This window comes from Syzygium oleosum, unplaced genomic scaffold, assembly GCF_021117445.2.
Source record: "Syzygium oleosum isolate NSW1041296 unplaced genomic scaffold, Sole_v2.1 Sole_v2.14, whole genome shotgun sequence".
Lineage (NCBI taxonomy): Eukaryota > Viridiplantae > Streptophyta > Magnoliopsida > Myrtales > Myrtaceae > Syzygium > Syzygium oleosum.
This window is the reverse complement of record NW_026607498.1, coordinates 8,731,160-8,848,188: the sequence shown is the minus strand read 5'-3', so window position 1 is coordinate 8,848,188 and position 117,029 is coordinate 8,731,160. Positions and strand designations below refer to the sequence as shown.

At 40.8% G+C, this 117,029-nt stretch overlaps 13 protein-coding genes, 1 non-coding gene and 3 pseudogenes across 16 annotated transcripts; 8 read left to right on the top strand and 9 right to left on the bottom strand.

Moving 5' to 3' along the window:
- The first annotated feature begins 14,286 nt into the window (after nucleotides 1-14,286).
- LOC130139840 (uncharacterized) lies at nucleotides 14,287-15,158 on the top strand. The gene has a single exon (XM_056317600.1). It carries the CDS (start codon nucleotides 14,394-14,396, stop codon nucleotides 14,982-14,984), a length of 591 nt encoding a protein of 196 aa, XP_056173575.1. The 5' UTR covers nucleotides 14,287-14,393; the 3' UTR covers nucleotides 14,985-15,158.
- A 5,235-nt stretch (nucleotides 15,159-20,393) lies between these two features.
- On the top strand, nucleotides 20,394-21,265 carry LOC115668183 (uncharacterized). Its single transcript, XM_030589677.2, has one exon. It carries the CDS (start codon nucleotides 20,501-20,503, stop codon nucleotides 21,089-21,091), a length of 591 nt encoding a protein of 196 aa, XP_030445537.2. The 5' UTR covers nucleotides 20,394-20,500; the 3' UTR covers nucleotides 21,092-21,265.
- Nucleotides 21,266-26,710: 5,445 nt separating this feature from the next.
- Nucleotides 26,711-27,572, top strand: LOC130139954 (late embryogenesis abundant protein At1g64065-like). The gene has a single exon (XM_056317977.1). It carries the CDS (start codon nucleotides 26,810-26,812, stop codon nucleotides 27,398-27,400), a length of 591 nt encoding a protein of 196 aa, XP_056173952.1. The 5' UTR covers nucleotides 26,711-26,809; the 3' UTR covers nucleotides 27,401-27,572.
- A 511-nt stretch (nucleotides 27,573-28,083) lies between these two features.
- On the bottom strand, nucleotides 28,084-33,415 carry LOC115692280 (tetrapyrrole-binding protein, chloroplastic-like; annotated as a pseudogene).
- A 4,129-nt stretch (nucleotides 33,416-37,544) lies between these two features.
- Nucleotides 37,545-38,465, top strand: LOC115688503 (uncharacterized). The gene has a single exon (XM_030614329.2). It carries the CDS (start codon nucleotides 37,653-37,655, stop codon nucleotides 38,241-38,243), a length of 591 nt encoding a protein of 196 aa, XP_030470189.2. The 5' UTR covers nucleotides 37,545-37,652; the 3' UTR covers nucleotides 38,244-38,465.
- Nucleotides 38,466-43,154: 4,689 nt separating this feature from the next.
- Nucleotides 43,155-43,763, top strand: LOC115688502 (uncharacterized). Its single transcript, XM_030614328.2, has one exon. The coding sequence runs from the start codon at nucleotides 43,155-43,157 to the stop codon at nucleotides 43,761-43,763; it is 609 nt and encodes a 202-aa protein (XP_030470188.1).
- A 3,079-nt stretch (nucleotides 43,764-46,842) lies between these two features.
- On the bottom strand, nucleotides 46,843-46,946 carry LOC115688530 (U6 spliceosomal RNA). Its single transcript, XR_004006579.2, has one exon. It is a non-coding gene; the product is annotated as a U6 spliceosomal RNA (small nuclear RNA).
- Nucleotides 46,947-50,830: 3,884 nt separating this feature from the next.
- Nucleotides 50,831-51,804, top strand: LOC115688508 (late embryogenesis abundant protein At1g64065-like). Its single transcript, XM_030614334.2, has one exon. The coding sequence runs from the start codon at nucleotides 51,025-51,027 to the stop codon at nucleotides 51,658-51,660; it is 636 nt and encodes a 211-aa protein (XP_030470194.1). The 5' UTR covers nucleotides 50,831-51,024; the 3' UTR covers nucleotides 51,661-51,804.
- Nucleotides 51,805-57,353: 5,549 nt separating this feature from the next.
- On the top strand, nucleotides 57,354-59,616 carry LOC115688507 (reticulon-like protein B1). Its single transcript, XM_030614332.2, has 5 exons — nucleotides 57,354-57,626; nucleotides 58,427-58,607; nucleotides 58,719-58,860; nucleotides 59,019-59,088; nucleotides 59,174-59,616. Exons 1-5 carry the CDS (start codon nucleotides 57,407-57,409, stop codon nucleotides 59,341-59,343), a joined length of 783 nt encoding a protein of 260 aa, XP_030470192.2. The 5' UTR covers nucleotides 57,354-57,406; the 3' UTR covers nucleotides 59,344-59,616.
- Nucleotides 59,617-61,416: 1,800 nt separating this feature from the next.
- Nucleotides 61,417-67,802, bottom strand: LOC115688500 (calcium-dependent protein kinase 1). The gene is made up of 9 exons (XM_030614326.2): nucleotides 67,262-67,802; nucleotides 66,758-67,044; nucleotides 65,811-65,954; nucleotides 65,296-65,448; nucleotides 64,666-64,781; nucleotides 63,443-63,610; nucleotides 63,201-63,328; nucleotides 62,965-63,064; nucleotides 61,417-61,897 (listed from the first exon to the last, which is right to left on the bottom strand). The coding sequence occupies exons 1-9, from the start codon at nucleotides 67,675-67,677 to the stop codon at nucleotides 61,814-61,816; spliced, it is 1,596 nt and encodes a 531-aa protein (XP_030470186.2). The 5' UTR covers nucleotides 67,678-67,802; the 3' UTR covers nucleotides 61,417-61,813.
- Nucleotides 67,803-69,008: 1,206 nt separating this feature from the next.
- On the top strand, nucleotides 69,009-69,736 carry LOC130139853 (WD repeat-containing protein LWD1-like; annotated as a pseudogene).
- A 146-nt stretch (nucleotides 69,737-69,882) lies between these two features.
- Nucleotides 69,883-74,810, bottom strand: LOC115666384 (uncharacterized). Of its 3 annotated transcripts, XM_056317706.1 has the most exons (3): nucleotides 74,673-74,763; nucleotides 74,077-74,145; nucleotides 69,883-72,542 (listed from the first exon to the last, which is right to left on the bottom strand). In XM_056317706.1, exon 3 carries the CDS (start codon nucleotides 72,261-72,263, stop codon nucleotides 70,230-70,232), a length of 2,034 nt encoding a protein of 677 aa, XP_056173681.1. In that variant the 5' UTR covers nucleotides 72,264-72,542; nucleotides 74,077-74,145; nucleotides 74,673-74,763; the 3' UTR covers nucleotides 69,883-70,229. The 3 variants fall into 3 exon arrangements, with proteins under 3 accessions (XP_056173681.1, XP_030443981.2, XP_030443980.2); XM_030588121.2 differs by lacking the exon at nucleotides 74,077-74,145 and having other exon boundaries at nucleotides 74,673-74,810; XM_030588120.2 differs by lacking the exons at nucleotides 74,077-74,145; nucleotides 74,673-74,763 and adding an exon at nucleotides 73,263-73,283.
- A 14,135-nt stretch (nucleotides 74,811-88,945) lies between these two features.
- LOC115663705 (dirigent protein-like) lies at nucleotides 88,946-89,747 on the bottom strand. The gene has a single exon (XM_030585692.2). It carries the CDS (start codon nucleotides 89,674-89,676, stop codon nucleotides 89,116-89,118), a length of 561 nt encoding a protein of 186 aa, XP_030441552.1. The 5' UTR covers nucleotides 89,677-89,747; the 3' UTR covers nucleotides 88,946-89,115.
- Nucleotides 89,748-100,199: 10,452 nt separating this feature from the next.
- Nucleotides 100,200-100,970, bottom strand: LOC115688501 (dirigent protein 5-like). Its single transcript, XM_030614327.2, has one exon. It carries the CDS (start codon nucleotides 100,943-100,945, stop codon nucleotides 100,394-100,396), a length of 552 nt encoding a protein of 183 aa, XP_030470187.1. The 5' UTR covers nucleotides 100,946-100,970; the 3' UTR covers nucleotides 100,200-100,393.
- A 7,202-nt stretch (nucleotides 100,971-108,172) lies between these two features.
- On the bottom strand, nucleotides 108,173-108,941 carry LOC115688445 (dirigent protein 5-like). Its single transcript, XM_030614262.2, has one exon. The coding sequence runs from the start codon at nucleotides 108,905-108,907 to the stop codon at nucleotides 108,344-108,346; it is 564 nt and encodes a 187-aa protein (XP_030470122.2). The 5' UTR covers nucleotides 108,908-108,941; the 3' UTR covers nucleotides 108,173-108,343.
- A 4,255-nt stretch (nucleotides 108,942-113,196) lies between these two features.
- LOC115688509 (dirigent protein 5-like) lies at nucleotides 113,197-113,884 on the bottom strand. Its single transcript, XM_056318070.1, has one exon. The coding sequence runs from the start codon at nucleotides 113,857-113,859 to the stop codon at nucleotides 113,302-113,304; it is 558 nt and encodes a 185-aa protein (XP_056174045.1). The 5' UTR covers nucleotides 113,860-113,884; the 3' UTR covers nucleotides 113,197-113,301.
- A 697-nt stretch (nucleotides 113,885-114,581) lies between these two features.
- On the bottom strand, nucleotides 114,582-115,053 carry LOC115688498 (dirigent protein 5-like; annotated as a pseudogene).
- Between the last annotated feature and the right edge of the window lie 1,976 nt (nucleotides 115,054-117,029).

Sequence of the window (117,029 nt, the reverse complement as noted above, 5' to 3'; positions counted from 1 at the left end):
ATTCGCCACTTCGGCCCGCTCTTTGGCCTCCTCGAGTTTGGGGAGCATCTCCTCCAGGCTCGATAACCGTTTGTTGAGCTTTCGAATAACGTCAAGGTGGGACTCCACCAGTTCATCCGATTTTTCGGCCATTCGACCCAAGGATGTGGAAGCAGAGGTGACAAAGGTTTCGCAACGAGAATCCATCGAGACGTCCATCTCGAGTTCATCCTTTTCATGGCTGGGAACTCCTCGCCTCAGTTTTTTCTCCGCTCCTCGGATCCGCTTAACAATCGGCTCCCGGTATTTGTTAAGATGTTCATGGGAAGAGTGAAGTTGACCCTGCACGTCACAAAGTGTGTTGTATACCACATTGGCATGCTGGGCTTCCTCCTTGATGCTCTTGGACAAACGGTCCATAACAAAGTACGTATGGATAGCCTTCCCATTGTCCTGGAACTGGGACACACCGTGCTCGAAAACAGTCACGAACTCCTCATAGTCAGCCAGGAAAGGATGATCAGAGGGTAGGTTATTGGGTCTCCCTTTGCAAAGCAGCTTCTCGACCTTGGCTACCGCCTGGGGTTTGACCACCAGAGCGGCGTAAGTCAGGCTCAGGTAGGAGATGATCTCCTTCCATAAGGCCTTGAAATTCCGAGCACCCAGGCTTGGTGACGAGGCGCTGGACTCCATCGATGATCGGCACGATGAAAGAAGGGATTTTTCTTAAGGCTAAGGGGTTTGAAATTCAAAGTCGAATGATGAAGTTTTGATCACAATAGACGCACTATTTATAGCCCGCAACTGGAATCCCGAATCATCACGAATCGGTACGAGAAGATTGACTGACGTGACGAATATCTCGGACGGCACGATCGCATCCGGTTGATCAGTCCAAGATACAGGGATTGGAACATTGTGAGTAATGGATATTTACTCTTTGAAAGTTACGAAGCGAGATTCGAGGAAAAACGTGCCGATAATTACTCGCAGCCGTCCGATGATTTACACGTGTACCGATGGGATTCAAATACTACTCAGACGAATATCCATGCGACGGCAGAAGTAAATCACACCGATATAAAGTGATTACGCATCGTACTGATTCATTAAATGCAAGTTCAGAAGATGGTGCACAGACGTCGTTTCGAAGATATAAAGTAAGGGTAGTTCTGTCAGTAATGCCATACAGGTCATCAAAGCAAGTGCAGACTATAATTATTCGGATCAGAGAAAAAGCTGAGCAATAAAGATATTTACATCAGGGTCATTCTCGGCATTAATAACATGGGAAAAGAAAGCAACAGATGGCATTAGTCGTAAACTAAGTGAAATGTTGTTCAAGACCCAGGACAAAGCCGTGAAGTTGGACTTCTCGATCACAGTTTAATTCTAGGATTTCATTCTTTCTGGCTTGGCTGTCCTCCACCTCAATGCTCAGCTGCTTTATGGTCGCTTCGAGGTTCAATATGGCCTTGCTTTGATCGAAGAGCGTCGACAGAGAAATATTTTCATCGACACGGAATGCCTCAAAGACCTTACGGGCTTCGACTAGTTCTTCTTCTCGAAGACTCAAGGTTTTCTCTTTGCCCTCGATGAGGTTAACATATTCAAGCCCTGCCTTAAAAGCCTTTACAGTCACATCAAGTGAATCAGAGAATTCATAGAGTGCAAAGTCTAAAGCTCGACAAGGTAAAGGGTATGGTAAAGTAGTCATATAGTCAAGCAAGGACTTGACTTTGCTTTCGATCTCCGGGACGTCGCAAATGACGTCATACCCTTCCTTTAGGAGCTCACAAAGTTGAGCTCCCTTCTAGCGGACTTCATCATGATTAGCACGGGGAAAAGAGTTGCTTACCAAACGTTTACCCCCGATGACTCTAATATTGTTGACTTGAGGAGTTTTAAAGGAAGAATGATCCATAGTAGAACTCACTTCATCCATCGATTCGCCTAGAAATTCATCCACGTCGGATAAAGATAATGATGGCGTGCTCGGAGATAAGGGTATGTCTGACGTAAGAAACCTCCTGAATTGATGAAGCAATCCCACTGGGAGCAGGGTTATCCTCGACAGGGCAGAATCTAGGTCTTCAGGAAAAATCAAGACCTTGTATTCATCCCACCATTGATTAAATGATGTTGAACCATACGGAGTGCCGAAATTGTCGACAAGCTTGAACTGTCCCAGGATTTATTTGGCAACCTCATTGTAGCATGACAGAGTATCATTCTGAGGAGACGGAAAATAAGGGAAGTTCATCGAGTAGACGATTGGTATAGGAATACCTTGCACCAATCCAAATTGACGGGCACAGTAACGAGGGTTGTATGCCTCAAAGCCAATAGAAAATCTTCCCCCAAAAGTGAATTCCAATGGAAGATCGGTAGGAACAAGGATGCTTGCCCAAAATATTGAGGTATCATGTTGAACGGTCGATGGATCACACACAAAGTTTACGCCAAACCTATGAAAAGTAAAGTCCTTCAAGGTAAGCAGAATACTCAGAAAGTATTCTAAGACCGGAAGTCCTCCAATTAGGCTGGGAGGAAAATGCTGCAGAACTTCCAAGGTCCAAAAACAGTTTCAATGGGTTGCTTATGCGCATCATACCAGTCGACGGGTGTAGAACCATAAGATGTGAACAAATGAGGAAAATATGATCGAACCCAACCATGTACTATCCACGGCGGACCAATGAAAGGGTCAGGATGTGCACTAAATAATGAAGATTGTGCATCAGTTAGGCCTTTGTACAAGGCGGACAAGGCCATTCGACCTAACCCCACATCAACACCCTTAGTAAGGGCATACGCGATGTCCATAAGTTCGCATGATACGAAGGCAGTACAAAAGACGTATCGACAGAGCCAACAAAGCAGGAATGCAACATGTTCTTAAGGCATTACGGGTCCGTCTGGCTTGCTAAATTTCTTGATGAAATCAGGAAATGAGAGATCAACGAAAGAGGAGCTATAGAAATCTGGACATGACCATGACTTTTGATTATAAAATTCCACAAAAGGTGATAGTCCAGTCAATGACCACATATCAAGTAGAGTAATGGTTACCGAACCAGGGGGCAGGAAAAAGCAATTGGTCGATGGTGACCAAAGACAGCAAAGAGTGCCGATAAGCCCATATTCCACAGGATATATGGAAAGATAGCTTAATGACAAGGCTTCCTCTATCTTTGCCGCTTTCCAAATGCTGGCCATTTCTGATTTCATTCTCTAGTACCACCGAGAGAATTGTTCGTCATAGCACGGATACAAGTTGAAGCGAGAATTTGGTGTTGCCCATGCAGAGATGCTAAGTCGAGATTGACTAATGAGAAGTATCTCTTTGTAATGACGTGGAAAATTCTCGGGGAAGATGGATGTTGGGGGTGTCGTTTTGAGGTATGAACCCAGGATCACGTGGCGAGCATTTGCGTCGTAATCCATAAAGAATAAGGAAAGGCGTCCTTGTCGTTCGAAACTCCGAAGTCTTTCAAAACAATTTAAGCGAAGGAGAACTTGAGCATTGGTTGGAGAAGAAGAAAAGTTAGCCATTATGATGGGCCAAGTGATGAAACTTGATAACGGCTATCATGTATTTATACTAATCCATTTGGCCGACAAGTTAGGCCCACTAATTGGCGACGTGCACATAAATGAAGGCGCAAGGCTTGGGATCCATTATCAAAATTGGTTATAAATGATTGTGGCACACGTAAGACACTCAAGGAAGATAAAGATATTTTATTAAAGAGAAGATTTATCCGACAAAAAGTCATGAATCCCTCGTTGAAGCAAAAATAGTTGGGATTCTAATCTACTCATCTCTGAAGTACATGCGCCTTTATTTTGATGGCGTTCTATTACGGAGTTCACTATTCGTACGTGCTCTTGTTGCTTCAAATTCTTCAAGACACTGACATGGTGACGCAGTTCTTGCTCAATTTCTGCCTATTGACGAAGCTTCGCCTCCCGCCGTCGACGAGTCCCTTCGAGGATTTCTGTAAGATGCCTTTCCTCCTCGACAAGGACACTTACTTCGTCCACAATAGTCCGAAGAGACTCACGACGAGTGCTTACTGTTTCACTAGCCTTCTTCACAATATCAGCTGGCTCTTCATGTATTTCTGTGGGAATGGACGCCTCTTGTACATGGCCCAAGAGTTGTTGATACTTATCGAACATAGTCCGAAACTCTTGGGAGAAAACCCTGAGTCGTTCTCTGAGTGCTGAAGGAAGAATAGACACAACTTCGGCATTATCATTCCCAAGACGCTCAATGAGGAGTCTGAATTGCTCAAAGGCTGCGGCATCATACGACATCCTCGCAAATCCTCCTATAGAGAAATCTAAAAAGCGCGTCAACTCCATCTTCTTCTTGACAATGGCCAGTTGAGATTGACCAGAATGAGGCGATAAGTCATATGGATTAAATGCCAAAATAAATTCAGCTTCGTTTATAGCGTGTATTACCTTGCCCGTATAAGCGGTAGTCGACTAATGATCAGGAGTTGGAGATACAGACGTCGATGATAAAGCCTCAGCAGAGTTAGTCGTGAAAGCCGAAGTCACGAACACTGGAGTAGACATCGACGGAGAGGCCATGGAAGGATTGACCACAGTGGCTGGAATAGTAGTCTGTTGAACCATAGTACTTGTCGACGGACCACATGCTGTAAGATCAGATCGATATCTCAGTATCAGGATTAGAATTGGAGATAAAGTAATATTTGAAAGTCGTATACCAGTCTCAGGCATGGTTGTCCCACGTCCAACCATATTAAGAGCGACGGTGGTCCCTACAGTGGAGTCAAGGATCGGAGCAGAAGTGGAAACAATAGCTGGAAAGAAAAGAAAAATAAATAAATCGAGTAAACAATATGAGCAGAATATACCAGACAACAACAAAAGCTTACCAGGAGTCATAAGAGTGGATGAACCAGGCTGAGAAAAGAGCTGTACTCGGGATGCCATTGAACTGGTAACAATGTCGCTGGGAGATATCAAGGTAGTTGTGGTGTTAGAAATACCAGTCGATGGAATTGAGAGATTGATAACCCGCTCGACGGGAGGAAGGCCAATAGATGCCGAGATGGTAATAGGATTCTGAACAAGAATAGAGATGTTATCCCTTGGACCTTTATCCGAAGAAGCAATAGCTTCCGAAGAAACCACATTGCGTGCGACTGGCTCAGCAGACGGTTTGACAAATAAAGTGCTGGGTTTCTTCCTCGAAGAAGGAGGAGAAGATCTTTTCCTTTTTGTTTTCAATAATGACACCATCTCTTCCAATGTTTCCTCTTCATTTATCCCAAAGACAATACAAAAGGGAGAAAGACCTTGTAAGTAATCAACTAACATAAAGAAGGACAAAGTGGGCTGGCATAGAGGAAGAAAGACAGAGATTTACCATCAGTAGGATTTTCTGCAATGTCGACATCCTCTGCATCAGAGTCTTCTTCTGTTTCTGAATTAAGAGATGGAAGGTTAGAAGATGCGCCAGAGTGAAATTGAATAGGAACATAAAGTGATGATGTCTATACCTTGAGCAATCGGTTTCTTAGAACTACGCTTCACACGACCAATCGCAGAACGGAGAGCCTCTTCGTATGTACTCTCAAACGCAAAGGAATACCACCAAGTCTGCCATTCAACAAAGTGTCCTGGACGGGCTTTGAAAACATTAGAGAGGTCTGCACTATAATGGGTACGCATTGTGTTGGCAATTTTAATACAACAGAGAAGTGGGTTTCGATTCTTGAGAGACTATTCTTTCTTCTTGGTTCTTCCGAGAAACCCATTGAGTAAGGAATTGGCATGGGAATTGCCTGCCATAGTCCAAATTGCCTGGCACAATATTGCGGAGAATATACCTCAAACCTAGGATAGAATCGACCTTTCAATGAAGTCCATATGGGAAGATCTACTGCAGACAAAGCACAAGTCCAAAAAAGCCTATAGAGGTTGAATCGAGCCTGATCGAACAAATAATCAAATTCTCCATGGCCATACTTAAAGAAAATGACTTGGTCATGATTCAGTTCAAGAAGAATCCGAAGATAAAAGATAAAAGGAGGCGCTAAAGAAGAAATATGTCGAAGAGAACGACTCAGCAATCGACAGCCCAGAGGTAAAGGTATAGGTTGTCTATACCCTTGCAGAGATAGATGGGGAAGATGACGAGTGTTTTTACCAAAAAGAGAAGGGAAATACAAAGCCATCCATGCTTGAAGTATCCAAAAAGCGCCTGAAATGGTTCCAGAATTCCCGAACTTCATTGCTCGAGAGGCGTGGGCAAAGCCTCTATACAAAACTGCAAGAACAAGAGGGGCCAAAGCAAGACGTTGTCCCGTGGCTAGGGCCGCGGCAATTTGCAAGTAGTCCTTGCAAACTTTAAGGGCAGGACTGTAGAACACATATTTTGATAGCCAAAAGAGCAAGAAAAAGAAACGCTCATATTGAGTAACAGGACCCGAAGCTCGATAAAATCGGGACAAGAAATTGCTATGTGCCAAAGCGTCCTCAGAGATGAAAGGAGTGGACAGTACGGGCAAATCCTCGACGGCATGACCAACCAATTCAAAGCCCGCTATGGCAAAGACATCGAGCATAGTGATGGACATGTGGCCCCAAGGGAAAAAGAAACAGTTGCTGGAAGAGGACCAGAAAGTGATGGCAGAGCCCAATAATCCACGTTCTAGGTCATAAGATGACATACTAAAATCAAGAGCGATGTCGATTCCAGCAACTGTCCATAAAAGTCGAGTTTCTTGGTCAGCCTTCAGCCGAATAAACCATTTGTGAAAATCCTCTTCGTAAGAAGGGAAACTTCGAAATCGAGAAGACCCGGTGGACCACACATCCGTAATAGAAGAATGTTGCAGTGCTAAGGTCTCACTGTGTTTATACGGGAAGTGGAATTGAAGATTCACAGGTATATTGAGATGGTCCATGAAATTGGGACCTAGAGAGAAACAGTTGCTTTCACTCTCGACAGCTTTCAGTAAATGAAAGAAGCAGTTACTAGCACACGAATCATCTTTAAACTTATCAAAAGCTGCGATGTAATTGCTGGGTGAATATTCGGACTTTTTGGACGCCATGAGAAGCGATCAAAAAGGTTCAAGAAAGGATTTTTAGGGTTGAAAGAAGAAGACGCGATGATGAAACAAGGTTTTTACAAGAATAAAGGATGAAGAAGACGATTTGAAAAGCCAAAACTTTTCGGGGAGGATACGAGGTGATGTGTCTAACGGGTATTGGACGAGGAATTCGTAGAGACTGCTCGAAAGGACGTCAAGGGATAGAAAGGCACGATCATCGCCTAGGGATTCGTACACAGACAAGGTATACATTTAAAAGAAATAAATTCAAATTTATTCCTTTTAAAAAGGGGGCATATATTGACACCCAAAATTACCCCTGGTGGGAATGGGCCATTCACAAGTTACAGAAGATATAAAGTACGGCCCACATGGTAAAAATATGAGAAAGGTCGTAAGTCAGGCCCAGAGGCAGTTGTCGACAGGACACGTCATAAAGGTGTCGACAAGTTTAAAATCACGAGCTTTGCACGTGATGTCGACAAATTTAAACCTTGCACGTGACGTCGACGAATCCCAGATCACGAGCTTTACACGTGGCGTCGACAAAGTTCAAAATCGCGTGTTTTGCGCGAAATCATGGTAATATGAGATGAAAAATTTATTTACACGTGTCAAAAGGTAAAGACACGACCGTGGGCATCAAGAATGACAAGAAATAAAGTGACACGTGGAAGAAAATTAGCTACTACATGATGCTCAAGGAGCGTAAGCAATATCGATAAGTCAGGAAACAGTTAAAGCATGAAACGTAAGGAAGTGGAAAACGACTTTCAAGGAACGGTTGTCAAGCTGGTCTATAAATACTCAAGGACTTCCAACGTAGAAAAGACCCTTCTTCAACAACACAATACATCCTTTATTTAGCCTTTATCTTTAAGCACATTAGGAGTAGTATTAGATATAATCTTCAGATTCTGTGTCGTAGATTCAATTCCGACGAGGGTCTTTATCAGGTTCAGCATTGTTGATTAAATTCCAGTGTTGAGCCACTAGCTCAGTGTCGTCGATTAAATTCCGGCCCTGTGTTTGGAGTATAGCTGTTGATTAGATTCCAGCCGTATTTATTCAAGTTATGTCATTGATTAAATTCTGACGTACTTTGAAATTGTGTCGTCGATTAAATTCCGGCATAGCTTAATTTCAACATTTGCAAGTTGTCGTTTCATGGTTAGTATTGTCGAGTTCTACATCATATCGAGTCAGGGTGTAAGATCTACATCAGATTAATAAACGCATTTGACTTTCTATGTCCAAGCTTGATTCAAGACCCTAGTCTCCTCTAATAAAATCCGAAACACAGCGTTCGGTGAAAGATTTTTCGACGGAGTAACAAACCGGCGAAACAGTACGCATCAATTATTAGTAATTTAGTTGTCTAGAATAGTAATTTTCATACAAAATAACATTTAGCCTGTCACTCATAATCAACTCACAGACGTGATTAGTATGAAAAAGTAAGCATATGCCCATCAACGCAAATAGCAATTGTGTTATTTGATTTCTAAGTTGTCGTAATAGAAGATAAGTTTGAACTCTATCGGTAATTAGTAGCTTGTCCACATGGTTAGTGACTTTTGTCATGATAACTCAAAATTAAGTATTGATTTATCTATTTTGCGGAAAAGTTACTGATGAAAACCTTTCCAAGTATATGGATCGATAAGTAAATCGACAAATTTCAAGGTCCCAAACATTTGGGACAAGCCAAGCCACCTTCTATTTCTGCTTGAGATACTAGTCCTCTAACTGATAAGTAAATTTACTTTCCACTATACTGACGATTACTTGGCTATTTCATTGACTCCTCTACACTGACGGTTATATCAACTCGACCACTTTGACAATTACATCTTTGACGATTGCATCCAAGATTATCGACTTCACTAGTTGTCATTTATGTTCCCTCCACTTCTTTATCGGTTGCATCTAAGATTGTCAACCGAATACTTGGACATTTTCTAGTGTCAACATATGCCCCTTTTAAAAGAATTAAATGATTTATTGATCAGTCGACTAATATAAATTAGATAATCAAGGATTGTCATATGCCCCCTTATTGTCTACAAATTTAATTTTTTCCTTACAGAATTTTATTTTGGTTAGATTCATCATATAACTCATAGCTTTGTCCATCAAAGTCACGCTTTGTGTGAAGTCTTCATATGGTCATTTATTTATGTATTTAAGCATTTGCACATACCTTGATACTCTTGTTGCCAATTAAAAATAATCAGCAAAAATTTTGGCCTTTAATTCTTTCTCTTAAATTAAATTCCAATCCATTAAAGGCCAAATTTGTAAATTTGTTTTAAAAGAGTGAAATTAGGCGAATAGCGTCCAAAAGGTGATGGAGAATGGAAGTCCATGAAGAAGCCTTTGGAAATTTTGGAAAAGATTGAGTAGATGTGTGCAATTGACTAAATGAGAAATCGGAAAAAGAGAAAAGGACTTAGCTCTACTTCTATTGCAACGATCAGATAAGGAGCAGAGAATGAAGATCTGTAGCTTTTGAACTTCGATTACGACAGATCTGAAGAAGCTTCAATTGGATATAATGAGTTCAAGAACCATTGAAGGTGGAACCACCGCAAAGATTTGTCACTCTGTGGCGGTAGGAATTGATCCAGTGCTACTCCATAATGATGATGAAGTTGCAACGGCTAATATGGTGACGCAATGATAGTGCAAATTAGGTGACGACAAGCCTCAACGGAGAAGACAAAGTGGTCTCCAATTTCCACAGTGGAGGAAGCATAGTCGAGCCGAAGGGATCCAACTTTTCTTGAGATATCTCGTAATTGCCACCATAAACCGCCCACGAATATGTAATACTTGTTCTTCACCATCTCCAAGTCCTTGTTCAATTCCAACAGCAATGGTAGCAACAAAGTTCCAATTTGGGAATCCATAAGGCAATTATCCTTAAGATTGTTAAAAAAATATTAGATAATATGAAAATTAAGAATTGTTGGAAATCTATTGAAAAAGATGAGAAAATAAGATCAAATCATCTTAAGCGTGCAAGCACAGTCCTTAAGAATAATTTCACCCCTCAGAGTACAAAACTCGGCATAATAAGCTTTAACAGCTATCTTCTCAAGATACAATAGACCTTTTTCTTTATTCCGCACGTAAAAAGAAGGAACAGGAACAACATTTATACATAACTTAGCAAAGACAAGGAAAGATATGAGAAGAAAAGGAAAATTCTCTATTTATATTCGATGTATCTGAAAGGATTGTGGCTTGAATTTTAATTTTATATTCAAACAAAAGAGAGAGCCGTTAGGAAACCGTTATAAAACCAGTGGTAATTGTTAAAATGATGAACGTTATAAAGCTGTTATAAAATGGAGGGTTATGAAGTAATAAATAAACATTACAAAGTCGTTATAAAGCCATTATAAGATGATGGCTTCATGGCAGTCATAGCCATTACTTTAAATATTATTTCTAAACTGTTGAAATATCCAACACTCCAACAAACAGTATCAGAGCCAATGGTAGATTTGTAGGCCCCCAATGCTGTTTCGGTGTTTGGTGGATATTTCGATAAAGGAATCCAGTGACCAAAGCGGTTTCTAGGCTTTCTAGCGTAACAATGCAGGACCGATGGTAGACTTCATAGTTCAGTCTCAAGAAAGAGACAATGCATGAAGTTGGGCGTTGATAAAGATTCAAATTGAAAAATCTTGATGCAAAAGAATACTTGAATTAAAGAGGGAGCATATCTAACATTGAGTTCAGACGTGAGGGGAAGATTGTTGAGAAACACATATGAGTTGTGTTGGGAAAAGTCTCATATCGAATAATTGATATGGTGTGGAGCAATTAATATATCCAAGTTAACTCAAAACCCATTGGCTTACTCTTTTAAGTGAATATTTATCTAATTAGATACGTTGACGAGTTCAAACATGAACTCCCTCTTGGCAATCTCCTCAAGTAAAGATATTGGACTTATACTATGCGTTTCCAACAAATAATGGGCCCCATTTGTCAACCAGTGAATGCAGTGGCCTACCTCTGGCGTTGAAAGCTAAGCTTACCCAACTTTTTCGTCTCTCTATCTGTCTCAATTTAGAATTTTGAAATGAAGCAGTTATTGTTTACTGATTTTGAGACTATTTAACTACTTTCCTGTCCTACCATACGAGTTGACTATAAATCAAAATTAACTTCTTTTCATATGTGAGCCATATTCAAAATGATTTATCAAATTACCAGATTTTAGGTCAAGGCTAGTCAACTATTTGACAATATTGAAGTTGCTAAACAAACCCTAAGTCATCTTCTACCATGTCATGAGTTGCTTGATTACATTGCAGCGTGATTAAGAGATCAGGATCTACACTGCCATATGGAGGTTAATCATTGTGCCCTTTTACCAGCTAAAAGCCTAGTCTTGCAATAGAGCAGACTTTTTGTTTTGCGTATTAATCTGTTGGTGCGCAAATTAAATTTGGTACAGTGAAATGGATGATGTCGAAGAGTTCGCAGGTGACGAGCAAATAGTGCATGCTAATTCTGGTGAATTTCTGATGGTGAGAAAAATCTTTCTAGTTCCTCGTGATGAGACCGGAGATGGGTGGCTGCGCACCAACATTTTTCATTCCGCTTGCACGATTAAGGGGAAGGTATGTCAATTGATTATTGACTCTGGATGCTGTGAGAATATAATTTCTGAAAGGGCAGCGAACAAACTAAAGTTGGAGTTAAAGGCGCACCCCACACCTTACAAGATGTCGTGGATATCGAAAGGCACCGAGATAACCGTTTCCAAACGCTACCTTGTTAATCTATCCATTGGTTCTGTTTATTTCAACAAGATATGGTGCGATGTTCTACCGATGGATGCTAGTCATGTTATTCTTGGGCGACCATGGCAATTCGATAGGCGGACTACTCATGATGGTTATCGAAATACGTATTCTTTTGAATTTGGAGGGAAGAAGATTATATTAGCACCTAGTAAGGAGCCTTTAAAAACTCCCGTTGTCGAAAAGTCTTCATCTCCTACATTGCTTTCGATGAAGGATATAAAAGGTGCTTTAAAAGGGGTTCATGTTGTATATGTTTTACTTCACAAAGCAGGTGAAGTTGCTTCTTCTGATCGGGACACAAAGTTTCTCAGTCATTTTTTGCGACAATTGTGGAAGAATGTCGGTACTAAACTACAATATAGTACTGTGTTTCATCCCCAAACTGATGGGCAAACTGAAGTCGTCAATCGAACCTTGGGAAATCTATTGAGGACAATGGTTGATGAAAATCCTCGCTCTTGGGAGACACGATTGTCACATAGCGAATTTGCATATAATTGTGCTGTAAACCGTACGACTGGGTATAGTCCTTTCATGATCGTGTATGGACAACAGCCGAACACTGCTCTTGATCTTGCACCCATTCCTTTTGCTGAAAAGTCGAGTGGCAATGTTGAAGATATTGTTTCTCAAATGAGAGCTATTCATGAAGATGTGCGCCAAAGGTTAGAAAGCAAGACAGAGTTCTATAAAAAGGACGTAGATAAACAGCAGCGTGAAGTTGTCTCCGAACCAGGAGATTTTGTTTGGGCTTACTTGCCACCAGAGCGTCATCCTGTTGGAAGCTATAACAAACTTAGTGATCGAAAGCTTGGTCCTCTTGAAGTTCTTGAGCACATCAATCCCAATGCATATCGCTTAAGGCTTCCTTGTCATATGAAACACATGATGTTTTCAACGTTCGCCATTTAACACCTTATGCTGATGATTCCTCTGATGATGACATGAATTCGGGGACGAATTCTTTTAAAGAAGGGGAGGATGATGCAGGCCAGATTGATAATGCCGCCCGCATCGAAGACGAGCTCACTCGACCAAGGAGATCAGCCCGCATCCGAGCTCGACAAGTCGCTCGACCAGTCTTGAAGATATTGAAGGGACGCAATTCAAAGACCAAGAGTCTCATCCGCGAGTCCATGCCACAATAAAGTCCTTGTCTTTCCCTATACATTGGAAGCCTAAAAGATACTTTGGGATGATCAAGAAGACGTTGGGCATTTATCTAGTTTCTAGTTTCTAAGTTCTTTAATGTTTTATGCCTTCTAGGGTCTTTAATGCTATTTAGTCTCTTCATTTGCTTGAGTCTTTTCATTTGTTTTTCTTTGGCTATAAAAGACCATCTACTTTATGTATTCGACAGACGAATTTGATCAATGAAAATTTTGCATCAAGCAATTATCTTGAATCTTGAAGAGTTCATACCCCTGAAAACCTAGAAGAGTTTTCACTCCGTCCTTGAAGAGTCGTAGGTTTTCAAATCTGCATCCTTGAAGAGTTGCAGTCATCGATCTAGAAGAATCGGTGCCCTATACACTTCCTTGGAGGCCTGGAAGAGCAACCAACGAAGTTCTATCTTTTCTTTGTTCTGTCCATTTACATCCGTCCACTTCCACCCCAATTTCGTCCTTCCTATAGTGCTTATTTGAGAAAACTCAAAACAGAGAAATTGTTAATCCAGAAGTCTTTGTTCATTTGGATTTGGAATCAGGTCATTCCGATATGTATCGACGAAGTTACATCCATTTTCCCGAGTTTGCGCAGGACTGTAATTATTGTTCGTCCTGTTCCACGTGTGCAAGTCACTCTCTCGATCCTAACGTTCGAGTAGCCTACACCAGGCTGCATCAATGGAAGAATCCGAACATTCATGTTTGGGGTTAAGACAAAGGTCAACAACTAAACTAACTAATTAAACAATTCAAATTATAGTAACAATCGTCACGCGGGTACGGCCGGCATTGGCGGACCTCAACTAAGTATTATTTAACTTGAGATCAACGAAGATTATCTTATCATAATCAACGAAAACACGGAGTTAACTGTTCCCTTTGCCACGGTGACGAAAACTTAGAGTGCTCAAACATCCTGAACGTTTGAAAAGTCAATAAACTCAAGCTTTCTCCACCTGCGTTTGTCCGTTTGTACCTCCGGAGGTTTGCTTCAGCGTTGTGGTTGAGACCGCACAATAAATGAAGCTTCTAATTTTCGACAATATATAATTCCATTTCATATTAGAGAAAAAGGAATCCACGTATAAAATCACGTTCGTCTAGAACGTTAGAATTTTCAACATTGGGTGCTTTTGGCGTGTGGAGAGAGCATTTGGTCATAATAACTCGTCTTGGGTACGCGCCATAATCTATATAAAACCCACCTCCTCGATACAATCGATCCTCACAGCTTCTCCAAATTCGTTGAGAAAACACCCAGCTGAGATCACACAACAAGGAAGAAACAGAAAACTTCCATCAGTTCAGAAGAGACAATGTCGAAGGACAATGAATCGCTGCACTACATGGACGAGGAGGCGAAGCGCAAGAACAGGATGAAGTGGACGATCGGCATCATCGCCTTCATCATCTTACAGGTAGTCCAAGCCCTCTTCTTCGTCCTGGTCATCATGAAGTTCAAGTCCCCCAAGTTCAGGGTCGGCGAGTTCGACGTCCAAACCTTGAATGTCGGGACGCAGGCCTCGCCCTCGTTCGACATGAGCTTCATCGCTCCGATCCGGGTCAAGAACACCAACTGGGGTCCCTTCAAGTATGATGCTTCTACTGTTAGCTTCACCTATGGAGGCGTCCAAGTGGGACAAGCGATCATTCCCAAGAGCAAGGCCAACTTCAAGTCCACCAAGAAGATTGATGTGAGTGTGACATTGAGCTCTGCGAATTTGCCGAGCACATCGAATCTTGGGAACGAGTTGAGTTCGGGGATCATAACATTGAACAGCCAAGGCGAGCTCAAAGGGAAGGTGACGGTCATGTTCATGTTCAAGAAGACGAAGACCTCCCAAATGAATTGCACCATGGCCATTGATACATCAACCAAGGCAGTCCAGTCCTTGACATGTAAATGAGGATGCAAGAGCGTGTGATTCTTCGTTAGACGGCTTGTGCTTTGTCACAAACATTTTGTGGATTAGATAAGATTTGCAATTCTACCTATTCTTTTGTCATTTGTTATCACCTTCCTTATGTTGAAATTTCACGTACTTATTGTTGAATTGAGGATATGAGCCTCTTATTTTCTATTTCTTCTTAGCTTCCTGAACTCTTGGCTCGTTTTTTTCTATATAATGAGGAACGGGACCGGCCAAGCCACCTTCTATTAATACGATGACACGGAGCTCCTAACATTATAAGTAGGTGTGACTCCAGTCAAAAGATGTAAACATTCAACTAATAAACTTCGCCAGTTCTTTCCACTTAATTACCTCTTTCATATAAAAAGTTACGGACTATCTATTAAAAAGGTGAAAAAACTTTTCTCCATGGAAAATTACTAACCGATTCACTCGTGTTCAGTAACTCCTCAGTGTATTCGAGAACCCTTTTGTATAAAGAAAAGCAAGTAGCAATATATCAGGCAATTTTTGTTAGTCTTTTTCGGATGGTTAGTAAGCATTTGACCCTTAGGAAAGGTATGTACGCATCAATTATTAGTAATTTAGTTGTCTAGAATAGTAATTTTCGTACAAAATAACATTTAGCCTGTCACTCATAATCAACTCACAGACGTGATTAGTATTAAAAAGTAAGCATATGCCCATCAACGCAAATAGCAATTGTGTTATTTGATTTCTAAGTTATCGTAAGAGAAGATAAGTTTGAACTCTATCGGTAATTAGTAGCTTGTCCACATGGTTAGTGACTTTTGTCATGATAACTCAAAATTAAGTATTGATTTATCTGTTTTGTGGAAAAGTTGCTGATGAAAACCTTTCCAAGTATCTGGATCGATAAGTAAATCAACAAATTTAATGGTCCCAAACGTTTGGGACCAGCCAAGCCACCTTCTATTTCTGCTTGTGATACTAGTCCTCTAACTGAAGTAAATTTACTTTCCGATTACTTGACTGTTTCATCGGCTCCTCTACACTGGCGGTTATATCAACTCGACCACTTTGACAATTACATCTTTGACGATTGCATCCAAGATTATCGACTTCACTATTTGTCATTTATGTTCCCTCCACTTCTTTATCAGTTGCATCTAAGATTGTCAACCGAATACTTGGACATTTTCTAGGGTCAACATATGCCCCTTTTAAAAGAATTAAATGATTTATTGATTAGTCGACTAATATAAATTAGATAATCAAGGGTTGTCATATGCCCCCTTATCGTCTACAAATTTAATTTTTTCCTTACGGAATTTTATTTTGGTCAGATTCATCATATAACTCATAGCTTTTTCCATTGAAGTCACGCTTTGTGTGAAGTCTTCATATGGTCATTTATTTATGTATTTAAGCATTTGCACATACCTTGATACTCTTGTTGCCAATAAAAAATAATCAGCAAAAATTTTGGCCTTTAATTCTTTCACTTAAATTAAATTTCAATCCATTAAAGGCCAAATTTGTAAATTTGTTTTAAAAGAGTGAAATTAGGCGAATAGCGTCCAAAAGGTGATGGAAAATGGAAGTCGATGAAGAAGCCTTTGGAAATTCTGGAAAAGACTGAGTAGATCAGTGCAATTGACTAAATGAGAAATCGGAAATAGAGAAGAGAGAAAGAGAAAGGACTTAGCTCTAATTCTATAGCAATGATCAGATAAGGAGCAGAGAATGAAGATCTGTAGTTTGATTGAACTTCGATTACGACAGATCTAAAGAAGCTTCAACCGGATATAATGAGTTCAAGAACCATTGAAGATGGAACCGCCGCAGAGATTTGTCACTCTATGGCGGTAGGAGTTGATCCAGTGCTACTCCATAATGATGATGAAGTTGCAACGGCTAATATGGTGACGCAATGATAGTGCAAATTAGGTGACGACAAGCCTAAACGAAGAAGACAAAGTGGTCTCCAATTTCCACAGAGGAGGAAGCATAGTCGAGCCGAAGGGATCCAACTTTTCTTGAGATATCTCGTAATTGCCACCATAAACCGCCCACGAATATGTAATACTTGTTCTTCACCATCTCCAAGTCTTTGTTCAATTCCAACAGCAGTGGTAGCAACAGAGTTCCAATTTGAGAATCCATAAGGCAATTATCCTTAAGATTGTTAAAAAAATATTAACTAATATGAAAATTAAGAATTGTTGGAAATCTATTGAAAAAGATGAGAAAATAAGATCAAATCATCTTAAGCGTGCAAGCACGGTCCTTAACAATAATTTCGCCCCTCAGAATACAAAACTCGGCACAATAAGTTTTAACAGCTATCCTCTCAGGATACAATAGACCTTTTTCTTTATTCCACACAGAATAAAAGAAGGAACGAGAACAACATTTATATATAACTTAGCAAAGACAAGAAAGATATGAGAAGAAAAGGAAAATTTTCTTTTATATTCGGTATATCTGAAAGGATTGTGGTTTGAATTTTAATTTTATATTCAAACAAAAGAGAGAGCCGTTAAAAAACCGTTATAAAACAAGTGGTAATTGTTAAAATGATGAACGTTATAAAGCTGTTATAAAATGGAGGGTTATGAAGAAATAAATGAACATTACAAAGCCGTTATAGAGCCATTATATGATGATGGCTTCATGGCGGTCATAGCCATTACTTTAAATATTATTTCTAAACTGTTGAAATATCCAACACTCCAACAAACAGTATCAGAGCCAATGGTAGATTTGTAGGCCCCCAATCTGTTTCGGTGTTTGGTGGATATTTCGATAAAGGAATCCAGTGACCAAAGCGGTTTCTAGGCTTTCTAGCGTAACAATGCAGGGCCGATGGCAGACTTCATAGTTCAGTCTCAAGAAAGAGACGAGGAATGAAGTTGGGCATTGATAAAGATTCAAATTGAAAAATCTTGATGCAGAAGAATACTTGAATTAAAGAGGGAGCATATCTAACACTGAGTTCAGACGTGAGGGGAAGATTATTGAGAAACACATATGAGTTGTGTTGGAAAAAGTCTCATATCGAATAATTGATGTGGTGCGGAGCAATTAATATATCAAAATTAACTCATAACCCATTGGCTTAAGCTTTTGAGTGAATATTTATCCAATTAGATACGTTGACGAGTTCAAACATGAACTCCCTCTTGGCGATCTCCTTAAGTGAAGATATTGGACTTATACCATGCGCTTCCAACAAATAATGGGCCCCATTTGTCAACCAGTGAATGCAGTGGCCTACCTCTGGCGTTGAAAGCTAAGCTTACCAAATATTTTCGTCTCTCTATCTATCTCAATTTAGAATTTTGAAATGAAGTTGTTATTGTTTACTGATTTTGAGACTATTTAACTACTTTCCCGTCCTGCCATACGAGTTGATTATAAATCAAAATTAACTTATTTTCATATGTGAGCCATATTCAAAATGATTTATCAAATTACCAGATTTTAGGTCAAGGCTAGTCAACTATTTGACAATATTGAAGTTGCTAAACAAACCCTCAGTCATCTTCTACCATGTCATGAGTTGCTTGATTACATTGCAGCGTGATTAAGAGATCAGGATCTACACTGCCATATGGAGGTTAATCATCGTGCCCTTTTACCAGCTAAAAACCTAGTCTTGCAATAGAGCAGACTTTTTGTTTTGCGTATTAATCTGTTGGTGCGCAAATTAAATTTGGAACAGTGAAATGGAAGAATCCGAACATTCATGTTTGGGGCTAAGACAAAGGTCAACAACTAAACTAACTAATTAAACAATTCAAATTATAGTAACAATCGTCACGCGGGTACGGCCGGCATTGGCGGACCTCAACTAAGTATTATTTAACTTGAGATCAACGAAGATTATCTTATCATAATCAACGCAAACACGGAGTTAACTGTTCCCTTTGCTACGGTGACGAAAACTTAGGGTGCGTATGGTAACGTTTCTATTTCTGGAAACAATTTCTTTTCAGAAATAGTTTTTTCTATTTCTATTTCCTGGAAGAGTTTCTGGGTAAAATAATGCGTTTGGTAAGCGAACAAAATTTCTATTTCTAGAACGAAATGTGTTTGTGTATCGCGCACAAAATTTCTATTCTGGAATAGAAAAAGAACATAAATGCGTTTGGTAAGCTTGCACAAAATTTCTATTCCCAATTTTTGAATTCAAATCTATATCTTTTATTTAACTATAAGTTCAAGTTATAAGTGAAAAAAATCAATAAGCATGATTTATTGGTTTGTCTAATCCTTTTTAGGGGTTTAAAACCCCTTTTAATCCCTAAACTAAGGAATATTCAAAAATATCACTTGGGCACCTCAAAAATTTAAATTTCACTCAAAGTGGGTGGCCACAGGTATTCTAAGTCATTATGTGAATTTTTTTATATTTTTTTGGGGTAAAATTTATTAAATTTTTTTACTTTCCCTAAATCTGTTTCTTTTTATTTTTCCAAAAAAAATTTATGAAATTTTTTTAATTTTTTCAATTTCAGAATTTTGCAAATATTTAAGGGTTTTCTGAGTTTTTCTGATTTTTATGGATTTTCTGAGAATTTTTCTGATTTATATGAATTTTGGGAATTTTTAATTTTCTAATTTTTTATGGGATTTTTCTGAAATTTTTCTAATTTTTATGAATTTTCGGAATTTTTAATTTATTCTAAGCCATTATGTGAATTTTTATTTTTGATTTTTTTGGGGAAAAGTTTATTAAAACTTTTTACTTTCCCGAAATTTGTCTCTTTTTATTTTTCGAAAGCTTTTTATGAATTTTTTTAATTTTTTCAATTTCGGAATTTTGCAAATTTTTATGGGTTTTCTAATTTTTTTTATTTTTATGGATTTTCTGAGAATTTTTCTGATTTTTATGAATTTTTGGAATTTTTAAATTTTTTATAATTTAATTAATTTTTTAATTTTTTTATTATTTCCCGCGAGAATGGACCGGACCGGTGCTTTGAGACGGTTTGCGAACGACGGAGGATGGAGGAGGAGCTGAGGTCGCGGCTTGGGGGCGGACCTTTCTATTTCTATTTTCTATTTCTAGGAACAAAGAAGTAGATTTTTTCTACTTCTTATTTCTGCTCCAAATCTCGCGCCCTTAGAGTGCTCAAACATCCTGAACGTTTGAAAAGTCAATAAACTCAAGCTTTCTCCACCTGCTTTTGTCCGTTTGTACCTCCGGGGGTTTGCTTCAGCGTTGTGGTTGAGACCGCACAATAAATGAAGCTTCTAATTTTCGACAATATATAATTCCATTTCATATTAGAGAAAAAGGAATCCACGTATAAAATCACGTTCGTCTAGAACGTTAGAATTTTCAACATTGGGTGCTTTTGGCGTGTGGAGAGAGCATTTGGTCATAATAACTCGTCTTGGGTACGCGCCATAATCTATATAAAACCCACCTCCTCGATACAATCAATCCTCACAGCTTCTCCAAATTCGTTGAGAAAACACCCAGCTGAGATCACACAACAAGGAAGAAACAGAAAACTTCCATCAGTTCAGAAGAGACAATGTCGAAGGACAATGAATCGCTGCACTACATGGACGAGGAGGCAAAGCGCAAGAAGAGGATGAAGTGGACGATCGGCATCATCGCCTTCATCATCTTACAGGTAGTCCAAGCCCTCTTCTTCGTCCTGGTCATCATGAAGTTCAAGTCCCCCAAGTTCAGGGTCGGCGAGTTCGACGTCCAAACCTTGAATGTCGGGACGCAGGCCTCGCCCTCGTTCGACATGAGCTTCATCGCTCCGATCCGGGTCAAGAACACCAACTGGGGTCCCTTCAAGTACGATGCTTCTACTGTTAGCTTCACCTATGGAGGCGTCCAAGTGGGACAAGCGATCATTCCCAAAAGCAAGGCCAACTTCAAGTCCACCAAGAAGATTGATGTGAGTGTGACATTGAGCTCTGCGAATTTGCCGAGCACATCGAATCTTGGGAACGAGTTGAGTTCGGGGATCATAACATTGAACAGCCAAGGCGAGCTCAAAGGGAAGGTGACGGTCATGTTCATGTTCAAGAAGACGAAGACCTCCCAAATGAATTGCACCATGGCCATTGATACATCAACCAAGGCAGTCCAGTCCTTGACATGTAAATGAGGATGCAAGAGCGTGTGATTCTTCGTTAGACGGCTTGTGCTTTGTCACAAACATTTTGTGGATTAGATAAGATTTGCAATTCTACCTATTCTTTTGTCATTTGTTATCACCTTCCTTATGTTGAAATTTCACGTACTTATTGTTGAATTGAGGATATGAGCCTCTTATTTTCTATTTCTTCTTAGCTTCCTGAACTCTTGGCTCGTTTTTTTCTATATAATGAGGAACGGGACCGGCCAAGCCACCTTCTATTAATACGATGACACGGAGCTCCTAACATTATAAGTAGGTGTGACTCCAGTCAAAAGATGTAAACATTCAACTAATAAACTTCGCCAGTTCTTTCCACTTAATTACCTCTTTCATATAAAAAGTTACGGACTATCTATTAAAAAGGTGAAAAAAACTTTTCTCCATGGAAAATTACTAACCAATTCACTCGTGTTTAGTAACTCCTTAGTGTATTCGAGAACCCTTTTGTATAAAGAAAAGTAAGTAGCAATATATCAGGCAATTTTTGTTAGTCTTTTTCGGATGGTTTGTAAGCATTTGACCCTTAGGAAAGGTATGTACGCATCAATTATTAGTAATTTAGTAGTCTAGATTAGTAATTTTCATACAAAATAACATTTAGCCTGTCACTCATAATCAAATCACAGACATGATTAGTATGAAAAAGTAAGCATATGCCCATCAACGCAAATAGCAATTGTGTTATTTGATTTCTAAGTTATCGTAAGAGAAGATAAGTTTGAACTCTATCGGTAATTAGTAGCTTGTCCACATGGTTAGTGACTTTTGTCATGATAACTCAAAATTAAGTATTGATTTATCTGTTTTGTGGAAAAGTTAGTAATGAAAAACCTTTCCAAGTATATGGATCGATAAGTAAATCGACAAATTTAAAGGTCCCAAACATTTGGGACCGGCCAAGCCACCTTCTATTTCTGCTTGTGATACTAGTCCTCTAACTTATAAGTAAATTTACTTTCCACTATAATATTGACGTTTACTTGACTGTTACATCGACTCCTCTACACTGACGGTTATATCAACTACTTTGACAGTTACATCTTTGACGATTACATCCAAGATTATCGACTCCACTATTTGTCATTTATGTCCCCTCCACCTCCTTATCGGTTGCATCTAAGATTGTCAACCGAATACTTGGACATTTTCTAGGGTCAACATTTGCCCCTTTTAAAAAAATTAAATGATTTATTGATTAGTTGACTAATGTAAATTAGATAATCAACGGTTGTCATATGACCCCTTATTGTCTGCAAATTTAATTTTTTCCTTACGGAACTTTATTTTGGTCAGATTCATCATATAACTCATATCTTTTTCCATTAAATTCACGCTTTGTGTGAAGTCTTCATATGGTCATTTATTTATGTATTTAAGCATTTGCACATACCTTGATACTCTTGTTGCCAATTAAAAATAATCAGTAAAATTTTGGCCTTTAATTCTTTCTCTTAAATTAAATTTCAATCCATTAAAGGCCAAATTTGTAAATTTGTTTTAAAAGAGTGAAATAAGGCGAACAGCATCCGAAAGATGATGGAAAATGGAAGTCGATGAAGAAGCCTTTGGAAATTCTGGAAAAGACTGAGTAGATCAGTGCAATTGACTAAATGAGAAATCAGAAATAGAGAAGAGAGAAAGAGAAAGGACTTAGCTCTAATTCTATAGCAACGATCAGATAAGGAGCAGAGAATGAAGATCTATAGCTTAATTGAACTTCGATTACAACATATCTGAAGAAGCTTCAATTGGATATAATGAGTTCAAGAACAATTGAAGCTGGAACCACCGCGGAGATTTGTCACTCTGTGGCGGTAGAAGTTGATCCGGTGCTGCGCCATAATGATGTTGAAGTTGCAGCGGCTGAGATGGTGACGCAACGATAGTGCAAATTAGGTGACGAATAGCCTCAACGCAGAAGACAAAGTGGTCGCCAATTTCCACAGAGGAGGAAGCATAGTCGAGCCGAAGGATCCGGCTTTTCTTGAGATATCTCGTAATGGCCACCATAAACTGCCCACGAATATGTGATACTTGTCCTTCGCCATCTCCAAGTCCTTGTTCAATTCCAACAGCGGTGGTCGTAGTAGTGATAGTTCCAGTTTGGGAATCCATAAGGCAATTATCCTGAAGATTGTTGAAAAAATATTAGATAATATGAAAATAAGAATTGTTGGAAATCTGTTGAACAAGATAAGAAAATAAGATGAAATTTTCTTAGGCGTGCAAGCAGGATCCTTAAAGATAATTCCGTCCACCGGAGTACAAAACTCGTCGCAATAGGCTCTAGCAACTATCCTTCCAAGATACAATAGACCTTTGTCTTTATTCCGCACAAAAAAGAAGGAACAGGAACAACATTTGTGTATAACCTAGCAAAGAAAGGAAAGATATGAGAAGGAAAGGAAAATTCTCTTTTTTTAATTCAGTGTCTTTTAAAGGATTGTGGTTTGAATTTTAATTTTATATTCAAACAAAAGAGAGAGCCATTAAGAAACCGTTATAAAATAATTGATAAGTGTTAAAATGATGACAGTTATAAAGCCGTTATAAAATGGAAGGTTTATGAAAACAATAAATCAACATAACAAAATCGTTATAAAACCGTTACAAGATGATGGCTTTCATGGTGGTCATAACTTCTATCAAAGCCATTACTATATAAAGTATTTCAAAACTGTTGAAATATCCAACAACCCCAACAAATTGTATCAGATCCGATGATAGATTCGTGGACCCTCAATCTGTTCCGGTGTTTGGTGAATATTTCGAAGAAGGAATCCAGTGACCAACGTGGTTTTTAGGCTTTATAGCGTAACAATGCAGGGCTGATGGCATACTTCATGGTTCGGTCCGGAGAAAAAGACTAGGAATGAAGTTGGGCATTGATAGGGATTCAAGTTAAAAAATCTTGATGCAGAAGAATACTTGAATTAAAGGGGGGCGCAGAACTAACACTAAGTTCACACATGAGGAGATGATTATTGAGATACACGTATAAATTGTGTTATGAAAAGTCTCATATCAAATAATTCATGCGGTGTGGAGTAATTAATATATACAAGTTGATTCTTAACCAATTAGCTTAAGCTTTAAGTGAATGATTATCCAATTAGATATGTTGATGGGTTCAAACATCTACTCCCTCTTGGCGATCCCTCCAAGTGAAGATTTCAGGCTTATGATATGCACTCTCAACAAATAGTGGGCCCATTTGGACATGTGACGACCAGTGAATGCAATGGACTACCACTAACGTGGAAACCCAAGCCTACCCAATATTTTCGTCGCTCCATCTGTCTCAATTTAGAATTTTGAAATGAAGTAGTTATTATTTAGCTGATTTTGAGACAATTTAACTACTTTCCCGTCTTATCGTACGAGTTGATTATAAATCAAAATTAATATTTTTTCATATGTGAGCCATATTCAAAATGATTTATCAAATTACCTGATTTTAGGTCAAGGCTATTCGACTATTTGACAATATTGAAGTTGCTATGTAAGAGTTTTTTCTGATGTGGGCTAAATTAATTGAGATTGTAATTAACCGTTTTACGAGCTTGGTCTAATAAGGTAAGATATAAAAATTCTTAAATAGTTTAATATAGGACTGGCTAGTGTGACTGAGTAAGACTTGGCCCGTGATAAGAGGGCCAGACTTAAAACTTTATAAATAAAGGTCAAGTCAATCCTCTAACCCTGATGCACATTATCTCATACAAGGAGCAAACGCTAACTGTGAAAGGCAATCTCATTGAGATACAGAGAGTAATAGAGGAGAATAACTTGCGCTGATGATTGTCGATATTCCGCATCAAAAGCAATGGATTCTAAATCAGGTGCGCAAGTCCACAAATCCATTTTACTCGATTATATGTGTTCTAGATTCTAACTATGGAGATCTTGGGTTTCATTTTTAACGACCCACGTGCTAAACGAACCCTAAGTCATCCTCTACCACGTCATGAGTAGCTTGATACGTTAAAGCGTAATTAAGAGATCAGGGTCTACACTGCCATAGGGAGGTTAATCATTGGTAGAGGTGAGCATGATTTTAAGGTAGAACTTAGAACCTGAGAGCCTGACCTGTCAGAACCTGTAGGTTCCAGGTTCCAAAGTATGCAGAGTAGGTTCCAAGTTCCAAAAATTAAGGAACCTGTTTCAACGGGTAGGTTCCAGTTTCTAAGTAGGTGAAACCTAGAACCTGGAACTAGTAACCTGAAACCTAAACAAGTTTTTTGTGTTTTTTTTTTGTCTAAGTCTTCGCGTGATCCTATGATGTTTCATGGCGTTAGATGATGAGTCTAGAGCCACTAGTCTAAATTTTCATTTTATGACTTATTAATGTTTCATATAAGTTATGGTCAGTGGATCATAGCAGCAAATAGTGGTCATTAAAGGTGATGATTCACTGCAATTATTCAATTAATAATACATCTGGAACCTAAGTAAATCCTAGAATCAAGCTAGAACCTATGATAGGGTAGATTACAGGTTCCAAAAAATGAGGAACATATTCTCATGAGTAGGTTTCAAGTGGAATCTATACGGAACATGGAACCACTCACTCCTAATATCGATTCACACAATGGCTTCTCATTTTAATTGTATTTATTTGAATCGTAATGCAAGGAAAATTAGTCTTTTATATTCTTTTTGGTGAATGATAAGCTTATTCAGTATTGTTGTGTTCATTTTCGTTTTGTTTAATTAAAAATTAAATAAAAAAAGAACATGTTAGACCCTAAAACCTAATCTGAAACCTGTGACAGAACAGGTTCCAAGTTTCATGTTCTGACGGGTAGGTTCCAGGTTCCAAAAAATGAAGAACATATACCCGAGGATAGGTTCCAGGTTCAAGGTGGAACCTCTAAAGAACCTGAAACCGCTCACCCCTAATCATCGTGCCCTTTTACCAGCTAAAAATCTAGTCTTGCAATAGAGCAAACTTTTTTTGTTTTGCGTACTAATCTGTTGGTTTGTATAGTGAAATGGAAGAATCCAAACCTTCACACTTGGGATTAAGACGAAGGTTTTGTTTTTGGTCGAAAAGACAAAGGTTAATGGCTATGTTAGCTCTGACCAAAAAAAAAATGGCTATGTTAGCCAATTAAATAATTCAAATTTTAGTAACAATGGTCACGCGGCATGGCCAGTATCGGCGGACCTCAACTAATTATTTTTTAACCTGAGATCTACGAAGATTACCTTTTAATAATCAACGATAAGACGTACTCAACTGTTCCATTTGCTCCGGTGACGAAACCTTAGGAGCCTTCAAACATCCTGAGCGTTTGAAAAGTCAATAAACTCAAGCTCCCTCCACCCGCTTTTGTCCGTTTGTACCTCCAGAGGTTTGTCTTAGCGTTGTGGTTGAGACCGCACAAACATCGAAGCTTCTAATTTTCAACAATATATAATTCCATTTCATATTAGAGAAAAGAAAATCCACGTATAAACTCGCGTTCGTCTAGAACGTTATAATTTTCAACATTGGGTGCTTTTGGCTCGTGGAAGGAGCCTTTGGTCATAATAACTCGTCTTGGGTACGCGCCATAATCTATATAAAACCCACTTCCTCGATACAATCCTGACAGCTTCTCCAAATTCTTTGAGAAAACACCCAACTGAGATCACACAACAAGGAAGAAACAAAAAACTTCCATCTGTTCAGAAGAGACAATGTCGAAGGACAATGAATCGCTGCACTACATGGACGAGGAGGCAAAGCGCAAGAAGAGGATGAAGTGGACGATCGGCATCATTGCCTTCGTCATCTTACAGGTAGTCCAAGCCCTCTTCTTCGTCCTGGTCATCATGAAGTTCAAGTCCCCCAAGTTCAGGGTCGGCGAGTTTGACATCCAAACCTTGAACGTCGGGTCACAGGCCTCGCCCTCCTTCAACATGAGCTTCGTCGCTCCGATCCGGGTCAAGAACACCAACTGGGGTCCCTTCAAGTACGATGCTTCTACTGTTAGCTTCACCTATGGAGGCGTCCAAGTGGGACAAGCGATCATTCCCAAGAGCAAGGCCAACTTCAAGTCCACCAAGAAGATTGATGTGAGTGTGACATTGAGCTCTGCGAATTTGCCAAGCACATTGAATCTTGGGAACGAGTTGAGTTCGGGGATCATAACGTTGAACAGCCAAGGCGAGCTCAAAGGGAAGGTGACGGTCATGTTCATGTTCAAGAAGACGAAGACCTCCCAAATGAATTGCACCATGGCCATTGATACAGCAACCAAGGCAGTCCAGTCTTTGACATGTAAATGAGGATGCAAGAGTGTATGATTCTCCATAAGACGGCTTGTGCTTTGTCACAAACATTTTGTGGATTAGATAAGATTTGTAATTTTACCTGTTCTTTCATTTATCACCTTGCTTCTGTTGGAATTTCACGTATTTATTGTTCAATTGACGATATGAGACTATTATTTTCTATTTCTTTTGAGGGCACGAATGATAATTATTCTATTCTTGGAAATAATTTCTAGTCAGAAATAGATTTCAATTCCCTGGATGAGTTTTTTAGCGAAGAAATGTGTTTGATAATGACATAAAATTTCTGCTCCCGAAATTTAAATTCGTTTGATAACATCATAAAATTTATATTTCCTAGAATAGAAATTCGAGGAATTTCCGGCGTATTATGATCCTTTGCCATTTTATTGGCAATACTTTTCCTAAGCATGTTCATTTCGATTCCCTCCTTGGTTGATATATCGTCTGTGACCTCATCTTGTATAGGTCCAAACGGGGTACTCTGTATCTCTGTATAGGGAAAAGTTATTATCCCCCTCCTGTCTTGATCACAGATGTAATTATAAATAGCACAACATGCAATTACAATATGTGCTTGCTTTCGAATTATAAATGAATGCATATGTCTCAAAATGTAGAAGCGATTCTTTAATGCTGCAAATGATCTCTCAATGTCATTCCTTAGTAAAAAATGCCTATGGTTGAACAATTCTATTGCATTCTGGTTTGAACACCCTTTTGGGTTGTGGCTTTAAGGAGGCATTCTTGTCCTTCAATCCCTTCAACAACCCGTCGTTCTTGATTGCTGAATTAGCTTGTTCTCGTGCCTCCTCCTCCTCCTCTTCTTCTTCTTCTTCTTCTTCTTCTTCTTCTTCTTCTTCCATGTCAGCGAAAGCAAGGTGAGTGAGAATGTTGTTGAGCAACTAAGTCCCTCTCAAGGCATTGGTGAGTGGCAAGTGACCCTCAAGAGTGTCCTCCTTTAGCTCCCACAAGAACTCAATTGGGAATGACCTGTAATTGTACTGCTCAACCTCCGTGTCTAGTTTCTTCATCCGCCCGACCTTGATGAAGAATCTCGTGAAGTCCCTCTTGGCCTTATCCCACAGCCTTTTCTGGATGTTATATCCAAAGTGGTCGTTGCTATGGCGATGCCATAGGTTGTCAATTGCCTTGAGGTTGGCTACAGCGATGAAATGGACCTCGGAGAAGAAGATGTAGTCACACTTGATGGCAGCGTTTGTGACATCCAAAAATTTCGTAATGATATGTATGTGATATTGGAAATTTTCCATGTTCGATAATAATACTTAGATTATAAAGCTGAGTATTATTTAGCTTAGTATTCGTATGGATGCATAGAAATTGTCGTTAGACCACAAATTGTGAGGCGCGAATTCGGGAACATAATCGTTCCGAGTTCAACGTGTTTAGTATTTCTAAACGTTGATGTGTACGTTAATAGTAGTATGATATTAATTAAATTTACCTTCATCTTAATAGTTAATGGATAATATTATTAGTTAAACTTTAGTTAATTATTGGGGGAAGAACAGCAGAAGTGCCAAAAGTTATGTACGGAGCTCACTTTGATGCCAAAAGTTTCAAACGGATCACTTAGGTGCCAAAAGTTTACGCCGGCGATCACTTAAGTGTCAAATCGGAGAAAAAACGATCACTTAAGTGCCAACGGCGAGAAATTCCGATCAAATTTAATACGTGGCTTTTATATTTAAATTTTAATAACACGTGGCATTTCCACATGTATAATTCAATTTTTTAAATATTTTTTCTGATTTTTTTCTTTCTTTTCTTTTTTCTTTTTTCTTTTTTCTTTTCTTTCTTTTCTTTTTTCTTTTCTTTCTTTTCTTTGTTCTTTTCTTTTCTTTCTTCTTCTTCTTCTACCATGGCCGGTGGCCGGAGGCCAGCCACCGGCCAGGGCCGGCCTCGCCAGGCGTCGCCTTCCACCGGGCGAGGCCTAGCGAGGCAGTCGTGGCCTCGGCGAGGCCGGCCTCGCCCTCACCAAGGCCACGGCGGCCTCGCCGAGGCATCGCCTTCCTCCGGGCGAGGCCCAACTAGGCCGGCCCTCGCCCGGAGGAAGGCGACGCCCGGCGAGGCCGGCCATGGCCGGTGGCTGGACGCCGGCCATCGGAAATAAGAAGAAAGAAAAGAAAAAAAAGAAAAGAAAGGAAAAAAGAAAGAAAAGGAAAAAAAAAAGAAAAGAAATGCCACATCAACCTCCAGCGAGCCACATCAGCTTGAGAAATTAATAAAAAAAATGCCACATCGGATTTCCGGCGATATGGCACTTAAGTGAACGTTTTTCACAACTTTTAGCACTTAAGTGATCCGTTTGAAACTTTTGGCACCAAAGTGAGCTCCGTACACAACTTTTGGCACTTCTGCTGTTCTTCCCCCGTTAATTATTGATAACCATTAATTAATTTCTAATTGGTGTTAAGGGGGGGAAGATATTCTGTTTTTCTTCTTAATTCTCACAAAATTCCCTCAAGAGACATTACTCTCACGTGGCCTATGGAGGATTCATGCATGACCATACTTAGAGGAATCAAGCATGCCACATGCCCTTCTTAAACCAAGTTTCTTGCATTAACTTGACACCTAGCCATAAGCCATCATTACTTGGCTATTACTCACCCTTAATGTGTCTTGACTTCTTACACCTTGACGTGGATGGAAAGAAGAAAATGCCACCTAGGAGTACATGCAATTATCCACCTCAAAGTCTACTCCTCTGTTTCATTTTCATCTGGGTAACATCGAAGGGAATTTTCACCCTAAATTGTAACACTCTTTTTCACTGTCAACCTTCAGAAAGAATCTACTTTCATTAACACCCGATCCAAAATCTACAAACTGATTTTGGGCATTCAGATTTTAGGCAATGTAAGTGAAGACTCTAGATTTAAGTTAAATGAATCTACTTCTCGCTTTTAACTTCGATGGTTGGGATATGCTATCTTATGTGCTATAATATGGTAGATTTGATGGTTGTTGGTTTGTTTTGCTGGCCTTGTACGTGTTCATAATGTGTGTGAATTGTTTTCTTAAAGTGTGGAATTATTAGCAAATTAAATTGTTAAATTTGAACCGAAAATATCATATTTGAGGTGATGGTTGGATATGTTTTTGCTAATTTCATGCATGTTCAAAAGGTACTTAATCATTTGACTTAAGTGGGGGTACATGTGGTGAATCGAAATGATGAATTTGAACTTGGATAAAGTCATATTTTAGGTTCAGACTCAACTGTCGTTCGTAAAAATCTATTGATTTCTGAACTGAGCAAAGTTTAGCCTTAAATTCTGATTCTGTTTACTTTTGAACTAAGAAGATTTTAGTCTCAAATTCTGATTCTGATTACTTTTAAAACTGAACAGACTTTACTGTCAGAATCTAAACAAGTCTATTTTTGAGAACGAACAGATTTTCTGTCTGAATCTGGACATGTCTATCTTTGAAACCAAACAGAATTTACTGTTAGAATCTGGACATGTCTATTTTTAAAACCCAACAGATTTTACTGTCAGAATCTGGACATGTCTAACTTTGAAACCCAGCAGATTTTACTGTTAGAATCTGGACATGTCTATCTTTAAACTAGGTAGATTTTATTATCAGAATCTAGACATGTCTGCTTTTAAAACTGACCAGAACTTACTCTCAAAATCTAAACATATATATTTTGAACTCAAGTAGACTTTATTTTCAAAATCTGGACATGTGTATTTTGATCTCGAATAGACTTTATTTTCAAAATCTGGACATATGTATTTTAAACTCGAGTGTCCTTTATTTTCAAAATCTGGATATATGTATTTTCTAAACCGATTTTATCTCAAAATCTGGATATGTGTACTTTCTGAACTTGAGTAGACTTTAGCCTTTTGAATCTGAACCCGTATTGCTTTATATTTATTTGCTTGAATGATGCATGTCATTGCTTTAAGGGATATGTGATGTAAAAACAAGGTGAGTATATGCATGCAAATACTTGTTTGTCATGGCTTGCATGAGAATAGTATAAATTCCGCCACCCACAAATCAACGGTGACGATGCCTCATGTGTCGGGATGCCCCGTTGGTTGGAATGCCTCGGAGGGTGTTTCGAGATGCCCTATTGGTCGGGATGCATCGAAATGTCCCGGGAGTATTCGAGAGGAAGAAGTAACGAACTTAACGCATGAGCATGAATGTTTTACATCATATAACTACATCTAAATGAAATTATTATGGAATATTGAATTGATCAGATCATTATGGCATATCTAGATGGAAAAGGTACAACATTTATTCAAATTTTATGCATTATGCATACTGTTTGTTATGCATGTATGTAGTTTGTGCTAGGTGAAGTGGTAAGCTAATTTTCCTAACTTAAAACTAGAGATTTCATTTACTGGCCTCGGCTCATTTCTTTTTCAAATGTGTAGGATGAATGTTCCACAGCCTCTGCATTTTGGAGTTCCCGTGTATTACGAAGGTGTCTATGAAAATGTGTTTGTACCTGATCCGAAGCACTATATACTAAATGTAGCTCTACTGTTTGGATCGACGTGGGATTTGTAGAATGGGTCCCTTGTCGTTTTGTTACATCGTACTGTAATCTCAACGGCGAGTTAGTTGGCTCATTAAGGGGCTTCGACATAGATGATGATGGTCTCGCAACGGAGGGTGAAGTTATCAATCCATGACGTCATCAGACTTTTGTTCGGTCAGACTTTTGGAGTATAATCTAGTATGGAGATAGGCAACCTCGACTTACCCAGACTTTTGTTTTTTGTGCTTATATAACGTTTGACTGGACTTGTAAATATGATAAGTTATGTTAATAAGAAGCATAAGTACTTTGACTAAACTTGTGTGATTTTCATGTTTAAAACATGTTCAGATTTTAACTTCTGCTGGCCTAATTATTAATAAAGATTAGTAATAATAAAATACACGTGTCACGCGTGACGTTTTACGGCATCTCAGCATTGCTGGCTAGGTCAATGAGAAGGCTATAGGTCTCCTCGTCGACCTGCCAAAAGTTCTTGGCGGCGAGGTGGCACTCAAGGAGGTCAATGGAGGTGGAGGAGGTGGTGGCAACGACGGTGGTGGAGGAGGGGGAGGGGTTGGTCGAGGTGGCAGAGACGGTGGTGAAGGAGGAGGAGGAGGAGGAGGAGGAGGAGGTGGGGGTGAGAGAAAAGGTGATGGTGGTGGTGGTGGTGGAAAGTGAGTGGGAGGAGAGAGTTTTTATTTTTATTTCTGTTCCTAAAATAAAAGTAAAAACTTGTCATTACTGTTCCAAACCTATTTCTGGGCTAAAAAATTGTCTTAGAAATAGAAAAATGAAATTGTGTTGACAAACGGATTTTTCTTCCAAACTTGTTCCCGGAAACTGGAAAAATAGAAAAATAGAAAAATAGATAAACATAATGATTATCATGCGCGCCCTAAACTTCCTGAAAACTTAGCTCGTTTTTTCTATATAAGGAGGAAGAGGACCAGCCAAGCCATCTTCTATTAATATGAGGACACGGAGCTCTTAACATTATAAGTAGGTGTGACTAGAGTCAAAAGATGTAAACATTCAACTAATAAACTTAGCCGGTTCTTTTCTGCTTGTGATACTAGTCCTCTAACTTTTTCTAGTTAATTACCAGATGTGTCAATGCTTAATTACCTCTTTCATATGAAGAGTTATTGACTATATATTAATAAGTTGAAAAGCACTTTTCTCCAAGAAAATTGCTAACCAATTCACTCATGTTTAGTAACTCCTCAGGCTGCTCGAGAACCTTTTTATATAAAGAAAAGTAAGTATCAATATATCAAGCAATTTTTGTTAGTCTTTTTTCACGATGGTTAGTAAGCCTTTCACCCTTTGGAAAAGTATGCACGCATCAATCATTAGCAATGTAGTTGTCTAGATTAGTAATTTTCATACAATATAACATTTAGCCTATCACTCATAAGTAACTCACTGACGTGATTAGTAGTGTGAAAAAGTAAGCATATGCCCATCAACGCCAATAGTAATTGTGTTATTTGATTTCTAAGTTATCATAATAGAAGATAAGTTTGAACTCTACCGGTAATTAATAGCTTCTCCACATGGTTAGTGACTTTATCATGATAACTCACAATTAAGTATTGATGTATCTATTCGCTTACCGATGAAAAAATTTTTCAAGTATATGGGTTGATAAGTAAATCAATAAAGATTGTGAATGATTTTTTTGTTGATTTTGAACAAGAAAGTAAATGACAATAAATTTAAAGGTCCAAAAAATGGAGGCAATTACGGCCCACCATTAAATTGCAAGAAAGTGACGTAAAAGATAAATTTGAAATAAAAAACGTTGAGTTCTTGGATTAATTGGGGGAGTTCACAAAAAGCACAATTATGGTATTCATAGCCCACATACAACGGTTACATCCACCCCACTACACTGACAACTTCACTGCACTGACGATTACTTGACTTCTCTACACTGACGGTTACATCGACTCAATTACTTTGACGGTTACGTCTTTAACAATTGCATCCGAAATTATGGACTCAACTATATGACATTTATGTCCCCTCCACTTCCTAATCAGTTGCATCTAAAATTGTCAACCGAATACTTGGACATTTTATGGTGTCAACATATGCCCATTTTCAAAGAATTAAATGATTTATTGATTGGTCAATTATTTTAAATTAGATAATCAAGGGTTGCCATATGCCCCCTTATCATCTACGAATTTAATTTTTTCCTAACGAAATTTTATTTTGGTCAGATTCATCATATGACTCATATCTTTCCATTAAAGCCACACTTTGTATGAAGTCTTCACATGGTCCGTTATCTATGTCTTTAAGTAATTGCACATACTTAGATACTCTTGTTGCCAATTAAAAATAATGGGCAAAATTTTGGCCTTCAATTCTTTCTGTTAAATTAAATTTCAATCCATTAAAGGCCAAATTTGTAAATTTGTTTTAAAAGAGTGAAATTAGGCGAATAGCGTCCAAAAGGTGATGGAGAATGGAAGTCGATGAAGAAGCATTTGGAAATTCAGGAAAAGACTCAGTAGATCAGTGCGATTGACTAAATAAGAAATCGGAAATGGAGAATAGAGAAAGAGAAAGGACTTAGCTCTAATTCCATAGCAACAATCAGATAAGGAGCAGAGAATGAAGATCTATAGCTTGATTAAACTTCGATTACGACATATCTGGAGAAGCTTCAATTGGATATAATGAGTTCAAGAACAATTGAAATTGGAACCACCGCGGAGATTTGTCACTTTGTGGCGGTAGGAGTTGATCCGATGCTGATCCATCATGATGATGAAGTTGGACCAGCTGAAATGGTGACGCAACGATAGTGCAAATTCGGTGTCGACAAGCCTCAACGCATAAGAAAAAGTGGTCGCCAATTTCCACAGAGGAGGAAGCGTAGTCGAGCCAAAGGATCCGGCTTTTCTTGAGATATCTCGTAATGGCCATCGTAAACCGCCCACGAATATGTGATACTGTCCTTCACCATCTCCAAGTCCTTGTTCAATTCCAACAGCGGTGGTAGTAGTGGTAGTTTCAGTTTGGGAATCCATAAGGCAATTATCCTTAAGATTGTTGGAAAAATATTAAATAATATGAAAAATAAGAATTCTTGGAAATCTGTTGAAAAAGATGAGAAAATAAGATGAAATTGTCTTAGGGGTGCAAGCAGGGTCCTTAAAGATAATTCCGTCCACCGGAATACGAAACCCGTCGCAATAGGCTCTAGTGACTATCCTCCCAAGATATAATAGACCTTTGTCTTTATTCCGCATATAAAAGAAGGAAAATGAACAACATTTGTGTATAACCTAGCAAAGAAAGGAAAGGAAAATTCTCTTTTTCTAATTCGGTGTATCTTAAAGTATTGTGGTTTGAATTTTAATTTTATATTCAAACAAAAGAGAGTGCCGTTAAGAAATCGTTATAAAACAATTGATGATTGTTAAAATTATGACGGTTGTAAAGCCGTTATTAAATGGAGGGTTTATGAAAAAAAATAAATCAACGTAACAAAATCATTATAAAACCATTACAAGATGATAGCTTTCATGGCGGTCAAAACTTCTATCAAAGTCATTACCATAAAAAGTATTTCAAAACTGTTAAAATATCCAACAACCTCAACAAATTGTATCAGATCCGATGGTAGATTTGTGGGTCCCTAATCCGTTCCGGTATTTGGTGAATATTTCGAGGAAGGAATCCAGTGACCAACGTGATTTTTAGGCTTTATAGTGTAATAATGCAGGGCCGATGGCAGACTTCATGGTTCGGTCTCGAGAAAGAGATTAGGAATGAAGTTGGGCATTGATAGAGATTCAAGTTGAAAAATCTTGATGCAGAAGAATACTTAAATTAAAGGAGGGAGCATAACTAACACTAAGTTCACACGTGAGAGGAATATTTTTGAGATACACATACGAGTTGTGTTAAGAAAAGTCTCATATCGGATAATTGATATGGTGTGGAGCAATTAATATATTCAAGTTGACTCATAACCAATTAGCTTAAGTTTTAAGTGAATGTTTATCCAATTAGATATGTTAATGGGTTCAAACATGTACTCTCTCTTGGCGATCCCTCCAAGTGAAGATATCAGGCTTATGATATGCGCTCCCAACAAATAGTGGGCCCCATTTGGACATGTGACGACTAGCGAATGCAATGGCCTACCATTGACATGGAAACCCAAACCTACCCAATATTTTCGTCACTCTGTCTATCTCAATTTAGAATTTTGAAATGGAGCAATTATTATTTAGCTTATTTGGAGACAATTAAACTACTTTCCCGTCCTGCCATACAAGTTGATTATCAATCAAAATTAATATTTTTTTCATATGTGAGCCATATTCAAAATGATTTAGTAAATTACTTGATTTTAGGTCAAGGCTATTCGACTATTTGACAATATTGAAGTTGCTATGTAAGAGTTTTTTTTTTTTATGTGGGCTAAATTAATTGAGATGGCAATTAACCGTTTTACAGACTTGGTCTAATAAGGTAAGATATAAAGATTCTTAAATAGTCTAATATAGGACTGGCTAGTGTGGGTTGAGTTAGGCCTGACCCATGATGTGAAGGTCTGGCTTAAAACTCTATAAATAGAGGTCAAGTCCATCCTCGAACCCTGACACACACATTATCTCACATAAAAAGCAAACGCTAATTGTGAAATGCAGTCTTATTGAGATACAGAGGGTAATAGAAGAGAATAACTTGCGCTAATGATTGTCGCTATTTCGCATCAAAAGCGATGAATTCTAAATCAGGTGCGCAAATCCACAAATCCATTTTACTCGATTATGTGATCTAGATTCTAGTTATGAAGATCTTGAGTGTTGTTTTTAACGACCAACGTGCTAAATGAACCCTAAGTCATCCTCTACCACGTGATGAGTAGCTTGATCACATTGAAGCGTAATTAAGAGATTGGGATCTACACTGCCATAGGGAGGTTAATCATCGTGCCCTTTTACCAGCTAAAAACCTAGTCTTGCAATAGAGCATACTTTTTTGTTTTGCGTACTAATCTGTTGGTTTGTATAGTGAAATGGAAGAATCCAAACCTTCACATTTGGGATTAAGACGAAGGTTTTGTTTTTGGTAGGAAAGACAAAGGTTAATGGCTATGTTAGCCAATTAAATAATTCAAATTTTAGTAACAATGGTCACGTGGCATGGCCAGTATCGGCGGACCTCAACTAAGTATTTTTTAACCTGAGATCAGCGAAGATTACCTTTTAATAATCAACGATAAGACGTAGTTAACTGTTCCATTTGCTCCGGTGACGAAACCTTAGGAGCCTTCAAACATCCTGAGCGTTTGAAAAGTCAATAAACTCAAGCTCTCTCCGCCTACTTTTGTCCGTGTGTACCTCCGGAGGCTTAGCGTTGTGGTTGTGACCGCACAATCATCGAAGCTTCTAATTTTCGACAATAAATATTCCATTTCATATTAGAGAAAAGAAAATCCACGTATGAACTCGCGTTCGTCTAGAACGTTAGAATTTTCAATATTGGGTGCTTTTGGCATGTGGAAGGAGCCTTTGGTCATAATTAGTCGTCTTGGGTACGCGCCAGAATCTGTATAAAAGCCTACCTCCTCAATACAATCCTCACAGCTTCTCCAAATTCGTTGAGAAAACACCAAATTGAGATCACACAACAAGGAAGAAACAGAAAACTTCCTTCTGTTCAGAAGAGACAATGTCGAAGGACAATGAATCGCTGCACTACATGGACGAGGAGGCGAAGCGTAAGAAGAGGATGAAATGGACGATCGGCATCATCGCCTTCGTCATCTTTCAGGTAGTCCAAGCCCTCTTCTTCGTCCTGGTCATCATGAAGTTCAAGTCCCCCAAGTTCAGGGTTGGCGAGTTCGATGTCCAAACCTTGAACGTCGGGACTCAGGCCTCACCCTCGTTCGACATGACCTTTGTCGCTCCGATCCGGGTCAAGAACACCAACTGGGGTCCCTTCAAGTATGATGCTTCTACTGTTGACTTCACCTATGGAGGTGTCCAAGTGGGACAAGCGGTCATTCCCAAGAGCAAGGCCAACTTCAAGTCCACCAAGAAGATCGATGTGAACGTGGCTCTGAGCTCTGCTAATTTGTCCACAACATCGAATCTTGGGAGCGATTTGAGTTCGGGGATTATAACGTTGAACAGTCAAGGTGCGCTCAAAGGGAAGGTAACGATCATGTTCATGTTCAAGAAGACGAAGACATCCCAGATGAATTGCACCATGGCTATCGTTACAGCGACAAAGGCGGTCCAGTCCTTGTCATGTGAATGAGAGGTGCAAGTGTGTGATTTCTAAATTAGGTGGCTTGTGTGCTTAGCGCTTGCTTCTAGTCGTTAGGTTTTCCTTTTCATTTTCTTTTTTTGGTTATCCATGTATTATGTGAAATTTTGTATACATTTATTGTTGATTTTCTGCCTTAATTCAATTTTACGTGACCTGTTTGTACTTTGATAAATATTATGAATGGAGGGATTTGTGACAAATATTTGTGTAGAGTATGTTGTCTTCATTTTTTTTATAACCATAAAAATGCAAACTGAAGTTTATAAGTTTGGTGGCCCCACGGTGGAATTCGACTGGCCGCGAAAGGCATAACAATTCGAACATAATTGCATAATTGAGATGTTGTCAAGAACAAAAAAAGTACGAGATCCAAAAACTCAATAAAAAAAATTTGTCTTTAGTCTTGTGAATTTGTCTAATCTTGACACAAATAATCTGTCTTTCAACTATAATATGTATGTTAGCTCGACAAGAAGAGCCGAGAGCTTTAAAAGAAGAAACCGAAATTTCAAGAATCTAGACATCCCTAACTTCCTAAGTGTGTTGGCCGTGTTAAATTATATCTCGAGTTTGAACTCGTGCAAAATTCGATCTGAACCCATATATAAGAACCAGTAACCCGAGAAATCGTTGTTGGTCAAATGCGAGGAAAAGAATCTCACATTATCCTATTTAAATTAAAGGTGTGTTTGTCTCATGAAAAATAAATGACGAGGGAAATATTTTCCTAACTATTATCGTTTGTATCACTTATATAAATGAATGAACGCAAAATATTTTCATCGTCCATAAAAATATTTAAACATAAATTGTTGTCCATAATGATAATGTTTTTTATTAACTAATTATTTAAAGCGATACATTTTAATATTTTTAGTAAAATATTTTCCAAATCATTCATTTTCCGCAAAACCTACGAAGCCTAAATTTCTTTTCTCGAAGGCCTTACAATTGCACATGAAGATTCCGATTTTGCCTGCTTGGACTCCTTTTGTATTGCGTACCGTGTGCAGACAAAAGGTGGGGCTCATATTGTTAGGATTGCACAGCAGAAATCCGATACCTTTACTTGGAGAGATCGATAAGCGAGAGCCAAAATAGGAGCCCATCAACATATCTAGTTGGACTAACATTCACTCAAAAGTTTAAGCCAATGAGTTATGGGCCAACTAAGATATATTAACTACTCTGTATCACCAATTCTCCGATGTGGGACTTCTCTAACATAACTCTCACGTGCATCTCAATAATCTCCTACTGCTCCCCCTTCATTTAGGTATCTTTCTACATCAACTGCTCTCCCCGCAAAGTAGGTTCCGATCTCGAATCGAACCATGTAAATATCTAGTGTTCATTATTTTTCATCAATTTATTTTTTGATGATTTCACTTTGATTTGATTACAAGATATGATTAGCTTCCGATTTATATTATGACGGGCCGTATGGTGTTTTAAGAAAATTATCAAATAGATGAGTCTATCTAGACCAAAATCATCATGATCAACGAATGTTTAAAACCCTTAGTGGGACATGACCAATGAGTAAAATGGTGTAGGTCTACATAGACTAAATCTATATAATAACTTCACGATATTTTAGGATTAATACCATGAAACGTACATTCCAGCGAGTAAGAACCACTAAAACGGGTTTCGACCTTCGACAGCTAAACTCGGGGTGAGGGCTAGACTTTGGGAGCTGAGCAGGAGGCCGTGGTGGAACAGAGGCAGCCTGGTGTGGTTGCAAGTGGGAGAGAGAAATATTGGGAAAAAGTTGGGTTTTGGGGTTCTTTTTGTAAAGGGAAAAAGTCACCAAAATTCCTAAACATGCTCATTGTGACACATTTATCCTAAACTTTTTATATAACATCAAAAACCTCATATTATGTCCATTGTGATACATTTATCCTAAAATTTTTATTGTAACATAAAAACCTCAAACTTATACCTAAGTGACATATTTACCCTCTATCAAGGTTCTGTCAGATGATTTTTCAGCCAACACAACGTTTTTTTTTTATTTCATTTAAGTCACGTAGGTACCCTGTCAACACCGTTGCCTTCCGACATCCATGAAGATAGAATTTTAATGATACCCATTGACGAAATCTTAACGAAAGGTAAATGTATCACATAGGTACATGTATAAAAAAATTTGTATCACAGAAAAAGATTTTGGGTAAATATATTATAATGGGCATAGCTTGAAATTTTTTATCCGTTTTTCCCTTTTGTAAATGATTATGTGTGGTAAAGTGTGCAAGTGAATGGTTGGCCACACCAAACAAATGGGATACACCTAGCGAGCGGTAGCTAATCCTTGCCCAATTTTAGATAGTTTTGCGATTAGAATATTTCTCAGCCGACAAGCAATTCCATCAATAATAAACCGACACACTTCGTATGAGTACGATCATCGGCATTAGTTGAGATGTCAATTATACTGTCATTTTCTCCTCTAATTTCTATATAGCTCTCGTTAAGCAGATCGCTGCAAAGTCGAGACCTAGTCGTTTTTATCGAGTCAAAAGTCCATAACTCTGTTCACGGAGAAGAAAGTTCTATGATTCCCATCACGCAAACACCTCCTTTTAAGCTAAACTGGTGCTGACTTTCGTAATCTTTCCCTCGAAGAACCCCATTCTCCTCTCTCCCGATTCCCGAACGTGACTCAAAAGCGACTGCTCTCTCAAGTCCACAATGGCGGGCGGTAGATACTCTCGTAAAATATCATTAAAGAAAAGCTTAGCAGCCTTCCAGTTCAGGTTTACTCTGACCAGACCCCATCAACATCATTTCCACCTAATTTCTCTTGGTCAACATTCTTGCCTGCATATGGTTTGGTTCGAGGGCCTGCTCACGAGGAAAAGTATGCGTCCAATGGAGGACAAAGCCACGGTCTCGATCGGCGGGCATCGCTGTAGTAGACATCCCTCCCTCAAGAACCAAAGTTACCTGTTGCGGACAGCATCCTCCCTTCCAAAACTATACTTGTATTCCCACCATAGATTGATTAGCTTCCAAGTTATCACTCACGTTTTCATGCATGTACGGCTTTCGTTTTGTTTCTTGGGAAATGAATGATCTGGTCCAAAAAACGAGCGCTTGTGTCGCTTACCAAAATGAATGAACGAAAGATATTTTTCACAGTCCACGAAAATGTTTAGACATAAATTGTTAGCGATAATGAAAATATTTCTCGCTAACTGATTATTCCGAGCGATATAAGCGATTACTATTAAGAAAATATCTTACAAATTATTTATTTTTCGTGAAACGAACGTGCCACGATTCGAAAGCTTTTCGAGGTGGGCCCCGTTTCAAATCCTGTAACTTCGAAGACGACCCAAATTGAAGACCTTTCTTCTGTTTGGTGGAGTGGCTAAGTCAGAGCGGAGGGGTTGGGACAAGACCTTGTATAACAATCACCAATCAGATCGATTAGAATTCAGAATTATATTCGGGAATGTATTCTCTTTGCTTTGTTCCAATTATATGTGTGTATACATGTATATATTGGTCAGAGCTTTTTTCCATGTTGATATCCTGTGAAAACGAAACTAGTCAAGCGTGTTTGGAGGCTAAGAGTTTGCTAATATATATTTTTAGCTAACGGATGCCGAAAGTCCTTAAATTTGTTACGAAAATGCGATCGAGTAATCAATTTTCGAAAATGTATTCGTATTCTAAAACTTATCAAATCAACACCATCAAATCCTTCGTTTATCTCTGTCTAATTTGATTATAGTGGAACTGTCACTTTTTTTTATCTCTTTCTTGATACACACGACACCCACCAGACGCCACATCAAGAAAAGAATTGAAGATTTAGAAAAGAAAAAAAAAACAAAAAGGATAGAAAAATTTTTAAAAAAGGAAAAAGAAAATTGGATAAAATATTAAAAATTTAAAAAATTGTTTTTTAACCAAAAAAAAGGCAAGACTGGGTTGTTCTGCTTGGTATGATCGGATCTCCATGTTCATGCATTTGGATTATAAAAAAAAAAAATGTGCCACACGCCTCATTGGCGTCTATTTGTTTCATTTTAGTTTGTACGATACTCGATCATCTTGAAATATCTAATTAAACCGCTCTATTCCTCTAATTACGCATCACATAAAAGGGTGCTTAATTACTCAAATTTAGTGTGGCGGCAAACAAATTAAATTCAATTGCATCACGGACAATCCGTAACACGAGTGTAGCGTACACACTAAACAAAATCCGACCTACCGAAAAAGATAAGGTTTCGTGGGAGGTCCACGTCCCGCGTAGACCCTGCCCAATCCGAAGGTTCAGATCCACTTCGCTTCGGCACGGATATCAGATTCATCGAATAATATCTCGCGCCGCGATCGCGATACGTCCACGGGTCGGGAAGTAAGTGTACAAGCTCTTTCGATCAGTTCGTCTTTTGACAATGCCTCTCCACCACACGTTCAAACACCGGTTGGATAACGTAGGGCAAAGCTGACCAGTGGGATCAATTCACGTCATCGAAGCCTCTACCAATGAGTATTGCATTTCCCATGGCTGAACGGGAAAGGAGAGAAAAAGAGAGAAAGGACCTCGCTCTTTCTCTCGTTTTCTTGCAGAAGAATGCCCCCACCAGAAGGTCGCTTTTCATCTAGAAGCGATGGCTCCAATAGGACTCCGAGCGTGGGCTACGCGCTTGGCTCTTGAGATTCAACGCCGGTCTCGAACGACAGCGATTTCGATTGCTCTCAGTCGTCTGATCAGCTGTTGCTCTTTGACCAATTCTGCAGATATATAGGAGACAAAACCTTAGCAGCCTCTCGTCTCATCCTCTCATTCTCATCGTCACTCGCTCGAGCAGACACTCCCTCCGCATAGATATCCATCCAAGCTTTAGGGACAGAGCGCACAGAGACGCCCAGATGGCGGATGATAAAGACCACGAGGCGCTCCACGCGATGGACGACGAGGAGGCGAGGCGCAAGAAGCGGAGGAAGTGGACCATCGGCATCATCGCCTTCGTCATCTTCCAGGTCGTCCAGGGCCTCTTCTTCGTCCTGGTGATCATGAAGTTCAGGTCCCCCAAGTTCAGAATCGCCCCGCCCGACATGATCCAGACCCTCACCGTCGGCACCCCGGCCTCGCCCTCGTTCGACATGAGCTTCATGGCCCCGATCCAGATCAAGAACACCAACTGGGGACCCTTCAAGTACGACGCCACCACCATCTACTTCACCTCCCACGGCGTCCCGGTGGGGCAAGTCTACATCCCCAAGAGCAAGGCCAACTTCAAGTCCACCAAGAAGATCGACGTGGGCGTATACTTGAAGCTGGACTCCTCGAACTCGACCAGCAACCCGGGCCTCGGGATCGACCTGAGCTCGGGGGTCATCTCGCTGAACAGCGGAGGCGAGATCACCGGGAAGGTGACGGTCATGTTCATGTTCAAGAAGAAGAAGACGTCGGTGATGGATTGCAGCATGACGATCCTCGTGCCGGCGAGGCAGGTCCTGGCCTGGGCATGCAACTGAGGAAGTGAGGGAGACGGAAACAAAAAAAAAATACGTATACTCGCGTATTTTCTTTAATTTTGTCGTGTATTTTTTCTTCTTTTTTTTTATGTCCAAGTGTTTGTTCCACCCCCCTATACTGTTATAGCCAATAGGTGCTGCGCAATGCTATTTTGTCTTTTGCAATCATTAAGAGATATTTTGCACAATAGTCTGAGTCACTACTGCTTCTTACGTAATCATGGGCTAGAAACGACAGGGTTTTCGATAAAAAAAAACAAACAAGGAAAGAAACTCTTCATTTTCCTCGAGGGAAACTTTTTATAATGGAGGATTAGACATATAAATAAAAAAAAATGAATGAAGCGAGTCGGTCTTGATTTAGATTATAATATTTGAAGGGCATTCCCATCCTATCGATCCGGACTTAGCTTGTAACCAGTTTTGGTTCTCAATTTTTGAAATCTAGAATCGGCTCACTTAATCTGGGAATTGAATCGACTGATCCGGTCCGATTCCGAGTGCGCCAATGGAACCGATGGTTTGGTTTCACAGATAGAGTTCTGTGATCAAAATGTTTTAATTTTGGTTGAAAACTGAAGGCGTTTTGTTCTTTTCCATTTGTCTACTGCGAGTTTACCTATACTGAAATCGAGACCTTGCTTGATAAAGTATGTTGGCTAATCTGATTGTGATATATAATGGCGGAAAGCATTGGACCCCACCAAAAAGAACTCCAAAATGCAAGAGGCTGCAAGAACAAAAAATCAGTCCGGTCCGAGTGGCGGTTCCATGGAATCGGATCGAAAATCACTAGTATTGAAATCGGAAACTGGATCAGTGCCCCGGGAACCGCTTAAAATAGGCCAGTTTGGTCCTGTTGACACCAAAATAAGAATCGGCATAGACGCTGAGTCGGCTTCAATGCCGAATCTGATGTATAATGGAAATCAACCATCTTCCGAAATACGTTTGGATAAGATTCGGAAAAAGGCTGCGAAGCAAGCGTGAATGGCATCATATCCCGAATTCGGTAGTTGATGAATATCGGTATGTTTACCGAAACATGAAAAGTCATAGTTCGGGAATATAAAGAGCGTTGGAACGTTTATGCCTCGGGACGTTGACTCTTTCCGAAATTCGGGAAGTTTACACTTCGGGAATATACCGAAATTATAGAGAATCGGTAAAGATGAATCACGGCCACCACGAAAATCACGATAGCGAGGAAGTTATGAGCAAAAAGCGGAAATAGTGAGCACGAGCATATTGTGGGGAGTTACTTGTCCAAATTTGAAGTTGTCCCAGCTGTTGAGATCAAGTTTTGGCGGACAATAAAACTGAAAAAACGTGGTTAGAAAAGACAGTTATTGGAAGCGCCAAAATTCAAAGTTTGAAAACATATAAGTAACCGATAAGTAGTTGCAGGATATGAGGAGATACAAATATTCAGAAGAAAGAAGGAAGGGGGACACCAAGAACAATGCAAAAACACTCAAGCTTATCTGCACTTTAGTCTCCTTTGTACTTTTACTTCCTGCATTTTCAACTTCCTGCAGCTTTGTTTAACTTTCAAGTCCTTTACAGCTTTCATAGGAGTATTGTAACGTAGCTCGGAACTTTGTTGATCTCAGATCCATTTTCAATCCACTCGATTTCTATCCATTTCCATATACTCCTGTACTACACTCTGTTTTTCGCCATAACTCTTCTAGAAATCAAGCCACATAACCTATCTTAATAAAAACCGAAAATCAAGGTTCGGTGAAAGGTATTCCTCGTCGTGAAACGAGCGAACAAGTCCGGTCCGGTTTGCCCGCCCCTAGTCCACGAGTCATAGTTACATAGAGCATCAGTGAAAATTATGTTTCTTGGTTTGGGTCTTGTCCTGGGGAATGAATCCTACTTTGAAAACAGAGGGAGTCCACTTTGGGGGGCTAAGTCGAGCTTTCGGACTCCGTGTCCTCTTTGCCACAAACTCGTTCAAGCACGAGGCGATGAGCAAAGCTCACCAATCATTCTGCTTCAAGAGGAATCAGATCAAGAAGAGACAGGGTCCCACTTCCTGCAATGGCTCGTGATAGGAACCGCCAACTGCATGGGCTTGAGACACTACACCGTGCCCAAAGGCAAAGCTGCCATCGTGATTGTCTCCGCCGCTCCCTCCGGCATCACGGCCACGCTAGCCCTCGCCAAGAGACTGAGCAATGACTTGGAGTTCACAATGGGGCGATGCTGAGGACTCGTGTCTCGGGGATTTAGTCCAACATGTGAAAGCAGGATCATCGATTCGGAATTTCAGAACCGGCATGTCCTGAAAGTATTCCATGTCATTCAGGGCTTGACTCCGATTATTTTCATGAGCTTCAACGAGACTCAAACGCGCGCAATAAGTTTCCTGCGGGCCCGTCATCAACAATGTCAAACTCCACTCAAGTTGGGACTGGGGGAATCACTGCACAATGGGATTGTTTCCTCTTCTTTAGTTGTTTTTGTTGTCCTCACTAACATAACACGGTGAAATCATAGGGGGCCACAGAGAGTCCGCACCACTTAAATGTAAAGACAGTTCCAGGCCTCGCTAATTTTCCCAAATGATGCTGTCGCGAAACTTTTCCTCTCATCCTTTCGACGCATAGACCAATGAAAACAGAGGCTCTAGTTAGTCAAGCTTGAGTGTGGCAACCTAATTTGATCAAGAAGTTCATATACGGTCCACTTGACCTATCCTCTTTTATCTTTTGTTTGACTTGCATATCTTTGTCGACTTGGATTTGCAATCAGCTATCAACTCTATAAACTGTCAAAAGTTCATGACTGTCACAATACAAATGCACGAAGTCAGCAGATCTCGAGGTTATACCCTTTTTCGGCCTCAGCTGTAAGAGACTTGACCTGAGAAACAAACTGTGATAAGTCCAGTAATTTGGTTGAGCTGTCTATAGTAACAATCCGAAACCAGAAAGAAGACTAAAGACCAACGCTGCAACATGAGCCTTGTTCGTAGCTGTCAATAAGAACAATAGACAGACACAGGGGATAAAGACCAACACAAACACCGCAACGTGAGAAAGGGCAAAAAAAAACATAGAGAGATAAAAAAAATTTGGACCATTTCTCGATTTGTGCGTGACATCCTTGCGCAGGGGCCATGCTAATCTATGCTAATATCGTTCCAATTTTATCGGATGTCTCCGAAGAGAAAACCAGTAGCTGGATGATAGCTACATATGAAGTGTTCAGTTTTACGGGCCGCAGGCGATGTGGGACTTCACAGTTAGTCTAAGCCCTTTTATCACGGGCCGAAAGTATCTCTGGTGGGCTTGCAGATTACCCTAGAAAAATCTGAAGACCAAAACCCAACACGGGTTCACATTTTTCACTCTAATTGTTGGCAACGGCATATTGTTCTCCCTTGTGCCAAAATTCTGTAATTTTCAGTTTGAAGATGTCCAATTGTCACTGTCATAGCAAGTGAAGAACATTGCACTTTTGCAGATCGTGAATGAAAAGTTCTGTCATGTTGGCCTAATGGGCCCTAGTGTCAAGTAAAATCTTTCCTTTTCACGGAAAAGGAAATTTCCTCTGCTCACACCCCCCGTTTTAAATTGTAATAATGTCGGTTTAGGACTTGTTACATTCGTTCGTAATTTAGTAAGCCAAATTCAGCTTTTTTCATACACGCGAATACATAGACGCGGAAGTGCCTAAGAGATGTCGAGCCCGAGATATTGACATCGACATCTCTGAATTGATGGCCCCTTTTGTTTCGCGAATCACTTCCATTCTTTCCAACTAAACAAACGCACACAAACTCAAAAGTCAAGCTTTACGTGTGGGGCTAATCTTTCCCACGAAGAAAAGCTATCGTCAGAAGTTCTGCATGATCCAGATCAATGGCTGGACCCATGCTCGTTCCCGTTACTTCGCATGCAAGTTCCAGCGCAACATGCTCGAGCGCGGTGCTAAGGAGGTGGAGAAACCCTACTGGGCTTCGAGCCCAGAAGCTCTCGATCACAGTGAACACAGATAGTCTCGAAGAAGCTTGAATCGACAGATGTAATTATTGTGCGGGAGTCCTGATCGTTTCACATTGATTGATGTCGATATGTTGGACCCCACGAGGAGTTGAATTTCGCGTAATCCAGAAGAGAAAGAAAAGAACAAGAAGAAACCTGCTCGAGAGGAGCTTTCGACATGCTCATTTCAGTACGCGTAGCCGACCTTCGCAGGAACGGAGTCTCGACAGTGACTGAAGGAAATTTACGCAAACAGAGGACAAAAAAGTGAATTAAGGGAAAGAAAGAGGAAGGAAAGGAGAAATTATTATACGCGTACGCGCTAAAAGGAATCCGAACCATTATAGATGGCGGGTCTAATGTGAGCTTCAGGTGGATCTCACCAGATCTGACAATTTACGGTACTTTCGAATCATGAATCCCGTCCTCCAAACAACAAGTCTGGTCTGCCACTTGTGAAAAGAATCTTACCACCTTGTGCTGCTAAAAAAAAAGAAAAGGAGTATTGTCTATTTCTTTCTATTTTTCGGTAAAAGGTATACTCATTTTTATGCCAATTATCAATAATCAAGAAGAAAGTTTCCATGAGCGAGAGCTATTCGAGTTTAACTCGACAAGATATTTGAGTAGCTCGAGCTCACGAGTTCTCTCAAATTCAAACATTTCGATCTTCAATTATCATCTAGCGAAGCTTGAACTACTTCTGAGTAACTTATACTTTGGTCCACTCATGTTCAATATTATACACCGTGATTAATTACGCTAAGTCAAAAAGATTATTTAACCAAAGTGAGCAGCTAGGAGTTAATCTATTTATCATTGATTTGTACTGAAATATCTAATGTCTCGTCTCGACCTAGCTCCACGGACCCAAAATGATCATGAGCATTAATCGTGTGGGTTCCCTATATCAGCCTACAAAATCAACAGCGATGATTATGAGTATACACATTCAACGGTTATAATGGACCTAATTCATACATACTTAGGTCCACACAAGTATTTGGCCTTCTAAAAAAAAAAATCAAGTGTTTACGCTACCAACACGGACCATTATTTTTAGGCTAGAAGTAGTAACAAGGGGGAAATTACCAAAAAAAGTTCTAAACATATTACACTTGTGCCAATTCTGTTCTAAACCTTTTAATTTAGTCAATTTAGTCCTAAACCATTTGACGATTTATCAATGTAGTCATTTTAGCCAATTTTGACCAAAAATTGTTAACGTGGACATCGGTCATCCGACTTAACATGGCTAGCGCTGACAATTTTTGCAATTCTTGAATTTTTAAAATTATTTATTTTTCATTTTTCATTTTCTTTCATTTCATCTTTTTGTTCCTTTATTCCTCAGCCGAACACCGGGCCTCGACAACGGCTGTTGAGGGTTGGCCTCACCAGCCAAGTGGAGCTTTGGGCGAGGCTCAACCTCGCCGGATCTAGCCTTGGTCAAGCCTCGCTTGAGGCCGGCAAGGGTGACCCTTGCTTGTGGCTGGTTGCTGGCCATCACGAAGCCCGGCAACTGGAGAAGGAAGAAGGAAAAAAAAAATTAAAATTTTCAAAAACATTAAAATTTTCAAAATTTATCTGTGTCAGCGCTGACCAAGACCCCTCTCAACCGAGTTCCTCCACAATCAGCCGTGAATTCCCTATGGCTGTGCCACCTTGCATGCAGCCGTCCCTTGCCGAGCGCCTACCTTGCCGCCGTTGCTACTCCTTCCCGATCCAGCCAGCCGTGAGTTCCAATGAGTTGCTACCCTGACCCAAGCCATGAACCTGCCGATCTACACCGACACCTGGTTTGCGATGACAGCAACCAAGGGATTCTCTCTGTCGACGAAGTTGTGTGCACCATGGAGAGGCCCCAACGACAAGTCGCTACCCTTTGCAGTCCTCACCGAGTTGCATAGCTACAGTTGCTTCTATTTTGCATCTTGTTTGGTGTTCCGGTGAGTTTCCAGTCATGACCACACATAGCAGCGATCCCTTTCAACGACGAAAGCCACTGCCTAAGCTAATCTACATAGACATCGTCATTGAACATCACCACTGAGCCGAGTCCCTCACACCCGCAAACCGAAACTCCCCCCGTCGGCCAGCCATAAAAAGCCAAGGCCGAGAACCCTTTTGCCATCGATCACTGCCGGTCATTATCCGAAGTCCTGTAACCGCCGAATCCAATTTTGAATCAAATCTTCAATCTAGGTAAAAATCTTATCCATATTTAAATCTTACCTATTTGAGTATATTGTGATCTAACATGAATATCTTGATATTCTAGGCATAGCCAATTAGGAAATTTTCCTAATTCGGCAATGCGCGTATAATCGTAGCTCAATCTATAGCAATGAGATATGGTTATCAATTGCACGGAAAATCGGCAACTTAATCCTTAAGTCTTAGGATAAGGGTGTCGGTTTTATTTCTTTCCAAATTTGAGCTTGAGTGGATATTCTTTGAATATTGAGTGCTAATCTTTTGCTATAAATGTTCATCTGTTTGATTTATCTTTTTCTATGTATGTTTATCTCTGTTTCGTATAAGACTCCATAAAAAACTGATTAGTGACGACTCACAAAATGAAATTAATTTACATGTTAAAGATTGAATCTAAGTTGCGAATTGATATGGGTTTAGAAGAGCCCGAGCTAGAAGTAAGCTTAATAATCCATTAGCCAAACCCTAGGTGTAGGTGATTCATCCGAAAGGTAGGTCACGACATCACGTAGGAATGCCGGCATCCATATCAGCGATATCCTGCCAAAATTGATCGAATTGACTATATTGACAAATCATCAAAAGGTTTAGGACTAAATTTTTTCAAATTGAAAAGTTTACGACTAAATTAGTACAAGAGAAATGGATTTATGACTTTTCGGATCATTTTTCCAATAAAACGGTTGAAACTTAGGGTAGTCAATCTAAACAGGATGACATATCCATTCTCTTCTCCCGTGTCATTCAGATTTCCTTCCTTTTCTGGGCGTACAAAATGGTGATGCATCCGAACAGGACTTCGGAAAGATTCTAAGGACGGCGTTCGGATTCTCCAAGGAATGGCCGGCTAAGTAATCTCCCCACCGCTTCGTCAAAAGGCTCATCAACTCGATCCACACGTCGCTTCTTTATTTCCTCTCCACACTCGTATATACATACGCTCTCCAACGCAAAACACACACAAGAAATCCAAAAAGTCGCCAAGAGACCCATCAATCATTAGTGGCTTCACACACCAAAAACCCAAACGCCTTCCGTTAGCGAGCATGTTTCATCAACTTCGTCCATCGCCGCCTTCGAAGTTCCACCGCAGGAGCGACGAGGAGTTCTCGCAGGTGTTCAAGCCGGGGCCGTCCTCCCGCGGACGCAGCAGCAAGTGCCCCGTGTACCTCCTCACGGCGTTCGTCGTCCTCTGCGTGGTCGCCCTGATCTTTTCCCTGATCGTGCTGCGCCCCGCCCACCCCGAGCTCGCTCTGCTCGACGTGTCGGTCGAGTCCCTCAACTACACGAGCGATTACCCCGCGACACGGCTGGACGCGACGCTCGCCGTGCAAGCGACGCTCAAGAACACCAACTTCGGCCGGTTCGAGTTCGAGAACAGCAATTTGACCATGAGCTACAACGGGACGGTCATCGGGGAGAAGGCGCTCGGCAACGGGACGGTCTGGTCGAGGGAGACAAAGCACGTGGACGTCGTGGTCGCGGTCAGGTCGAGCAGGATAAGCGATCTGAAGAATTTGAGCAGTGACATGAGCGACAACGTGTTGGAGCTGACGAGCTACGCAGAGCTGAGGGGTACGGTTCATCTGATCAAGATTGTGAAGAGGAGGTTGACGTCGGTGATGAATTGCACCATGAGCCTTGATTTGTCAAACCGCAGAGTCCAGCATTTGATATGCTAATAGAGGCATGATTGTTCTTCTTAGATTTTTGGTTTGCCCTTCTTTTGATGAACATACCTCTCCGAATCAATTCCTGATCATATATGTGCCCAGGAAAAGGGCAAGAAATATCTGCACAAATTTTACTGTTTTTGATTCCTGTAATTTGCATATATTTCACTAGGATTATGTGCACAGAACCGGACTGAATCGGCGGTTATGAGCGGTTTTGCGGGAAGCGGTCCTGTTCACGGTTCCTAATTTTTTAAACTAGGAATAAAGAGTATGTTCCCTTTTCTAGGTGCAAAACCGAACCACCTGAACTGACCGGACCAAATCGATATGTTTTTTTTCCTTTTCTTTTAAAGAATAAAGAAAAAGAAATTGCCAAAACCCTAAATTGGACTTGTCCACCTCGGGATTGGGATCGGTCTCGGGAATTGGACCGGGACCGGGACCGATCCCGATCTCGGTACCGGATTTTGGGGTGGAACCGGTCCAATCCGGAAACCGATCACCCATATATTTTACAACTCTTGTATTAAATATCAACATATACACATGTTTTTGGCACATTCTATGTGTATGTGCGCTCATTAATACAACTGTATAAGTATTGCAAATATATATATTCTCAATTCCCGATTTTAGGGTGGAACCGGTTCAATCCGGGAACCAATCACCCTTATATTTCACCCCTTTCGCTCTTGTATTAAATATCAATCGATGCACATGTTTTTGGCACATTCTATGTGTATGTGCACTCATCGGTACAACACTATAAGCAGTGCAAAAATATATATATTCCCGATCCTCGATTAACGGGTGGAACCGGTCCAATTCGGGAACTGATCACCCCTATATTTCATCCCTTTCGCTCTTGTATTAATAATGCACATGTTTTTGGCAAATTCTATGTGTATGTGCGCTCATCAATACAACTATATAAGTACTGCAAATGTATATATATTTTTATTTATATTCATATATAGTCTGGTTGGTCTTTGGAGATTAATTTCTTGCGATGCCTTTGTTTCTTCTGGTTTCGATGGCTTGAGCTTTTGGCAATACTAGGATGTCTTTTGGGTAAGCGTACCAAAATGTCACAAAAGCAAACTGCCAGTTTCCAGGTAGAAACAATAATAATAACAAGGGAAAACACCACCAAAAATCCCAAACTATGTCACTTGTGACAAATTTACCCCGAATTTTTTTTTGTGACACAAAAAACTCCAAACTATGCCACTTGTGATACATTTACCCCACAATACATTTATCCATGGGCATTTTCGTCTTTTCTTTTTTCTCTTTTTTTTTTCCTTTTTTTTTCTTATCTCTTCCCCTCCGCCGTGGTCGGCGGATTAATGATTGGGGTATAGTTTGGGGTTTTTCGTGTCACAAAAAAAAATTCATGGTAAATTTATCACAAGTAATATGGTTTGAGATTTTTAGTGGTGTTTTCCCTAACAACAACAACAACAACAACATAGCGATTTTACTCAAAGAAAGAGCCCAAAAAAAAAAAATGGGCATTCAAAAGTTCCAGCTCATGATCCGACATGTTGAATGCGTAGAGGCGGCAAGAAGCGGGAGAGGAGAAGCTACGAGGATCCAATCGGCCAAAACAGGAATTTCTATGAATAAACTATCTCATGTTGTGTGGGCTGTGCTTTGTTTAAATTTTCACACGTCAAGTGCTGGATTTCAGGGAGAAGTCGAATGATTGAGCGCAATAGAGGTGTGCGGTCTAATGAAATCTTGGTAGGTGAAGTTGTCAACATGGCTAAGGAAAAGGGAGGATGTGCGGGAGCATCGACAAGCATAGCCCAAAAGGTGATTTGCTCATATCGGTGTCCGCGTGAACATCGTGTGTTTGGTCTGTCGAAGAAGGGAAGACATAGAAACAACATTCGTTGCCGTTAAGTAAACCCGGCTTAGACTTGCCGGGCAGACCGTGGTCCCGATCGATGGGCCGGACGGGCCGGGCGGCGGGCGTCTTCGTGAATGATCGGGCCCAGAAGGGCCCCATGGGCCTAAGTTTGTGGGCCCATGGGGCCCAAACTGCGTTTCGAGCCGGGGCGGACTCGGCAAGGGATCAGGCATCTGTGATCATGTTTACTCAATGTCACTCAGGTGACTTTTGGTAATCTACATGATAACAACCCCATAAGATTCTATATTTTGTTTGGTAGGATTAGCATCCTTTAAAGTTAAGAGTTAATTTTACCTGGAAGAGTTGTCTCTTTGACCAAAATATAACTGTGTTCTAATGAAACTTACCCCAACACACATTTCTTTCTCCTCTCCCAACCCCTTTGCCTCCACCTCCGCCTCCGCTACCGCCACCGTCACGCAAGCTGCGACTAGCAATGGCGGGTTGTGTGGCTCGACTGTGCAGCAGGCAATAAGACAATGATCAGAGTAGAGAGGTTGGGTCTCCTGCATAACACAGTATACCGTATAAACAACTAATCACTTGTTTGCTCCGGTACAGCCTTTCCCATCAATCATCATAGCTATATCATACACATAATTGATACTATACCAATATATCGAACAACAGACGTATTGCATGTAGTTACATCTATGACGAAAGACAATTTATAGAATCATTAATCAACCATAATGAAAATGTGTTGGAACATTGTGACTCTCCTCTGAACTTTGATTAACTTAATGAGCAGTCTAATGTACTAAAGCCCCCACCGGCCCAAAAGCAGGCTCATGAAAAGTTTTATGACCCGGGAGCCCAACCTTAATCCGACTATGATTGCACTAACCAATTTTTCAGACCAATAACATATAGTTGCTGAAATAGTTAATATTTAGTGATCTAAGGACCCATTAATCAAACTTGAAAGCATCAAATGAACACAACTACTTACCTAGAATTTAATGTTATGGACAATAGAATGTGGGCCAAGACAATGATCATCCAAGGCCCATCTTCAAATTATGTGAAATCGTCCCCATATGAAATGGCTTACCAGTATTATAATGTAATATAACAAGGATCTCGATCTTTTTTTCTTCCCCGAATATCCTCAATTACTTAATTGTTTTTACATACGTTGTATCCATGGACAAATGTATAAAGTCTGTAATTGTGCCTTGTTTTTCGTACGTTTCAATATTGAAATTTGAATCTTTTCTATTGCAACAATCTTCTTTAAAACATTAAATTTATTAGATCTGTCTAATTTTACACATATATTTTTGGAATTTCTTCTTTTGTGTAACCCAACAACAATTTCTTTCAGTGAAATGGTTTTAATGAGGTGGTTTTGCTGAATCTACGCTACATATAAAGTCAACTTTTGAATTAGTGGTATCGACTTTTTTAGGAGGCTACAGCACTCTTACCCCATATTAGTATAGAAAAAGCGAAGGAAACATTATATATCATCAATTATTAAAGTTTGACACCTTCGGACAATAACTTTACAAATCTCGTATTTTTTTAAGCACAGATCACCACTTTTGAAATTCATATCCATATTCTCTACCAAAAATCAATTAAATCCATCTCGAATTGGGTACGCGCGCGTATAATGCGAACAAAGGAACTAGTTTTTCACAAGCAAAATTTTTGTGTATACATGTAACATGTGTGCATATTTTGCTAATTCTATGAATTACTTTTCATTTATCTTAGCTCATCTTGCTTGACAAGGTTATACGCCCTACTTCAAATTCTTTTAAATTTAAGGTTTCCTTGCTCCAGAGCTTTACTCGTCCAACTTATTATACCCTCTAATTGAATAAATAGTTTGAATCAGTGCCGATTCGATTAAACTAGTCCGTTTCAATCAGTTAAACTAGCTCGATCCTGTTTGCGATCGACAATAATCCGGTAGTCTAAACTAGATCAGATCGTGAATCGTTTTTTTGATTTAATCAGTTGATTAAGTCTATTCCCATCAGATTTCAGTAACGTTACAGATAATCGTGAAGTCAAATCGGTAAGGTCCGCCTCTTCGGGATGCAATGTATTCGCGCTCGCGCAAGAGAAGCGTTCATGGAAGTCATGGTTTTGGCCTAATTTTCCCGTCTCTTGGTGGTGCTAATTTGGACCTTCGACACCATGAAACCGAAAGTTAGTGCAGCTGGCGTGGCCAAATTTTTGGGGCTCGAGTAGCTGTCCCTTTCCTTTTGTCCCCTTTAATTCTCTTTCACTTTCTGCAGTTTTATCCCCCCGTCCCCACCGTCCTTCCTTCTAGTGGCCGTCGCCACGCATTTGTCCCCTGTTTTTTTCCATATGGAAATGAGAAAAAGTTCCGGGGACGATAATGTCGCGGGTGAGCCCGGCTCGTATGCATCGCAAGATAAGGCTAGGATTCATGCGGGATCCGCACGATCCAACGGTACCCATGTATCGATCTCACAAGCCTTGGGATCATGCAACGGTAGCTCGTGAAATGAAGATCAAGCTCGGCCTCAATTCTAATGACATTGATGTAAAGTCTTCTAAGAAAGTAGCTCCCGTCGCGTTCAATCCGCTTCAATTGATAAGAGAGGAAGAAGAAGAGAGAGAGAGAGTCCTTAGGCCTTAACCTAGGCTTAGGAGAACAAGGCGCGATTCTACCACGGAATCGGTCCATCACCGCTGATCATTCGAACCGCTAAATCGTCCCGATATTTCTAGCGCCCATTTTCTAGTAGTAACAACAGCTTCGATTTAGCATCTAGATTTTCCCCAAAGAATCCTAAAGATTGTTCAAGAGCCACAACACACCTCCATTTACTATCTTTCCTTTTTTTATTTTCTCTCTGTTTTTGGGGGGGTGCAAGATAGGTTGAAATTGGTGCAAACAACAATTCCATGGCCCCACAAGAGAAAAAGCATGATGTGAATTGTGACTGAAACATCACCATGTGGATGGCACATCAAAGATAATTTCAGGAAAATGTCCCGAGCACATTTCTCAAAATATTATAATCGTTAAGGGGGGGGGCAAAAAACCAGTGCTCTCCCGGTGTTGCTGTTCAGAGGCAGGGCAAGAGGCGCTCTAAAAACTGCACCCAAAAAAAGAACAAAAAAAAACGGAGGGGGGCTTTTTCTAAAACTGCTCGGCGGTGCGTCACCCGCAGCAAGGCGTGGCCCGCACTCCCCGATCCGAATCTCCAGGCTCGGCGCCGAACCGAACGGACGGCCCGGATCGGAAAGCGAGGGGCACGATCCGACGTCCGAGATCGAACCCCGCCCCGTCGTCCTCCAAACCAGCCGCCCCCCTCGAAAAGGAGAGGCACACCACTCTCCAACTTTCAAAAATGAATAATGACAAGTGCAATCCCGTAAATTATGGCTCGATATATAATTTAATCCATAAATTTTTAATATATAATTTTTGAATTATATAAAAATATTCGATTTAATTTTTAAGTTTGAATTAATGAAAAGATTATATTAAATATAATTTGATGATTAAATTAAATATATATAATTTAAAAATTATACCGAATAAATTAAAAATTCATGGATCATATTGTATAGCGGTCCAAGATTCCGGGGCACTCGGTGTCATTTTTCCTTTTAAAAGGCGAAGCGATTATGCGATGCAACGTCTGTTACGAAAGGGAGGGAGGGATCTTTGAAATCGCAACCCAGGAGAAGGGCAAAGGAAAAAAGTTTGCATTTTTTTTTTTGTTTTGGTGAGATTCTCTCTCGCTCGCTTCGGGTCCTTCTTCTAGGGTTTTGGGGATCGGGAAGGGAAGGGAAGGGGCTAGGCTTGCTTGCTTGCTTCGAGCTCGCATCTCTGTGGCGTCCATGGCGGATCACGAGGAACCCAAGGGCGGCGAGTCCCTCGCGGAGAAGATCGCGGAGAAGATCCACGCCGCTCGCGACTCCTCCTCCTCCTCCTCCTCCGACTCCGACGACGACAAGCCCGCCGCCCCGTCGCCGCCGCCGCCGCCGCCGCCGAAGGCCAAGGTCTACCGCCCCTTCGGCCGGGAGCAGCCCGTCCACAAGGTGCTCGGCGGCGGAAAGCGTACGTCCCGCTCTCTCTCTCTCTCTCTCTCTCTCTCTCTCTCTCTCTCTCTCTCTCTCTCTCTCTCTCTCTCGATCCGGTGTTGCTTCTAGTGTCTTTGGCTGTTTTGATGTGCCTCGCTTGTTCTCGGTCGGCGTGGTTTGCAAAAGTCGAGTGTCGTTCCGATTCGATGTCGAGATCTGAGCTCCGACGTTTTTGCTTTGTTCGCTGATCTTGCGGAAAGCTGTGGTTGTTGTCTTTTGCGTGGAAATGGGACGCGGCGACGGAGCTGTGTTGAGTCGCAATCCTGTTCGTTCGATCTGCCGATCTGATTCGTTTTTATGAGATGCTGTACCGTTTTTTGATCGTCTGGTGGGTCGTTTGGACGCTGAGAGATGCATCATCGAGGGACGATTTCGCGTGTGTGATCTAGATCTGGGCGCTCTTGTGAACGTGCTATGGTTGAGGTATATGTTGACCTACTGAGAAGTATTTCCATTCTGGGTGGCTGACGTAGTATCTGTAGATGCCTTTGTGAAGCTTTGGCTTGTCCGGTTAAAGTCGGTTTCTTTGGTTGAGGTATGAGATTTGCCTCGAGCAGTGTTCAAGACTGTTGTTGTGAAGCTGTGAAAACTCGCCTCTTTTCTCTCGTCATAGCGAAAATTTCCTGTTTATCTTTTAAGGTTATGCGGCAAAGATGACACGATAAGACATGACGTATGCTTCCATCCCGTGTGTTCTAACTTGTTCTCCCTGCTATGCATGTCTCTGACTGCAGAGGTTCGTTATTAAACTGTTCGTTTTTAATTGTGGTGAAACAGCTGCTGATGTACTCCTATGGAGAAATAAGAAGATATCTGCTGGTGCTCTTGGTGTTGCAACGGCAATATGGATTCTGTTTGAATTGCTCGAGTACCACCTTCTCACTTTAGTTTGCCATGTCTTGATCCTTGGCCTTGCAATCTTGTTCTTGTGGTCCAATGCCACTACATTCATTCACAAGTAAGTTTTTGATGGTGTTACTAGATCCATTTGAGTGTGGATAATGTTAAATTCGATGTTTTTCCTATTTGGCTTTGATGGGATTATCTTGCCTTAATTGTTCTTTCTTAGGAAGCCACCTCACATTCCTGAAGTATCGATACCAGAGAAACCTGTCTTGGAGTTTGCCTCTGCACTTAGCTTTGAAATAAATCGTGCATTTGCTATGCTGAGGGAGATTGCATCCGGAAGAGATCTTAAAAAATTTCTCTTGGTATGTTCATAATTGTGCTTATGGTTGTTTGCTTGTATGCTACTCTCTCAGCATGTGTGGTGCTCTTCCAGATCATATGTTTCGGTTGAATTTGTACACATATGGCTTTGCAATTTCCTTTCACATCTTAATGGAAAAATTGAATGTGGCCAAATTAGGTGATTGCTGTGTTTTGGGTTTTGTCTATCGTGGGCAGCTGGTCCAACTTCTTGACGTTATTTTACTTGGGTAAGGAAGTGTTATAATATTTGTTGAATTTAATTGTGTATATCTCCCAATGAAGTCTTATGGATAGGGTTTGTTTCTTGAACAGTGTTTGTGTTACTGCACACTGTGCCTGTGCTCTATGAGAAGTATGAGGACAAGGTAGACCCGTTTGCTGAGAAGGCAACTATTGAGATCAAGAAGCAGTATGCAGTATTTGATGAGAAAGTTTTGAGCAAGTTCCCAAGGGGGCCTTTGAAGGACAAGAAGAAGGTTTAAATTATTTAGTCTTCTGTCTCATACTAGGTCCTTTGGAATGATGTGGTAGTTTTTCAAATTTTTGGTTGAAGTTGCTAAAATTGTCCATGATTAGCATGAACCCTGTTTTCATCATGTTTTTTTCTGGTGTTGGGTTCAGATGTGGATGAATCTGGATATTTGTGCCTTCATTTTCTTCAGACGTGCTCAGAATTGCATGGATTTTTGTGCAAGTATTGGTTTGTTGACATAGTGTTTTTCGCTGGTTGATAGGGTGCTGTGATTTGTGTTGAATCTTTGACTTTTACTTATGATATGAGTGAGTGATGTGATTCAATCTCGAGATGTATGGAATCAGAGCTCCATGGAATGAGCATGATAGAGCTTGTAGCATCCCAGGAGACCCTAGGATCAAGGTTGTTTTTTTCAAAATATAGCCATGGCAAGGCAAGAGATCGTGCTGGGTCCTTCAGCAGGCGATTCGAACAATGGCAATTGTTGATTCTAGAAGGGCAGATTGAAATTATAGGTAGCTTCGTCTCGATTGAATGGATCTGCATTGGCAGTTCTGGCGGAGGCCACACTTGTGGCCACAAAACTGCAAAGGGAATGGATCTGTCTAGAGCAAATGGATACTGATTGCAGTGAGCTTAGATTATGTTTTTTCCATATCGGAGTCCTTTCTGCTCACTTCAATTTGACACCGATAGGAGTGCTTCCCGTTGACACTTGGTGTAGGAGTCATACAAGTTGCAATAGTTGTAATTTTTCTCTTAGGAAGCCCTTCTCGGGGCGACCACACTTATGGAAGCTCTCTCAATGAGAGGGGTGTTGCCTTCAAAGTGGATTGGTATTTAAGTTTTGCCTCCATCTTGTCCCCAAAATTTCTGTCACTTTGGGGATGGAGAGTCTAAGATCACATGAACATGCGCGGAACTTATTTCTCCACGTGACGTTGTCGTTCACAATCCCTCTTCAGACTCTATTAGCTTCCATCTTCAGCAGCTTTAGGTGATAATAGCAGCATTATCACTGTGCAAATGGACGAGGAGGATGTGGCTTTGCGAAATCATCTGTTTTCTTGCGATAGCGTTTGACCCAGGCGTCTAATGTTTTGATGATATTACCTTGTACCAGTATTTGGAGATATGCTTGCTTCTCTTTTGGGGCACTAATTAGAGACTGCTACATACATTGGCCGGAGTAGTGGCAATAAATGGACTGGTCGACGCGGGTCTTGTTTGCTCTTGGCTAGCTAGGCTGTCCAAGCGTTTCTTCATCTATGGGTACAGCTTTTGAGAACATTGTGATATGAGAAAGTGCTTGGAGCACTATTACTTTTGACGTCTTGATTGTGATAAGTGTGTCAAAGTTAAAATTCACTCCCAAACTTAACGGCGACTCGGAGTTCCACCAACATAGACGAAGTTAGCCATACATTATAGGAAAATCCCACAATCCCTTTTACCATCATGCACTCGACTCGGATTTTCCGAGAGAACAAGGTGAGTTTCAAGGGTACCTCTCAACGGAGGGAGGTGCTCCGCATTCTTAGGTCGTGTTCTTGATGCGCATGTTGCCGGCGCAATGCCCCAGAATTGCGTGGCCTCCTTGAGCTCCTGTAACCATCATTTACATTGCAGTGATCTTCATCTTCTTCCCTGAAGTCTACTTTTCCTATATTTATAAGTACTAGAGAACAGTTCACTTTATCCGACCTGATAGGCCACACGAAATCGATAAACAAATTCATCAGTGGGCTAGGCTCCACAAGCTGTGACTAGTTTCATCAACTACGTTAGCCATGGAATCATTGCCCCTGGGCCTTAAATATATCATACCGCAGTACAGTGAGCAGTGGGAGTGTTACCTACTAAACTTCGCTTTGTGCCTTAATCCCACCTGTACGCGCAAGAGGAAGAATGAGAAACAAATACGCATACGCCTTACAAGACGATCCGACCGATTTCACCGTAAAATCGATTGAATCTCTGTTCCGAGTGCTCTAAAAAGTGTAATGTGGGCGTGATTCTACTTTGGTTTGCGGAGGTAACAGTTATCTACTGATGTACACGTCAAAGGCAAAAATGGAAATATGTCGATGGGATCTGCACTTCATCAATCTTAATATTCCTCGGAATCTTACCTAAACAAATTGATCCAACAGATTGAAAATACAACCTTTTAGAAGCTTTGCCATAAGCAACACTCTCTCACTCGAGCCAACCGAGACATGTCCAACCTTAAAACCACAAATTGACTCAACAAAATTTCCAGTAATCTCCTGCATTTCGACACCGATAAGAAGCAGCGAGCAGAGGCATGGATGAATTGTGCAAATCACATCAGAAAGCAAGGATTCGGACCCCGTGGCTAAAAGCACATAAAGGCTTGTCATCTTGATTCTCGACGATCATAATCACGGTCATACGATCTACAATCCGCTCGCACCATTGTTTTGGGCCGACAAAAGCTTTCATGTTCCATCTGCCTATTTCCGACGTCTATTGGGGGCCAAATCAGGATTACCCTTTCTCATCATGGCAACAAACTCATCATAGTTGATTCTTCCATCCTGATAAATTCGAAAACACTCGGATATGTCACAAGAAGATTACAATCAACAGGCCACAAGGTATACCATGAAGAAACGATGTCTGCTCATCTTCATGGAACAGCAGTGTTAAGAAAGTAACTTAGAAGACCTTATCATGGAAGTTCAATAGAGATTTCCAACTTACACAAATCGAGCGCTAATTAATTCTATGCCCTGCTCTACTTTTTACTTGCTTATATGTTTTATTCGCACTCCATAAAATAATACCATGACATATTTCGCAAATTATACATTTTCAACTGTAAATTGTTGCACAAGGAACACTTTTAAAACATAAAACCTACCAACAAAAAGTTAGCCCAGAGCAAGAATTCCTTCAACCAAGCTACAAATTATACGGCATTGTGTTTTCAACCATTATACTCTTAAGAATCTTTTTCTCACAGATAAATAAATGCGAGGGTGTATCCTTGATAGATGTTAATTGTGACTTGAATTATTTTTATGCGCTAGACCAATTTGCGATTCAATTCAATAAATTTCATGGCGACCCGATTGATCATTTTTCAAGAGGTCTGTGCTGAAAATGGAGGGCCCGGACCAAAGGCTCAGGACTATAGGTGGGGGTCAGAGCCCCCACTGTACAGACCAGTTCGGGTATACATTATTTTGTTAGGGTTTTAGTATATATGTTCCGTTAGTGATATTCCAAAGTGTGCGAGAGATAATGGGTGTATCTGCAGGTTATGGGTTTTGAGAGTTCTTTCTCTTTCATTGTACTTCGAATTCTGACAGGTAAATTGCTGCTTCTCCTTAATAAGTGGACCAAGGCCAATGGGCGAACCATCTTCTGTCGTTTCTAGACTGTCAATCTTATATGTAACTTCTGCATAACTATACTTGTTAAACCAACTTTGCCAAGTTACATGCTATACATGAATTACGCTTCGATAGCCTCACACAAATTTGAGCTGTTTGCAAATTACGTACTAGGAGATGAGATGACCATAAGTGGGCATTATTTTATGCAGATTTAGTGCACTATAGTTGATCGTGAATGGACATGAGAGAAGAAAATAACATACACGATCACTGTCAACTTCAGCAATGATCTCCTTAATTGTTTTCTCATCACCCATATTGTACTTCTTAAGTGCATGCTCCAACTCCTCCATTGTGATATACCTTCAAAGGGCAGCAGATACATGCAAGTGAGCATCATACTTTTCAAAATATATTTGTTGATTGATAATTAGATTTGCTAGCTTGAACGGGAACGTAATATCAAAACATCATGCTTAAGTGCGAGAAAGGAAATTACCCGCTCTTGTCCTTGTCAAAATATTCAAATGCCTTATATAAATGATCCTCCCTTTCCATTCTATTCAAATGCATAGTGGCTGTTATAAACTCAAGGTAATCAATCGTCCCATTGCCATCGACATCAGCCTGAAAAACCAAACATTTTCTTATCCAAGAGCAACCTCGCACTTCCTTTTGTTTTTTTTTTTTTTTAAAGAGGAAAAGAACAGGAAATCATATTGAGAAGAGAGGGGATGGTACCGCTTCCATCAGCTGCTTGACTTCACTCTCTGAAAGCTTGGTACCCAATTTTGGAAGACCAGCTTTCAACTCTTCGTAAGTAATTGTTCCGCTATTGTCTGTGTCCATGGATTTAAACATTGCCTTCAACCCCATAATTTCTTCTTCAGAAAGATTTTCAGCAATTACCTAGAAGGACGAAGAAATGACATGTAATTTATACCACTGAATCACAACAGTTCCAGCAACAAATTTTTCATACTGCCCTTAATCCAGATGCTCAAGCTGTTAATAGTTCTTCTACTCTTTTTTCCCATTTTTGACAAGAAATGCAAAAGAAGAGTGCCAAAGGTGAACAAACCACAAACGTGTATTTTGTGAAAGTGGCACCTGAGTTAAGTTCACTATATACTTGTATTAATCAAGATATTCTTAGTTAGAGGAGGATCTTTATGCAGCATTTCCAACAAATTCTCAGGATAATATGGTAAACGGAAAAGGTTCTCGGAATGTGCACTATTATAGAAAATTATGAATCAACTGTCTTCAATACCTGTCTTGGGAAAAAACAAAAGGGTATTCAAAACTTTTCAAATTCTAGCTAACGGTGAGCTTTACAGTCGTTGAACTTCCAGTTCCTCATAATAGCTAGCTAACGAATGCTCTAGTTCCAACATAACTAAACTTCCACTAGACCATAAAGATAAAAGCCATAATCTCTAATTGACAAACAGCAAACTAAATAGTTGATTGTCTGTGCCTCAATGTCTCTAACCCTTACACATACTGGACCAACAAAAGTGTGTGGCCACAAGTTTTGTGGTTCTTAGAACTTTTCCAGCAAAAGGACAAGCCTTTAAGTGGAGAAGACAAACCTTTGAGTTGCATGAGCTATCCAAATGCAAGGCTAATAGGTGCATTTAAAATAACATCTATACTAGGAGAAATGAAAGAAGAAATAACAAGAAAATTCTGGCAAAATAGCTTTTTCAAATTGCTGTTCTCGACAACATGTCACACCAAAACCAACAAACTCGTTCATTTTTCTTATCTTTTGGTTTTTTGTCCGTCGACCAACAAAACTTGAATCTTGTGAAGTTAGCTTGATCTTCCTAGTCCTAATCTGTTTCCATAACCCCACAACAAGAGAACAAAGTCACCGATTCTAGTTAAATAAAAAGGAAGACAAATCCCACACATGAAGAAGCTGAAAGAAAACTATCTAACAGCACAGATGTTCTCACCTTTAAGGCCACTTTCTTTAGCTTGTTCATTGCCCTGAATTGTTTCATTCTAGTTAAGACAGCAATATCCAAAGGCTTATCAGAAGCATCTCCATCTTCTCTCATCCAAGGATGATCTGCATTACGTTCAGCATTACAGAATCATTTTCTCTAACTAACAACACATTATACTTAGTAGAAACATGTAAGTACAATAGATGCCTTTTGGAAAAAGTACAAGCACCAAATATAGTTTTTCTATTAGTTACAAAATCTTCTAAAAGCTAAAATTATATTAAGTTATTAGCAAATTTTTAATTCATGCTTTTACTTCTACCAAAAGGGGTATAATTTTCCCTTTTTTTGTCCCTGTTCGTGACAGCAACACATATACCCCCTGGGACCCTGCTTCATTTTTTGTAGGACAATCCTTTTCTCCAAGTTCCTTAATCAATAAGCTGATAAAGAAAAGAAGCAAGGAAAGTGATGCCATTCCAAGGCGCACACAAGAAATCCTAGTTCGATCTTCTATACAGATGGATAGCTTCAAAAACTTGCTGGCATAATTGTCAAAATTGTTTTGACTTTGAAAGGGCAGCATATCCCATGAACAAATAGTAAACTCATCACTGACAGTCGTTTTTTACTTACTTAGCACCTCAACTGCAGAAAGCCGCTCTTTTGGATCAGCACGTAGCATCTTTTTTACCAGATCTTTAGCACTACTAGATATGGACGGCCAGGGGTCTGACACAAAATCAATATGCCCCCGTAGAACGGAATCGAATATGGCCCGCTCATTTTCTGCATAAAACGAAAAAAAAAAGATGACTGCCAAGGTGGAATTAAGTACAGTGACGTAATTTGATCTTGATGGTTATCGAATCATTCATCCATGTCAAGCACTATCTCCACGCTGATTACAAGAATGAACATAAATTTGATTACTTAGCCAAGTGATCTGTACATATAAACGACAAAGTGTGAATAGACGAATAATTCTCATGTCCTGGCTCCGTGTTTATTCCACTAACATTTTCATTCATCCATCCCCAAACAAATAAAAAATGTTGAAACTAAAATTATGGAAATTCTCACAAGAATTCGCCAAAAAAAATAAATGACTTCAAAATAAGTTGGTCATTACAGAGGCACAAGAAGCATACCTCCCCAGAAAGGAGGGACACCGCTAAGCAGTATATAAAGGATCACACCAGCACTCCATGTATCCGCCTCAGCACCATAGTTACGGCGCAGTACTTCAGGGGCCACATAATATGAACTTCCGACAAGGTCTCTAAATACATCACCTAACATGATCCATAAGCAATTATAAAAGTATATCTCATCAGGATTCACGACATTGAAAATACAAGCATTTCCAAATTCCAAGATCAAAAGTTATTCCAAGCTGATCAACAAGGAATATATATCATTTGCTAGGAATCAACATAGAAGAATAAAAATATGATCTTTTTCCAAGATTGAAACTGTTCTTGTCCATGCTTTCAAGGCCTACTTACGATGACCCCCAGTGATAGTGCGCAAATTCCCTGGAACCATCTTATTCTTTTGCAGACAAATAAAGAAGTAACAGTGTAAATACACAAAGCAAACAAAAGCTTAAAGAAAAAGGAATATTACCCTTAGTTGTACATAAATGAACATATTACCTAAATGCCGTCATATCACAGCTAGAAAAAGAACCAAAGCACAAGACATGATGATCTACACTTTTCATCAGTGCTAAATTTAGAAATTTCAAGCCACACTGTTCACACTCAGAAGTTCCATACTTTTTTCAGAAATTGGAGGAAGAAACTTCTTGTAAATTCCGCGGCAGAAGCAGGAGTTTCCACATTACCATAATCTTAGTGTTGCAGGGTCATCTTCTAGCTTAAACTGAAGAACTGAGCAGCATATAACAAATACGTAGGCAATACCAGGTATCACATACTGAAACATCGTTAAATGCCACTTGTGCAAAATTTCTTGTCATTGCCATCAGAATCATGCATCACAATGCCTTGTATTGTAATTACTACAGCAACGAAAGGAAAACACACACCCACACACACGACATAATGGATAATAACAGGAGAACCAGAAGTACCTTGTTTGAAGAAAACAGAGAGGCCAAAATCAGTAGCTTTCAACGGCGAGTTCTCGTCGGTACTCAGAAAAAGGAAATTCTCAGGCTTCAGATCTCTGTGCATAACTCCCATGGTGTGACAATTATGCACCACCGACACGATCTGCCGACACAGGTTCGCCGCAGCTCGCTCCGAGTAATGGCCTTTCGCTATGATCCGGTCGAACAATTCACCGCCCGCACACAACTCCATCACCAAATTCACCGAATGCCTATCTTCGTAAGCGCCTTTCAATTCCACTATATTCCTACTCAATGCAACAAAAAAAACAGGCAATGAACACCAATCACAAGATAGCGAAGCAAAGCTGAAGTTTTAGTCAGCCTGAAGACCTACTCTAAGCCAGAATAGACCGACCTCCTACGAATTCAACACCTGCGGCGCAGTTCGATTGATTTCGAGAATGAATCTACACTCGATTCGAATCGGCGACACGGTTCGACTGATTTCGAGAGAAGAAATACCTGTGGCCGGTCAAATGGTGCATGATCTGGACCTCGCGGCGGACGTCCTCGATGTCATCCCTGTTGACGAGCTTGCGGGTGGCGATGGACTTGCAGGCGAGCTGCTGCTTCGTCTCCTTGTGCGTGACCAGGTACGTCACGCCGAACTGGCCGCGGCCGAGCTCGCGGCCGAAGACGTAGGTGGCGCGGACGTCCTCCATCGGCCGGCCGAGGATGCGGCCGGCGGCGGGGGCGGCGGGGGAGGCGGAGGAGGGGGCCGGCGGGTGAGCGGGGCGGGAGGGCCTGGGGGAGGGGGGGCGGACGTTGAGGCCGTTGGAGTCGGGGGCGGCGGAGGAGGAGCCGCCGTGGGGATCAGGGGAGCCCGGCGGGCGGCGGTGGCGGGCGTAGGCGGAGGGGAGGCCGTTGCAGTTGCCCATTGGTGGAGAGAGAGTCAAAGGTTGGTCAACGAGGCGGAGATGGAGAGAGAGGGACGAGTTGACTCATCGGACATCGTGAGGTATTTGTTGCGACGAAGGTTGTCCGAAATTTTTTTTTTTTTTTTTGTGGTCGTGGAAAGTTGTCCGAAATTTTTTTTTTTTTTGGGTCAAAAAGTTGGCCGAATTAAACAGGAGGAAAAGTAGGTTGAATTAGAGGTGAAACGAATGGGCTTGGGCTTGGGATTGGTCTTGGGCCTGATATTGGGCTTTTTCTAGGGCCTGATATTGGGCTTGGGCTGGGGGAGTCTCGACGATTTTTCGAAGCTCTTAACAATTCTAATTCGAATGCATTCCAGTCTTCAAACTCGTTTGTGCAAAAGACATCGTCCGTACCGGAGTGTTTCTCAGATACGATGCCATGTGCAAGCGTAACTTAGGGAGGTATCTAGGCCCAGTTCAAAGCCGCGACGATACTGATATCGATTGTGATTCTCTTACGCAGAAAAATGTCCTTAAAGGGCGAAGAATCTTCGGTCTTTGGTCTGTGACCGCTAGAAATTCTCGAGTACGACGGACAGCTCCTGGTGCCTTCTTTTGACCTGGCGAAACCGGACATATACATGGCTTCTTCATCCTCTATCCAATATGAGGTCGGATTCATCCATGGATCAGATACCGCACTGTCCTAACCGGACTCCAAAGCCGGCGCCAAATCGAAAGAGCGCGAAATGCACCTAAATGAGTAGATGCTGTAGTTTGTCCTCTGATTAAACTCAAGTTGGTCTCTTTCTTCTCAGTTCACTATGATCCAGAGAACGCTAAAGATATGCAGGAGGAGCACCCAATCAAACAAAAAAAACACCTTGAGTTCAGACCATAGAAAGCAATGTAATAATGATCTTGGAGCGAGTCACTTATTTTACGTAGATCAAAAGCTGCCGAGTTGGGTTTGGGTGGTTCGTAAATGAATTCAGCTCAATTTCACGCGTTTAACTCACATCGACCCTTCTGACCAAAAGAAAAAAAAAAAAAGAAACTCACATTGACCTATTTTTTTTCTAAACAATTTAGACTACCTGTACCCAACCCAATCCAGATTCAACTCAAACCCACCCGCGTAACTCAACATTTTTTTTAACTATGCCAATCAAGTGATTAGTAAATTTAAAATAATTAAAAATTAATTGAAAAACAGAGATGCAATCTGCTCTTCCTCCACTAGGTATGAAATGAGCCTCGCCTCGCCTCAGCCCCTTCCTCCTCCGCGACTCCTTCGGCGTTGGTGGTGACATTTTGACTCTCTCTTATCCTGCCCCATTCGGTCCGATTCCGGTCCATATCCGGAACCAACAGGATAATGGGAGCGAGCAGCGATCCGAACACAGAGCACCAGAAGTGGTCGGAGATCTACACAAATGAAGCCCCCCCGGCACATCTATGCCATGAACCGGGGCGTTTGCCACGACAAGAAGTACCGCCTCACCATCGCCAGTCAACTCGATCACCCCACCGCCATCACCAACCGCGTCGAGATTGTGCAGCTCGACGACTCGACTGGCAAGGCCCGAGCCGACCCAAACCTCTCCTTCGACCACCCCAACCCCCCACCAAGACCACCGTTGTCCTCGACAAGGAATGCCAGCACGCCAATTTCCTTGCCACCCCCAGCGACTTCATCAGCATCTGGCAGATCACCGACGACTCCTCCCAGATCGAACTCCGCTCCTTCCTCAACGGCAATAAGAATAGAGAGTTCTGCCGGCCTCTCATCTCCTTCGACTGGAACGAGGCCGAGCCCAAGTGCATCCGCACCTCCGGCATCGACACCACCTGCACCATCTAGGACATTGAGCACAAGACCATCGACACCCAGCTCATCGCCCATTAGAAGGAGGCATTCGGACGCGTCGAAAGAATTGAACGATTAGAGGAAGAAAAGACCACGGACGAAAACAGAGAGGAGAGTTTGAGCCCTATATTAAATGAATTGAAAATAGGTCCGTTTGAGAAGCCATTTAAACCCATTTATTTCAGGCTTCTCATTTTAGAACCCATATAACTAGACCCTTCAAAATTAATACCGACCCGTTTAAACAACTTTGGGATTTTTCTTTTTTGGTCGAAAAACAATTTTGGATTAATAAATGGGCTTAAGACCCATTTTAACGTGACAACATATACGCGCTACATTTCGCCCCAGAAGCATTTTACACATAACAAAGGCTTTATTACATAAACCAGAATCCCAGGCAGACAGACAGGACAACGGACCTCTTGACCTTACAGGTACAATAACCTGTATTCCCAACCAGCTAAAAAATACACATAAATATTTACAGCAGAGACGAAGACAAATCCAGGACTCCAGACACTAATGACTAATATAACCTAACAAATTATCCCCCTTGATGTTACGAAAGGGCTGCAATGAATCACAAGCAAGTCGCTATTGGACAACCAAGCACACCAGTAGAGAGAAGGCACACACACGGGACAGACTTGATACTCCATCTGCAACACGATTGAATATGGTGCAAAGTTGACATTTCGGCTTACATCCAGCTCCGGGGCACCATGGGTTTCCCGGGTTTAGACAGATCGATAACTGAACCTTCAGTATTAGCTGGCCCAAGAGTAGAGCCACTCGCGAGCAGTGCCATCAGACTTCCACCATGGACCCTACCCTCCGGAACAGAGACTGAAATGGATGAGAGCCCTCCGTCCGCGACAGGGTAATCAGCGTTGCCGAGACCGTACTGCTGGAAACCAGAGTAAGCCGTGCCAGATGAAGTCACTTCAGAACCTGTAACCTTGGTGACATCAATGCTCGTGCTCTCCGTGGTCACAGTTTCTTTGGCCTTCTCGAGTTGGCTGACCGTGGGGCTCTGCACCATGGAACCCACAACCATGGCACCGTGGACCCTCTTATCCTGAACCAGGCCGCTGTGAAGGGCACAAAGGCCCGTCTTCCCACGAGCAAACGAGTTGCATGGGCCGCCAGCTTCCCCGCCAAAACCTGACCCAGGGTGTCCCCAGGCACATCTCTTGCCGCCACCATGCGCCTTGCAAAAGTCAGTGCTGCCTTGAGCGCTCTTGCCACACCCAGGGGCCTGGCACCTCTTACCCCCACCATGACGGACACAGTAATCAGTTCGTCCTCTCGCACTCTTCGTGCACCCAGTCACCACACACCTCTTGCCTCCCCCATGGGCTACACAGAAAGCTGTCCCCCCATGGACACTCTTGGTACAGACACCACCTCCTTGGAAGGAGCACCTCTTTCCTCCACCATGACCCTTGCAAAACGGAGTACTACCCTCGGCACCTTTGGTGCACCCCGCATAGGTGCAGCGCTTTCCGCCACCGTGCGCCTTGCAAAACAGAGTGCTTCCTTGAGCCCCTTTGGTGCAGCAAATGTGCTGACACCGGCGGCCGCCTCCATGGGAGATGCAAAGGCCGGAAAGGCCTTCCGCACTCTTCGTGCAACCCTCTCTCTGGCATCTCTTACCACCTCCGTGCCGTATGCACAAACCAGACTTCCCCCTGGCAGCTCGAGTGCAATTCTCATGGCTGCAACGTCTGCCACCGCCATGGGCAATGCAGTAGTCCGTACGTCCTTCTGCACTTTTAGTACACCCAAGGTGCTCACAGCGCCGGCCACCTCCATGTGCCTTGCAGAAGACTGTTCGGCCCTCAGCTCCCTTGTGGCAGCCAGGTTTCTGGCACCTCCGGCCACCTCCATGGGAAATGCATCGGCCAGAAGCACCTCTTGCTCCCTTTCCACATCCTTCAACCTGACAAATTTTTGTACTACTACGATGCTGCTGTTGCAGCTTCTTTGTTATCCCGGAAGTGCAGGTGACTGAGCTGTTCGGCGTTGTTATTACACTTGAAGACAGGTTTGGAACGATTGACGACGAAGCCGCATTTCTGGCATCTTGGTTAAGGAAGAAGCCAGCCTCTTGGTTCAGTGGGGGCAGAGCGATGCCTGCTTTCCAGAGGCACGATGTAGATTCTACTTCTGCACTTGATGCACAGCCAGCCAATGGAACTCCCTGCCCCAATTTAAATGGTGGGGAATCTGGATGAACGTTGGTGACATCAGATTCTGAAGGACCAGTTGAAAGACTCAATTCTAGGTCAACCTTTGGTTGCATCTGGAATGCTTTAGCATCCGACATAGTGACTTTCTTTGGGCCTGGCATCTTCTCACACCCGAGATGGAGGGTGAAATCCAAATCGAGATCCATTGACGACTCCTCCTCAGTTTCCTTGGCCGAGGATATTGCAGTGCAAGCAGTTGCCGAGCTACCCTTGCTGTCAGATGAACTAGAACATCGGCCTAGCACAAGGGACAGTGGAGAGCCAACTTGCTGCTGCTCCATAGCTCCATCAATCAAACTCCATTTGCGTTTGAGGCCCTTTGAAATAGGCGACAGATGAGAGGAAGAGCCAGGGGAATTGAGTCTCAAGATGGTGTCATAATCACCTTTAGCGCCCCCAACTTGCATAGAACTGCCCAAGAGACCAAAGGGGTTCGAAGAATACTGCGCGCCAAAACCCAAATTCTGGAACCTTGGATGCATAACGTAACCAAATGCCAATGTGTATGCCAATAGTCCAAACCTAATGCCAACGCAATAGCAGTCTGCCTGACTTCCGGGATAATGTTATTCGCTACAAAACTACAGTTAGAAATTAGTGGAAGCCATACATGCCTCCCCCACTGACAAAACCAGAAGTATCACGGCGGTCCATCTTTGACAAATAATTTAATGCAGAACTTTAACGATCAGAGCTCAACAAGCTTAGAAGAATCTTAGGATGTATGACTGGTGTGGATTGAGGCCATAGCTCTCAATTGCCTGCAAAGAATGAATAATTCAGTGTCAAAAACAATATCCTCCAGAAATTCTCAACCATCATAGTGACTGGTGTTCACAAGGAATAAGTATGCAATCAAAATAACACGTGAAGAATTAGTAGATGCAAATACGAACAAATTGATCACCCTATAATCTCAAGATTCCACTCATCACACGAGACCACTTAACTGACAGTTCTTAATTAGGGAGCTTATAAGGCTCACTAGCTATCCCTCTACTGTAGCAACAGATTAGCATACATATTAGCCCGGGCAAGTGACGAGCTACATATGTGTAAACCATAAAGACAGCATTTTCCACCTATAAGTGAAATAAAAAAACAATTATAAACATCCTAATGGCCAGAACATCATGTATCCCTGATTACAGTCCCCAGTATTAAGTGGGTAAAAGTATGCACTACACTATACTACCGTGAAACATCAGTCTATTAGAGATCTCATGTCTCAGAGCTCCTACCAGCAGAAAGCAACCGAATACATCTTAGCAAAAACAAAAAAGGGGAACAAAGTGCAAAACCTATAATAGAAAATTGTTACACACTAAAGTTGGTTAAGGAATATGTCTGAACTCTCACGCGTGTAGAGTGCTTGAAAGTGGAGTATGCATACAAGAGATCAACGTCAAGATTTCCGCCAGAAAACATATTTTAAATTCTAATTTCAGTCCAAGTCAACAAAAATTTCCTAGATGTCTAACTCTCTGAGGAAAAGAGCAAATCCAGATTGCAAACACCAAGCAAGGCAACTGAGGACCCGAAAATCAAAGCAAGGAAATCATCCACACAGGCATTAGCTAAGTTAAACAACTACGTAGCATTGCATCCATAAAATCAACAGACATGCAGAGTAAAAGTAGTAGCTAGCTATGTAGTCCAAGACAACGGCTTATAAAGACAAACATGGACAAGATCACCGAACTAGTACGAGATGAACAAGATGTTGATCAGGCAGAGAAAAAACCAAGAAGTAGCTGCTTATCTCATGATCTTAAGCTAGGCAAAAAGATTATGCAGATCGGGTGGAAACACTACAGAAACCAAATTATATGTAATTTGAAAATCTCAGACTAGGGAAGCAAAAAAGAAAGGTAGCACAAATCCACGATGCAAAACAATATGCTCGAAGTAGGCCTATTTTTCCCCTCAATATCCAACTCAGGAGCTCACAGATTAATACACACACACACACACACACCGTAGGACAAGAAAAAAGATTGACAAAACTGGATCTCGACACAGTACAAATGTTAAAACAGACGAAACGAATTGAGATACTAATGAATGAAGGAACAACGCAAGGGACAGGGTCACTGTTCAGATTCAGAACATAATCGGAGATAAATCACTAAGAAAAACAAGAATACGCAAGAAGTCCCCACGAAGCGCAGAGATTCAATCGAACCATCTGCACAGCGCTTCGGAATCCCCAAGATTCATTATTCACCTCTACTCATCCAAAACAGAGAAAAAAAAAACAGATAAAAAGCACAAGCATAATTGCAGGGGAATTACCAGAAGAAGAAACAGCAAAACGGTTTAGCGAACGATTTCCATCATTTCTAGCTCCAGAAACAAGAAGAACTGCAAGCCGAAAGAATCAGCGAGCGTTGCTTTAATCGAACCACTTGTCCGAAAGCCATGGTTTTTTTTTTTTAATCATTTGATTGATAAAAAAGATGCAGACAGCAAGAAGCAACGCCAGACAGCAAAAAACATTCTTTCGTTGATTTCTAAGGACATGAGCTCAATCGAGCTAAACCCTCTTCGATTGGTCGGAAAAGGGTGGAAAGAATCAGAGCTTCCTTCACAAAACAAAACAAAAAAAAAACCATTTTTTTTGCGCATCTCGTCGCCGAATTCTGCTTACCGAGACCACGACAGCACGAGCAATTCGGCACACGACTTCGTCCCCGAACGACAAACAAACCCAGAAAAACACAAACAAAGGGCCCGACTCCACGGCAAAACCAAAGCGAAACCGACGGGTTCCCGCAGCCGCGCGAACTCGGGGACAAAATTCAACGACAGGAAAAAAAAAGAGAAAAGGAGAAAAACAGGGCCTCGAAATCAAGAACGCGCGATGCAGAGGATCGAAAGAGGCCGCTCACCTTCGGAGCCGCGGGGCGGCGATTGGGCGGAGGGCCTTCCCGGAGACGGCGGCGGGCGGCGGGCGGCGGAGAGGAAGGCCGAAACCGGAGGGGGCGCGAGCGAGAGCTAGAGAGAGACAGAGCGAAAGCGGAGATGAGTGAGAGAGAGAGAGAGAGAGAGAGAGCACGCGTTGAAGGCAATGGCTTCGAGCTGGAAGGGGTGGGTTTAAGAATATCTGTCATGAAACCGAACTAGGGTTATATTCTTGGGTTCCCATACCTTTTTTCTTCATTTTTAATTTTATTTTATTTTATTTTTTGGGCATGTAGTTCTTTTCCCATTTTCCATTTCGTCACCTATTTTCCTTTTCAATTTTTTTTTGGGTCCTGCTAATAATGGGTCGGACCGCTTCGAACACCGCCCGCCTTCCGTACACATCGAGCAATTACGTGCGTTCGAAAAGATCCCACCAAAAATTGCCCCGGCGAAATGGAGCTTCCCGCTGTTTCGGGTCCGGAACGCGTGATGAATCGACAGGGGCCTCGTCGTCGATTAAAAACGGGGAAATTCGCGAGTGATCATTCTAGGCGTGCTTGATCAAAGGTGATAAATGGATTCCGGAGCACGAGGCGTCGCATCTTTCTTTTCTTCTTTTTTTACGTAAGCAAAAGAAGAAAAAAGGGGCAGGGTAAGCAGAGTACAATCCAAATTGCAATTATCCTATAACCAAATTGCAGTTATCGTAATCCGATGTACGACAACTCTTCAATAAAGATCGGTTAAGGACGTATGTTCTGCACGGCAAGATCAAGATCGGTGCTCATCTCGTCGCCGTGCATAAAAAAAAATGTTCCGGCGCGAGAGGTGTTTTCGCTAATCATTACCATTAAAGTTTTCGCAACAGTTTAAGAAAAAGAACATTGAACATGTAACATCTTGGTATTGTGCACATCAAATCAAGTCAACCCAATTCGTGATCCATAAAACTCAAATTCGGTCGGCGAGAAACTTGTGCATCTTGGCTCTACCACATCGCGTAAAAGCGGAAATGGCCTCGCCGAGAATCGAATGGCCGCGGCTCCCTTAGGGATTTTTCCCCATTTTTTTATTTTTTTTGAACGCTTCCGTGGTTGACTCGGGAGTTGAAAACCCAAAGAATAATACTAACCAAGTTGGTTAAACTTAATTGGGAAAGCAAAAATTATGTACGACCAAAATAAATATACGGGTTTAGGAAGACAGATTCCTTAAAACCAAAGCATATCCCTGACCGAGGAAGAACCGTGCCGCTGCTGCCGTAGCATCCATACCGGTCGATCGAAACCGCGATTTAAACCGGACGTCGGTCCAAGGAATTAATTAAATGGAAACCCAACTCGTCGGCCGAAAAAAATTGGATGCGAAAAGGAGAAAAAGGCGGGTGTTGTATGACGTCAGCGAGGGTGCGGTTTCGCGAATTATCGTGGCGTTTTTCTCTTCTTCTTCTATTTTTTATTAAAAAAAAATTAATAATGGGGGGAAATTTCGGAAGCGGAAAGAAACCGCGCAATTGCCGAGCAAGGAGAGAAGGAAAAACCGGAGTTAAATAAATAATCGGGAATGACAAATTAAATAATGAGAGAAAAAAAAAAAAGAAATTATTGGGGCGGTTGTTGAGATGGAGGGAGAGGGGGGGGGGGGGGGTCAACGGCGGGATGGCGAGGACGCATCCCCCGCCTCGCCCGCGTGGCGAAACGGGGACGGGGACGCGACCAAGCGCCGCCGCCGCCGCCGCCGCCGCCGCCCCCCGCGCGCGCGCGCGACACGTCGACGCGATTGGCTCGTCCGTTTTCCCTCGATCGTTTCGCTTTTTTTTTTTTTTTTTTTTGGTTCGAAGATCGTGTCGCGTCTCCCTTTTATTTATTTACTTACTACCCCCCTCGCCCGGCCCGGGGGTGACGGCCGCGGCCCGCCACCGCGCGGCGGGGGTGGGCGCCACGCGCTGATGGAGCGCGTGCGGAGGGAGGGAGAATGGTCGAAGCGACGCCGACCCGACCGCGAACGCGAGCGTGGAAGGAGGGAGAAAAAACCGCGAACGAGAATACCGTGGGCTCTCGCTCTCCCTCGTTCGCGATCTAGTCGCGTGGATTGACGACGTCCGCGGCGATGGGACCGCGGCTCACGCGCCCTCGGAGGGCGCGTGCGCCCACTCGCGGAGCTGTCGATCGCGGGGTCTTTTGGCTGTGGGGCGAGTGCGGCTCACCCGCCGCCCGGATTTAGCGTCACCCTCTTTGGTCACGCGCCCGCCTCCTCCTTTTTAGATCATTATTTTTTCCTTTTTTTTTTTGGGGGGTCGAAACCTCTTCATTTCAATTCTTTTTTTTTTTATGTCCAAAAGAAATTTCTGTTTTTTTTAATTGAGCGTGTTCATGCGGGCGCCAGAAACAAAAAGGACAGCAAGAAATATTAAAACATCTGAGAAATTTAGAGGGTGTGTTTAGGATGAGAACATCAAAATCACGTACTCATGTGAGTCATGCCCATTAAGTTCAAACCCCACCTGTCCGAATGGTCCCGGGGGGAAAAGAATGACGCGCAGCACCTGTTCGAAACACGTAAACGATGACGATCCTTGCTTTCTATGCGACATGGCATGTGACGCGACTAACGGATGCCCGTGCGACGTCTCGACGTGGCACTTGTTATTGTTTTAAAGAAAAAAAAAGAGACAATAATGTTTTGAATGCGGGTGAGGGCGATGGCGATGGCTGCCGGGACCGACGAGGTTGGCATTCGCTGGGACCGACGCCGTGCCGCCCTCGGCACCCTTCGCCCCCGTCCACTGCCCCGACGCGCCGCCGTTCTTGGTAGCGACGACGGCATTAACTCGAAGGGACAGTGCGGAACGGATCGTATCACAGCTATCCAGACAAATTCTACTTCGTTAATATCCGTGTGAGGTCATTACGTGTTCGCGTGAACAAACACGAAAACGAGCGATGCCCCTCCGGTGGCTCGAAAGGGTCCGGGCTTAACTAAGGACGACAAAGGCTAATTCCAACGCACGACCTTCGATTCCACCGAGCGTGGGGCTTAGCGAGAGCGACCTTCCCCAATTCGGGATACTGGTCGAGGATTAAAATTTTCAATCAATTTGCAATGTGTACACATGCCCTGGAAAAGAGACAAGGCGATAGGGGCGTCGCGGAGCAAAGCGTCGCTTTCGGAGGGAGGGAAGGTGGGGGGGGAAGGTTCCCATTTCAAGAAAGGATAAGATCTCGTCGATTTTCCACGTTTTAGGAACGGCTTCTCCTTTACCTAAAATCAAGAAAAGGTTGGGGAACCCACAAAAACGACCACCCAATTTATTAAAAAAACATATCAATGAATGAATAAATGAATAAAAAGAATGGTTCCTAAAACGAGCTCGAAGCCAAGTGGGCCCCTTCAATTTTATAGAGATTTTTCTTTGGGTTTTATGATTGGGATGATGACGCAAATGGTCCATGAATTTTGACTCGATTGGCAATGTGATCCATGAAATTTTGATTTGTTCAGTGTGATATCTAAACTTTACCCTAATGTTTAATGCTGTCCCTCAACTTTTCATTTGTTACACGTTCGATATAGCCCTTAAACTATATGGAAATTTTCAATAAAATCATTTCATTAATTTAATATCAGAGACAATAGTAAACATGACTAAATTAAATATGTACCGGTAGGAATTATATTGAACGAATCAAAAGTTTATGGATCAAATTACAGATTGAGCTAAAATTCATGAATCATATTGAACAAATTAAAAATTTAAGGATCATATTGCTGCAATAACTATTTGTGTGTCACGATCCATTCCTAAAACGAGCTCGAAGCCAAGTCGCCCCTTCGATCCGGAGAGATTTCTTTTTCTTTTTGTTTTTATAAAGAGAAAATGTTTAAGTTAATTTCCCAAAAAAGCACCAAATCCCGGGACTCGCCAAAAGGTCAAAGAATCCCATCCCCCCCGCTTTATCTCCCCACCACCGGATCGGGACACGTGGAACGTCGGCTGACCGTTGCACATTCTCTCCATCAAACCCACGAAAAGGGGGAAGCATCGGGCTCCCTCCTCTCCCTCTCTCTCTCTCTCTCTATTTCAATGGTGAATACATGCAAGGCATGGTACAAACTAGCGTGCACCATTCTTTTTTCGGGGTCTAGTTAGTGCTAGTGCACGGCAGCTCCACTTTTAGATTATTGGATCTTTGACCTCCACCGGTCCATCCATTGCCATTGATTCTGTTGGTGCTAGCACAAAAAAATCAACCCCCCCCCAAATAGTTTTAGAGCCACCGATCCGGCCTAAGTTTATACCTATGATCTCAATATTTAACTTATTTTGTATCGTTAATTATATAACGGGTTTTTTGTGATACCTAACTATTGGCTCCTCGAATGTTTTATTTTTCTCTTAAATCTAGGATTTCTTTTTTTATTTTGTGAATATGGGTTTTTGTGAACTTTCCTATTACCAGAACACGTCATAGGTTAAATTTTAATCTTACTTTTGTATATATGTACTAGCACACACAATCAATAATTACGTCCATAACCATATAATTCCGACGATCGGTCTTTTTTATTTTTTTGCTTGGCAATCCCAATGTTTGGTACGTGAAGAATATTATGCCGATATTCATCGACATAAGTTAATAGTTCAAATTCAACCATTGAAGTGCAATGAAAAGACCCAAGATTATGTTCCGTCCTGAAGTTCTGCACGTCTCAATTTTTTTTGCACCTTTATTATTTGTCGAGAATAAGAACCAACGAAAGGAAGTCCTGCCCTATGCCATTTCAAAGAATTCCATTTCTCGAAATAATCAAGTTCAGAAGGTGCAACTTTACGAACAGTGGACTTTTCATTAAACCCATTTTCTCTCTTTGTACGTTCCTTCGAACTCCATGTGTCTCACCCTCTCTGTCTCCTCAGAACATTTTAACTTGAGAAGTCGATTTCTTTTACCTTAATCTTCCATTTATAGTGCTTTTTTAGTAGCGAATATTTCGTTTAAGATTGTTTATCTGCACTTCAAGCACTCGTTTATTTTGTTTGAAATGGCAAGTTTTGGGGTCACTCCGGGCATGTCGCACTATTCTGATTGCAAAAGGATATGGTTAATGGTAACTTTGAACTTTTGTGTGGCTTTTGTATGTAAAATGGATGATTCCTGTAAACAAAGTAGTTTGATGGAAACAATTTAATGTGTGACAGATTTGATGTTCTGGATTTTATATTTAATTAAACTATAGAAGAGTAATTGTGAGAGCCGTACGAAAATTATAGTACATTTAGTATCCTTTTCCCGAAGAGTGTCAATCATGGAGTATGTGGAGGCGAGATAGGTTTTTAAGATCATGCCTTTCATTGCTCTATTCAACTTATGGTTTTACTATGAAGAAAATCAGAAATATATATATTTACTTGCAATGTAAAGTTATCCTTTATTACATACGCGGGGAAAATTACGTATCTACATTATTACGATGTTTGTATGAGTATTGTCATTTTTTAATTATAGAGCATACTGTTTAATAAGTAAAACTTTTATAGATCAACCACGGTAAAAATCGTTTATCCTTTTTTGAGGAAAGTAAGCCTTTCCCAACTCTTCTGATTTGTAGGACTATATATATATATTTTTGGTAATTTGTTGAAATTTATTGTAATTAATCTTGAATTCACGAAATCAATGTTGGAGATATACAGTCACAATTTATGCAACAAGCCGCGCAAAGCTCGGGTTTTAATACTGGTTATGAATTATCCCAAGCACTTAAAACACGACATTTTTGTCAAAAGATCGATAAAAAGCATTTATATCGGGGATCTAAAATCTTTTCCTCACTTTAGATGGGAGAGATGTAGTGATTCATAAAGATTCTTTTCTAAAGGTTATCTTTCGTGCGGTCACTACGTGAAACTGAGTTGGGTCATTATAAATGTTGTAGGAGCACGACGACTCTATTCAATGGATGTGTGGTTCGAAGATGGACTGCCCAAGCCGACTGATTAGGACGAATGGGGATCACTGGGAGAAGCAGACTGACACAAGGTGCAGCTCTTGGCATATTTCGAGAATGGATAAAAAAAGAGCGATGTGGATTGATACCGATAAGTATGTCAATATTTTGAGTAGGAAGGTTTGGGGCACGCTAAACCCGGCAACAGATAGGAGAGCTAAGATCCACCCCCAAATGATCACTAGATTTTTGGCTGCTTGAGTATTCCTTTTGCGGGTTTAACGCACTTGAAACATGTGTGGTCGTTACAAAAGGAGCAATGCAAATATGATAAGTTAAGCATTTCTCGAAAATTATATATATGCCGAGTAAACTTGATCATGGGTTTGGCAACACATTGGGGCAGCTCAACCTAATGAACCCGCTTGGGTTCACCTAAGCTCCGCTTATATTATGAAGAGGATCTAATATTTCTCAAAAGAAGGGTGAATTTAGGCAAAGACTCTTAGGCCAGCAATCCGACTCGGGCTACCGGCTGATTAGGTGTCAAATACCGAATGCACGTAATTGTCTAATAACTTCCATATCGATCGAACTTTTTTCGCGGGATTCAGGTAATTCGTACTCATATTATTGGATCCCATGCCAAAAAAATTTATGCAATAATCCATCCTCAATTACTAAAACATCTTTTCACCTCGAGCACAAACATATATGTTCGTGTGTCGAGCGAGAAAGAGAGTTTTGATGTCATGGTGACATGAGATTCCATGTCCATCTTGGAGTAGAGCTTCCTGCAACTCATCGAACATTCCCAAAGTATATTCCCTCCTTGCAACTTTCAGAAAAATCTCGAGAATATTCTCCATCGCACGCTCACTTTTTAGGGTCTAGACGTGGTTGAAGAAAGAAGTCCTCACTGTCATTTTACCTTATTTGAGTCGAATTCTTGATTTCATGGACACTTTTAGGGTTTAGCATGCAATGGAGAGAGAGAGAGAGAGAGAAGAGAGAGAGAGAGTTGTTTTTTATTCTTTGTTGGGTATTGATCCGACTTGAAAGGGATAGAGTGCACGATCTCCGGGTCATGCCATGGGGGCACGTAGGGCGGTCCTACGTGATCTTATATTTTCTTAATTTTGGACCCATTAACATCAAACGAAATATTTGCACATTGCCAAGGCCAAAGTGACTCGATTGCAGGGAGGAAACATCCTGTTAGATTCGGATCAACAGATCAAATCCTGGGATTAATGTTGCTAGGTGCAGTAGATACGTCATTTTCTGGACACTTTCGCTCGCTACGTGACGAATTGTCCCCTTGCAGATGACAACATCGAACGACTTAATTATCCTCATCCGTGATTCGTTCTTTGCACCAAACTATACCTACCGATCAAATATTAACTCGCGAGGAGAAATATTGGTAGATCAAAAGGGGAATCGTGTTTGACTCGTTCGAAAGATTTTACGAGAATTAAGAAATGACTCTGTAAAGTAGTCAGCGATAAACTAGTAGAGCACTAAACTCCAAATGTCTTACCCAATGAGGATCGTCCTTTGTACAATAATCTAGAGACTAATTTGACTGTTGACTCTAGATTAAAAATTAGATTATTCTTTAAATCTTGCTCTTTTAGGTATACCCATTGTATAAAAGTTGTGGCGCGTAATAAGATTCAGGAGCGATATTCGATTGAGATTGTGTTGATTGTTTTTTGTCAGTATATTATAATTGATGCACACTACCAAGATATAGGGTCCGCGAATCAACGTTTAGGCTATCTTCTTACAATCACATGAAGGTTTTAGTGGAAGCAAATTAAAGGTGGTATGTGCCCATGGTATGAACGGTCTAATTTCCATAAAAATCCCCAACTTTCACCCTTCCAAAAATAGTCATTAGTTTTCTCAAAATTTACTAACATCGGGGTCAGTTATTATCATAACATGTGTCTTCATCAATACCCTTACCTTCGTATGGAGTAACGAGAAAATTGCTAGAAAAGTTTTAAACCTATTGTACATATGCCAATTTAATCTTTAACTTTTTTAATTTGGCTAGTTTAGTCTTTAACTTTTTAAAAATTTGCCATTGTAGTCCTTCCGATCAATTTTAGGTAGAAACCGCTGACATGAATGCCAACTATCCTACGTGGCATGGCTGGCGTTGATGTGTACAGTTTTTACAATTTTTTTGAATTTTATTATTTTTTATTTTTGAATTTAATTTTTTCTTTTATTTTTTCTTCTTCCTCCACCGATTGTCGAGCCTTGATGATGACTGGTGAGGGTCGCTCGAGGTTGGTGAGGTCGACCCTTGCTAGATCTCGGCGAGGTCGAGCTTGCTAAAGGCCGGTGAAACTTGACCTCATTGGATCTGGTGAGAGCATGCCTTGTTTGAGGTTGGCAAGGTCGGTCGCCAAGTCCCGGCAACCGGTAGAGGAAGAAGGAAAAAATATTCAAAAATTCAATTTTTTTAAATTGCAAAAATTGTCCACGTCAGCTCTGTCTGTGCCATGCAAGATGGTTGACGTCCACGACAGCAGTTTCCGGCCAAATTGATCGAAATGACTAAATTGCCAAATTGTTAAAAGGCTTATGATTAAATTGGCCGAATTAAGAGGTTTAGGACGGAATGAACAGCCGTACAATAGATTTAAGACTTTTTTGGTAATTTTCTCATGAACAAGAGCAGCCTCCTGATATTGATAATATTGAAGAAATCAGTGGCGGTTTTTGGATAGTGGATTGATCCGAGACTATAGTGAAAATTTGGAACTTTTTCTTAGACAAAGTAAAAATTCGGAACAGAAATGGAATTTAACCTAAAGTTAAGAATTTTTTGAGGGAATTAACCCGACGCCAAACAATTTCTACGGTACTTTTGTAATCGAGTCCAGTCAAAGAGATTTTGAGTTTCAAGGTTCATCGAACCTGGACGTATGGTGCAACGTCGTACTCATAGTCACAGCACCGGCAAATGCCAAGAACCTGCACTGATTAGACGACCAAGTTCATGAGAACTATCGGATTACATGGTTGTTGTTATTTTAATCGAGATCTAATTGCACCAGTTAGCGACTGCCCGTGCTCGTCGGATTAACGTATTTGAATGGATAAGGTTTCTCTGACTTTGCTTTAAGAAAAAAGAAGCAAAACCAAAACTTAATTCCCCCTTCGGAATAATTGAAACATCATGAAAAGAAACTGTGCGAAATCATCACCTCCGTTTTCGCGAGAAATTTCTGCGGCGGTTTCTTGAGATACCGAAAGGTTTCAAGTGTTTCGGACCAAAAAAAAAAAAAGTCAAATTGTGGCAATTGCAACTGATGTAAAGTTCCGACCAAAAAAAAAAAAAACTAATGTAAAGTAAAGAGAAGCGGTTGTAATAATGTAATAATTGCAGGAAAAAAGAGAATAACTATTCAATAAGTCATTTCTATTATATGAATGTCGATTCAGTTTTAAACTTTTTTGATTTTGTTAATGTAGTCGAAAATGCTTGCGTGAAATTTCAATATAGTCTTTCTGACTAATTGCCGTCGGAAATTGCTGACGTGACGTCAAGTCATCGCCGGTCATCCTACGTGGCATGTTGACGTGGCAACTTGTGGATTGCCACCGCAATTGGACGGAAAAACTATATTGGAATTTCATGTAAAAGTTTAGGACTACGTTGGCCAAATCCAAAAATTTAGAACTCAATTGACAATTGTAGAATAAATTTAAGACTGATCGGGTAATTTCATAAAAAAAAATTTTATTTTCATGGTAATGAACGTGTGAGCTTTTGAGCACCGAATTACTCTTCGTCATAAACGAAGGGCAGTGTCACGGGCTAAGAGACTACTCACCGCGGAAAAACCAGTGCAGTGGCCGACAAACCGAAGCACGTGGCCAATTTTTTTTAAAGATTAGTAAATAAAAATTACCTCATCATTACCTACCGTACCACATCAAGTTTTGCTCGGGGCATCCACTCTCTCGACCGAGAAATTCAAAGCAGCTTAATATTACAGTTGAGTTTGTTGGCTCCTAACCAATTTCTGCACGTGCGCTCAATCCCGCCTTTGGAAATCTCTCAATAAGATTATCATTGCATCCCGAAATTTTAATGCAAATACCATATTCCGCATTCACGACCTATTGTATCGTCCCTTTTAATCCCTCACATTTCACCCCAACGCAACGAAGCCCCGCATTTGAGGTCCCATGAATGTGGACGAATTCATACCGTGACACGAAAGGTATATTGAGCTATTCTTCTTAGATAAATGTTGCAATTTTTACTAAATTTAAGCACGTGTAGGTAGACAAAAGCTTGCTCATCATGTTAATAATGAAAAGGACACATCTATCCTACTAAATCCCCCAATCGTAACACAAAAGCCTTCGAGTTTTCTTCCAACACAATAATAATTAAAGCCGTATTCTTTATTATATGTATATTGAAATGGTGAGATGGCCTCTTGGATGAATTTTCATCGTTTTGACTTCTTTATTTCAATCTATTATTACTTTATTCTTACTTTTTACTTACCCAATTGCCACTATTTTTCTTTTTATTGAAAGAAAAATGATATATTAGATGAATTTGAATAGTACAAAGGTTGTCTTACCTCTTGAGGATTTTATAGAGTTCTGATTATTTTTCTACATCACGCTATTTACTTTACATGTTTATACTCTTACCGTTTCTAACCCAAAATTTTTATTCCGACGCATATTGTAAAAATACGTTTTTAGTTTAGATATGTTCATTTTTTCATGGTCATATAGCGGATCTTCTACTAAACAAAAGTCCATTAACACTTATAATTTGGCTTTGTATGTCACGATTGTAAAAGAAAAAAAAAATGTTAATGACGAGCCATTTTGCACTTTAGCATTATCAATATGAGGGGTTTGGTGAACGTCAATCACAACTTGAACAACGAAAGACAACATGCCAACTGTTCATTCTGAATGAGTAACATCCAATTCTGAGGAAGTTTAGCTACAATTGTGGTCAGGTGCTTCATCTCGGGAAGTTTACGGCTTTCAAATCATCAAATTTACTTATAATTATGTTAATTTTGATTCTAAAATAACTTCACAAAGTTTGGATCACAAGCCGAGGGAAATAATTCATTCCAAAGGCGGAGCTTCCAATTCTAAGAAACTTTTTTCTTGTTGAGACAAAAATGTGAAAGACATCATATAGATTTGCTGTCCTTCAGGAACAAACGATTTGATTTATTTTTCACAACTATAAGATATAGTTGGACTTTTATTTATGTAGGCCCAATGCATCCGGTGCATCGCACGGGGGGATATTCTAGGACATATCCCGGGTGAAATCTGTACACGCAAGACCAAGCTGGCTCGAGCTCATGTTATAAGTTGCTCTTCAATATTTTACGCCTAGTGGGAAAGATGAGCGCAAATATGACAGTGCAACCAATCGATCTAATTTCCCTTTTTTTTTTTCGCGAAAAGTAAATAATTCAAAACTCAACACCATTGTCTGTATCGCTTACAAAAATGAATGGACGCATAATATTTTCATCGCCCACGAAAGTATCTAGATATAAATTGTTGTTGATAATGAAAATGTTTTCGATCGGCTAATTATTTAAAGCGATACGGACGATCATTTTCAAGAAAAATAATTTTCAAATCATATATTTTTCGCGAAACGAATTGGAATAATTTTTTTTTTTTATAGTTGAGGTTAGCGACGAGATTTCTCGGAAGCATCCCACGAAATAGAAGCGTGGCCAACCTTAATTGGGAGTGTTTTGATAATAATTATTTTATTTTTTTGCATGACGTCAGGCAGGCACTGAACAATGAACGTTGACTTCAAGGAAGTCGCAAAGGGGATGGGATGTCTCGGAAGTGTCGACACCATGACTCCATCGCTTGCTGCGAATCGAATGGGCATGGGCCCAACAAGCATTGCGGGCCGGGCCAGGGCCCAATTCAATAGACTCGCTCTCTAGAGCCGAGCCTCAGCCGTTGGATCAAACATTAGATTTTATTTTTCTTTTTTCATGCCAAATGATTTGCTCTATAGTTTGGGGTCCAATGCCACTGACCTAAATAGAAGATTGATGGGCGTGTCTTAATAGCAAATGGGAGTCGGAAATTTGGTCTAAAAGGACCACTTAAAAAAAGCAGCAGAAATCTCTGTCGGTATATTTCAACAGGAGGTGTTGGCAAGTGTCGGAAAACGGTTGGTAAAGATAATGAGCAACGACTTTTCTAAGTGTCGGAAAACGGTTGGTAAAGATAATGAGCAATGACTTTTCTTTCTTCTTTTTTTTTTTGCAGGTAATATGTTGATAATTTAGGCTCCGTTTGTTTCACGGTCTGAAAAATGTTTTCCGGAAAGTTTTTTTTCTCAAGAAAATGATAATATTTTCCGATATTTGGCTGAGACCTAAAAATGAACCGGAAAATATTTTCCATTGTTTGGTAAATCTCATTAATTTTCCTAAATAGACATATACTATTTGAGCGCTAGTGGCTTGTGCATGGGTGGTTAAGGAACCCAGCATGGGCACTATGGTGGCAATCCCGGATCCCCGACTCTCGGGTACGAGCACGGGCACTGATCTTGGATCCATTGAAACCGAGCCCGAGAACTTGGTGCCCGAGCCCGGCTCCCTGGCGCCTTGGCCCCGATCTATAAAGGCCAGGCCCAAGTCCTTGGCGTTTGGGCCTCGATAAGACCTAAGCCTAGGACTACGACCCTGGCTCTCGGGCTTAGGTCAATTGAGGCTGAGCCCCGAACTCGGCACCTGGGACTTAGTCCTTACGCCCGGACCCAGGTCCATCGAGGTTGGACTCGGGACCTTGGCACCCATGCTTGAGTCCATCAAGGTCAGGCCCTGATCCCTAGCGCTCAGGCTTGGGCTTGGCATAGATGGACTTGGGTACAAGCGCAGGGAACCTCGTCATGAGCATGGGCATAGGAGTCTTGGGCTCGATCTCGATGGACTCGAGCATGGGCATTGGGGTCTGTGGGTTGGCCTTGATGGACTTGGGCACGGGCACCAAGGACCCGGGCCTGGCCTTGATATTATCGGGCTTGGCATCCATGGGCACCGGGATCTTGGGCCTGGCCTTGATGGACCCGGCCCCGGTGCCAAGGGCCTGGGAATGAGCATCAGGGTTTCCGTGCCCATGGGCAAAGTTTCTTATCCAAGCGCTGATACTTAATCATATTTTGAAAAATGATTTCTGATTTTTTTAAAGAGGAAATCATTTTTCTGAATTTAAGCTTTTGTAGGAAAATATTTTTTGTCGCTCGCTCATTTTTCTAAGCGATCCAAACGCCCGGAATCATTTTTTTGTCACATATTAGAGCAGTTGGTAGTTTATAAACATAAGTAACTATTTTAGATAAGAGTTGATGAAACAAAATTAGCTAGTAACTTAATCGAAGAAAAGTTGACACATGCTCTAATTGAGAATGATAATTTTTAAAAAGAGTTGGTAAATTTGAAAAGTTCTTGACAAGACAAATAAAAAATTGTTAATGATAAGAAGATTTGGTAAATTGAAAAAACACAAATAAATAATAGTAAGTAACTTAAGTGAAACTTGATAACCCAAAATTAGTCGATCACTTTTCATTCAAATCAGGAAATAATGACACCGCAAGTACTTGGATTTATGCCCCTTTTAAAATTAAGTACCTAAACCTTTTCTTTATTTAATCAAATACCTCACTTTTTCAAATTTGATTGAGGCCTTTGTTAATTAAATTGCCATGTCTTGCATAACGCGGCTCGCTTACTCGGCAAATGTTAAGCACAATGGGTGATGTGGCTCACTTATTCAGAAAATTGGTGCCGTCTCTATTTAGGTGTTGGGTGATGAGAAGAGAGAGTTATGAGTTAAACGATGTTAGCCGTCTAATATAACTTTGGTAGTGGGGCATCACGTCAAGAGGTCACATGGGATGCCAATGAGGATAATCAATGCTACTTGACGGCGTTAGTGTTGACCTTGGCATTTTCTGTCCGCAATTTTAACGAGATCTCATGTTGATTCACATTTGAAAAGCGGATGTATTTGAATGAAAAATAAGGGCAGTTTAGGACAGTTCATTAGAACAAGTAAATGCGAGCTCTTATGCTACAGAGAGCGGATTACCAGAACAAGTAAGAGCGAGGAAGTCTTCTTGGCAAAGCATAAATCACTCCGTCACAACCGCGAGAGGTAATAATGAAACGCTAAAAGCTGAAACTTGGACCAAAACCATATAATGACTTTGGACCAGCTCACATGTGGCTAACATACGACCACAAAATAAAGAAGGATAAAACAAAACAACTACAATATCAATAGAAAACTTCATCAAAAGGGAACACAAATATGGAGAACTTTATTTGAAAATCTCAATACTTGTCTGAACTTCGAACTTCAGTCGTGCATATTGCCTCCGCTTGTATGTCAACAACGCTTGGCGCTTCAATAAATCCACTACCAGCATTCATACAACTTAATATCGACGCGAAGCCGGAAGTAAACATCTCCCTCGAACGAGTCCGTCATCAGAGTGGCCACGCCACGGGCCATGAAGAAGTCGCCGGTGCCGCCAATTACCGAAATGTCCCTAGTCTTGTTCATCAAAGGGTCAGCCCCAGCAAAATTCAAGCTACCCTTGTGGTGAGTGGAAGAAAACACAAAGGAAAAGCCAAGCCAAGCTGTGAAAATATCCTTCTTGTCATAGATATAGAACCCTTGGGCACGCCCGACAGGCTTTGAGTGCAAATTGTTGTCCAAAGTGACGGGGTCGTCGAACACGACCAGATCGCCGAAATGGCTCTGCCCGGCCAAAATTGTCTTGTTGGCCCAAGCTGGCGCGCCGATTATGGCTGAGGTCGCGTTCTTTGCGTTGTTCCCGTTGTAGAGAATGTCGTGGAAGAAGAACACGAGCTGCTTGCACGGGCGGCGATTGCGGATCCGCTTGTTCGCCGCGTCGACGTTGGAGCGAAAAATTAGGAACAAGAAGAGTAACGAAACGATTACTCTTGCACCCATTTTCGAGCACAATCAATTGATACAAAGAGTTTTGCCAAAGACTTAGGCCCCTGAGCATATATGAGGATCTAATGCTCATTATATAGGGGACCTAAGTGGACAAGGTCTTGAAGAGCTTGGCTTATACGTCATTCTTCTTGCTGGACTGGAAATTTAGTGCTGCTTTTTCATTCTATGGACATCAGTCTCCGATTGAGTCGCTTCATTTCCACGGCTGTTGTTATGATTGGACGCACTAGAGCTTCGAGGAGGTCCAGCTGCATAATAATTGAGAGAGAATGAGAAAAAAGGCGTGGATGTCCACGCTGTATTAGCTCGTACCTCTCTACCAAATACAGGATATGATAAAACATATTCTATCCCGATTTTTATTCGGACGACCAAACACAGCTTAACTGAACAAATAAGGAAAGGATAGGCTATAGTAGCATGTGTTTCTTTGAAGTGGAAATTAGCGTTTTTGTTGACAGGTCTCGTTCATTTTGTCTTGGTCTTGAGCTTTTGCTTAGGGATGAATGAATAAATTATATGAAACTATAGTTTAATCCCGGAATTCTCTTTCATGTTAATTTGGGATTACTTGTAATTTTGTCCTTCCGTACGATACTTTCCCCTTCAGCCTAATCTCTAACCGAATGATGGGATAGCCCAACGATTAGTACCCATGATGGAGAAAACACAACCAAGTTAAAAGCGACTCCGCAATTATTGGATCTGAATTATAGGGCTGCGCTTTCGATGATTTGAAATAAGCGGTCCGATTTGTAGTGTAACTATTGGAGAATTACCTGCCATCACGTCGACACACGTCGACAAAAGTTGGTGGTTTCATCATGATCAACGTGGGATTTCAATAATTACTCGGATAACATTTTTTAGATGCATGGATCTCAGGACCTTTTAGTAAAGATTTAATCGCGGGATTACGCTGCGTGTGATCTGTTGGCGGAAAAAGTGCAATGAAAAAAGACGTGTATGCAATTGAAAATGAAAAGCAAGATTCGATCACCCGCTAATGGAACCGTCATTGTCTCACCTCTCTGTCGCGGGATCTGGGTTTCTGGTCGCTGTTCCATCGCGGGTCGTCCTTTGGTTCGTCTCGCCATTTCTCTGTAATTCAACTCGGTTCTTGGTTTCTTCTTTTCGGTCGCACGCATCTCCTGTTTGATGAAATGCCCCAAAGTAGTTAAGGATGTGATCCTCTGCTATAATTTCCAGGACCTCGTTGAACCACTATGCGTTTTCTTCGTGGTAATCATGGGTCCTTTTTTTGGGGTTCTGGGCGGATGGCGGTACTGACATTAGAACTGAAGAACGTTCCGTATGCGCTTGGTTGCTGAATTTCAAGCATGCATCGCGGTTTCTTTTTTCGCTGAATTTTACTGATTCAAACAGGAGAATTCTGGGATTCGTGATTGAGGTTTGTGTCACCTTTGCCACATATTCATGCACTTGTTCAAGAATTCAGCACACACACCCACTTGGAGCCAATGGTTTTCTGGTGAGACGGTGGATTCGGGTTGCTGTCGTGGGTATGTTTATAATCGGTATATAAAGCTACTAAGCGGTGCGCATTAATACCATTCTCGCGCCGCGCTATTTCCGAACAGTAAACGATTTTTTTTTGATTCTGGCCTAAACAATTTCCGAGTATTTAAAGCGTTTGATAAATGTCCAAAATTTCTATTCCTAGAGTAATGCGACAAATTCTTCAAATAATATTTTAAATATTTTGAATTGTTTAATTTTTTTCTACTTTCTTCTTGGCATGGCGCGCGTCGGCGCGCGCGGCAGGCATCACGACTCGCCGCGCGGCGAGGTCGCCGGCGAGGCGAGGCGGACTGCCGGCGAGCGCTCGCCGACGGCGGGCTCGTCGCCATCGCGAGGCCGCCGCCGCGCGGGTCCCCTGCCGGCGCCTGACAAATTTTGCAAAATGTGCCGAGAACAAAAGTTTACAACGGTTCCAATTTCGACACATGTGCTATCGTGGTCCGTTTCTCGAGTAAGGATTTTTTTAACGGGGACGCTTGATTCTCAATACTCTATTAATTTTCTCGCGATACTTATAATTAATTTCCCCGTAACTAAAAATTGTTCCTTTACTAAGCATGGGTTAATTAACATTTTGAGGATTTTCTCGACAAGAACTTTTATGGAGTCCAAGGTGAAGTCCCGCGTTGTTTGAATGTGACTTAGGAGAGAGGCGCTATCCTTATCCTTGATAATCTTTCTATCCAGCACTATGTGACCATGTTCTTTGGTGCTTACTAGTTGCCCTGTCTATTATTTCGTGGTGAGTGTATAATTGTATATTGCCTTTTCCAATTGATTTAGACTTACGCTCCGTTTGTAATTTTACGGAAAATTAATGATTTGGAAATCATTTTCGAAAAAATTATTGTTTATGTCGTTTGAAATAATTAAGATTTTGTGAAACCGCTACCAACTGTTATGAAAGTCTAAGCTGTTAAATGAAAGTATAGTTTAATATTTAAATATTCTATTACTCTCCCTCATGCTTAGTCTGGTATTCTTTTTGCGTAGTACTAAGCGTGGACATATTTAATTGGGGAGGTAAATGCGGCCTGGAAAGATTTGAACTCAGGACTTCCTACTCTAATACCATGTAAGATTTTGTGAGACTACTACCAACTGTTCTAAAAGCTTAAACTATTGGATGAATGCTTGGTTTAATATTTCAATATTCTATCACGACTAACCCTAAATGTTAACGTAGGTTTGGTTCCTTGTTCAGTTCTTACCCAAGAACCGGTAACCGAACCGTACAATACCGATTTCACTTTTTTCGGAACCAGGAATCAGACCGGTAACTGTAGGAACCTTCTATGGCCGGTCCGGTCCGGTTCTCATGCTCACCCCTAGTTGCTAGGGAAAGCTGAAGAAAGAGAAGGGAACGTGAGAAAGAAAAACAGAAGACATTTCTTTGATCTTATCTGATGAATAATGCTTGATAGAGATGTTTGGCTATTGCTATTAATTCTTGGGTCCTATATATAAGGGATTTTTGCTTGGTACATTTGTGCATTCCATAGATTGGGAATCTTTCAATTATCCGAGAAAAGCATAAAGTAAGGTGGAACTGCGAAGTCCAACCTATAGATGACAACGTTCAATTACGGTTTTGATTCCTCTGTATAAAACTATAGCTGGGGCATAATGACAAATTTATGGTCTGTTCTACCTACTACTTGCACAGCTAATCATAACTACTAATGCAAAATGTTGCAGAGTATTTGATCAACGCAGCCAGTGTTCTCCCTTCAAACCTTTTAGAGATAAACGGGGAATTTCATGAAAAGAAATTGTGAGCTACCGATCTGGACACCTCTAATTCCATATATTGGAATTAGAGCCCTTAAATCTAAAAGGCTAGATGAAGATGGAGAAAACATTTTGCATATTAACATGCATGGCGGATTATCTCTGTCACATTAAATCGCTAAACGTTGTGCCAACAAAAAGTGCTGCAGACAAACTGGTTGCTCTATGCATGCAAGTCGCCATTGCGCTTTGTAGGACAAACATCATAAATTATCGTAACAAACACCACAATACCCGGTGAAGGTGTGGTCACCATTTCGTAAATTCGCTAAATTAAACTTGCTATTACAGCAACGAGAAGATTGATCATCTTTACTATACGTACATAAAGAAAATCCACACGAGGATTTGAGCCTCGGATTTTGAACAAAAAAAAAATCTATTAAGACCGGACCAGGTTGTTAAGGTGAATTATTTTCTTTCTTTAGTAAATAATGGATAAAATCGTAATACAAAGAAGTGAAGGTAGTTATATGGTGATCCCTTCTTTACCATCAACACGTGTGATTCTAGCTGGTAAAGAGTAGAAGACTGTTGCTAAAAGGGGCAGAAGCACACATCACTCCAGTCTCTATGCATAGCACCTGGGAATATGGTGGATTCAATCAAAAGGATGCGTGGAGTTTGGTGAGGAATCGAGGTGCTAAAGCTAATTGGCACAGGTTGGTTTGGTTGGAGACAAGAAAATTGGCAAAAGTACACTAGAAGTGCCATAACTTGTGTACGGCGATCACTTTGGTGCCATAACTTTTTTTCGGATCACTTTGGTGCCAACTTTTTTGAAAATCGATCACTTTAGTGCCAATGCTGACGTGGCTCGCCGGAAATCCGATGTGGCGCTGACACGGCTCGCCGGAGAGGTCCAGTCAGCATTAAAAACAAAAAACGACGCCGTTTAGCCCGCTGACGTGTACTTTTTTTTTAAAAAAAATAAATAAATTATATTTAAAAAAAAAAAAAAACCGCTAGCCGGCGAGGGGAGCCCGCTCGCTGCTTGCCGCTAACCCACCACCGCCGGGAAGGGCCGGCGGTGGTGGGCGCAGTGGTTGGCGAGGGTCGCCGGCCCCTAGCGGGGCTCGGCGACCCTCGCCGAGCCCACGAGGGCCGGATCCGGCAGAGGCGAGACCTCGCCGTCGCCCGGGTCGCGACGGCGAGGCGAGACCTCGCCGTCGCCTTGGTCGCGACGACGAGGCGCGGTCTCACCTTAGCTGGGTGAGGCGAGACCTCGCCGTCGCCCGGGTCGTGACGGCGAGGTCTCGCCTCGCCGGGATCCGGCCCTTCTTTGCCGGGCTCGGCGAGGGTCGCGGCCCGGCCAGGGGCCGGCGACCCTCGCCGACCACCGCGCCCACCACCGCCGGCCCTTCCCGGGGGTGGTGGCTTGGCGGCAACAGCGGCGAGGGCTCCCTCGCCGCTGCTGCAACTTTTTAATTTTTTAAAAAAAAAAAAATTAAAAAATTCGAAAAAAGCCACGTAATTTTCACCGTGTACAAGTCAAACCATTTTTTTTAAAATATAAATGCCAGGTCAACTTTTTGGCCGGAATTTTGGCCGGAGTCACTAAAGTGATCGATTTTCCTCCGACTTGGCACCAAAAGTGATCCGAAAAAAAGTTATGGCACCAAAGTGATCGCCGTACACAAGTTATGGCACTTCTAGTGTACTTTTGCCCAAGAAAATTCCTAAATTTGGCTTCATTAACTGGCTCATCATCATTTGATAGGATGAAGAAATGGCGTGATGCTAATGTTCGTCTTTTTTCTTCTTTTGACGAGTGATGGGATGTTGATGATCTCAACCCCCTGAGCCTAGGAGTCATCTGATATGGTGCCTTGAGTTGGGTCGGTTTGTCTTTGTTGTTGGTGCAGGGGTTGGAGTAATCTTGATGCAGAACCATCCTTTTTGGAGTCATTCTTTGTTTGTTTTGCACAAATTCCTTGCGTAGGATCAGGTTCATGTAACTAAGGAAGAGGCCAAACAATGGGGAGAACTGACAGAACAAGGCAGGCGAATTCAATAGAGGCCAAGAGTAAGAGTTTACTAATGGCCTTCAATAGGAGCTTAATCCTCTCTTTTTGGGTTTCTTGAGTACCCTTCAATGCCCATTTAACTTGGGCTGAACAATGGCGGCTCCTGATTCCCATTGATTTTTACTATCTCAACCTTGGGAGAAGCCCAAAGACGGAAGGGCCCCCACTGGACTGGAAGCGATATTGACACTAGTTGCCAGAGATTAATGGAATAATTCATTATATTAGATCGAGCTAATTATTTAATAGGTCTCACTGGAAATTTTGAGATAAATTTTATATTGTAATTGGTTTCGTCGATCCCATTATACATGCAACGAAGATCATGTATTATATCTTTGAAATGATATGCTCGCTACAAATATGTGGATCTTATGATTAGTAAATATACATAAGATCCGTCAAAATAAATAGCTTTGTTAGGACCATGCCTAGACTTTTCACTAAAGGGTAGGTCGCATGTGCCGTGATCATAATAGTTTTCTCATATATTTTTCAGCTCTATTCTTGATGGAAGACATTTCGTGTCCGACTCAATTAATGAGGTCTTAAACATGGCCTAAGTATTGACTATTTTCGATAATATATGAGAAAATAAGAATGAAACCATGTGCGCGGGCGCCAAATTGCTAGCAAAAGAACATGATAGGAAGGAAGGTATTGAATGTACCTTAAGGCACTTGTTATGAGTCATTAATAATGCTTAGAAGATATGAACATATCGATTTTAAAGCATGCCATTTTTTAATAATGTGCTTGTTTTCAATTTCCAAAATATGTTGATGTACGTTTTACTAGTTTTAGTATTGTTAATTAGCTCTTAATTAACGCTTCTATTGCACTTGTTAACAAGACCCGCATAGGAAAGTAGCTATACGCATGGATGACCAAAATTAATATGGAGAGAGAGAGAAATGATAATTACTAAAAGGGTTTTACTAGCATAATAGTTTTTGGGTTACTGTCAGAATAATAACATGTTGTGAGCGACAAATTCTTCGAAGAGTGGACCCCACGATAATTTCTAAATATTTGTTATTAATTTTTTGTGGCCCAAAATAAGCTGTAATTTTTACAGTAGCTTAAGGACAGTTACATAACCATTTCTCTCACCAAAAAAGTCCTAACCGGAAAAATGACCAAAAAAGTCATAAACCTATTGCATTTTTGCTAATTCAGTCTAAATCTTTTAATTGTGCTAATTGAGTTCTAAAATTTTTCATATTTTGCCAAGTGAGTCCATCTGGCCAATTTTGGTCGAAAATCATTGACGTGGACGCCGGCCGTCCTATTGTTGCTAGCAAGGTCCCAACGACCCTCGCCGGTCGTGGGCGAGGGGAATGGCCCTTGCTTGGCCTCGCCCAGATATGGTTTAGGCTGCCTTGCCCAATGGGTTCTTCTATAAGAAAAGAGCTCGGTTTCAGAGCTTCAACGGAGGTTTCAAGTTCTTTTTCATGGCGGAGAAATAAAAGCGAGTTGTTGAATGACGGTGACGACCATTTGATTTTGATTTTTGTCTCACAGGTCATGTTAACAAAGCATGTCTCTCAGACCCACCCTCCTGTCTTCCTTCCCTTCGCTTTCTCCCTCGCTCTACGCCATCGTTTGGATCGTAATGCAAAAAGTGAAAAACCATCTCCCTCTCACCAGAACCACCCCTCACGTAACTCTCGCTCCCTCTCTCTGGGCGATGGCTATGATCTCGAAGCTCCTGACCCGCGGGGACAAAGAGCCCCAACCCTTCTTCGTCACAGTGGCCCTTTGATCAGCCACCCTCCGTCGTCACAGCCTCTCTGCTTCCTTCAGCTATAGTCTCGAACCGCCCTCTAGTCCCGGATCGCCGCCGCCTCCTCCAGACTGTCCGTGTAATGCAACCGTCGCTCCCAAAGCTCGCTCGTGTAAGTTTCTCCCTCGTGGCGTGTGCGGTGTGAGGGTCGTCGGGCCCTCACCAACCACTAGGCGAGGCCACTGTGGCTGTCGGTGACCCTCTCCTTTGGCCAGTGTCGGCAATGGCGACTGAAGGAGGAAGACAAAAAAAGAAAAAGAAAGAAATAATTAAAAAATAATTTAAAAAATCGATTTTTTTAAAGAAAAATTATCCACGCCAGCATCGGCTATGCCATGTAGGACGACTAGTGTCCACATCAGCAATTTCAAGCCAAAATGGGCCGGATGGACTCTATTGGCAAAACATGAAAATATTTAAGACTCAATTAACATAATTGAAAAATTTATGACTAATTTGTCGGCCTAATTAAAAAAAAAAGCACCAACTTTAGGTTGATGGACAATTCTGGCCCAAACTTTTTTTTGTCCCTTAAAAAAACACCAACTTTAGGTTGAGGAATAATTCTGACCTGAACTTTTTTTTGTCCCATAAAAAAGAACCAACTTTAGATCGAGTAACAATTCTGGCCCCAATTTTTTTTTATCTCGTAAAAAAACATAAACTTTCACTTAAATCCCAAATTTGGCCTCCATTGACTTAGAATTATTGATTATCCAACTTGACTATTCTACCTTAGCAATAAATCCACGTGGCTTGCTGATTGGATTTAAAGCACTATTCATTGTCTTATTCTCTGAGCCACAACTTGAAGAATAACGGTGAAACTGTTTATTTCCTTTATTTCACTGGCAAGTAAAAAATATCTCCAGATTGAATTTCTTTGACCAGACTTCGTCGTTTTTTCGTAATCTAAAGCTGTAGTCCACCATCTGTCGACAGACGCCATGGACGTGATTTGTCAAGATCACCACCATAACCTTTTTTTTTCAAATAAGGTTGACTTCAGACAGAAAGTCAACGGGGGGCCAAATTTGGAATCAGGGTGAAAGTTGGTGATTTTTTATGAGACAAAAAAAAGTTAGGGCAAGAATTGTTACTCGACCTAAAGTTGGTGTTTTTTTATGGGATAAAAAAAAGTTCGGGCCAGAATTGTCTCTCGACTTAAAGTTGATGCTTTTTTTTGGAATTAACCCCTAATTTGTCATAAGTGCAATAGGTTTAGGAATTTTTTTGGTAATTTTCCTGTCTTAAACCTATCATACATATGCCAATTCAATCATAAATTTTTTAATTTGATTAATCTAGTTCTAAACTTTTTGATGATTTGCTAAGTTAATTCCATAAATCCAATGAAGGAAAAAAAAGAGAAAGAATAAAAGAGAAAGGAAAAAAGGAAAAAAAAAGGGAAAAAAAGAAAATTCAGATTTTTTTTTAAAAAAATTGCAAAAATCATCCATATTAGCGCCGGCCATACCACGTAAGATGGCCGGCGTCCACGTCAGCGATTTTTATCCAAGAAGGACTACATTGGCAAATCGTCAAAAGATTTATAACTAAATCGGCCAAATTTTCTACCAAAAAAGAAGTCGGCCAAATTAAAAAGTTTCGGATGGAATTTGGAATTCGTATAGTAATAAGTTTGTGAATTCTTTTCGTAATTTTCTATGAAGATAAGAGTGTGGGAACATTCCAAGCACGCCCGTCACGCGAGCATCCAAAAGCAGCTATTCACGCACGCGTTGAAGAATCCCATCACACACCCCTTTTGCTTTCTTCTCTTGTCAATCGTTTTCTGGTGAGACATTGCTGGATCCATCAACAATGTGCTACAGAGGTCTTTTCACGAGTAAGGATTTTGTTAGCGAGGAATCGTGGTTCTCGATACTCTATTAATTTTCTCTCGCAATACTTATAATTCATTTTCTCGAAACTAAAAATTATTCCTTTATCAAGTACGGGTCAATTAATATTTTGAGGATTTTTCTCGACAAGGACTTTTATGAAGTCCAAGGTGAAGTCCCACGTCGCTTGAATGTGACTTAGGAGAGAGGCGCTATCCTTGATATTCTTCCCATTCAGCACTATGTGGACCATGTTTTTTGGTGCTTACTAGTCGCCTTATCTATTATTTCTTGGTGAGAGAATAATTGTGTTTTCCTTTTCCAATTGATGTAGACTTAAACTTCGTTTGTTTCGTGGAAAATGAATGATGTTCAAATATTTTTCTGAATATGATTGCTTGTATCGCTCACAAAAATAAATAGATAAAAAATCTTTTCATCGTATGTTTTCCATAAAAATAATCGCTTGTATTGCTCACAAAAATGAATAAACAGAAAATGTTTTCATCGTCAACGAAAACATTTAGACATAAAATGTTGTATTTAATGAAAACATTTTTCATTGACTGATAATTATTTTAGATGATACAAGTAACGATTATTAGGAAATTATTTTTCAAATCATTCATTTTTCGTAAAAAAAACAGAGCTTTGTATCATGAAAAACTACGAAAGCATGCTTCACACGATAGAGCTTGAAGAGAAACCTCTCTATTTAGTGCCACAACCATAGCAATGTAAGCTACCAAAACGAGAAACAATGTAGAAAGTGACATTGAAGAGAGAATTAGCTTTACACGATTTGATTAAACGAACATAATTTACAAAAAGAAAAAGAAAAGTGGATTGTGGAAATTTCAACCCAAATACCAACGGCATCTCTTTCGAAAAGTTCGAGAAAAGTGTCAAAAAAGTCCTAAACCTTTTGCATTTATGCCAATTTAGTCTTAAACATTTTTTTGGTGTCAATTCAGTCATAAACCTTTTACATTGGTGCCAATTCAGTCATAAACCTTTTTTTGATGCCAATTCAGTTTTAAACATTTTATATTTGTGCCAATTCAGTCCTAAACCTTTTGCATTAGTGCCAATTCAGTCCTTCCAGCTAATAGCTATTCACGTGTCGAAGAACTGAATTGGCACAAATACAAAAAGGTTTAGGATTGAATTGGCACAAATACAAAAAGTTTATGACTAATTGGCACCAAAAAAAGGTTTATGACCAAATTGGCACAAATGTAAAAGGTTTAGGACTGAATTCGCACCAATGCAAAAGATTTAGGACTGAATTGGCACTAAAAAAGGTTTATGACTGAATTAGCACTAAAAAAAGGTTTAAGACTGAATTGGCACCAATGCAAAAGGTTTAGGACTTTTTTAACACTTTTACCGGAAAGGTTTGATGGGATCTTTTGTCGGAAAAAGGTGTCACTCCAGAGAGTCAAATGGATACGTATTTTCAGTCCACTCCCAAATTGGCTTCCATGCATTCACTAAAGTGTTTCGACTAGATCACTCTTCATATACCATTGAGATTGTTCATGGAGATCTTATTTAGTCTTAAAAATGAAAAACGGATTGTCCACACAATGTAGTACTAGAATCGGAAACAAAGTTCTTATATGTTAATTCGAAGCATAGTTCGATAACGATCCTGATAGATAGGGTGATAGATAAAAGTCATCGCAAGAATTTAATCCTCGAGGTGTGAAGCTTGTCTAATAACACTCATACAGTTTGATGTCCATTTTGAGGCGAAAATACATGGCTCCTTGAAATGTATCGGTCACGAAGGTCGCGATTCCTCTCGCCATGAAGAAATCTCCGGTTCCGCCCACGACGGAAAGATCCCTAGTTTGAGCCGCCATTATATCCGCACCCATTATGTTCAAAGTGCCCTTGTGTTCCGTCGAATTGAACACCAAAGTGAACGCAAACCACGAGTTGTAGTCGCTCTTCATGTCGTAGAAATAGAACCCCTGAGCTCGAGCAACTGCTGGAGAGAGAAGATTGTTATCTCTCGTCATGGGGTCGTCGAACACAATCAGCTTCCCAAACTTGAAGTTGCCGAGTCCGGTCTCGTTAGCGACTGCAGCAGATGTCGCGTTGGCCACATCGTTGCCACCGAAAAGTATGTCGTGGTAGTAGAGGACAATCCTCTTGCAGGGTTGGTCCTTGTTGAGGGTTTTCTTGGTGGCCAAAGAGATTTGGCTTGTGAATAGGAGGAGGAGGACAAGGAAGCATGATTTGGGTGCAACAATGTTTCTCATGGTTAATTACGTGTAGTTGCTAGCTATTGGCTAATGCTTGTGTAGTGACCATTAGATGGGGCTTCGGTTCACCTTATATAGGAATTTTTGGACCCCCCATTTCATTGTAGGGAGATACCTTCCTTTCTTTTCTTTTTTAGTTTTAAATTCGTTGTACCATTTTCTTGGAGTACTTTTATGATTGCAGATGTTGTTTAACCACTATTTTTCTTCTAATAGATCTAGTCCAACTGCGAAAGAACAAGGTAGCTCACTCGTGGTTGGCGAGCTTATCCTAGGGTTGGTGGGAGGCTAAGAGCCCATGCATAATCCCATGGACATGTTGGCATGGCCCTACCAAGGTTTGGATATATCTATGAAAAGATACCCGGCAATTAGTCAAAGGGGAATTTGACAAAGAGAAAAGGAAGATATTTCTTTGATCCTATTTCATCTAAATTGATGGATCTGATTTATCTGATAACTAATGTTTGATGGAGATGTTTGGCTGTTGGTATCAAATCTTGTGTTCGTGTACATATATACACACACACCTGAAGTAAAAGGTGGAATAGTGACGTCGAACCTAAAGATGACATAGTTCAATTACGGCTTTGATTCCTTTATCTAAAACGATAGTGAAAAGGCATAATGGCAAGGTCAATGTTTGCTCTACCATTAACTTGCATAGTTAATGATTCTCACTAATGCAAAACGTTGCGAAGTGACTATGTGATTGATCGACGTATCCGGTCATTTCCACTCAAAATGTTTAGGGAAAAGTAGAGAATTTGATGAAAATAGATTGCGAGGAATTGATCCGGAGGAAAAAAAAAAAGGAAATTCGATGAAATGATATGCTCATTGTCAATGTGTGGATCTTATGATGGGGTACACGTACATGTGATCCGCCGAAATAGATACCTTTGTCTATGACCATGCCTAGACTTTTCACTGTATGATAGGCAGTATGTGTCGCAACCACATACATTTTTGGCTCTATTTTTTATGGAAGATATTTAATGTCCGACTCAATTAATGAGGTTTCGAGCACGGCCTAAATATTAACTAATTGCGATATGGTTTCGAATAACAAGAAAGAAAAAATATAAGTCATCTCTTTGATCTCGTTTCACCTAAATTATTAATCTGATTTATTAAATGACTAATATCTGATGGAGATATTTGGCTGTTGCCATAAAATCTTGGGTTTCTATATATAGGGAAATACAGGGAAATAATCTTGCTTGGTATTTTGTGCAGTCCATACATTGGAATCTTTCTATGATTTGAGAAAAGCATAGAGTAAGGTGGAACAGCGAGGCCTATATATGGCAAAGTTCAATTGAGATTCCGATTCCTTCATATAAAACTATACCTAGGGCTTAATGAAAACCCTACCTACTACTTGCACAGTTAATCATACTTATGCAGAAGAGATTGTGAGGAATGAATCTTGAGACCTCTAGTTTCAGTATCATATATTAACATTAACAGCCCACCAATCTAAACGGTTTATAAATTAACAATGACAGATTTTCTTGGCACTGGAACAAATTCTCTGGACGATAACATGACACATTACATCTCTAAATATATTGTTTTTTTATGCATGCATGTTACCAATGGGTTCTGTGGGATCGTAGCAAACACCATCACCGTGAGGACACGGTGAAGGTGTGGTCACATTTCGTAAATTCACTAAACTATACTTGTTATTTCAGCAACGAGAAAATCGATCATCTTTACTGTACTTACATCTAAACCGTTCTCGTTTTTCGGAGCATTTTTGTTCTGCATTTTTCAGAAATAGGGCAAGACTTCAACGGTGGTTTTCCTCTTTACGCACAACACGTGTGGTGCTAGCTGGTAAAGAGTAGAAGATTGTGGCTAGAAAGGGCACAAGCACACATCACTCCAGTCTCTCTGCAAAACATCTGGAAATGGTAGGTTTAATCAAAAGGATGTATGGAGTTTGACAAGGAATTTAGGTGCTAAAGTTAATTGGCACAGCTTGGTTTGGTTGGTGACAAAAAATTCTAAATTTTGCTTCATTCACTGTATTATCATCATATGATAGGACGAAGAAAGGGTGTGGTGTTGATGTTCTCTTTTTATGGTAAGTGGTGCGATGTCAACGATGCCTGAGTTTAGTCGGTTTGTCTTGTCGGTGCAGGAGCTGGAGTAATCTATTCCGGGCTTATGCACGAGGACAAGAACTCCACAAACTGTCAATAATGTCTGTATGCACGTGTCGAGGAATTCCAACTCACACCCCGTTTGGTGCTTTTTTCTCTGGTCAATTTGTTTTCTGGTGAAACAGTGGTGGAGTTAGGTTGCCAAATTAGCCTTTTGCGGAGTTGAAGTTGGAAGCCGAAGCGGGTCTGTCTATAAGCGGTAGGTAAGCTACCAATCAATCCAATGCCGGTCCTTGATCCATTAAAAATTCGGATTCCAATAAGAACACCGACATTTTTCTATATGAAACATATTTCGTATAAACTCATGATATAGATAATATATATGACGGACAAGAACCAATCACTAAGGTATGCAATATGCTAGCGTGATTTTTTTTTTCTCACATGTAAGGATTTGGTTAACGAGGATATTTAAAACACTTAATCAAAAGAGGAATCGTGATTCTCAACCCTCTTTAATTTTATCGCAATGCTTAAAATTGATTTCTCGGAAACTAAAATTTATTCCTTTATTAAGTATGGGTCAATTAATATTTTGAGGATTTTCTCGACAAGCACTTTTATGAAGTCCAAGGTGAATTCCCACGTTGTTTGAATTTGACTTAGTGGAGAGGCGCTATCCTTGATATTCTTTCTATTCAGTAGTACTACGGGGACCATGTTCTTTGGTGTTTACTGTGAGAATGAGCTGTAAAATATATTTATGATTGTAATTAGCTAGAATCAAGGATTATAGTTAGCTAGTTTAGAGGATATATCTTTTAAGATTCTTTCTTTTCTTTGTATATATATACGTCTCTAGGTCATTATAAACTAATGAAGAACATATACAGAAAAGTGAGGAATGTTGTTTTCTTCCTCGAAATATCTTTGTGTTAACACTTACTAGTCGCCTTGTCTACTATTTCTTGGTAAGCATATGACTCTCCAATGGAGGTAGACTTATATCACGAAGAAGTACGAAATGAGGCTTCACATGAGAGGGTTTGAAGAGAAGCCTCTCTATTTAGGACCATAACCATATCGATGTGAGCTGCCAAAACGAGCAACATTGTAGAAAGTGATATTGAAAAGAGAATTATCTTCACCCGATTCGATTACTATGACCGACGAAGATAATTTAAAAGGCGTTAAAAAATTCAGAAGGTGAAAAAATGAAGAAGTGAGTCAAAAAGTTTAAAAAAATGATGGCCAAATAAAGAGGAAAAAAATGGAGAAAACTCAATTCAACGTGGAAAAATTTACCTTGTTCATAATCTTAATAGAGTAGCATTATTGGGTCTGATATTTACCTATCTAACGTGGATTTCTTCGTTGCAAAATGAAAAGGAAAGAGACAATGTGTTGTGGAAATTTCAACCCAAATACCAACCACATCTCTTTGGAAAAGTTCGGTGGGATCTTTATTGGAAGAAAGTGACACTTGACTCAAATGGTTATGTGTTTTCAGTCCCCTCTCAAATTGACTTCCATGTATTCACTAGGTGTTTCAACTAGGAGTGAGCGGTTCGTAGATGGATAGGTTATTTATCTGTCTTGTGGGGATCGGTTCTCAATTTTTGGAACTCGAAACCTACCCTGTAGAGTCTGGAACCGATCCTGTTGGTCTAGTCCGGTTCCCGAGCAAACCAATTTTTTATTCATTTCATTTATTCCTTGAAAAGACAAATTTAAGTAAAACATCCCCTAATTTACAACAAAAACAAATAATAGTTACAGCAAAATAGTAGAGCAACAAAACGGGAAGAAGTATGATACAAAACAAACATAAATATAAAACAATTGGGAAGTGTCCAACTCATCCCTTAGTCAAGCAAAATGAAAGTTAAAGCAACAACAGAATTTCTCATCCGCCAAAAGCAACAATTTATAATAGATGGAAAAACTACAGCATTTTGAGCTACGTTATTATGGAGTGTTGAGAGTTGTTGACATTGAAAGAATTAGATTCTTTGAAGGAGGTGGAGATCAAACAGTGGATGTCCCCGAAAAGTTTGCTCGATATGCCGACACTCACCAAGTTGGAGACAGATTGGACGCCACTAGAAACTGGAACCTACTCTGTCGAGATTGGCATTATCCAAGTAGTGGTGAGTGATTCCGGGGTGGGTAGTTTTTAAATGGCAAAAGGACACTATAAGTGCCATAAGTTATGTACGGAGATCACTTTGGTGCCGTAACTTTTTTTCGGATCGTTTTGGTGCCAAGTCGGAGGAAAAAAGATCACTTTAGTGACTTCGGCCAAAATTCCGGCCAAAAAAAGAGCCACGTCAGATTTTCGACGAGCCACGTCAGATTTCCGGTGAGCCATGTCAGCATCAGAAATTAATAAAAAAAGAGCCACGTCAGATTTCCGGCGACCATGTCAGCATTGGCACTAAAGTAATCGTTTTTCAAAAAAGTTGATACCAAAGTGATCCAAAAAAAAGTTATGGCACTAAAGTGATCTCCGTACACAACTTATGGCACTTATAGTGTCCTTTTGCCGTTTTTAAATCTAGAACCTGGGTCCTATTCTGTCGGAATCAGTTCTTAATTTTTGAAACTTGGAAATTACCATGTAGATCCTAAAACCGGATCAGAATTGGCCAATAGGGTTGGTCTAGTCCAGTTCTCGGTTTTACCTTGGACCGGTGCTCACTCCTTATTAGTTTCAACTAGATCACTCTTCACAAACCATAGAGATTGTGCAAGGAGATTTTATTTAGTCTTAAAACGTATTGTCCATACAATGTCGTACTAGAATCGGAAACAAAGTTCTTATATGTTAATTCAAAGCATAGTTCGTATTGCGATTTTACTCCTAAGACACAACGATAAATAAAAGTCGTCTCAAAAATTTAATACTTGAGGAACAAAGCTCGTCCAATAACACTCATACACTTTGATGTCCATTTTGAGGTGAAAATATCTGTCTCCTTGAAGAATATCGGTCACGAAGGTCACGATTCAACATGAAGAAATCTACGGCTCCGCCCACGATGGAAAGATCCCCAGTTTGAGCTGTCATTATATCTGCACCCATTATGTTCAAAGTGCCCTCATGTTCCGTTGAATTGAACACCAAAGTGTAGGCGAACCACGCATTATAGTCACTCTTCATGTCTTAAAAATAGAAGCCTTGAGCTCAAGCAACCGCTAGGGAGAGAAGATGGTTATCTCTCGTCATCAGGTCGTCGAACCTGATCAGCCTCCCAAAATTGAATTTGCCAAGCCCGATCTCGTTAGCGATCGCCACATATGTCGAGTTGGCCACATCACGGCCGCCGAAGAGTACGTCATGTAAGTAAAACCTCTTGCCTGGTTGGTCCCGATTTTTGCGCAGCAATGTTTCTCATGGTTAATTATAGGTAGTCGCCAGCTATTGGCTAATGCTTTGGACCAATAGATGGGGCTTCGCTTCACCTTACATAGGAATTTTTGGACCCCACATTTAATTGTAGGAAAATACCTTCTTTTCTTTTCTTTATATTTTTTTAAATTCCTTCTACCGTTTTCTTGGGGTTATTTTACGATTCAAGATATTATTTAACTCACATTTGTCTTCGAATAGGTATAGTCTGACTGCGAAAGCACAGAGGTGACTCTCTCGTGATTAACTTGGGTCAACGGTGACCTAGAACTACCAGCTTGTCTTTTTCCGTTGGTTGGTGTAAGGCTGAGAGCCAATGCATAATCACAAGGACATGTTGGTATGGCCCTACCGAGCTTTTGATTGATCTATCCAAAGATATTAAGGCTCCGTTCGTTAGGCGAAAATATTCTCCTTTTTAAAAATATTTTCTCGGAAGTCATTTTCCCGAAAAATGTTTTTCGAATATAATTTTCGGTGTTCGGCACCAATATGAAAAAGTTTCGGAAAATATTTATCTAAAAATCGGCAGCGCATCGGCGGCCGATGGGCGGTATGGCCATGGCGCGGCGGGCGGTAGCCGGCGGCCGGCGACATGATGGGCGGCGGCGACCTTAGTGAAGAAGAAGAAGAAGCATTTCGAAAAAATGATTTCCGCTTTTGAAGAAGCGGAAGTCATTTTCCATGACTTAGGCTATTTTATGAGGGGAAGGAAAATATTTTCCCACGGAAAACGTTTTCCGCCCCGAACACCGAAAACCCGGAGAATATTTTCCGGGAGAATATTTTCCGCCAAACGAATGGAGCCTAAGTATTAACTCTCTGTTTATTTCGCAAAAATAAATAATTTAAAAATAATTATCTAAAAATAACAGCTTGTAACACTTAAAAAAAAATGAATGAACGAAAAGTAGTTTTATCGTTCACAAAGATATTTAGATATAAATTGATGTTGATAATCAAAATATTTTTCATTGACTAATTATTTCAAGCAGTATAAGCGATCATTTTTAGAAAAATATTTTTTAAATCATTCATTTTTTATGAAACAAAATGAGCTTTAATATCACAAAAAAGTACGAAATTAGGCTTCACACGATAGAGCTTTGAATAGAAACTTCTCAATTTAGGACCCCAACCATAGCAATGTGAGCTACCAAAACGAGCAACAACGTAGAAAGTGACATCGAAAAGAAAATTGGCTTTACTCGATTTGATTACTATGACTGACGAAGATAATCTAAACGGAAGATGAAAAAAGTGAAGAAGTGAGTCAAAATTCAAGAAAACTACGATGGCCATTTAAGAGGAAAATGGAGAAAACTCAATTCCATACGGAAAATTTAACCGGGTTCATAAGCTCAGAAGAGTGTCGCTCTTGGGTCTAAAATTTACCTATCTAACTTGGATAACTTCGTCGCAAAAAGAGAAGGAAAAGGCAATCTATTGGAGAAACTTCAACCCAAATACCAACCACATCTTTTGTGTAAAGTTTGTCCATGATTGGTTTCTTCACAAAGTGCGAGTCGCAGTCATGAACGTAATGAAAAAAATGCTTTAATCGGATAGACATTGTATTTCTCTTCTTGCAAAACACACAGAAGAATGAGATCTCTGGGAAGAAAGTTACTAAAATTAGGCAATATGCTTCTCTTTTTCACTAGGTGTTCCAACCAGATCACTCTTCACAAAATATAGAGATTGCGCATGGAGATTTTATTTGATTTGAAACATGAAAAACGGATCTTCCATACAATAAGTTCTTAAATGTGAATTCGAACATTGTCTGATAGCAATTTTATTCCTAATAGACAACGACAAATAAAAGTCCTCGCAAGAATTTAACTCTCGAGGTACAAAGCTTGTCTAATAACACTCATACAGTTTGATGTCCATTTTGAGGCGAAAATACTTGGCTCCTTGAAAAGTATCGGTCACGAAGGTTGCGATTCCTCTTGCCATGAAGAAATCTCCAGTTCCGCCCACGATGGAAAGATCCCTTGTTTGAGCCGCCATTATATCTGCACCCATTATGTTCAAAGTGCCCTTATGTTCCGTTGAATTGAACACCAAAGTGTAGGCGAACCATGAGTTGTAGTCACTCTTCATGTCATAGAAATAGAAGCCCTGAGCTCGAGCGACCGCCGGGGAGAGAAGATGGTTATCTTTCGTCATGGGGTCATCGAACACGATCAGCTTACCAAACTTGAAGTTGCCAAGCCCGGTCTCGTTAGCGACCGCCGCAGATGTCGCATTTGCCACATCGTCGCCGCCGAAGAGTATGTCGTGGTAGTAGAGGACAAACCTCTTGCATGGTCGGTCCCTGTTGAGGGTTTTCTTGGCGGCCAACGAGAATTGGCTTGTGAATAGGAGGAGGAGGAGGAGGAGGAGGAGGAGGAAGCATGATTTGTGGGCAACAATGTTTCTCATGGTTAACTATGTGTAGTTGCTAGCTATTGGCTAACGCTTGTGACCATAGATTGGGGCGTCGGTTCACCTTATACAGGAATTTTTGGACCCCACATTTCCCTGTAGGGAGATACCTTCTTTTGTTTTCCCTTTTAAATTCGTTATACCGTTATCTTGGAGTAATTTTACGATTTAAGCTATTATTTAACCACTATTTGTCTTCTAATAGATATAGTCTGACTGCGAAAGCACAAGGTAACTCTCTCGTGATTGAGGAGCTTGTTTTTGTCCTTGGGTTGGTGGAAAGCTAAGAGCCAATGTATAATCGCATGGACCTACCATGACTTTGATATATCTATAAAAGGATACCCAGCAATTAGTCTAAGGTGAAGATAAGTCAAGTGAAGAGACCATCTTAAGTTATATTTTCGAGGATGCAAAGACCTGGTGCAGTTTTGTAAATGAGCTCGGATAGTTTGAATTATAAGGAATGCAAGAATAAATTGGTTGAGATGGGGCAATAAGAATACTAAATTTTTCATGCTACAACCGTCCAAAGGAGACAAAGGAATAAAATCACAATGTTGAAAAACTCAGAAGGAGGTTGGACTCGTGATCAGCAGCAGCTAAAACAGATCATTGCGGATTATTTTAAAATTCTTTATCAATCAATTGGGCTGAGGAATTTTATGCCAGTACTTAACCATTGCCCTAAATCGGTAAAAGATGATATGAATTTATCCTTAGTGGCAGAAATTACGATGGAGGAGATTAAATGTGCAGTTTTCCAGCTTGGAGGTTCAAGGGCACCTGGTCCAGATGGTTTGAATGGGTTGTTCTATCAACACCACCGGGAGGTAATAAAATATGATATCCTGAAGACTATAAAGAATTTCTTTGATTCAGGTACGTCAGCCCCTATGATGAATAGAACTCACATCTCTCTTGTCCCTAAAATCCCCAATCCTGAGAAAGTTGAGCATTTCCCTCCCATTAGCTTATGCAACTTTGCGTATAAAATTATCTTCTAGGTTATGGCCTATAACAGGCTCAAACCTTGGGTCCAGGAATGCCAGAATGTAGCTGCTATGTTAAACCAATACTGTATGGCATCTGGGCAGGCTATAAACCTTAACAAGTGAGGAATTTTCCTCAGCAGGGACTGTCCTCACAATTTAAAAGAAAATATGGCTAGAGAGTTGCGAGTGCTAGTGATCAACTGGAGAGGCAAGCATCTGGGTATTCCATCTGATTAGGGTGTGTCAAAGAAACAAATGTTTGCTTGGATTTTGGGGAGAGTAAATATGAAGCTAGAAGGTTGGAAGGAAAAGCTGATATCTAAAGCTAGGAAGGAAATCCTTATAAAAACTGTAGTGCAGGCTCTACCTCAATATGCCATGTCAATATTTACAGTTCCTTTATCTATCTGTAGAGCTATTGACAAGAAGATTGCTTCATTCTGGTGGAAGAACACTAATTCAAAGAGTGCTGCACACCGAAAACGATGGGAAGTCCTTAACACTAGGAAGGACAAGGGGGGTCTTGGTTTCAGGGACTTGATTGAGTTAACAAAGCTATGCTGTGTAAGCAGGCTTGGAGAATTTCAAAAAATCCAAATAGCTTTATGGAGTAGACTTTTTAAAGGAATCCATTTCCCCCAACGAAAGTTTTGGAATGCTGAGAAGGGGGCTAGACTCTCTTGGGGGTGGCAAAGCATACTTATGGGAAGAGAGAATATTTCCCCTCATGTAATGTGGTCGATAGGGAATGGTGAGAACATTAAAATCAGGGAGGACAAATGGCTAAAAAGAGGAATTTTAGGGGGTCCTGCCACTAGAAATGAACCAAAACTCGTGACACCACTTAGTCAAATTAATACTTTATATATGATATGTTACTAATAACATGATTATCATAAAACAATAGATTGTCGTGGTATGCGAAAGGTTTGTTGTATGTAGATGACAGAGGCCAAATTAACAAAAATTCAGTGGGCACAATTTTGGCCAAAGGTACATTTTGATAGAACATAATCTGATAATTTTATGTCAAGATCAACTCGTGTATTCTTATATGATGTGGGAAACTAGAATGGATACTCATTGGATAAAAGTTCAATCAAGTACCAAAATATATATCTTTTTTTTCACAGACACGTTAACGTGAATCAAAATGTGCTAAGTTTGGATTGAGATCGAGTCACGGTATTATATAGTATATGGTAGTGTATGTGTTTGTGTCATGTCACGTTAAGGGATGGTAAGTATGTAAAAATTTATAATATTCAGGAAATAACATAAAAATGATGGAAAAAGTGTTGGGAAAACCTCTTAATAGATTTTGAAGTTGACAAAACTATCCATGTGTGTCTTGTAAATCTGATAAATGCCTTGAAGTATTTTGATTCAGGAAGTTATTCTTGGAAGAGAAGCATATGTCAATCTTGTTTAGATTGTGTAATTACTTCAAGAGGTTCAGACTTTATACTCAAAGAGATTCAGACTTTACACTAGAGATGATGAACTTCGGACACAAGTCCAGAACGTAATACGTATTCAGAACGTACATAACGGCTAGTAATTTGTATTGGATTTCACACTTAGAATAAATTGATTGACTCAATCTTGAAGATTGTTTTGCAACGATTTAATATACAAAACATCTTGATTGATTGGCAATTAATCTCGAGACAAGTTATTTTCTAAACGGAGAAATTCTACTTATGGAAACCAAGACTTTGGTTGTATGGGCAACCAGATTCAGTGGAGATTCAGATTTTGTCCCTTAACGACTACGCAATCTTCTTGATACAGTTCTATCCAACGGGTAGATTGGAAGATAATTCTTTGGAGACTGTCCAACGGCTAGCTTGGAAGTGGAGGAGTATAAAAGGAGACCAACGTGTCGAGGAGTAGAAGCAAGAGATGAAGTCCATAATCTAGAATTCCAAAGTCTGAGTGTACTTCAATCTTTATACTTGTCTTTCATGAGCTTTAACATGTAATCAATTGAGAGGTGTAAACAGTGTTATAAGTGTGTGCTTAGGTGTGAGATGGTGTGATCTATTGGCTTGGTATAAGCAGCACTAGTTTCGAGGAGAAGTGCTTGGGTTTAAGCGGCTCAACTTGCTGTAACTTCTTATTAATTTGATTAGTCGAATCCAGCTAGTAGGCTGTCAGCGTGGGCGAGGGATGTAGGTTTGATATAAGTCGAACCACCATATGTCTTGTGTGCAGATTTCTCTTCCCTTGAAAACTCCTTTTATTTAGTACATTGCACACTTACACAATTGTTATCAAAGATTGTTTAAAATCTGAACGTTGTTCAGATTTTGTTCTTGATCTTTTACTTCTGCTTTAAATTGGTCAATAATTATTTTAAATTACATATTCAACCCGCTCTAAGTGATCATTGCTAGCCACCTCAAAAGGTACCTAAAAAAGGAGGGTAAAAAAGAAGAAGAAAGAAGCATGAAGGCTAGAGTACCTAGGTGAAGCGAGAGTAACCTTGGAAAGCTACTCTCCCTCGAGTAGGATTGATCGGTCAACAATCCGATTTGAATTTTCTAACTTACTCTCTTCTTCTTGTTCTCTCTCTATGATGCAGGTGTTGAATTTTCGTCCGTGAATTGATACAGATTTGAGTGGAGTTGTTGGTTCTACTCCGCGGTCCCCCTTTCCCGTTTGACCAACATTGGTGCAAAGTTGGTTTCCATGGTCCATTCAATCATTAGTGCCGCAAGGTTATCAGTATACAGGTTATGAAACAGTATCGTTCGGCAGGACCGACAATGTTGGACACGATGGTTTTATTGCATCTAAGCATGACCTCAAGGTGAAAAGTGAATGAAGAAAGCGAAAACTTCAATCTGAAACGACTTGATATGTATAACTCATTTAGTCATGCTAATAAACACGCTCTTTTTTTGCCATTAGTCAGAATAAACTCGATAAAGTGTGTATCCGAAGTTGCTTGGATACAAGGATTATTGCAAATTAACTCAATAACTCGTATGTTTCTGAGTAATGTGCCTTATTATCCCCCAAAACAAGATAAGTCGAGGTAAGGAAATTTTTATCCCTATTCATTAGACTAGTGGAGTATCATTCATGTACCTATCTAAAATGGGTTTGTTCATCGCAAAATTAAAAGGAAAAAGACAATTTGTTGGAGAAATTTCAACGCAAATACCAACCGTTTCTCTTTCGATAAGTTTGGTGGGATCTTTATCGGAAAAAATGACAATAGAGTCAAATGGATATATCTTTTCAGTCCAATCTCAAATTAACTTTCCATAATTGGTTCTCCCAAAGTGCCAATCGCAACATGAACGAAAAATGCTTAATTGGAGAAACATTGAATCTCTCTTCTTGCAAAAAACACAGAAGAATGAGAGCTCCACGAAGAAAGCTTCTCTAATAACACTCATATAATTTGATATCCATTTTGAGGCGAAAATACTTGGCTCCTTGAATAGTATCGGTCTCCATGGTCGCGATTCCTCTTGCCATGAAGAAATCTCCGGTTCCGCCCACCACAGAAAGATCCCTAGTTTGAGCTGCCATTATATCTGCACCCATAATGTTCAATGTGCCTTTATGTTCTGCCGAATTGAACACCAAGGTGTAGGCGAACCACGAGTTGTAGTTACTCTTCATGTCGTAGAAATAGAAGCCCTGAGTTCGAGCGACCGCTGGGGAGTGAAGATGGTTATCTCTCGTCATGGGGTCATCGAACACAACCAGCTTCCCAAACTTGAAGTTGCCGAGCCTAGTCTCGTTAGTGATCGTCGCAGACGTCGCGTTGGCCACGTCGCTGCCATCAAAGAGTATGTCGTGGTAGTAGAGGACCAATCTCTTGCATGGGTGTTCCTTGTTGAGGGTTTTCTTGGTAGCCGATGCGAATTGGGTTGTGAATAGGAGGAGGAGGACGAGGACGAGGAAGCATGACCTGCGCGCAACGACGTTTCTCATGTTTGATTATGTGTAGTTGCTAGCTATTGGCTAATGCTTGTGATCCTAGATGGAGATTCGCTTCAGCTTATTTAGGAATTTTTGGACCCCGTATTTCAGTGTAGGGAGGTGCCTTTCTTTCTTATTTTATCTTCAATTTGTTATACCGGTTTCTTGAAGCAACTTTTCAATTTAAGATATTATTTAACCACTATTTGTCTTCTAATATGGATATAGTCTGACTGAGAAAGCACAAGGCAACTCTCTCGTGATTGGTTGGTATATGGTATATCTGCTTTGGTTGGTGTTAGGCTAAGAAGAGGCACGCATAATCACATGAACATATCGGCATGGCCCTACCAAGATTTTGATATATCTGTAAAGAGATACGCAGCAATTAGTCTAAGGTGAAGATAAGAGGAGAAGAAACTATCTTAAGTTCTATTTTTTGGTAAAACAAGGTCGGGTTTCAATTTCATAGAAGTTGCATTCCAACGTTCGAGGAAGCGATTTTCCTCGCTAGTCCGTATAGCTATCACGGCATTGGAGAACTATACAACTGAAGAAACAACGAGGTCCAAAATGAATAGATAGATCTCAGGATGAATTTGTCACCCAACAAAATCCCTTATTCCGATGAGAGAGATAAGTTCTCACTAGGTCTAGTGAGAGATCTTAACTAATTCTATCATATGACATGCGATATTACAAATAAAAGCACTCTAGAAATTTAGCACTAGGGTTTAATAGCATTCGTATAGCTTAATATCCATTTTCAAACGAAAATAATCAAGTCCTTCGGAAGAATCCAATTCCACCCGCGATGATCCCTCTCGTCATGAAAAGGTCTCCGGTGCCGCCGACGACCGAGAAAAACTTAACCTTGTCCGCTACAATGTTGGTGCCCATTATGTTCAGCGTGCCTCGGTGCTTGGTCGAATTGAACACCAAGCTGAACCCGAACCATGCATTATAGAAAGTCTTCAAGTCCCAGATACAGAACCCCTGAGCTCGAGCAACCGGGAGCGAATGGAACATGTGGCCCCTTGTCACCGGGTCTTTGAATATGACCATCTTCCCGAAGAAGAAGTCACCGAATCCATCGATCTTCTCCGTGACCGCAGCCGACGTTGCATTGGCCGCATCGGTCCCGTTGAAGAGCTTGTCGTGCAAGAAGAGGACGAATCTCTTGCAAGGTCTGTCCTCTTTTAACATCGTCTTGCATTCGACGGCGTGTTGGAGTGTGAAGAGGAGGACGAAAATGAAGAAGGAATTGCGCGAAATGTTTCTCATGGTTAAAATGTTCGATGGATTGTGCGTGCGAGTTCTTTTTCCTTTAGTTTTTGTCTTTCTCTTTTGGAGATAATCCCAAACAAACAGAACAGGTATGGAAGCTATAATTGTAAAACATGATTGAATTTATGGCTGCATTGGTTTATACATTCCTCTTTGTCTCCACTCTAGTTATATTCAATCAATATCTTCATTTAGCAATCCGAGCTAAATCACTAGTTGTTATAAATATTTGGATAAAGATCGTCATGGGATATCTTTGTCTTGATTTCCAGAGCACGTAAAAGTGTCGTGCAGATACTATAGTCGCTTCGCTTATATCAGCAATTCCTGATGAGATCTAATTCCTTGATTATATCAGGCTTCTGGTTATATTCACTTTCAAGCATATTGACAATCATGGCTCTACTTGGTTGTTCACTGATCTATGGTACATCCAAGCTTTATTGAACTCGCCGTTCTAGGCTTCTTTACCTTTTACTCAAGTACCTCCAACTTAGAGACGACTGCACACCCAATGCTTTGATCACCATTGATAAAGAGCATATAACCTTTAGACGTCCTATTTGACACCATTTGCATAATGGCTTATGCGTCTTTCACATGGTTCTACTCAATCAATAAACTGTATAATAGCCTTTGATTATTTTGTCATCTTCAAAACATCATAAGGGATTTTCCCAATAAAATGCTCCTTTGGACTTTGAAAAAAAAAGAGCTTTAGCACTTTTTCGCATTACGTACACAAAGTATAGGAGGCCCCCGGGGGCCATTTCAAACTAAAATGGTGAAATGATTTTCTATTGTATCTATCGGCGGCTCCTTACTTCAATTAGTCCCCGTGTTCCTTGAATAGATCTCTTAATTGTGGAGAGAGTTGCCCAAAAGCAGTATGTAAGGCGTACCCAGAAAAACTTAATAGTAAATCAAATATAGAGATGACGACTAGAGTAGTTGTTATTATTATTATTTAATTTCATATCCTAAATGGATCTATAATAAGATCATTCATTTGCAACAAAACGGTATAAAAAGTCAATAAATCTTAATGAATGCAAAATCGGATTTATGGCTACGTAAACCGTTGAGGGTAATTCTAAATTGGACCAAGACAAACTATTGTAGGAGATTTATTGAAATCATCGAATTTAGAAGATGGTAAAGTAGCTCCTAGTTGGGTAACTACTCCTTTGATGGGTGTAACGGTGGCTTTATTTGAAGTAACTCCTTGGGACTTTTTGTGATAATATCTTTTATTGAATAAGTGATAATCCAATGGTTCTTACTCAAGTAATCTTTGGACTTAGTTTGAAGTTTTATTCATCATTGCGGTTCTAGTATGAATCTAAGGTTCCAATTAGTCATGGCCACGGGCCGGTTTTGGCCCGGAACCGGCTGGGTCAAACCCGGACCGCCCGTTGATGCGCCCGCGGTTCGGAACCGGAACCGGCCCGTGGCCTACGGGCCCGGTTCCAAAAAAAAAAAAACTGCTGCACATTACATTGATGTCTCTCTCTCTCTCACACTCTCTCTCTCTCTCTCTCTCACGTGCTCTCCATCTCCTTCTTCTTCTTCTCCTTCGCCCGCCCCCTGTCTTCCCGGATCTACCCCCGCCGCCGTCGCCACCGTCGCCCCCGCCCATGGCCGCAGCCGCCGACGCCGACGCCCCCTCCTCCTTCCCCCTCGCTACCCTGCGCCTCCTCCCCTTTTCTCCTCCGCCCACCCCCCGTCTCCCCAGATCTGACCCTCGCCACCGCCGCCGCCGCCCATGGCCGCAGCTGCCGACGCCGACGCCCCCTCCTCCTCCCCTCCTCCCACCCGGAGGAGGAGGACCCCCGCTCCTCCTCCCCGTCCCCGTCCCCGTCCCCCTCCCGGCCCCCTCCTTCTCCCCCTCGCCG

Bases quoted from the DNA above. Each gene is read 5' to 3' on its own strand.
- LOC130139840 (XM_056317600.1), top strand. From the start codon at position 14,394: ATGTCGAAGGACAATGAATCGCTGCACTACATGGACGAGGAGGCGAAG.
- LOC115668183 (XM_030589677.2), top strand. From the start codon at position 20,501: ATGTCGAAGGACAATGAATCGCTGCACTACATGGACGAGGAGGCAAAG.
- LOC130139954 (XM_056317977.1), top strand. From the start codon at position 26,810: ATGTCGAAGGACAATGAATCGCTGCACTACATGGACGAGGAGGCAAAG.
- LOC115688503 (XM_030614329.2), top strand. From the start codon at position 37,653: ATGTCGAAGGACAATGAATCGCTGCACTACATGGACGAGGAGGCGAAG.
- LOC115688502 (XM_030614328.2), top strand. From the start codon at position 43,155: ATGGCGGATGATAAAGACCACGAGGCGCTCCACGCGATGGACGACGAG.
- LOC115688508 (XM_030614334.2), top strand. From the start codon at position 51,025: ATGTTTCATCAACTTCGTCCATCGCCGCCTTCGAAGTTCCACCGCAGG.
- LOC115688507 (XM_030614332.2), top strand. From the start codon at position 57,407: ATGGCGGATCACGAGGAACCCAAGGGCGGCGAGTCCCTCGCGGAGAAG. The intron at 58,608-58,718 runs GTAAGTTTTTGA...GTTCTTTCTTAG, and splicing joins GCCACTACATTCATTCACAA to GAAGCCACCTCACATTCCTG. The intron at 58,861-59,018 runs GTATGTTCATAA...TGGCCAAATTAG, and splicing joins ATCTTAAAAAATTTCTCTTG to GTGATTGCTGTGTTTTGGGT.
- LOC115688500 (XM_030614326.2), bottom strand. From the start codon at position 67,677: ATGGGCAACTGCAACGGCCTCCCCTCCGCCTACGCCCGCCACCGCCGC. The intron at 65,955-66,757 runs GTACTTCTGGTT...GGATCATGTTAG, and splicing joins CTCTGTTTTCTTCAAACAAG to GTGATGTATTTAGAGACCTT. The intron at 63,065-63,200 runs GTAATTTCCTTT...TGCCCTTTGAAG, and splicing joins TTTGACAAGGACAAGAGCGG to GTATATCACAATGGAGGAGT.
- LOC115666384 (XM_030588121.2), bottom strand. From the start codon at position 72,263: ATGCATCCAAGGTTCCAGAATTTGGGTTTTGGCGCGCAGTATTCTTCG.
- LOC115663705 (XM_030585692.2), bottom strand. From the start codon at position 89,676: ATGGGTGCAAGAGTAATCGTTTCGTTACTCTTCTTGTTCCTAATTTTT.
- LOC115688501 (XM_030614327.2), bottom strand. From the start codon at position 100,945: ATGAGAAACATTGTTGCACCCAAATCATGCTTCCTTGTCCTCCTCCTC.
- LOC115688445 (XM_030614262.2), bottom strand. From the start codon at position 108,907: ATGAGAAACATTGTTGCCCACAAATCATGCTTCCTCCTCCTCCTCCTC.
- LOC115688509 (XM_056318070.1), bottom strand. From the start codon at position 113,859: ATGAGAAACGTCGTTGCGCGCAGGTCATGCTTCCTCGTCCTCGTCCTC.